At 43.5% G+C, this 125,101-nt stretch overlaps 3 protein-coding genes across 4 annotated transcripts; all 3 read right to left on the reverse strand.

The window, feature by feature from the left end:
• Nucleotides 1-11,441: 11,441 nt before the first annotated feature.
• LOC308610660 (uncharacterized protein) lies at nucleotides 11,442-79,918 on the reverse strand. 2 transcript variants are annotated; one of them, XM_081259718.1, is made up of 4 exons: nucleotides 79,518-79,918; nucleotides 55,740-55,870; nucleotides 54,690-54,910; nucleotides 11,442-11,686 (listed from the first exon to the last, which is right to left on the reverse strand). In XM_081259718.1, the coding sequence occupies exons 1-4, from the start codon at nucleotides 79,808-79,810 to the stop codon at nucleotides 11,621-11,623; spliced, it is 711 nt and encodes a 236-aa protein (XP_081115844.1). In that variant the 5' UTR covers nucleotides 79,811-79,918; the 3' UTR covers nucleotides 11,442-11,620. The 2 variants fall into 2 exon arrangements, with proteins under 2 accessions (XP_081115844.1, XP_081115843.1); XM_081259717.1 differs by lacking the exon at nucleotides 11,442-11,686 and adding an exon at nucleotides 53,272-53,388.
• On the reverse strand, nucleotides 13,696-38,206 carry LOC308610663 (uncharacterized protein; the record flags this gene model as incomplete). The annotated part of the gene is made up of 3 exons (XM_081259720.1): nucleotides 37,806-38,206; nucleotides 25,040-25,154; nucleotides 13,696-14,173 (listed from the first exon to the last, which is right to left on the reverse strand). Exons 1-3 carry the CDS (start codon nucleotides 37,960-37,962, stop codon nucleotides 13,696-13,698), a joined length of 750 nt encoding a protein of 249 aa, XP_081115846.1. The 5' UTR covers nucleotides 37,963-38,206.
• A 15,043-nt stretch (nucleotides 79,919-94,961) lies between the features above and the next one.
• On the reverse strand, nucleotides 94,962-121,485 carry LOC308610662 (uncharacterized protein). Its single transcript, XM_081259719.1, has 6 exons — nucleotides 121,223-121,485; nucleotides 108,457-108,571; nucleotides 98,005-98,286; nucleotides 97,441-97,571; nucleotides 96,391-96,611; nucleotides 94,962-95,089 (listed from the first exon to the last, which is right to left on the reverse strand). Exons 1-6 carry the CDS (start codon nucleotides 121,377-121,379, stop codon nucleotides 95,024-95,026), a joined length of 972 nt encoding a protein of 323 aa, XP_081115845.1. The 5' UTR covers nucleotides 121,380-121,485; the 3' UTR covers nucleotides 94,962-95,023.
• Nucleotides 121,486-125,101: the final 3,616 nt, after the last annotated feature.

Here is a 125,101-nt window from a genome sequence, read left to right on the forward strand (position 1 = left end):
CCATATTAACAAGTTGAAGGAGAAAAACCATATGATCATCTCAATAGATGCAGAGAAAGCTTTCGACAAAATTCAACACCCATTTATGATAAAAACCCTGCAGAAAGTAGGCATAGAGGGAACTTTCCTCAACATCATAAAGGCCATATATGACAAACCCACAGCCAACATTGTCCTCAATGGTGAAAAACTGAAACCATTTCCACTAAGATCAGGAACAAGACAAGGCTGCCCACTCTCACCACTCTTATTCAACATAGTTTTGGAAGTTTTAGCCACAGCAATCAGAGAAGAAAAGGAAATAAAAGGAATCCAAATTGGAAAAGAAGAAGTAAAGCTGTCACTGTTTGCAGATGACATGATACTATACATAGAGAATCCTAAAGATGCTACCGAAAAACTACTAGAACTAATCAATGAATTTGGTAAAGTAGCAGGATACAAAATTAATGTACAGAAATCTCTGGCATTCCTGTACACTAATGATGAAAAATCTGAAAATGAAATCAAGAAAACACTCCCATTTACCATTGCAACAAAAAGAATAAAATATCTAGGAACAAACCTACCTAAGGAGACAAAAGACCTGTATGCAGAAAATTATAAGACACTGATGAAAGAAATTAAAGATGATACAAATAGATGGAGAGATATACCATGCTCCTGGATTGGAAGAATCAATATTGTGAAAATGACTCTACTACCCAAAGCAATCTACAGATTCAATGCAATCCCTATCAAACTACCACTGGCATTTTTCACAGAACTAGAACAAAAAATTTCAAAATTTGTTTGGAAAAACAAAAGACCCCGAATAGCCAAAGCAATCTTGAGAACGAAAAACGGAGCTGGAGGAATCAGGCTCCCTGACTTCAGACTATACTACAAAGCTACAGTAATTAAGACAGTCTGGTACTGGCATAAAAACAGAAAGATAGATCAGTGGATCAGGATAGAAAGCCCAGAGATAAACCCACGCACATATGGCCAACTTATCTTTGATAAAGGAGGCAGGAATGTACAGTGGAGAAAGGACAGCCTCTTCAATAAGTGGTGCTGGGAAAACTGGACAGGGACATGTAAAAGTCTGAGATTAGATCATTCCCTAACACCATACACAAAAATAAGCTCAAAATGGATTAAAGACTTAAATGTAAGGCCAGAAACTATCAAACTCTTAGAGGAAAACATAGGTAGAACACTCTATGACATAAATCACAGCAAGATCCTTTTGGACCCACCTCCTAGAGAAATGGAAATAAAAACAAAGATAAACAAATGGGACCTAATGAAACTTCAAAGCTTTTGCACAGCAAAGGAAACCATAAACAAGACCAAAAGACAACCCTCAGAATGGGAGAAAATATTTGCAAATGAAGCAACTGACAAAGGATTAATCTCCAAAATTTATAAACAGCTCATGCAGCTCAATAGCAAAAAAACAAACAACCCAATCCAAAAATGGGCAGAAGACTTAAATAGGCATTTCTCCAAAGAAGATATACAGACTGCCAACAAACACATGAAAGAATGCTCAACATCATTAATCATTAGAGAAATGCAAATCAAAACTACAATGAGATATCATCTCACACCAGTCAGAATGGCCATCATCAAGAAATCTAGAAACAATAAATGCTGGAGAGGGTGTGGAAAAAAGGGAACACTCTTGCACTGCTGGTGGGAATGTGAATTGGTACAGCCACTATGGAGAACAGTATGGAGGTTCCTTAAAAAACTAAAAATAGAACTACCATATGACCCAGCAATCCCACTACTAGGCATATACCCTGAGAAAACCATAACTCCAAAAGAGACATGTACCAAAATGTTCATTGCAGCTCTATTCACAATAGCCCGGAGCTGGAAACAACCTAAGTGTCCATCATCGGATGAATGGATAAAGAAGATGTGGCACATATATACAATGGAATATTACTCAGCCATAAAAAGAAACGAAACTGAGCTATTTGTAATGAGGTGGATAGACCTAGAGTCTGTCATACAGAGTGAAGTAAGTCAGAAAGAGAAAGACAAATACCGTATGCTAACACATATATACGGAATTTAAAAAAAAAAAAGTCATGAAGGACCTAGGGGCAAAACGGGAATAAAGACACAGACCTACTTGAGAATGGACTTGAGGATATGGGGAGGGGGAAGGGTAAGCTGTGACAAAGCGAAAGAGAGGCATGGACATATATACACTACCAAACGTAAGGTAGAGAGATAGTGGGAAGCAGCCACAGAGCACAGGGAGATCAGCTCAGTGCTTTGTGACCGCCTGGAGGGGTGGGATGGGGAGGGTGGGAGGGAGGGAGATGCATGAGGGAAGGGATGTGGGAACAGATGTATATGTATGACTGATTCACTTTGTTATAAAGCAGAAACTAATTAAAAAATTAAAAAAAAATAAAATAAATAAAAGTGGCAAAAAAAAAATAAAAAAATAAAAACATGATAGATAGCTCGTGGGAAGCAGCTGCGTAGCACAGGGAGATCAGCTCGGAGCTCTGTGACCACCTAGACGGGTGGGAGGGAGACGCAAGTGGGAAGAGAAATGGGGATATAGGTATACTATAGGTGACTCACTTTGTTATAAAGCAGAAACTAACACACCCCTGTAAAGCAATTATACTCCCATAAAGATGTTAAAAAGATAAACAAAAAATAGATTAAGGATGTAAACAAAACAAAACATAAAGCTGTCAGTAACAGGTATATGTCAGGACCGGTGGCACTATACAATAATACCTTGTATTCTCCAGAGCTGCCCTCTGCTGAGACCATATCCAGCTTCGGTCCTTCTTCTGCTTTTTCATTTCCATCCTCTTTCTCTTCCTCAGCATTTTCATAATGATATTCACTCTCTTCTTTAGTGTCGAATGATACGGACTTTGGCATCCCAAGGTGGTGGGAAACATTTCCCGATTTAAAATCAGCAGCAGAATCTAGTTCTCTGCTCTCAGGAGGATCTGGAGAAGAGAAATATGTCAGAAAATAAATAAATAAATAAGAAGACTAGCTGGTCATCTTCCTACTGGTTGATACAGCACTTCCTTGGCCCTCACACTTCTGCTGCTTGACAGTTTTCACAACATTTCCCCCCTCTTTCCAGGAGATCTCACACACACTGTGCTGCTGATTATTTCTGGCCCTTTGGAGAAGGGATCGAAATCATTTGATCCTGAGAGCAATTTTGTATGTTTCTGCCAGACCGTCACTGGAAAATGTTGACCCCATTTCAAGACAAATTCTACCGCGAACCTCATTGATTCCTCAACCACTGAAAAGTGCCCCTGTGCCACTTCATCATTTTCTCAGGTCATCCTACTAAGAATCTTAACATTTTTAGAAGCCCGTCAACCAAAAGTGAGGTATGCCATTCGTTTGCCCTTCAGTTCGTAGAAGGCAGCATACTTTTTCTCAAGATCCTAAAGTTCTTTAGAGAATTGGGCTTCTACTTGTGCATATCGTGCCTGAAGGTTTCTGAGAGCTTTGACCCGCTGCTTAACCGCCAGAGGCCAGCGCTGAGTGCACCCTGCCTTTGAGGCCGATGCCCAGTCAGGGGCTGCAAGGGACAGGGGACTGGGCAGCCCCTCGCCAGCCTCGGCCCCGTCGTCGGGTCCACACGCCCCAGCCTCCCAGGACTCGGAGCCATCAGCGAGGACCTCGCACGCCCAGGACTCGGCCTCCACTACCGCCGCCGCAGGTTCCTCTGCCTTCTGGGATGCCGCCCCCTCTGCAGGTTCCCACAGCTCCCAGGGCGGGGGGCACTCTGCCTGGTACTCGCCCCCCCAGACCTCACCTGTCTCTCCCAGGGCTTTCTGACCCTGAGGAGGCGCGGCATCCCCTGCAGGGTCCGAGGGCCGTCGCGAGCAGCGACTGACCATCACGAATTCGGCGTGGGGCCTGGCCACGACACGGACGTGGTAGTGGCCGTGGGGCACAAGGCAATGGGCCACATCCCGGCGCAGGGACTGAAACTGCGCCGCGGGCGCCCCATGGCCCGCGACCACTCCCGCGCCTCCCTGCCCATGCTCGTCCTCCTCTTCTGTCTCTTCCTCCTCCTCGACCTCTTCCTCAGTTTCCTCCCCCTCTTCTGACTGGTACTCAGCCTCTTCCTGGTCCTCGATGTCTAATTCAAGCTCTTCCTCCTCCTCCTCCTCCTCCACCAGCTCTGCATCCCAGTCTTCTTCCACTGCGGCCTGAGCGGCCTCCTGCCCACCATCCGCCCCGTGAAGGGCTCTGGAGAGCCCCAGGGAAGCCAGAAGGGCCGCGTCCCCCTCGACTCCATCCATCCCTCCCGAAAGGGAGGCACGGACCCCGAGGGGACTGGGGTCGCCACCCGCCCCGCCTCCAGCTCCGTCCTGGCCAACTGGGATCGGCCCAAGCTCCTCGGTGGCAGACATGGCAGGAGGGACACGCCAGACACGGATCGGGCTGCACTGACGACCGCGGGGAAGATGGCGGCCACCGGGCTGGGTGTCGCTGAGGGAGGGGACGCTGTTGGCAGCGGGGCCTCCGGGACGGGGTGGGGGCTGCAGAGAAGCCGGCTGCCCAGGGCACCAGAGTCGGAGAAAATGCCTCTGGGAGCCCCGCTACGGCAAGAGCAGACGGCCTGCCCGCCGAGCGCCCCGGCGAGACTGGGCCGAGGCCGCTGCGCACAGGGCGGGAAAGAGCTTGATTGGCTGGTGACGGGAGGCGAAACTTAGAAGGGCCAACGAGGGGCCACTTCCTCCAGCGCCGACTCTAATCTCATTTGCCAGCAGCCAAGGATTGACAGCACCACCCTCCAATGAGTGATCAAGGTCTTCAGTTTCCCTGGAGGCCTTAAAGGCCCAGCTCACCCTCAGCCTCTGTGAGGGCACAGGAATCCCTTCCTTTTCATTCCACCACTGCAAGAGCAAAACTACAATGCGCCTAAAGGGCGGCGCCCTGGGGTATGGGAACCTGCATGTGTTCCCCAATTGCCACCCTGGGGCAGCTCACGCTGATACAGACACAGTTCAAAAACGAGAGAGAGAGAGAAGGTGTATAGATCAAATCTCAGCAACGCTTAAAACCTCCCACAGGAGACAGCAAGAGAATTTGGAGGTTTTAATGCTGTTAAGGCTCCTTAGAAAAGGACATACAGAGTCGATATGGATGCAGTGAGAATGGAGAGTGGAAGAAGCCGTAAAGACAGGAGCTGGAGAGTGTTTCATCAGGGCTCCCCAATTCCGTTGCAGCCTCCAAGAAATGAAGACAGAGAGAGAGAGGGAAGAGAGACAGAGATAGATAGAGAGAGAGAGAGAGAGAGAGAGAGATTTCTTTTAAAGACTGTGCTGAGCACCTGCTCTGCACTGGAATGTGCACACCCCTTGCCTCCCAAATTCATACGAGAAGCCCGTCCCCAGCCCCACCCCACCCCCAGGAGATGGTATTTGGAGACTGGGTCTTTGGTAGGTCATTCAGTTTTGGTAAGGTCAGGAGGCTGGGGTCCACACATGGGGATTATTGCCCTGACAGGAAGAGACCATAGATGGTACTCTCCTCCCACCACCCCAACGTGAAGCCACAGGAAGAAGGCGGCTATCTTCAAGGCAAAACGAGGGCCCTCACCAAGAACTCCACCATGCTGGCACCCTGACTTTGGGCTTCCTAGTCTCCAGAACTGTGAGAGAATAAATTTCGGTTGTTTTAAGCCACCTGCTTTGTGGTAATTTGTTACGGTAAACCTAGGAAACTAACACCTCCCTCCGGGAGGTCTTTGTGTCTCAGGCCCCTGAGAATTCTAGTACCTTCCTCAGTCCAGATCTTACCATCCTGTTCAGTTTCCCTGCAATAGTACCAAGTCAGTGAATTAAGGCTAGTTCTACTGTAGGTGTAGTTAAACGTTTCCCCCACTGCTCTAAAGCAGTGGTTCTCAAACTTTAGTGTGCTTCAGTAGCACTTGGAGGACTTGTCAAAACCTGATGGCTAGCAGCCTACCTTCAGAATATCCAATCCAGTAGGTCTGGGGCAGGGTCTGAGAATTTGCATTTCAAACAAGTTCCCAGCTGATGCTGATGCTGATGCTGATGCTGCTGCTCCATGGCGGGCCAATAGCACCATCTGGTCCCCAGGCAAGCTAGGTCATCCATCAGTTTCGTTCAATAACATATACTAGAGGCTGGGCCACCATCTCTATCATCACACAAGTTGTTTATAATCTAATATTTTAATTTATTTGAGGCTGCTCTAAAAGGATGTCAAACAGGCTTACCAAATACTTGAAAGAAATCCCTTTCAATGACAGTAAGGTGGGCCGAAATACATAGAACAAAGATACATTGGAGTCAGTGTTATTTATGTTAAAAAAAAAACCTCTGCAGCTTATTCATGTCAAACAAGCTTTTATTTTCAATGTGAACAATACTGTCAAATTTATATGTAAAAGGTAAGAATAAAGTCAGATAGCAGTTAATATCATTTTGGGATGTTGAACTTTGAAACAAAATCTGTGTTGTGGGCTAATGAAAACTAGAATCTCCGTGAAGGACAAATTCTTCTTTTCTTTCGCTGTCCACTTCTTTTTATGTCTTCCAACTGTAGGATGGGATAAGAGTCAATTAACAATTGTACACCAATAACATGCACCAGGGACTTTCTAAATATGAGTCAATACTATGTACATCTCCTGGCTCTCCAAGGAGAAAACAAAATGTTTTCTTCTTATAACCCAGACCCTTGGTTGTCAGGGTGCACATCATTTCATCACACCAACCACATCTCTCTCTTGCCAACCACTATATATGTTAGTTTTTTTTCTTGAAAGGCCACTCTGTGATTTAAGTGTCTTTCCACCTTAAGAGCCTATGCTCCTTACCAAATCATAAATCCCTTATAATCCCAGACCTTCAGTTTCCATATCTGTATAATGAGAATGAGGCTGTTATCAAATATCCACAGGTGTGAAAATTAAGAATGGGAGAAAGAAAGAGTGTGATACTGAGAGAGAGAGAGAGATGAGAGAGAGAAAGGAAAAGATGAATGGGTAGCGGAAAGAGAAACTAGGATTGAATTACCAACTCAGTGAGAGCCAATAATAATACTATGGCTAATTTTCTTTCCTTTTGAATAAAACATCTAAATTGAACTAATATTTGTGAATTACTCATGAAATGCAGTCTTATTTGAAATCCTTAACTTTTTACTACTTTGTAAGGAGTCCCCGTCTCAAAGGCATTGCTATTCCAAGAGACTTCATTTCTGTGGCCAGGTGATGAAGGTACAGCTAGTGCACAGCTTAGTCGCTTTAGCTGCTTCTCCTGGTGACCAGTCTCTAAAAATATAGGTCTCTATATATTAGACCTCTAAAAAAATATAGGTCTCTATTTCCAGGTCTGATAAATTTCCCATCTGCAGTAGACTTAAAGCTCCAGGACAATGGACTTGTGGCTGTAAATGAAATACATTTCAGAACACACTTCTTTCCATACCATCTAGAATACAAGCACATTACTAACATTAAACTGTTTTTCCAAAACTAAATTTCAACAATTTTTTCTTATTTACTTTACAAAAAAAATTAAAAACATGATAGATAGCTAGTGGGAAGCAACTGCGTAGCACAGAGAGATCAGCTCGGAGCTCTGTGACCACCTAGACAGGTGGGATAGGGAGGGTGGGAGGGAGACGCAAGTGGGAAGAGAAATGGGGATATAGGTGTACTATAGGTGATTCACTTTGTTATAAAGCAGAAACTAACACACCCCTGTAAAGCAATTATACTCCCATAAAGATGTTAAAAAGATAAACAAAAAATAGATTAAGGATGTAAACAAAACAAAACATAAAGCTGTCAGTAACAGGTATATGTCAGGACCGGTGGCACTATACAATAATACCTTGTATTCTCCAGAGCTGCCCTCTGCTGAGACCATATCCAGCTTCGGTCCTTCTTCTGCTTTTTCATTTCCATCCTCTTTCTCTTCCTCAGCATTTTCATAATGATATTCACTCTCTTCTTTAGTGTCGAATGATACGGACTTTGGCATCCCAAGGTGGTGGGAAACATTTCCCGATTTAAAATCAGCAGCAGAATCTAGTTCTCTGCTCTCAGGAGGATCTGGAGAAGAGAAATATGTCAGAAAATAAATAAATAAATAAGAAGACTAGCTGGTCATGTTCCTACTGGTTGATACAGCACTTCCTTGGCCCTCACACTTCTGCTGCTTGACAGTTTTCACAACATTTTCCCCCTCTTTCCAGGAGATCTCACACACACTGTGCTGCTGATTATTTCTGGCCCTTTGGAGAAGGGATCGAAATCATTTGATCCTGAGAGCAATTTTGTATGTTTCTGCCAGAACGTCACTGGAAAATGTTCACCCCATTTCAAGACAAATTCTACCGTGAACCTCATTGATTCCTCAACCACTGAAAAGTGCCCCTGTGCCACTTCATCATTTTCTCAGGTCATCCTACTAAGAATCTTAACATTTTTAGAAGCCCGTCAACCAAAAGTGAGGTATGCCATTCGTTTGCCCTTCAGTTCGTAGAAGGCAGCATACTTTTTCTCAAGATCCTAAAGTTCTTTAGAGAATTGGGCTTCTACTTGTGCATATCGTGCCTGAAGGTTTCTGAGAGCTTTGACCCGCTGCTTAACCGCCAGAGGCCAGCGCTGAGTGCACCCTGCCTTTGAGGCCGATGCCCAGTCAGGGGCTGCAAGGGACAGGGGACTGGGCCGCCCCTCACCAGCCTCGGCCCCGTCGTCGGGTCCACACGCCCCAGCCTCCCAGGACTCGGAGCCATCAGCCAGGACCTCGCACACCCAGAACTCGGCCTCCACTACCGCCGCCGCAGGTTCCTCTGCCTTCTGGGATGCCGCCCCCTCTGCGGGTTCCCGCAGCTCCCAGGGCGGGGGGCCCTCTGCCTGGTACTCGCCCCCCCAGACCTCACCTGTCTCTCCCGGGGCTTCCTGACCCTGAGGAGGCGCGGCATCCTCTGCAGGGTCCGAGGGCCGTCGCGAGCAGCGACTGACCATCACGAATTCGGCGTGGGGCCCGGCCACGGCATGGACGTGGTAGTGGTCCTGGGGCACAAGGCAATGGGCCACATCCCGGTGCAGGGACTGATACTGCGCCGCGGGCGCCCCATGGCCCGGGACCACTCCCGCGCCTCCCTGCCCATGCTCGTCCTCCTCTTCTGTCTCTTCCTCCTCCTCGACCTTTTCCTCAGGTTTCCTCCCCCTCTTCTGACTGGTACTCAGCCTCCTCCTGGTCCTCGATGTCTAATTCAAGCTCTTCCTCCTCCTCCTCCACCAGCTCTGCATCCCAGTCTTCTGCCACTGCGGCCTGAGCGGCCTCCTGCCCACCATCCTCCCCGTGAAGGGCTCTGGAGAGCCCCAGGGAGGCCAGAAGGGCCGCGTCCCCCTCGACTCCATCCATCCCTCCCGAAGGGGAGGCACGGACCCCGAGGGGACTGGGGTCGCCACCCGCCCCGCCTCCAGCTCCGTCCTGGCCACCTGGGATCGGCCCACGCTCCTCGGTGGCAGACATGGCAGGAGGGACACGCCAGACACGGATCGGGCTGCAGTGACGACCGCGGGGAAGATGGCGGCCACCGGGCTGGGTGTCGCTGAGGGAGGGGACGCTGTTGGCAGCGGGGCCTCCGGCACGGGGTGGGGGCTGCAGAGAAGCCGGCTGCCCACGGCACCAGAGTCAGAGAAAACGCCTCTGGGAGCCCCGCTCCTGGAAGAGCAGACGGCCTGCCCGCCGAGCGCCCCGGCGAGATTGGGCCGAGGCCGCCGCGCACAGGGCGGGAAAGAGCTTGATTGGCTGGTGACGGGAGGCGAAACTTAGAAGGGCCAACGAGGGGCCACTTCCTCCAGCGCCGACTCTAAGCTCATTTGCCAGCAGCCAAGGATTGACAGCACCACCCTCCAATGAGTGATCAAGGTCTTCAGTTTCCCTGGAGGCCTTAAAGGCCCAGCTCACCCTCAGCCTCTGTGAGGGCACAGGAATCCCTTCCTTTTCATTCCACCACTGCAAGAGCAAAACTACAATGCGCCTAAAGGGTGGCGCCCTGGGGTATGGGAACCTGCATGTGTTCCCCAATTGCCACCCTGGGGCAGCTCACGCTGATACAGACACAGTTCAAAAACGAGAGAGAGAGAGAAGGTGTATAGATCAAATCTCAGCAACGCTTAAAACCTCCCACAGGAGACAGCAAGAGAATTTGGAGGTTTTAATGCTGTTAAGGCTCCTTAGAAAAGGACATACAGAGTCGATATGGATGCAGTGAGAATGGAGAGTGGAAGAAGCCGTAAAGACAGGAGCTGGAGAGTGTTTCATCAGGGCTCCCCAATTCCGTTGCAGCCTCCAAGAAATGAAGACAGAGAGAGAGAGGGAAGAGAGACAGAGATAGAGAGAGAGAGAGAGAGAGAGAGAGAGAGAGAGATTTCTTTTAAAGACTGTGCTGAGCACCTGCTCTGCACTGGAATGTGCACACCCCTTGCCTCCCAAATTCATACGAGAAGCCCGTCCCCAGCCCCACCCCACCCCCAGGAGATGGTATTTGGAGACTGGGTCTTTGGTAGGTCATTCAGTTTTGGTAAGGTCAGGAGGCTGGTGTCCACACATGGGGATTATTGCCCTGACAGGAAGAGACCATAGATGGTACTCTCCTCCCACCACCCCAACGTGAAGCCACAGGAAGAAGGCGGCTATCTTCAAGGCAAAACGAGGGCCCTCACCAAGAACTCCACCATGCTGGCACCCTGACTTTGGGCTTCCTAGTCTCCAGAACTGTGAGAGAATAAATTTCGGTTGTTTTAAGCCACCTGCTTTGTGGTAATTTGTTACGGTAAACCTAGGAAACTAACACCTCCCTCCGGGAGGTCTTTGTGTCTCAGGCCCCTGAGAATTCTAGTACCTTCCTCAGTCCAGATCTTACCATCCTGTTCAGTTTACTTGCAATAGTACCAAGTCAGTGAATTAAGGCTAGTTCTACTGTAGGTGTAGTTAAACGTTTCCCCCACTGCTCTAAAGCAGTGGTTCTCAAACTTTAGTGTGCTTCAGTAGCACTTGGAGGACTTGTCAAAACCTGATGGCTAGCAGCCTACCTTCAGAATATCCAATCCAGTAGGTCTGGGGCAGGGTCTGAGAATTTGCATTTCAAACAAGTTCCCAGCTGATGCTGATGCTGATGCTGATGCTGCTGCTCCATGGCGGGCCAATAGCACCATCTGGTCCCCAGGCAAGCTAGGTCATCCATCAGTTTCGTTCAATAACATATACTAGAGGCTGGGCCACCATCTCTATCATCACACAAGTTGTTTATAATCTAATATTTTAATTTATTTGAGGCTGCTCTAAAAGGATGTCAAACAGGCTTACCAAATACTTGAAAGAAATCCCTTTCAATGACAGTAAGGTGGGCCGAAATACATAGAACAAAGATACATTGGAGTCAGTGTTATTTATGTTAAAAAAAAAACCTCTGCAGCTTATTCATGTCAAACAAGCTTTTATTTTCAATGTGAACAATACTGTCAAATTTATATGTAAAAGGTAAGAATAAAGTCAGATAGCAGTTAATATCATTTTGGGATGTTGAACTTTGAAACAAAATCTGTGTTGTGGGCTAATGAAAACTAGAATCTCCGTGAAGGACAAATTCTTCTTTTCTTTCGCTGTCCACTTCTTTTTATGTCTTCCAACTGTAGGATGGGATAAGAGTCAATTAACAATTGTACACCAATAACATGCACCAGGGACTTTCTAAATATGAGTCAATACTATGTACATCTCCTGGCTCTCCAAGGAGAAAACAAAATGTTTTCTTCTTATAACCCAGACCCTTGGTTGTCAGGGTGCACATCATTTCATCACACCAACCACATCTCTCTCTTGCCAACCACTATATATGTTAGTTTTTTTTCTTGAAAGGCCACTCTCTGATTTAAGTGTCTTTCCACCTTAAGAGCCTATGCTCCTTACCAAATCATAAATCCCTTATAATCCCAGACCTTCAGTTTCCATATCTGTATAATGAGAATGAGGCTGTTATCAAATATCCACAGGTGTGAAAATTAAGAATGGGAGAAAGAAAGAGTGTGATACTGAGAGAGAGAGAGAGATGAGAGAGAGAAAGGAAAAGATGAATGGGTAGCGGAAAGAGAAACTAGGATTGAATTACCAACTCAGTGAGAGCCAATAATAATACTATGGCTAATTTTCTTTCCTTTTGAATAAAACATCTAAATTGAACTAATATTTGTGAATTACTCATGAAATGCAGTCTTATTTGAAATCCTTAACTTTTTACTACTTTGTAAGGAGTCCCCGTCTCAAAGGCATTGCTATTCCAAGAGACTTCATTTCTGTGGCCAGGTGATGAAGGTACAGCTAGTGCACAGCTTAGTCGCTTTAGCTGCTTCTCCTGGTGACCAGTCTCTAAAAATATAGGTCTCTATATATTAGACCTCTAAAAAAATATAGGTCTCTATTTCCAGGTCTGATAAATTTCCCATCTGCAGTAGACTTAAAGCTACAGGACAAAGGACTTGTGGCTGTAAATGAAATACATTTCAGAACACACTTCCTTCTATACCATCTAGAATACAAGTACATTATTATCATTAAACTGTTTTTCCAAAACTAAATTTCAACAATTTTTTCTTATTATTTTACAAAAACAATTAAAAACATGATAGATGGCTAAAGGGAGGCAGCTGCATAGCACAGGGAGATCAGCTCGGAGCTCTGTGACCACCTAGACGGGTGTGATAGGGAGGGTGGCAGGGAGACGCAAGTGGGAAGAGAAATGGGGATATAGGTATACTATCGGTCATTCACTTTGTTATAAAGCAGAAACTAACACACCCCTGTAAGGCAATTATACTCCCATAAAGATGTTAAAAAGATAAACAAAAAATAGATTAAGGATGTAAACAAAACAAAACATAAAGCTGTCAGTAACAGGTATATGTCAGGTCCGGTTGCACTACTATACAATAATACCTTGTATTCTCCAGAGCTGCCCTCTGCTGAGACCATATCCAGCTTCGGTCCTTCTTCTGCTTTTTCATTTCCATCCTCTTTCTCTTCCTCAGCATTTTCATAATGATATTCACTCTCTTCTTTAGTGTCGAATGATACGGACTTTGGCATCCCAAGGTGGTGGGAAACATTTCCCAATTTAAAATCAGCAGCAGAATCTAGTTCTCTGCTCTCAGGAGGATCTGGAGAAGAGAAATATGTCAGAAAATAAATAAATAAATAAGAAGACTAGCTGGTCATGTTCCTACTGGTTGATACAGCACTTCCTTGGCCCTCACACTTCTGCTGCTTGACAGTTTTCACAACATTTTCCCCCTCTTTCCAGGAGATCTCACACACACTGTGCTGCTGATTATTTCTGGCCCTTTGGAGAAGGGATCGAAATCATTTGATCCTGAGAGCAATTTTGTATGTTTCTGCCAGACCGTCACTGGAAAATTTTCACCCCATTTCAAGACAAATTCTACCGTGAACCTCATTGATTCCTCAACCACTGAAAAGTGCCCCTGTGCCAATTCATCATTTTCTCAGGTCATCCTACTAAGAATCTTAACATTTTTAGAAGCCCGTCAACCAAAAGTGAGGTATGCCATTCGTTTGCCCTTCAGTTCGTAGAAGGCAGCATACTTTTTCTCAAGATCCTAAAGTTCTTTAGAGAATTGGGCTTCTACTTGTGCATATCGTGCCTGAAGGTTTCTGAGAGCTTTGACCCACTGCTTAACCGCCAGAGGCCAGCGCTGAGTGCACCCTGCCTTTGAGGCCGATGACACAGCAGGGGGTGCAAGGGACAGGGGACTGGGCCTCCCCTAGCCAGCCTCGGCCCCTTTGACAGGTCCACAAGTTCCAGCCACCCAGGACTCGGAGGCATCAGCCAGTACCTCGCCCGCCCAGAACTCAGCCTCCCCTGCCCTTGCCACCAGTTCCTCTGCCTTCTGGGATGCCAGCCCATCCACAGGCTCCCGCGGCTCCCAGGGCGGTGTTCCTCTGCCTGGTACTCGCCCCCCCAGACGTCACCTGCCTCTCCCAAGTCTTCCTGCCCGTGAGGAAGCTCGACAGCCTCTGCAGGGTCCGAGGGCTGTTGGGAGCGGCGCCTGACCATCACGCGGCTGGCGTGGGGCCCGACCAGGACACGGTCCTTGTAGTGGCTGTGGTGCAGAAGACAATGGGCCACATCCCGGAGCAGGGAATGAAACTGCACTGCGGGCGCCCCGCGGCCTGCGACCACTCCCGCGCCTCCCTGCCCATGCTCGTCCTCCTCTTCTGTCTCTTCCTCCTCCTCGACCTCTTCCTCAGTTTCCTCCCCCTCTTCTGACTGGTACTCAGCCTCCTCCCTGTCCTCGGTGTCTAATTCAAACTCCTCCGCCTCCTCTTCCACCAGCTCTGCATCCCAGTCTTCTGCCACTGTGGCCTGGGCGGCCTCCTGCCCACCATCCTCCCCGTGAAGGGCTCTGGAGAGCCCCAGGGAAGCCAGAAGGGCCGCGGCCCCCTCGACTCCATCCATCACTCCAGAAGGGGAGGCATGGACCCCGAGGGGACTGGGGTCACCACCCGCCCTGCCACCAGCTCTATCCTGGCCACCTGGGATCGGCCCATGCTCTTCTGTGGCAGACATGGCTGGAGGGACACGCCAGACACGGATCGGGCTGCAGTGACGACCGTGGGGAAGATGGCGGCCGCTGCGCTGAGTGTCGCTGAGGGAGCGGACGCTGTTGGCAGCTGGGCCACCGGGACGGGGTTGGGGTTGCAGAGAAGCAGGCTGCCCAGGGGACAAGAGTCAGACAAGACTCCCCTGCGAGCCCCGCTACGGGAAGTGCAGACGGCCTGCCCGCGGAGCGCCCCAGCGATACTGGGCCGCGGCTGCTGCGCACAAGGCGGGAAAGAGCTTGATTGGCTGGTGACGGGAGGCGGACCTTACAAGGGTCAACGAAGGGCCACTTCCTCCAGCGCCGACTCTAAGCTCATTTGCCAGCAGCCAAGGATTGACAGCACCACCGTCCAATGATTGATCAAGGTCTTCACTTTTCCTGGAGGCCTTAAAGGGCCAGCTCACCCTCAGCCTCTGTGATCGCACAGGAATCCCTTCTTTTCATTCCACCACTGCAAGAGCAAAACTACAAAACCCCTAAAGGCGGCGCCCTGGGGTATGGGAACCTGCATGTGTTCCCCAATTGCCACCCTGGGGCAGCTAACGCTGATACAGACACACTTAGTTCAAAACCGAGAGAGAGAGAGAAGGTGTATAGATCAAATCTCAGCAACGCTTAAAACCTCCCACAAGAGACAGCAAGAGAATTTGGAGGTTTTAATGCTGTTAAGGCTCCTTAGAAGAGGACATACAGAGTCGATATGGATGCAGTGAGAATGGAGAGTGGAAGAAGCAGTAAAGACTGGAGCTGGAGAGTGTTTCATCAGGGCTCCCCAATTCCGTTGCAGCCTCCAAGAAATGAAGACAGAGAGAGAGAGGGAAGAGAGACAGAGATAGAGAGTGAGAGAGAGAGAGAGAGAGAGAGATTTCTTTTAAAGACTGGTCTGAGCACCTGCTCTGCACTGGATTGTGTACACCCCTTGCCTCCCAAATTCATACGAGAAGCCCGTCCCCAGCCCCACCCCACCCCCAGGAGATGGTATTTGGAGACTGGGTCTTTGGTAGGTCATTCAGTTTTGGTAAGGTCAGGAGGCTGGGGTCCACACATTGGGATTATTGCCCTTATAGGAAGAGACCATAGATGGTACTCTCCTCCCACCACCCCAACGTGAAGCCACAGGAAGAAGGTGGCTATCTTCAAGCCAAAACGAGGGCCCTCACCAAGAACTCCACCGTCCTGACACCCTGACTTTGGGCTTCCTAGCCTCCAGAACTGTAGGAAATAAGTAACTCTCTTGTTTAAGCCGCCCAGCCTATGGCATTTTATTAGGGCAGCCTGAGCAGTCTAATACAGCATGGCAGACCTTAACAGCACAGGCTTCCTAGAGTCATTTCTCGGTCAACAGTCCCAGACTTTTTGTTGTACTCAGCCCCACTTAGCCGAGTGGTCAAGGGTAACGAATGCTGAAAACGAGGAAGAAATCAACAACTATTTTATGCTAATCCCAGTTACTACTGTTGATGGGCATAGAAGCTAGACTGGGTGTCAGCTGTAACTTCACGTTCAGGAGAACATAAGCTATGTCCCTTACTTCCAGTAAGCACACTGCCTTGGGATCCAGGACATCTAATTTGACACATCCTAACGCTTCACAGATGGGAAGCACACATTCTGCAGTGCGCTCCTGGGAAGGCTGAGGAGAAGAGCTGTTGTTGCCACCCTGAGTCACTATGGAGTCCTCCTATCCCAAGTTGGGTTCAACGGTCAATCAAGACTGGAGACACCACACACACACACACACACACACACACACACACACACACACACACACACACTCTACCGAGACGCGATGCAAAGTGTATTCCTTACGTGAGGAGGCTTCTGGGGGGAGAGCAGGGCATCCTTTTCAAGCTGCTCCAAAATAGACTTCAGAGAGTCAGGAATGGAAGAAATTGCTTTGGGAGTTCTACTGTGATTAGTGGATGGGGCCAGCATGACAGTTCCCTTGTGCTGGCAGTAGCTAGTGTCGTTTGATGCCCACTCCTCCTGCCCTCCACCCGACAACCGTGCCAAAGGAGAGAGTGGAGGGTGGGGCAGTGGGGAAGAGGGAGGGTTGACGTTTAAAAGCCCTCAGCAGTCAAACATCAAAGGATGCAGTCAGACCCTATACTATAATTCACCTCTGGCGTGTTGCAAGCGACAGAAACGTGCCATTTTCGTGTAATGGAATCTGAACTTGTGGAAGTAAGCCACTCTGGAACTCTTGAGTCCTGCAGCCTAAGGCCAGGTAGGGAGGCATAAGGTCCACTGAAGGCTGTTCAAGAGCCCAGCGTGGTGTATCCTGTGAAGTAAAATGCATGCTTCGATCACCATCAATAAGGCCCGGAACTCCAAAGCCCATAAGGAGGGTCTTGGCGAAGCCCTGCGTAGTGGTTTTAGTATATGTAGAGACACGTGTGACCTGGATTTATAATTTGGGAGTCTGTGGGCCAAGAGATTCCCAAGGCTCTTTACCCCAAAGGGGACAGTTTTACACAAGGAAACGTCGCTGCCACCACGGGCCGGACCAGACAGCCAGACCGATGACAACGGCCTGATTGTCTATGAAAATGTGCAGATGGTGCTAACTGTTGGCCAGAGCATCCAGCGCTAAGGTGACTGCCTGAAGTTCACTCACTGGTGCTGTCTTTTCATTGAACAGTTTTATCTATGGTTATTGTTTTGATTACTGACAAGGAAAGAGTTTTCCTGACATTTTCCTATTTATTTTCCACATGTCAGTCTTTTTTGTTCCTTCACTCCTCAATTACTCTACTTTCTGTTATTAATTACTTTTTATAGTGTACAAAGTGATCCTTTATCACTCCTTCTGCTGTACTGTTTTAGTTTTTTTTTAGTGCTGGAGCTTTTTGTGGGGGCAGTGTCGGTGGTTACACTGGGAGTTACAATTAGTATCTTAGCTTTATAATAATCAAGTTTGTATTAATACGGAGATAGTTGCCATAGTATTCAAAACCTCTGCTTTTCCCTAGCTCTGCCCCATTTCTTTATTTAATTATGGTGACACACGGCATGTTTGTATATTTGGTGCCCATTAACAGAGATTTATAGTTAAAGCTTTATACATTTGTATTTTAAATCATATATGAGAACAAAAAGGAGATATAAGCCAAAAGTGCAGCAATACTGGCTTCTGCGTTTACCTGTGTAGTTACCTTGGCCTTTGTGGTTTATTTCTTCATATTGCTTCAAATACGTGCCCAGCATTCTTTCAATTCAGCCTGAAGGACTCCTTTCAGTACTTTCTATAGGGCAAGCTTACTAGCTATGTACTCTCTCAGTTATTGTTTGTCTTGGAATGTCTTTAACTCCCCTTCATTTCCCCCACATATAGAATTCTTGGTGGAAAGGGTATTTTTGTTCATTTGTTCTACGCTTTTAATATGCCATTCCAATGCCACCTGTCCTCTGTGGTTTCTGTAGAGGAATGCGCACAAATCTTACCGACGATTACTTGTATATGAGGAGTTGTTTCTATTGCTGTTTTCAAGGTTCACTCTTTGTCTTTGACTTTTGATAATTTGATCATGATGTGCCTAGGTGGGGATCTCTGATTTTATCCTGCTTGGAGTTTGTAGAACTTACTGGGTGTGTAGATTCATGTCTTTCCTCCGAGTTTGGAGGTTTTCAGGCATCATTTCTTTAAAGATTTCCTGCCCCTTTCTCTCTCTCCTCTGCCTCTGCCACTGTCATTATGTGTACATTGATAAGCTTGCTGATGCATATAAGTCTCATAGGATTTGCTCATTATTCTTCATTCTTTGCTTTTTCTGCTCCTCTTTTCCTTTCCAGAGACTGGATATTTCAACTAACCTTTTAAACTTTGCTGATTCTTTTTCTCCTGTTCAAATTTGCTGTTGGACATCTTTTATTAATTTTTCATTTCACTTACTGTGCTTTTCAGCTGAAGATCTTTTACTTTGTCCCTATTTATAATTTCTATCTCTTTGGGATACATCTTTCTCATTGTTTCCTAGTTCTTTGATCACTGTTTCCTTTTGCTCATTGAGTTTATTGAAGACAGCTGACTATAAGTCTATTTTTCTAGTAACCCAAATACTGTGCTTCACCTCTGACAGTTTATAGTAATTAATTTTTTCCATGTGAACAGGATACACATTCCTCCCATCCCCTCCAACTATATGGAAGTATAATTTACACATAAAATTTGTATATTGAAGGGGAACAATGTGATGCTTGGTGTACGTACACATTGTTAAATGATTACCACAGTCAAACTAATTTATGCATCTATAACCTCACATAGCTGAAGGTTTTTTGGGGTGGTGCGTGGGATAAAACTAAGATCTACTCTCTCAGCAAGTCTCCAGCATACCATACAATATCTTAAATTAAATCTGCATGCTGTGCATTAGATCCCTAGAATGTATTCATCTTATAACTGATCATTTGTACCCTTTGATGAACCACCCCACAAATAACAAACCTGGAGGCATCATGGTTCCTGATTTCATTATATGACAAAGGTATAGTAATGAAAACAGTATGGTAGTGGCATAAGAACAGATATATATATATATAGACCAATGGATCAAAATATAGAGCCCAGAAATAAACCCACACGTATATGTTCAACTATTTGACAAGAACTCCAAGAACACACAATGAGGACAGGATAGTCTCTTCAATAAATGCTGCTGGGAACACTGCATATCCACGTGCAAAGATACTATACTGGAGCCTTATCTTACACCATACCCCAAAATGAACTCAAAATGGATTAAAGACTTAAACGTAAGGCCTGAATCTGTGAAACTCCTAGAGGAAGACACAGGGGTAAGCTCCTTGACATAGGTTATGGCAATGATATTTTTTTGAAATGACACCAAAACAAAGGCAACAAAATCAAAAATAAACAAGTGGACTACATCAAACTCAAAAGTTTCTGCACAGCAAAGGAAACAATCAACAAAATGAAAAGGCAACTGACCTATGAAGCAGAAGAAAATATTTGCAAATCATGTTATCTGTTGAGGGGATAATATGCAAAATATAAAAGGAATTCAATCAACTCAACAGCAAAAAAAAAAAAAAAACATCAACCAATAATTAATAAAAGGGCACACGGTTCGAATAAACATTTTCCCAAAGAAGACATACAACTGGCAAATAGGTATATGAAGAGGTGTTCAGCATCACTAACCATCAGGGAAATGCAAATCAAAGCTGCAATTAAGACATCACACCTATTAGGATGGCTATTATCAAAAGGACAAGAGACAGCATGTGTTGGCAAGAGTGTGGTAAAAAGGGAACCCTCGTGCCCTGTTGGTGGGAAAGTAAAATGGTGCAGCCACTGTGGACAACTGCATGGAGGTTCCTCAAAAGACTGAAAGTAGAACTGTCAGATCAGCCAGCAATCCCACTCCTGAAAACAGATCCAAAGGAGGTGATTTCTGCTCTGCTCCCTTATGCTCATTGCAGCATTATTCACAAGAGCCAAGGAATGGAGACAAGCTAAGTGTTCTGGGCCGATGAAAGGATAAAGAACATATCACAATTATATAAAAGACATATCAAAGAATTCTTCTTAAAAATTCATCAGAGGGCTTCCCCGTGGCACAGTGATTAAGAATCCACCTGCCAATGCAGTGAACATGGGTTCAAGCCCTGGTCCGCAAAGATCCCACACGCTGCGGAGCAACTTAGCCTGTGAGCCACGACTACTGAGCCTGTGCTCTAGAGCCTGTGAGCTGCAACTTCTGAGCCCGCGTGCTACAACTACTGACGCCCGCAAGTCTAGAGGCCGTGCTGCACAAGAGAAGCCACCGTAATGAGAAGCCCGCGCACCACAACGAAGAGTAGTCCCCGCTCGCCGCACCTAGAGAAAGCCCATGCGCAGCAACGAAGACCTGACACAGCCAAAAATAATAAATAAATAAAAACAAAATAAATAAAGTAATAAAAGTTCATTTGCAAGACTATTCTTGTCTTTGGGGGTGATACAGAGAGGAACAGGAACAGAGACAAGACATGGTAGATTCTCCTTCCTTCAGACGTCTTGTCTCTCTCAGGAAATCTCTACAGGCACAGCTTAATAGTGAGCCAGCTGGAAAGGCAAAATAGGGTTGACAGAGACCCAGAAACTTAGAACAGGTTATAGAATTTTGAGCTCAGATATTAAACAAATTTTACTTACCTCGCATCTACTTCCTCTTATATATCCTGACAAAGAATGCAAACAGTGTGCCTTCTGACACAAAATAAACACAGAAGTGACTATAACATCAGTCACACCCACTTCCAAAAACACAAAAACAAAATTTAAGACCTTTGTTAGGAAGTGTACTCATGTTTAGATAGTAAATAGGGAACCACTGACAGATTTTAATGAAATTTACATATATCATTAATTTTGATGTAGAAAATTTCATGTACATAATGACTTCTCTTCTTTCTCCCATGGCCACCTAGGAAACTCAGAGATTAGGAAAAAAGCTTCCTTCCCCATATGTTGGTTTAATATCCTAGCCTCAGATATACTCAACACCTCTGCCTGCGCCCCTGATGGAACACCACTCTCAGGTGAGGCAGTGTTTCTACCTGAAGGATTTCAAAATACCCTTAAGATTTGGGAAGAATTGGGAGGTCTAAAGGTAAAATCTGTGCAAACACTATGTAGAAGCAAAAACGTTGTATGACTCAGGAACGTATCTGGAGGGTTGAGTGGGTGTGTGTGAGTGTATGGGTAAAGCTTGTTTCGGTTGAACTTTAGGCAAACTGTAAACATAAACTCTACACAGAAACACTTTCCAATCCCCTGTGTCTTTAAACTCATGAGATGAGCTGCCCTGCAGAGGCAGGACCTGGTGTCTTTGGGCAGCTGTGGCAGTTAAAGGGTGTGAGCTCTCAAACCAGACTGCCTGGATAAAAGTTCCAGTTCACTTACAGGCTGTGAGATCTTGGGCTCAGGAGTTAATATCTCAAATCCTGTCTTCTATAATAATTCTCAATTTCTCCATCAGTAAATGAGGTGAAAAATAGTCCCAACCTCATCGGATTGCTGTACAGATTTAATGAGCTAATACTTTACAAGGGCCTACTTGATGTCGAGCTTGGCACAGAGTAAGTGCAAATTAATGTCTGGATACATCACAAAATGAACACATTCCATGCTCACTGCTGTAGCTGCACAGATCATCTTTTAATCCTTCAAATATGCTATGTTCTCTTTCTTCTAATGGATCTTTGCCCATCTTCATTCCTCTAACTAGACCTTATGCATAGCTTTGGCCAAAACTGACTTTCTAAGCCCTAATCATCCTTAACGTCCCAACTCAGGCTTTTTTTTTTTTTTTTTTTACAAGAAGCCTCTTCTCTGTTAAGACGGGGTTGCACATTTCTTCCTTTATTATTTTTAAACTAAAGTGAAAATAAAATAACATAAAATTAATGATTTCAGTCACTTTAAAATGGACAAATCAAATAAAAAGTTTTAAAAATAAAATGTACAAATCAGTTCTTTTAGTACATTCACGATGCTGTGCAACCATCACCCCTATCTAGTTTCAGAGCATCTTCATCAACTCAAAAAGAAACCCTATACCCAGGAAGCGGTCATACCCCATTCCCTCCTATCTTCAAACACTGGCAACCACTAATCTCCTTTCTGCCACTATGGATTTGCCTGATCTGGACATTTCATAGAAGTGGAATCATGCCATATGTGGCATTGTGTGTTTGTGTGTGTGTGTGTGTGTGTGTGATATTTTGTAATTTTTGTTCATGGTAGTTGTTATCTTCTTTCATTATGAACTTTTTCTCATTCTAAAAAAAGATTCACTTCATGCATGATTGTGTATAATGATAGAAGAGAATCTTCCATATTGTATGAGTTTCTTGCCTGTTTGTACTTGCCTGTTTGGAACCCGTTTTGGACTCTCCCTGTAAACGACCTAGACTCCTTGGGTATAATGCCTGTAGCAGTCCAAGAACATACACAAAGACTGTATGCCCTGACCAAAGGATTTTTATCCCAGGAATATAATGTTGATTTGGATTTGTATCCCAGGAATATAATGTTGATTTAACATTAAGAAATCACAGTGTAGGGACTTCCCTGGTGGAGCAGTGGTTAAGAATCCACCCAAAAATGAAGGGGACACAGGTTCGAGCCCTGGTCTGGGAAGATCCCACATGCCACGGAGCAACTAAGCCCATGCGCCACAAATACTGAGCCTGCGCTCTAGAGCCCAAGTGCCACAACTACTGAAGCCTGCGTGCCTAGAGCCCATGCTTCGCAACAAGAGAGGCCACCGCAATGAGAAGACCGCACACCGCAACGAAGAGTAGCCTGCAGTCACTGCAACTAGAGAAAGCCCGCATGCAGCAACGAAGACGCAACAGCAGCAAAAAAGAAAGAAAGAAAGAAAGAAAGAAAAGAAATCACAGTGTAGGGACTTCCCTGCCGGAGAAGCGGTTAACAATCCACCCGCCAATGCAGGGTACACGGGTCCGAGCCCTGGTCCGGGAAGATCCCACATGCCCCGGAGCAACTAAGCCCGTGTGTCACAACTACTGAGCCTGCGCTCTAGAGTCCTTGAGCCACAAATACTGAGCCAACGTGCCACAACTACTGAAGCTGGCACGCCTAGAGCCTGTGCTCCGCAACAAGAGAAGCCACTGCAAGGAGAAGCCCGCGTACTGCAATGAAGAATAGCCCCCGCTCAGCGCAACTAGAGAAAGCCCACACACAGCAATGAAGACCCAACGCAGAGAAAAATAAAAATAAATAAATTTATATTAAAAAAAGTAATCAAAGTGTAATACATCTAACAGAATACCAGAAAAATCCTCATGATCATCTTAAGAGACATTTATAAAGCCTTTAGCATAATTCAAGAAACTTCCATGATAAAAGCTCTCAAAAAAACTAGGATTAGAAGACATCTTCTTCAATGCTCAACATCACTAATTATTAGAGAAATGCAAATCAAAACTATAATGAGGTATCACCTCACACCGGTCAGAATGGCCATCATCAAAAAGTTTACAAACAGGGACTTCCCTTGGTGGTCCAATGGTTTAGACTCCACACTCCCAATGCAGGGAGCCCAGGTTCAAACCCTCATCGAGGAACTAGATCCCACATGCCACAACTAAAGGACCCCGCATGCCACAAGTAAGAGCCCACATGCCACAACTGAAAGATCCCACATGTCACAACCAAAGATCCCACATGCCACGACTAAAGATCCTGCATGCAACAACTAAAAGATCCCACGTGCAATGAAGATCCTGCACGGGGCAACAAAGATCCCACGTGCCCCAACTAAGAACCAGCACAGCCAAATAAAGAAAGAAAAGAAAATAAAATTTTAAAAAAACGTTTACGAACACTAAATGCTGGAGAAAGTGTGGAGCAAAAGGAACCCTTCTACACTGTTGGTGGGAAATTAAATTGGTGCAGCCACTATGGAAAACAGTGCGGAGGTTCCTTCGAAACCTAAACCTAGAGTTGCCATATGATCCAGCAATTCCACTCCTGGGCATATATCCAGAGAAAACTCTAATTCAAAAAGATAAATGCACTGCAATGTTCACAGCAGCACTATTTACGACAGCCAAGACACGGAAGAAACCTAAATGTCTATCGACAGGTGAATGGATAGAGAAAACGTGGTACATATATACAATGGAATACCACTCAGCCATAAAGAATAATGAAATAATGCCATTTGCAGCAACATCGTTGGACCTAGAGATTATTATACTAAGTGAAGTATGTCACACAGAGAAAGACAAGTATCATATGATATCACTTACATGTGGAATCTAGTACAAAATGATACAAATGAACTTATTGATATTTACAAAACAGAAACAGACTCACAGACATAGAAAACAAACTTATGGTTACCAAAGGGGAAAGGGGGTGGGGAAGGGATAAATTAGGAGTTTGGGATTTGCAGATATAAACTACTATACATAAAATATGTAAACAACAAGGTCCTACTGCATAGCACAGGAAGCTATATTCAATATCCTGTTGTTAACCATAATGGAAAAGAATATGCAAAAGAATGTGTGTCTTTGTGTATATATATATATGTATATATGTATATATATATTTATATATATAACTGAATCCCTTTGCTGTACACCAGAAACTAACGTAACATTGTAAATCAACTGCACTTCAATAAAAATATATTAAAAAATGAAACGCAGCTATGAAGCCATAAAAAAGGTACAAACTCTTAGTTATAAAATAAATGTCATGGGGATGTAATGTACAGCGTGATGACTACAGTTAATACTACTATATTGTATATTTGAAAGTTGCTAAGACAAAACCCTCTTAGGTTTGCTCTTAATAAGAGATGATAATAGGTTTTTCCTTACCTTCTAAGTAATCTCCATAGAAAGCAGAGATTCTGTGTCTTATCAGAATAATTTCCTGTGCTTCTTGTTGATTTATCATGTCCTTTATTTGTAAGATAAATGAGTCTTCTTACTTCTAAAAGAGAGAAGGCTCTTTTTAATCACATTACTTCCAATATTTACTTTTGAAATCTTATGTTAGTACTCTGGTTAAATAGGTGGCCAAATAGTTTCTTAGTGACCCATGATTCTATTTAGCCAAGTGTACAAATCTTTTGCCATTTCTAACAACTAGTGATATTTGGTCTTTCCAAATTCAAATCCTAAATGAAATCTGCTTGATCTCATACTGACACTGATATTTCCCAGAGGGCCTGCGGAAAATCCAGAGTTTGTTCTTTCACCTTGTAAATGAGAGATGTTACAATAAGTAGGTTTATTTGATAAGTTGAGTTGCACAGGAAGCACTGCCAAATATGAAGAGATGCTTCACCTTCTCTAGTTTATATTTCTATGTGTAAAATGTTATTAATACAAATACTTCAGAAGTTGTATTAATTCCTATAAATGTCAGTGCCCTTGCTGTCCATGACGTATCTTGGTGCTGCTTTGCCTTAGAATTAGACAACATCAGCATAATGTTATCAGCTGTCATGCCAGTTAGTGTCTTAAAATGTTGTATGCCACAGAAACAACCAAATGTCCTTGGCAATTGCATCATTTTTATAATGAACTTTCATCACGTCTTTTACCATGGCCATTTTCACTCTTTTGTCATCCACACTTGTTTTAGTTTGATGCCTCCCTGAAAGCTCTTGCAATCAGCTACAGGCCACAGTAATTATCGTCAACAAAATGGCACTATCTTGGAGTCCCACAGAAAGGACTATGCCAGGTACTCTTGAGGCACAGAACTCCTAATGGCATTGCTTAAATAACTTTGAGACCGTACCACCGGCCTGAGTCAGGATTTCCAGAATTCTCCTGGAGAAGCTGATAAGTTCATGAGATGGCTAACCCAAGATCAAGCACAACAAGAATTACATAGGGCTGAATGAATTGGTCAAGGACGATTATGGCTTTTGCTTGCACTACTGCTGATGCTTTAATGTTCTGTTTTCTGGATATAAAGAACTGCCTACTTTTCTAACTTCAGCTATCTACAATTCATAACAGTTTAGTAGATCATACTTCTGTAAGCAGAAATGAAGTATTTATCTTTTTTTGCCTGCCTGATCACTCTAGAATTTGAATATTCTTACTAAGTATTCTTATTTTCACAGTAATACAATGAACTGCTTAGGTTCACTAAGAATCCTTCCTCCTGGGAACAGAACATAATTGATTTGACTATATGACCAAAGCTCTGAGTGGACTATCATGTTTTGAAAGAATACAGTGTTTTTAAAAATAGTGATGGATTGATTGACTTGGCTGCACCAGGTCTTAGTTGCGGCACGAGGGATCTTCGTTGCGGCATGCGGGAACTTCAGCTGTGGCATGTGGGGTCTTTTAGTCGCGGCATGTGGGATCCTTAGTTGTGGCATGCAAACTCGTAGTTGTGGCATGTGGGATCTAGTTCCCTGACCAGGGATCAAACCCGGGCCCCCTGCATTCAGAGCACAGAGTCTTAGCCACTGGACCACCAGGGAAGTCCCAGACTATCATAGTTGAGAACAATATATATAATCAGACATGACCAGATAGTTTTAAGGAACTAAAGGTGACTTTATGGAGCCAATGCTTACGAAGTCTTCTTGGGAAAATGGGCCTGGAACCTGGTTTACAGCTTTCTCAGCCTTATAGGTGAGTGGGAGAGGTCACCTCCTGGCAGGCCTAGGAAACTTAGGATATTTTGGGGGCCTTCAAGAAGAGATTAATTTACCCAGATCTATAGGTACCGCAGGGGAATTGTGGTGGTGAGATTTGGGCTTGGATTCCTAGCTTTGAGAGGCTTTTAAAAGTCCAATCGGAGTGAGACTCCTTCTGAAAAGTTCCAGCAGAGTAAACTAAAAATGGCCTATGTGGTCAATTATCATTCTTGCTGCAATTGTGCAAATAAGCAAGCCAAATCTAGTAAGACCAGACACTCTATAAGCAAGAATAATCTTACTTTGATTATCTTTGATCAAAAGGGAGGTGACGGGGCTTCCCTGGGGGTGCAGTGATTGAGAGTCTGCCTGCCGATGCAGGGGACATGGGTTCGTGCCCCGGTCCAGGAGGAACCCACATGCCGCGGAGCGGCCCGGAGCCTGTGCTCCGCAACGGCAGAGGCCACAACAGGGAGAGGCCCACGTACCGCAAAAAAAAAAAAAAAAAAAAAAAAAAAAAGGAAGTGACGGTTGAGTGAAATTTTATATTTCAATACAAAACACACCCTTGTGAGGGATGAGATTCTGGTCCCGTTCATTATCTTTCAGCTAATTTGCACTTCTTTGTAAACTACGTGGTTGTGTTACCTACATGTGAATTGGACTAGCTCCTGCTATCTCACACATTTTGTCAGTCCTTACCAAATTCTCAATTCTTCCAATTTCCTTCAACATCTGGCTACAACTCTTCAAACTAATGTTTCCAATTTTTCTCCAACCCTCCTGATTTGACATCGCAGAGAACTCAAAGCTGACCACCCAGATTCTTACTGGATCCTTAGGTTTTCTTCTAACGGGCTTTGTTTCACAGGATCTAAAGAAGCCCTGTGAGCTGAAGTTGGACAACTTGATGTAAACTTCAAAGGACTCTTCCCTGCAGCAGATCATGTATGATCCTCGTGCCTGGAACTGCTGCCGTGTGGGCCACTCGGGAAATTCACTTTATCTTCCATGCTCTGCTCCACGAAATAATCATGACTGTGGATGATCTTACCCAAACCTAACTGATGTCTAGGCCATCAGAAAACATCCACTGTAAACTAGGAAATCCATCAGATTGCCACTGCCATCCTCACTCCACCATCTAAACATGCTTCAAGCCCAGCATCTTCAATGGGCTGTCCTTCTGGACTCAGAAGCTGGCTTCAAATAGTCCACTACAAACATTAATCTTTCTTTTCCTTTTCTTAGAAACCCTCCTCATTAAATGCCTCATTGCTGGCATGATCCAGCAAATATCCTCTACTACCAAACATCAGCAGATGGCTCAGTTGTTCCTTAATGAACAAAAGGTGACTGAATGAGAAATGGACTTATATTGTTCACAGGAAAAAAGAATGCCTCTTCTTGCCTTGCACAAGAAGGGGAACTCACAGTAACTCCCTTCTTAACCAAACTTGAGGCCATTCTGAGTCCTCTTCTTCACTAGGCCTCAAGCTTGATCCTATCTTTGGCCTGCCAAGCCCAGTTTTAGCAAAAATCCTCCTAGGCCAGTTTAGCAAGAATCCCCCCTCCTTGGTATCTAAGCTCTTCATCCCTCCTCTTGAGGTCTAATCAAGTTCCACCCCCCAGCCTCCCTTCATCCTTGTGTTAGTCAGGGTTCTCCATAGAAACAGGACCAGTAAGAAACAGATAGGCATATAGATAGCTTATCTATCTATATCTACAGATCAATATCAATGGTAGGTATATATATCTAGATAGCTATGTCAGATATCTAATATCTGTATATTTATAGATATATCTTTATATTAATGCTATTTCTCTGTTATATAGAGATATAGATGTTGATATAGATATAGATATAGATGAGGAGATTTATTATAGTAATTGGCTCATGAGATTATGGAGGCTGAGAAGTCCTACAATCTGCTGTCTGTAAGCTGGGAAACCAAGAACGCCAGTGGTATAAACCACTCTAAGTCTGAAGGCCTGACAAACAGGAAAGTCCCAGATCAAGATTGAAGGCCCAAAAATCAGGGGACTGATGCTGCAAATCCTGGTCCAAGTCCAAAGGTCCCAGACTAGGAGTAGTGATGTCTAAGAGCAGAATAATATGGATGTCCCAGCTCAAGCAAAGAGAAAACTCATCCTTCCACTGCCTTTTTGTTCTATTCAGGCCCTCAAGAGATTGTGATAATGCCCACTTGCATTGATGAAGGCAATTTTCTTGACTAAGTCTGCCAGGTCACATGCTAATCTCTTCCGGAATCTTGCTCACAGACACACCAAGAAATGTTTCACCAACAATCTGGGCATCTTTTACTCAAATCAAATAGACACCTAAAATTAACCAACACAATACCTAAGTTCCTCTCAGTAATCTGCCATTCACTAACTCCCTCACCCTCCCTGTTGGCCATAAACTGTCATCTGTCTGTCTTGTATGTGGAGTTGAGTTTATTTTCCCTATGGCAATAGTCCCTGGCCCCTATTACAATGGTCCTGAAAAAAGCCTTCCATGCCTTAAACTCCATATGGCATACTTTTGTATTGACAATATTGATGTTACTATGTTCCTGTGAGTGAGAGAATGTGTCCGGATCATTGCTGAGCTAGGTAATGTGTCTGCATATTCATGTGAGAGAATGTGAGAATGTGAGTCCATATGAGCGAGTTTCTTCTGTGAGCTTATGTTGGAGCTATACGGTGGATGTGAGCATATCTGTGTGTACATCTATACGTAAGCATGTTCCTGATTTCAAGAATGTGCATGTGCAAGTGAAAGTGTGAGTAACAGCATTGGGAAGCATCTGAGTGTTTATATTCGGGTCCCCATGTGAGTAAACTTATGAGTATGGTCATGAAATTAACTGAATATATCAGCATGTTTATGTGAAGCCGTGAAAGTGTAAGTGGATGCATGTGAACGTATGTGTTTTAAACTTCAATTTGTAGGCAAATCTGAGTGTGTTTAGGGAGTGTGCAAACATGTGACTGTATGTAAGCAGATCTCTGTGTGACATAAGTGTGAACATGTTCATGGGTGAGAGTGTTTTCGTAGGTGCAAATTTGTGTTCAAAATTAATATTTAAGTGTGTTCACTTGTACGAATGAATTTGTAAGCCCGTGAAGGCAGATTAGCATAATTCTGAGTAGTTGGGGGTAAATGTGTTTTTTGTGTGTTCTTGTTTATGTGTGAATATATTTGAAAAAGGGAGCATGTATATGGGAATGCATGTAATGGTTTTTTAAGTGAAGGAATGAAATCATGAGCTTCTTGCTGATTGTGAGCATGTTCCTGTGCAACTCAATATGTAAGCATGTTACTGTTGGTGACAAGGATATTTTATATGGGTAAGGGAATGGGTGTGTGCATGTGTAAATGAAATGAGTGTACCTGGAGTGTGAGTGAACTTGTAACCATGTTTATGTTTTAAGTGCATGATTGATGATGATAATCTGAATGAGGTGGGGCTACTGTGTGTGTGTGAACGGTGAGCCACCAAGTGTGAATGTATGTTAGTATGTGTGAGTACATTTGCCAGTATATGTGTTTGAGTGAGTTATCTGTAAGCATGATAATGTGAGTGAACAAGTGAGCATGTACGTGAGCTTGTGCATTTGTGAGAGTAAATATGCGGCCTTGTAATCTCAAAGTGTGCTAGTATTTCAGTCTCTGAGGACTGCTGTAAATGTATGTTCAAGCGTACCCTTGAATTTGCAGCCATGTGCATGGGGGTTAGCATGTTTGTATGAGTAAGTGAACGTGTATCAGGTTCACTGTGGTGAGCTAGTTCACAGGTGAGTATATTTGTGTAAGTGAAACCTGAATAAACATGAGTGGAAGTGCATGTGAGTGTATTTGCTTCTCTGAGTGGATATTCTGCGCTTCATGGAGGATGTGAGCGTGTTTGTATGTGAATACCTATGTGAACATGTTCCTGATTCTAAGAGTGAAAATGTGCATGTGTACGTGAATGTGTGAGTGGGAGCTCCTGAATGTATGCATTTGTGTCCCTGTGTGAATGAATCTCTTGGCATGGTCATGTGATTGAGTGTTTGAGCACGTTCGTGTGAAGGAGTGAATGTCAGTATGTACGTGTAAATGTATGTGTGTCTGTGAGTGGGAGTGAATTGGTGGGCAAGTTTGAGAATGTCTGAGTGTTTAAGTGTTTTGTCAGTGAGTGAATGTGTGAGTGTATGTATGTGAGCCCATCTGTCTGTGACAGTGTGTAGGTGAGCCTGTTCGTGGGTGAGAGTGATCTCTTGCATCTACGTTGGCACGCTTAAAGTGAACACTTTTGTATGCTCATCTGTATAAATGAACTTGTAAGCCTGCGAATCATGTTAGCATATTCACGTATAGTGGATGAGCAAGTATGTTTTCTTGTGACCTTGTTAATATGTGACTACAGTAGTTGCAGACTATTCACGGGGGACTCATTCCAGCACCCTCCAAGGATACCAAAATCTGAGAGTGTCCAAGTCCCATAGTCAGCCCTCTCTATCCCCGTAGTCTGCATTCGCGGACTCAACCGACTGTGGATCATAAACATAGCACGTGATATGCAGCTGGTTAAATCTGTGAAAGCAGAACCCATTGATACAGAGGGCTAGCCGTATATTTATTGAAAAAAATCCGCATATAAGTGGACCCACACAGGTGACACTCTTGTTGTTCAAGGGTCAGCTGTATATTCGAATGAGGTCATTCATGCCCATATGTGTGAGTCAATGTAAGGGTTTTTATAGAAATGAGTGAATTTGTGAGCTTCTAAGTCAGTGTGAGCATGTTTGTGTGCAATTATATTTGTGACTATGTTAATATTTATGACCAAAAATTTGCATGAGTAAATGAATGTGTAGGACTGTGCATATACACACAATGAGCATGTCTGGAATGTGTGCGAATTTGCAATCACTCTTGTGTGTATAAGTGAATGTGTGCATTTGCTCACAAGGGTGATGTGGGAAATTTTGGGTAGGTATATGAATGCCTGAGTGTCTGAAGGGGTATATATGTGTATATGTGTATATGTGTAAGTAAATTTGTCACTTCACGTGTCTGAGTAGTGAATTTTAAGCATGTTAATATTAGTGAATGAATGTTTGAAAGTATGCGTATATCTGAGCTGGTCCACTCACAACACTGAATATATGAACATGTAAATCTGAGACAATATTTGTGTTGATGTACATGTTTGTGCGTGTTCAAGTGCATCTTTTAATTTGTGACCATGTGTATGGATGTTAGCACGTTAGGGAATAAGTATCAGATTCACTGTTTTCAGCTAGTTAAGGTAGTGTGAGCATTCGTGTAAATTATGGGTGTGTACATGGAAGGACATGTGAGTGTATTTTCTTCTGTGAGCAAATGTTCGAGCTCCAAGGTGGATGTGAGCATGTTTGTGTTCGTGCATCCATGTGAGCACATTTTGGAGGTTAAGACTGTGAATGACATGTGTAAGTGAAGGTGTGAGTGGGAGCATCTGACTATATATATTCGTATCCCAGTTCGAGAGAATGTGTGAGCATGGTCGTTTGATTGAATGCACGTTGGAGCATGTTTGTGTGAAAGAGTGAATGTGTCAGTGTGTGAGTGTAAATGCATGTGTTTTTGAATGTGAGTCTATTTTTGAGTTTGAGTTTGTGAATATTTGGTGTGCTTTCTGAGTGAATGTGTACCTCTATGTAAGGCAGGATATCTGTGTGCAACAGGCTATGTGTGAGACGGTTTAGGGGCAAGAGTAATTTCCTGGCTGTAAATCTGCACACTTACAGTGAACATGTATGTGTGCTCATCTGTATAAATAAATTTATAAGCATGTGAATGCAGGTTAGTGTAATGCTGAGTTCTCAGTCAGTGAGTTTGTTTTTCAAGTGATCTCATAAATGAGTGAATATATTTGAATAAAGTAATTTGTGAGCATGTGAGTGAGTGAATGCAACTATTCTTAAGTAGTGTAATTGAGTGAATTTGTGAGCTTGGTGTGACCATATTTGTGTGCAAGTGAATATATGAGCTTGTTACTCTTAGTGACAATAATAATGTGCATGTGTGAATGGGTGTTTATAACTGCAATGAGCATATCTGCAAGTGAGTTAATTTGTAATCACTTTCATGAGTGAATGAATACGTAATTCAGCTCATGAAAGTGAGTGAGGTGTGGGATACTTTTTGTGAGTGTGTGAAAGTATGAAGATTTGGGTGTGAATGTACGTTAGTTACCATGTGTATGGATGTGGGTAAGTTGTCACTATATGCATTTGCATAGTGAATGCAAGTGGTAATGTGAGTGAATGTGTAACCACGCGCTTCTATGCGAGCATTTATCTTCTTTAGAGTGAATATGTGAACCTGTACATCTGTGTATGCTGACATGTTTGTGTGTTCAACTGTATGTTTAAATTTGTGACCATGTGTACAGCTGTTATCATGTTTCTCTGAGTTAGTGAATATGTATAGTTTATTACCGTGACTTGAATCGTTCAGTGTATTTCTGCGAGTGAAATACAAACATGAGTGTAAGTGCATGTGAGTGTATTTTCTTCTGTGAGTGACTACTGGACCTTCACCTAGAAGTGAGCACACTTATGTGTAAGTGTCCATGGGAGCATGTTCCTGATTTTCACAATATTAATGTGCATGTGTAAGTGAATGTGTTAGTGGGAGCATCTTAGTATATATCTTTGAGTCCCCGTGTGAATGAATTTGTGGGTACGCTCGTGTGATTGAGTGACCGTTTGAGTAGGTTTGTGCGAAGGAGTGAATGTGTCGGTATGCATGAATGTTGCTATGTCTTTGAATGTGAGCAACTTTGTGGGCATATTTGAATGAGTATTTGAGTATGTTTTGTGAGTGACTGTGTGAGCATGTTTATGTACGCAAGCATGTCTTCTATGACGGTTTAAGTGTGAGCCGGCTCATGGGTGATTGCGTTCTTAAGTGTAAATTTGTGTTTACAAAGTGAATATTTGTGTTCCCATCTCTACGCGTCCATTTGTTAGCATGTGCAATCCTATTGGCATATTAGCGGGTATGAGCAGGTGGTTTTCATGTGATCTTGATAACGTACAACTATATTTGAATAACCTACTCTGAGAGCATGTGTGAGTGAATGTGATTTTATGTAACTGAGCGAATGGGTGAGATTCTTAGTGTATGTTCTTGAGCAAGTGAGTCTGTAAGCATGCTGTGTTTGTGACAATGATAATTTGCGTGGAAAAGTGAATGTGTGAGTGTGTGCATATACATGCAATGAATGTGTCTAGAACGTGAGGGAATTTGTAATCCCTTTCGTGTGTATAAGTGAGTATGTGATTATGCTTATGCGAGTGTGGTACGAGCTACTTTGTGGGAATGTTTGAGGATCTGAGTGTGCATATGTTAGTATGGGTATGTGTGTGAGCCAGTTTGTATGTGCATTTGAGTGAGTGAACTATCAGCATGTTAACAGGACTGAGGGAATGTTTGAGCGTGTGAACATATGTAAGCATGTACACTCGTGAGAATGAATGTGTAAACTTATACATGTGACAGTGTGTTAGGATGGCATTTGAAATTTGACATATGTGTGTTTTAAACTGTTATGTTTCATAGTGGATGTGAGCATGTTTTTGTGTGAGGGTTCTTACAAGCATGATCCTGATCTTCTCAATGTTAATCTGCATGTGTAAGTGAATGTCTCAGTGGGAGCCTGTGTGTGAATGAATGTGGGCATGGTCATGTGGCTGAGTGAATGTCACCACGTTGTGTGACTGAATGTGTCAGTCCGCGTGTGTGAATGCACGTCTTTAAATATGAGTGACTTGGTGGGCATATTTCGATGCTTGAATGCTTAAACTTTTTGCTGAGTGATGAATGTGTGAGTGTGTGTATATATGTATGTCTCTGTGTAAGTGTATGTGTGAGCCTGCTCATGCCCCTTCATTGTGAGCAAGCATTTTTCAAGTGATGTTTCATTGCACTCATTGTATGTATGGATGGTGAGCATGTACAGACACATTAGCATGTTTCTGTGTAGTGACTATATGGTGGGTTTCTTTTTTATCTTGTTTATGTGGGAGTACATCTGAGTAAGGTCATGTGTGAAAGTGTGTTGTAAGGGAAAGTGTTTTATGTGTTGTAAGAATTTGTGAGATTCTTGGTGACTGTAACAAGATTTCTGTGCAAGTGAATGTATAAGCATGTTTCCGTTTGAGACAATGAGAATTTGCATAAAATTGAAAGTGAACGTGTGATTGTGGAACTCTAAACCTAATATGTATGGCGTATGAATGAATTTTTCATCATATTCATCTGTGTGAATGTGTGGTAATACTGCTGTGACTCACTGAGTTGTCGGCATGATTGTGTGAGTGAAGGGAAGTGTGTGTGTGAGTGCAAATGTATGCATGTTTACATATGTGAGGAACTCGTCAGGATGTTCACTGCAAGAAGTGAACTATACTCATCTTAATGTTGGTCAGTCAGTGTGTGATCCTGTGCGTATATGTGAGGATGCACATTTTTGAAAGTGATTATGTGAATTTGTACGTGTCTTGGAGTATGCTCACGGAAGAATATTTGAGTGGTCAAGTAAAGGTTTCTTGGTGTTCATGTGTATGCATTACCTTGTGAGTGTATGCTTGGATGAAAGCATGTTCACGGGCGTGTATGAATGTATTTTATGCTCATATTCATGCATGTATACTGTGTGGGTGAAATGTGAGCGCATGACTTGAGTTCATGTGAGTGTATGGATTAATGAATGCGTGAGCTTTGTGGTGAGCACGAGCATATTTGTGTGCAAGGGCATACGTGAGCATGTTCCTGATGGTGAGCATGTTAATGTGGGTAGCTAAATGGGAGCACTGGAGAGTATATTTTTGGGTATCCCTGTGAGAGAAACGGTAATCATGGTATGCGACTGAGTGAAGGTGTCAGCTCATTTTTATGGAGTGAATGTATCAGTGTGTTTGTATGAGCAGCTCTGAGTATGTACATCAGTGAAATTGTGAGCATGTTCAAGTGAGGGAGTCAATGTCTGACCACGCTCGTGGAAATGAGTGAAGTTGTGAGCATACCTGAGTAAACGTGCGAGCATATGGTGTGAATGTGAATGAGTAGTATTGAGTTTTTAGTCAGTATGTACATTTGGATGAGTCAACACTACGTGTGTTAACGCAATTGTGTGTCTATAGGTGAGCATGCACATTGAGAGCCTGAGTATATGAACTTTTACACGTCTTCAAGTGTGATTATATTTGAAATGTTTGAATTTATTGAAAAAGCATTTGTGTGTGCATGTGAATGTGTGAGCATGTTCATGAATGATAGCATATTCATGTAGGTGTGAGGGTTTATTGTGTTTATTTATGTGAGCTTGTTAAAGTGTGAGTACACTGTATGAGTGGAATGTGAGCATGGGAGTATGTTTGTGAGTTTATGTGAGTGAATGCTGGGGCTTCGTGACGAATGTGATCATGTTTATGTGCAAGTGTATATGTAGGGTCCTGATCGTGAGCATGTTCAGGTGCATGAAATGTGAATGCGTGTGTTGGGAAATGAATATAGGTCTCTATGTGCATGAAACTGTCAGCATGCTCATGTGGTTGAATGACTGCTTGAGTAGGTTTATGTGCAGTGAATGTGTCAGTTCTGCTTGGGTAGGTTTATGTGCAGTGAATGTGTCAGTGTGTGTATGTGTGCATCTGAGAGTGTTTATGTATGAGGGAATTCATCAGCATGTTCTTAGGAGTTCATGTGTGAAAGCGTCTTGTTACTAGGTGAGTGTACGTTACTGGGTATATGCAAGCCTTTCCACGGCTGAGAGTGCCTTATTGTGAAGGAGTCTGTATGTTTAAGTGAATATTTTGTGTGTACTCATCTGTATGAGTGAATTGGTGAGCATGTGAGTGCATGTCAGCATATTCCTATGTGATGATTGTGTACGTGTGTTTTTGTGTGATATGTGAATGTAAGTATACACGTATAAGAGAATGTGTGGAAGTATGTGTGTGAGTGTACTTTTTTCTGAGTTTGAGATAACTTGTGAGCTTCTTGGGAGGTGTGAGCATGTTTGTTTTGACGTGCCTACGTGAGTTAATTCCTGTTTGTGACAATATGGGTAAGTGAATGTGTGATTGTTTGCATAAAAATGTAATGAGTATGTTGTGGCAGCACTGTGGCAATGGCGACCTACAAGAATGTCCTGGGCTTCCCTGGTGGCGCAGTGGTTGAGAGTCCGCCTGCCGATGCAGGGGACACAGCTTTGTGCCCAAGTCCGGGGAGATCCCACATGCCGCAGAGCGGCTGGGTCCGTGAGCCATGGCCGCTGAGCCTGCACGTCCGGAGCCTGTGCTCCACAACGGGAGAGGCCACAACAGTGAGAGGCCCGCGAAGCGAAAACAAAAAAAAAAGAATCCGCCTGCCAATGGAGGGGACACGGGTTTGAACCCTGGTCTATTCAGGGGTAAGAAGCAGGAATGCATCCGGTGCATTTAATAAGAAGGGTCGTTGCTAGAGGACCCTATCTGGCGGAGCAGAGTGGGGAGCGGAATCTGGGATTAGGCCGTTCGAGGCCCTCCCAGTTTTACCAGCCTTCAACTCAGCACGGAATACTAACTTTAGCCCTCACCGCACCATCACCCCCTCCCCCCGCGCACACACACACAGGGGCCAGTATACCTGGCTGAGGAGAACTCAGTCCCTGGAGATGGAGGGGTGGACCCTGGGGCGGTAGCTCCCCGACCCCCGCCATTTCAGCGCTATTAGGTACCACAGCAACACAGGGGCTGAAACAAGGGGGCTCCATCGCAGCTGCACGTGCCCAGCCCCACCACCAACTCCTCTACGGACTGGCCAGCAGGCAGCGCGCGTGGGCAGCGGTTCAAAAGCCCAGACCCACGTCTGCTCCAGCCGTCTCCTTCTAAGAGGTCGCCCACTCACCCTCTGCCCGCCCAGCTCATGGCAGCCTGGCGACCCCGCTCACCAATCAAAGAAGTCCAGAACGACGTCAGGAACATCAGGCGAGGAGAGGTCAGAAGCCAAAGTGGAATTTCCACCTGGGATTGGGGTCGTCGCCCGCCAAGGGCCGGGTCCTGATGAGGAGTAGGCGCACAGCGGCCCGCCGCATGTCGGGACGCCATAGCTCCGACCGTCCGAGAACCCTGGAGACCGCTGCAGAGCGGGAGGCCGATAGACGACGGGGGGCGCGGGATAACCAAGAGGAGCGGGCCGAGGAGGTCGTGCTTCTGCAAAGAGCCGCCTGTAAGGTGACAACATCGAGGCCAAGGGGAGCGCGGAGGGTGCGGGTCGACCAGCGGCCCTGAGCCAGGGAGGGGCAAGAAGAGCAGCAGCCCAGCAACTTCACTCCACGCAGCACCCCGACCACGAACCCAGCCGCTGCAGACAACGATGGGTCTGACGCACTTCTGGCGGCCGCTGGGCGGGCCTGAGGCCCGGCGCACAACTGGCTCCGCCCACCCCGATGGCAAGCGAGCTTCGCCAATCAGGCAGGCGCCGGGAGCCTTTCAACGAGATGCATGGTCCCGCCTCCTACCACAGCCTGTGTGCCGCCCAGCCCTCTGCTCCTTCTGGCGTCTGCAGTCATTCCCGGGTCAGCCGCAGTTCCAGCTCCCTGGCAGCTGGAGAGCTGGGCCGGGGGTCGGCGGCGTGGGGCACCCCGCCCTGCACCTCCCCTCTGCAAAAACGCAAAATGTGCTTTTCACTTGGAACAGCGTATGCCCAAGAGTTTGCTTTTTGTGGTGAAAGTAGTAATTTGACCACCCAGGCTCAATCTGCGTTTTGAAAATACTGGACACCTTTGAGGAATCAGGACCTAGTTGACTGGTGGTCATTCCCTGACCCTCGGGCCTCCAGTGAACCAGACTGCCTGTCCTCTGGAAGGCATAGAGGAGGTTCAACCAGTGCGTTTTGTGACACGGTTCTGGCCCATCATCAGGACCGAAATTGGGCTCCAGGAGCCCCCCTCCCATAGCTAAGGGATGCACAGTTGAAGTGAGGGTTCCTGGCTGACAGCATTGAAGGGGAAAAGAAGGCAACGGTCAGTGTATCGGATCTTCAAGGCAGTGAGCCCCCGGAGAGCAGGCCACTCTAATGCTCCAGCATTCTGGCCCCGCATGTGGGGAAAAAAAAGCCTTACATTTTTGCTAGAGGGCTTCTCTTCTTTCCGCTACCCTGAACATTGCCACATAGAGTAGAAATATCTCAGAGAAAGAGGAGATGCTTCCACTCATTCACTACCCTTCATCCTTCCCATCTCAGGTACCTTGATGAAGCAAGGTCAGAAAGAGGCTTCTTCAGAGCACATAAGCCACATGGGCAATGGACAGATAGACCTCAGTCATATTCACCAGCGCTGGACCTCGTGAGGCATGCCATGTAAAAGTGTTGAAATCAAAATGGATTTCAGGTTCACTCTTGGTCAACTAGAATATTCAAAACAAACATTCCCCCCCTTCCCCTTTCCTTCAGTATTTGGTGAAAATAGTTGGGACTGCTTGTGCCCAGCATATTGCACAGCTTTATTTGCATGGAACTCTCTGGGGTGGCTGAGTGTTTTGTACAGCTAAAAATTTAACTCTTTACCCCACCTCGACCTCTTCTCAAGCACCCTCTTTCTTCTTCTGTCTTTTTTTAAACGATTTTAGAATCACACATGTTTAAACTGTGTCTCTTAATTTCCTTCCTTCTCTTCACCAGCAGAGCATCTTCACAACTTCGTTTTCCCTCTCCTTTCCCCCTCTTTTTCCTTCTATTGCAGTAAGTGCTCTCTTCTCACTTACGGGGCAGATCCGCATAGAACTAACCCACTTACTTAGGTGGGGGATCCCTCTATGACGAACCATCACAACAGCAGTGGGTCAGTTGAGCCCAGCCCTACTGCTCTTAATCCTGCACCCCTTGTCTCTGGTCACCCAGGCATCCTCGAACAGACAATGCTTGCTGGTTAAAAATGAAAAGGCCATTTCAGTTCAGTTTGTCTGAGCATCTGAATTGTATATGGGCAAGGAGGTGTGGGGACTGCCTAGAGAAGGAGGGTCGATGGGCCCAAGGTTACACAGTGGCAAAGAGCGAAACTAGAACCCTATTTCCAGGTTGGCCTACTTCCAGAAAAGTGTGTTTTTCTAGTGAAACTCAGCTTTGACTGCTATTTCAGGCAGCCAGAGGCATGTGGGTATTGTTTTGTTTGAAAGCAGGTTATTCCTATTCCTGGAATCAAATTCTTCAATCAGTGTCTCAACTGACAGGAAAAGCAAGCCTCAAGTTTTTTTCCTAGGCATCCTTGTGACTATGGATACGGCCAAAAACTTGATGGCAAGAATGAATTTACTTCCAGAGCTTACGTCCCACACTCACATGACAAAGAGCCGAGAAGGCAGCAAGGAATATGAAAAAGCCAGTATAATTTATACTTGTTGAGTTTTTGTCTAGTTCATTTATTAGAATGTACATCAATATCCAGATTGAATGCACTTAAACCTGAATATGGGATCACGGTGTAGAGGACATAGCACTGACCTAGGAGTTAGCCCATCTGTGTTCTGACCCAGCTCTGACCCATGACTGCGAGTATTCCAGTTTGTCTAGAGTATGAGGTGGATTGGGAGGTAAGGCAAGAGGTAAAACATGTAAGAAGAAAAAGAATAGGTAGTACCTGGCCTAGTGAGGGCTGCACATTCAGTGCACAGGAAATAACTACTCAGTGAATATGTGAAGCTAAGAAAGAGAATTTTATTTTATTTTATTTTTTTACTTATAAACAGCTAACAGTTATTTTTCACAGTCCTAGAAGCTGGTGAGTCCAAGATCAAGGTACCAGCAGCTTTGGTGTCTGGTGAAGGCCACTTCCTGGATCATAGGTGGCAACTTTTCACTATGTACTCACTGGTGGAAGGGTCAAAGTATCTCTCTGGACCCCCTTAAATAAGGCCCTAATCTCATTCATGAGGGCTCCACCCTTATGACCTAGCCACCTCCCAGAGACACCACCTTCTAATACCATTATTTTGGGGTTTAGGATTTCAACACATAGATTTGGGGGAAATGCAAACATTCTATTTAGGATACCTACCCAATTTCCACACTGCCCACAAAGTGCCATGTCTAAACCCAAATAAAATCACATCATTTTCTTGCTTTAAAAAGTCCAAAGTCTTCTGATTGACTGGCAGAGAACTTTTCTTCTTCAACCTTTCTCTCCATAACCTATTCCACATACTCCATTTTTCATCTGCATCTATTCTATGTTTGTTTTTTGTTTGCTTTCTTTCTTTCTTTTTTTTTTTTTTTTTTTTGTGGTACGCAGGCCTCTCACTGTTGTGGCCTCTCCTGCTGCAGAGCACAGGCTCCGGATGCGCAGGCTCAGCGGCCATGGCTAAGGGGCATAGCTGCTCCACGGCATGTGGGATCTTCCCGGACCGGGGCACGGACCCGAGTCCCCTGCATCGGCAGGCGGACTCTCAAACACTGCACCACCAGGGAAGCCCTCTATTTTTTCTTTAAGTTAATTTTTATTGAAGTATAGTTGCTTTACAATGTTGTTTTAGTTTCTGCTTTAAAGCAAAGTGAATCATTTTTATGTATATTTATATCACCTCTTTTTTAGATTTCCTTAGCATTTAGGTCACCACAGAGTATTGAGTAGAGTTCCCTGTGCTATATACTAGTTTCTCAGAAAGAGAGTTTTAGATCTGATTGTCCAAACAAAGGAATTTGAATTCCATCTTACATTCAACAGTAAGCTTTTGGAGGATTTGTGCAGGAAAATGGCATCATCAGGAAGAAACTACCAGTTACTTTCTGGAGGAAGAACTAGAAGAAAGAGAGACTGGGGACAAGGAGAGAAGTTAGGAGGGTGGTGCACACCTCTGCTTCCAGTCATGGCAGGCTAAGTCATTTGCACTCACCATCCCAATGAGGACAAGTAAAAAATACTGGGTGAAGTGTGAAAAAGAAATTATCTTCATTAAGCGCTAAGAAACTCTGAGGCTAAAATCTAGAGGAAAGCAAAAACCCAAATAGGAAAGCCCAGCACTCAAAGCCACTTTTGCCTGAGGGCATTAGCAAATCCAGAAGAAAGAATTGTGACACTGAGCTGTGGTTTTGGTGGCCTCATGGAAAAGAGATGAAAAGTTGAAGTTCTCATCCCCAGTGAGTAGATCTGATAAGCCCTCCAGCCACTCTAAAATAAGTGACTACCCCTTTGGGATAATGGTGAACCAGAAGCAACAAGCCCTGGCATGGAATTGGAGTCTAGATATCCATCACCAGAGTGACCCAAGGAACTTCAAGCCCTGAACTTGGATTAAAGTGGTCTTGGACAGGTAGTGACCCCAGGCCTTTCGCAGCAGCAAGTAAAAATGCTCTCTGCAGGAAGGTTCTGTCTTCCTATGCCTGAAATCAGTCTGATAAATAATTTTTCAATAATATATTGGCACATAGTCAAAGATAAGTGGACACATAAGCCACAAAATACATTGTAAGTGACAGCTGAAAGAAAAACTAGGCAATGAAAACAAATTCACAAATATTTCAGATATCCGAATTATGAGACACAGACTATAGTCACTATGGCCTACTATAGTTCAAAAAAATTTTAAAAAGCTTTAAAATATTTTCAGGGAACAGAAAATCCTAAAAAGTGGCATAGCCAATTTGAAAAAGAATCAAACAGGACATCTAGGACTAAACAATATAACGATTGAGGGTTCAAAGCATGCATTTAACAGAAGGCTATACATAATCATTAGATGATGATAAATGCAATGAAGAGAAATAAACCTAAGAGAGAATTACTGAATTCGAAGATAGACCAAAGAAATCATCCAGAATTTTGCCTGGAGAAATGAATTATATGAAAAACATGTAGGAGAAGAGACACAATGAATAGAGTGAAGAAGTCTAATATACATTTAATTTAAATCCTGGAAGGACAGAAGTGAGAAATGGGAAAGAAGATGATGGCCAGAAATTTTCCAGAGCAGATGAAATGCACCAATCCACAGATTCTAGAAGCCCAGTGAATTCTCAGCAGGATAAAAAACAGATATTCACTCCTAGACACATCATAATGAAAGTGCAGGAAATCAGGAAGAATGAAGGCTATATTAATGATCCAAGTTAGAGATAATGAATCTTGACCTTGGGCAGGAGCAGAAGAAATAAAGACAAGGGGATGGGCCTCTACACGCTTGCCTTTAGAATACCTTTTGCTCAGACTTACCATGAACGACTATTTTATAAACATTCTCCATTTCATTCTTCATTAATAAAATACATTTGCTAACAAATCTATTTGTTAGAGCAACCTGACACCTAGGAGCTGTTCAAATTTTCTTAGTCATACATGAAAGGTCGTCATAAGTATGTCATCTCATGGGCTATGAAAGGGGTGAGTATTCTCCATAGGAATTATGACGGTTAATTTTATGTGTCACCTTGATTGGGCTAAGGAAGAATTTCAAGTGCATAAACCTATTCCGGGAGCTATTAGGTCTGGAAAAGCTTCTGTTTGGATCTGCAGATCCTATTTAGGAGTGAGCTATGGAAATGAAGTCAGAGTGACCTTTCTTGTGTTCCATTTAATGCAAACATATTAAGAGAGCATCTTTACACTGAAATGCATTATTATGGCAACTTGCTTATACAGAACTTCACTTTGAATTTATGAAAAATAAATGGAAACGCTTATTTCACCTTGAGGATTATGTGTGGACCTTAACTGACAAAATGTACTCTCTACCCCATCCCACTGATCAGAAAATGGCCACCCTCCTCCAGAGGATGAATAATAATCATTTAATCCGCACTTCAGCTCTGTGAGGTAGGTATTATTCTTCCCATTTTCCAGCCAGGAGGGGAGATGATATAGTAGATGTCAGAGGTTAGACTCTGAAGCCAGACTGCCTGGGTTGGAATTTCACCTGTGCTACCCACTAGCCGTGGAATCTTAAGCAAGTTACATAGCTTCTCTGTGCCTCAGTTTCCTCATCTCTAGAGTAAGATAATAATAGGACTTCTTTAGAGGCTGCAATGAGTTAATTCATGGAAGGCACCTAAATTATTATGGCCAATCATACAATCAGTGCTCAAAATATGGAAAATCTACTTGTTCTAGAGTTACGAGGCCATTTTTTTGTGGCCACTTAATAGCACGAATGAGAAGCAAAAATACGCATCACTGAAGCCGACTAGAAGAAGAAACATGGGTCATGGGAGCAGCCTGGCCTTATTATCCATAGTTCCTGAAATGAGCTGTGTGACCCTGACTGGGAGCAGTGGGAGGTGTCTACAAGGGTTGGAGAAGGCACTCCATGGGGAGCCAGTGCCTAAGATATGTCCCAAATGTGTCTGCCCAGCCAGAAGCTCCTGGAATCCCGGAGATGAGAGAAGGCCCTTTCCCACACAGGCTCCAGGAAGCGTTTAGAACCCCAAGGAATATACAAATTACTAAGCTCAATGAATCACAATACATTCACTTTAAAAGTACTAGTTTACCCTCTTAATTTACAAGTGGCAATGTATGAAGCAACTGATTGTTCATCATAGTTTTTCTTTGGGAGACCTGAAGCAGTTTCTGGCTTACCCAGTACGGATGTCAAACCCCTGAGTGACACGCAACCACCTTATCACCGTACCTTATAATTTCTAATGGCTGGATTTCGTGTTCCGTTGTCATCACAGAATGTAAATGGTTTCAACTATTACTTTGTTCAAAGCCCTTAGTCCATATCAAACTACCTTCCCCTTTACTTTTCAGTTAAGACTCTCAAGTAGTTCCTAGAGCAGCTTCAGCATTTATACCTTTCTGTCAGCAGCTTTGTCTCAGATATTCATGTGGATACAGCCTTGTTCACAACGGAGCCCAGGGCAAAATGCAGAATGTTTTTGTGTTTCTGATTTACTAAAATGAGGGATAAGTGTGCTTAGGGCAATCACTCCCATGGAGAGCAAAGGGGAAATTTAGCGGAACATAATGTGTGTTGACTTGAGTAAGCCTCAGTCCCGTGCCCCTCCCTTGGGGTTGGATTCCAGTTTCTGACTACCCAAATGTGTTCACAATGCACACTAGAAGATGTAGCCCCATCTGGCAACACTGGAAATAAGCAAGGAGTCATAGGGCCCCTTAATACAGAGGAATTCCCCAGGTCACTGAGTTTGTGAACTCAGGGTGATGTGGTATTCCTCCATTCCTCATGATAGCAGTATTTACTGAGAGAGAGACATATGCCAGGTCTTGTGCCATGCACAGCCACACACACGGTCTGCCCCCAGGGAAACAACTCTTTAGTAGAAATATAGATGATGAGCCAAGGAATTTCAAAACACATGGTGCAGTGATATACATAAGAGGGACTCCTGAACCAGGCTTGAGGGTTTGCAGAGAAAACTGGATGTCTGGGGCAGGAGTGAAAGGAAGTATTAATCTTCACACTTTTATGTCTTTCCCTCAACCCTGCCATAATTTATAGACAAGTCCTATTTTCTGAGTAAAATATAAATCCAACCACTTTATAACGCCTTGCTTTTGTCACTCTGGTCCAAGCTCCCATCGTCTCTCAGGTGGACTACTCCAATAGCCTCCTAATTGGCTTCCCCACTTCCAGTTTTATATCCTGTGGCAAATATCGTAGGTTAGCTCACTTGACTCCATTACAATCCCAATCACAGCAGGTAAGGCTTGGTCGAGGTTGCAGACCAAGTCTACATTTCCTGAACTCCCGCCCTTATGGCCTGGATTCCACACATAGCTTAGCCTCTGGCAAGCAGATAATAAACCCCCATGAGACTTGGTGGGAGCAGGAAGGTGGAGTCTGTGCTGCTTCTTCTGTGGTTTCTGATTTCTCTTAAGTGAGCATGGGCTCAGAAACTGTTGCTTCTCCTGCAGCAGTAATAATAGAGGTCCCAGGGTACAGTTCCTAGTTTTGTGGGTATCAAAAGGCAAGGCATGGGACATCAACTTTGTATAGATGGAGAAGGAGGCAATGTGGTCTCAAAGTCAAAATTTGTGATGCTCTCAGCAGAAACAGAGTGGTCCAATGTCTTCTTCACTTTCCACCCTCCTGATTGTACCAGTTCTGGGGTATTATTCAAGAAAACAATTCTGGAAATTATAACTACTACTTGAGTTAAAACAAACATGACCACCACCGCCCCCGTGCAAAAGTCTCTTGTGCTTTTCCCTCATACACCCAGGTATTTTGTAGGCTCTTGTGATTTATTTATGCATGCCTGTTTTTGTACTTTGTAAAAATGGCCTCCTATAGAATGTTTTCTTGTGTGTGTGTGTTCTTTTTCTTTTTCTGGCTTGATATCTTGATTCATAAGATTCATCTAACTTGTATGTAGCCAAGATTGTTCATTTTCTTTGCTGTATGACATTCCACTGATGCATATATCACTTCATATACCTACCCAACTAGTATTTGAATTTGGGTTGTGTCCAGTTCTGGACAATTACAAACAATGCAGCTCTGTGCATCCTTGGCCTTGTCATCTGCTTTGCATGGGCATGGGGTTCTCTAGGCGAAGCGCCTAGTGGTAGTATTAGTGGGTCCAGGGTAAATATATCTTAAACTTTGAGGGATACTGAATATTCCCGTTATTCAGTTCTGAATATTTCTTGATTTCCTCCAATCCAAGGATTAGTTAGTAGTATGCTATTTTGTTTCCAAACATCTGGGTGTTTTAAAGCTATCTCTGTGTTATTACCCACTGCGTTAAGCATTATCTTCAGAGAGCCTAGATTTCATGCCAGTGATCCTTTGCAGTTTATTGAGGCTTCCTTTTTCTTAGTAAGGTCTATTTCTGTAAACGGTCAATATGCTCAGCAGAATTTATGTTCTCTGCTTGTTGGGTATAAAGTTTGATAGTATCTAATAGCTCAAATGTATTATTGCTTAGGCCTTTGATATCACTGCTTATTTCTGTTTGCTTGGACGTTCATGTTCTAAGAGTGGTGGGTTAAAATCTCCAGCTCTCATTGTTAACGTATCTATCAGTCCCTACAGTCATAAAATTTATCATTGAGGTTTAAGCTATCCTGCTCTGCCACCTTCTATAACTCCCTCACGCTATCATCCACTGACCCTAGCCATCCACTGCTCTCTGCCCCATCCTACCACCTTCTACATGACTCCAACTTCCACATCAATCACTCAACAATTTGACGCTCTCATTTCCAATGAACGTCTTTACAACATACTAGCCAACCCCTCTCACAGAGACACTCTGGTTTATTCTTCACCCTAAACTACTCTACCTCTCACATCTAAAAGGAAAATATCCCAGTGTTGGACCGCAAGCCCCTGGCCATGCTGCTCTCTCATTCTTCCAATCTATCTACACGTGTTCTTTTATCTCACTGAGCCCTCCTATCCCTTGGCCTCTCTATTTTCTGCCCATCTGCACTCTCCCTCTTCTGTCTCTCCCTCCAGTCACTATTGATTTGTTTTGGGGTTCTCCCTATTTTTTTTTCTGGCCGTGCCGCGCAGCTTGCTGGGATCTTAGTTCCCCGACCCAGGATCGAACCCTGGTCCCCAGCCACTGCCGAGTCCGAACCACTGGACTGCCAGCGATTCCCTGGCGTTTCTCCTCTTTTCCTTCTTTTCCTGCTCCCACTCAGGCATACTAAGTTCTCAATACATCTACCACCACTTATTCTTCTACGCTTATAACACCTTCTGTATCTCCACATCCAGTTATCACCCATAGCCAATCACTGTTGACTTTCAGTTCTATACACTTCTTCATGTGCTTTCAATACCCCTACCTTAGTCTAGGACTTCAGCATCTCTCACATAAATCACTGCTACGATGAGCACTCCATTCTTGCTCCTCTCTGATCCTTTCTTCACATGGCTTTCAGAGTGACATTTCTAAAACACAAATTATTTCCCAAAGTAGAGCCCCTTGATGGCTTCTTGTAGCCTTAAGAATGAAGTCTCCACTGCTGTCTCTGGGGAAATGCAGATGGCCAACAGGCACATGCATACATGTTCAACATCACTAATCATCAGGGAAATGCAAACCAAAACCACAATGAGACATCACCTCACAAAAGGACACACATAACAAATTTTGGCGAGGATGTGGAGGAAAGGGAACAATCCTACACAGTTTCGCGGGAGTGTAAATTGTTGCAGCCACTGTGGAAAACAGTATGGATATTTCTCAGAAAACTAAAAATAGAACTACCATACGACCCAACAATTCCACTGCTGGGCATCCATCTGTAAAACACAAAAACACGAATTCAAACAGATGCATGCATCCCGATGTTCATAGCAGTGTCATTTACAATTGCCAGTGTACGGAAGCAATCTGTGTCTTTCAACAGATGAATGGACAAAGAAGATGTCAGGTATATATACAAAGAAATACTAATCAGCCATAAAAAAAGAATTTTGCCATTGGCAGCAACATGGATGGACTTGGAGGGTATTATGTTAAGAGAAATGAGTGAGACAGAGAAAGACAAATACTCAGTAAATTAAAAAGAATTAATAACTGGCTGAATTAACGGACATAGAAATTAATGTAGAACAGACTTAAGAAAGGGTAAGTCTTCAACAACACACATGCTGCAGAGGGCAGAGAAAGGGCAGGGCTTATTTGAAAACCACCTAATAAGTTGGTATTACTAGCACTACAGAGCTAGTGGGCCCTTTTGTGTGCGTCTTAAATGCCAAGTTTATTGTGTATGCAGTAGAGTCATCAAATTTTTCTTACAGGAATTTGGCATGGCCAGAGTCGGGTTTTAGGAAGGTTAACTTAGCAAGTATATGAAGCATGTATCTGTGGGGAAAGACAGGGAGGTAGGAGAAGGTTAGGAGTCTAGGGCAAAGTTCAGGCAAGAAGTAATGAAGGTAATGATACTAAGAGTTGGCAAGAATGTGGAGCAAATAGAAATCTCATCCTCTGCTCTTGGGAATATGAACTAGTACAACCGTTTTGAAAGATAATTGGTGTTACCTAGTAAACTGAACTTGGACAGAACCTAAGACCCAGAAATTTCATGTCTAGGCCTATACTGTAGATCAGGGTTTCTCAACTGCTGACATGTTGGAAAGATAATTCTGGGTTGTAGAGGACTGTCCTGTGCATTGTAGGACGTTTAGCAGTATCCTTGGCCTCCACCCACTAGATGCCAGTAGCACACCCTCAATTATGTCACCCAAAATGCTTCCAGACGTTATCAAATATCACCCTGGCTGGGGCGGATGGGGAAGTGTGGAGAATTGCTCTCAACTGAGAAACTAAAGAAGCTGTTGTATAAGGGCACAGTGGGATATGAATGAGAAAGTTCATCGCAAAATAATTTGCAAAAGCATAAAGCTGGAAACAAGCCACATGTCCATCAACAGGAAATAGACATATTGTGGAATTTTCATATGATGGATAACTATAGAGCAATGAATAATGATGACTACAGTTGCACACATCAGCATGGATAAATACCACAAACACAAAATTGCGGGGGTAGAGAAAGAGCAAGACAAGTAATACATCTAGTATAGTTAGATTTACATAAACTCCAAAATGGAAACGAAATAACATTATTTAAGGGAACATTCCTCTGCAGTGAATGTATAAAAATGTGAATTATCATCCCAGTTCAGGATCATGGTTACCTCTGGGAAGGAATGAGGGGATGAATCAGGAAGGGCACAGGGGGGCTTCCAAGGCATTAGCCGTGTTCTAGTTCTCAAGCTTGGTGGTGAGTACACAGGTTTACATATTATTAAGATATACCTTACATATATTCTGTATTATCTTCTGTATACATGAAACAGTTCATAAAATTTGTCAGGAAGTGATGCGGTCTAAAATAATGCAGGAAAACGGAGAGAAAGGCAACAGTGTAAATAACTAATTGGATGAGAGACAGAGACAGACAGAGAGAGAGAGGGAGGAGCCAACCTTTAGGTGCCTCTTTGAATCATTTTAAATTCATTTTCTTCATAGAATTGGGGATGAAATCAATTCCTTATCTATAAACACACATAATTCATTGCTCAGACTTCTACGAAATGTACATTTTATGCCTCAACACGGATCCTACTATATGACGTGATTCACAGGACTGGATAATACTACATTTCACAAAACACCATTGTCTGAGAATCCTGCCCTGTTAGACTTGTAAACCTGTACTCATTTGTATTCCTTGGAGTTATAAGCATCTGAAAATAGGTGGCTTAGAGTAAAAGTGATTCTTCATCACTATCTTTAGTGTCATTAGCATACACCTAACTGGTACAGAAAACTGTTTCCAACTTCGGCACCCACCCTACCCCTCTGCTTTTCTCCCAATGGTCACCTCTCAGGTAGTGGAATAACAGGAGAACTTTTGGATCAAGTCCTTTCAGAAGATGGAGCCATAACCAAGGAAAATATCAGAACATCCTAACCTTTCCTGGACCAGGCAGGGAGGGACAAGACAGGTCTCTTCCTAGAAAAAGCACAGAGTTTTCAAGGCTGAAGGACTCATTGAAAACATATTTTATACACGTGGATACAGACAAATCCACAAACACCCAGAGAGATAGGAAACACAGGATTTGTCCCTGACCTGATTTAGGGACCGTCTCTCAGAGACTCAGAGAAGCCTGATATGTTAGATCTACAGCAAACCCTCAGAGCAGCAAGCCTGAGCTTCCTCCCTCAACATGAGAGGCTTCAGGTGCATACATGTGGATAACGTAGCCCACTTTTCCTGTTACCTGTATACATGGCCATCACCTCGTAGATACCCCTCAGTCCTGAGAGTATAACACTAACAGTGCAACTCACCCCACAGAAGCACAGACTCAGTGAAGAGGAACACACATGCCCCTTGGGGCTTGGGACATGGGGCCACCTGGGGAGTAAATTCAGGGCCCTAGGTAACTGGAGCTCGGTAAGGGGCAGGGATAAGGACTCCGAGCATGCACCAAAAAAGGCTTATCTCAAAAAGAGGTATGCATGCGTTTGTTTAAACTGAAACTCCCGGGACTTCCCTGGCAGTCCAGTGGTTAAGACTCTGTGCTCCCAATGCAGTGGGCACGGGTTTGAAACCTGGTCGGTGATCTGATATCCTGCATGCCACATGACATGGCCAAAAATATAAATAAATAAATAAATAAATAAATAGACAAACAAATAAATATATAAATAAAGTGAACTTCCGAAAATTTTTAAGCGCAGGTAAAGGCCTTTAATATTAACTATTAACTATAGTTAATACACTAACTATATAACACAGAAATACACACACACACACCCTGCTGGCATGGCATGAACCATATGGAACCAAACCAATTTGAGGTCTTCCGAGGGACCGTACATGGATAAATTTCTACTTGGACTGTTCTTTCATTAAACAATGGTGACAAAAGGCCTCGTGCCTTTTGTTGTTGTTGTTCTAGCCATGAGGAATACTCTGTGTTACTACATGACAATGCATTTTTAAATGTCAACCCCACTGACAGGGGAAAGGGTTGTGGATACATTACACTCACTTCACTTTAACAGAACTTTATCAAGCATCTATGAAGAAGAAAACACAGTGCTTTAGAAGAGAGAAATCAATAAAAGCCTTGACGTTCTGAACAAGTCAGAAGCTCACATTTTAGGGAGCTGGGGCGATACACACATAAATAATGTTAATCTACTCTAGGATACGAGAGGAACTAGCATGGAAAACAGACAATGTATTGATGCTAACCAGGAAGCTCTCAAGCAGCCTTAACTAAATGTAGAAATAAGGCTTTGTACCCTCAAACCCCTGGTCCTCCCCTTCTCTGATCGTCTGCTCTGCTCAAGGACCACTTCACTCTTTTCCCTTAAAGAAGTTCCAGATACTATGCCCATTTCCTCTTTCAGTTTTCTTTAAATTAGGACATATTTCAGACCTCGACAAAGGTACAGAGAATGCTACACCCATGCAACCATCAGCCGTCTTAAGAAACGTAAGCTTACAAATAAAATTGAAACCCACTATTCCCCTCCCCAACTGAATTCTCCCTCTCTTTCCATACATTTAACCACTGTCTTAAATAAGTTTATTGTTCTCATACACACCTTTCTGCATTCTACATATGCATGCATTACTCCTATGTATGCCTTTTACTACAAATAGATGTATGTATAATCAATCTAATAATTTTGAATGCCTTTAAACTTCATATGTGCATGGTATCATAATGCTTTTATCGTGTTGGAACTAGGTTCTTCCTTTATCTATTTGTCCCTTCCACTACTGAATCTTTGCCCCTTGTTATAAGCTGAATTGTATCCCCGCAAAAGATATGTTGAAGTCTTGACCCCCGGAACCTGTAAATGTGACCTTATTTGGAAATAGGGTATTTGCAGGTGTAATAAAGATCAGATGAGGTCATACTGGATTAGGGTGGGCCCTTCATCCAATATGACTGGTGTCCTTATAAGAAGAGAAAGAACACAGAAACAGAGACAGGGGAAAACACTATGTAAAGATGAAGACACTGGAAATCTGCATGTACAAGCCGAGTGATGGCAAGGATTCACAGCAACCACCAGAAACTAGGAGAGAGGCATGGAATGGATGCTTCCTCTAAGCCTCCAGAAGGAACCAGCCCTGCCGAAACTTTAACCTCAGACTTCTGGTCTCCAGAACTGTGAGAGAATAAATTTCGGTTGTTTTAAGCCACCTGCTTTGTGGTAATTTGTTACGGTAACCCTAGGAAACTAACACATCCCTCCGCGAGGTCTTTGTGTCTCAGGCCCATGAGAATTCTAGTACCTTCCTCAGTCCAGATCTTACCATCCTGTTCAGTTTACCTGCAATAGTACCAAGTCAGTGAATTAAGGCTGGTTCTACTGTAGGTGCAGTTGAATGTTTTCCCCACTGCTCTAAAGCAGTGGTTCTCAAACGTTAGTGTGCTTCAGTAGCACTTGGAGGACCTGTAAAACCCTGATGGCTAGCAGCCTACCTTCAGAATATCTAATCTAGTAGGTCTGGAGCAGGGTCTGAGAATTTGCATTTCAAACACGTTCCCAGCTGATGCTGAAGCTGATGCTGATGCTGCTGCTCCATGGCAGGCCAATAGCACCATCTGGTCCCCAGGCAAGCTAGGTCATCCATCAGTTTCTTTCAATAACATACACTAGAGGCTGGGCCACCATCTCTATCGTCACACAAGTTGTTCATAATCTAATATTTTAATTTATTTGAGGCTGCTATAAAAGGTTCTCAAACAGGCTTACCAAATACTTGAAAGAAATCCCTTTCAATGACAGTAAGGTGGGCCGAAATAAATAGAACAAAGATACATTGGAGTCCGTGTTATTTATGTTAAAAAAAAAACCTCTGCAGCTTATTCATGTCAAACAAGCTTTTATTTTCAACGTGAACAATACTGTCAAATTTATATGTAAAAGGTAAGAATAAAGTCAGATAGCAGTTAATATCATTTTGGGGTGTTGAACTTTGAAACAAAATCTGTGTTGTGGGCTAATGAAAACTAGAATCTCCGTGAAGGACAAATCCTTCTCTTCTTTCGCTGTCCACTTCTTTTAATGTCTTCCAACTGTAGGATGGGATAAGAGTCAATTAACAATTGTACACCAACAACATGCACCAGGGACTTTCTAAATATGAGTCAATACTATGTACATCTCTTGGCTCTCCAAGGAGAAAACAAAATGTTTTCTTCTTGTAACAGAGACCCTTGGTTGTCAGGGTGCACATCATTTCATCACACCAACCACATCTCTCTCTTGCCAACCACTATATATGTTAGTTTCTTTTCTTCAAAGGCCACTCTGTTATTTAAATGTCTTTCCACCTTAAGAGCCTATGCTCCTTACAGGGATCATAAATCCCTTATAAGCCCTGACCTTCAGTTTCCATATCTATAAAATGAGAATGTGGCTTTTATCAAACAGCCACAGGTGTGAAAATTAAGAAAGGGAGAAAGAAAGAGTGTGATACTGAGAGAGAGAGAGAGATGAGAGAGAGAAAGGAAAAGATGAATGGGTAGCGGAAAGAGAAACTAGAATTGAATTACCAACTCAGTGATAGCCAATAATAATATTATGGCTAATTTTCTTTCCTTTTGAATAAAACATCTAAATTGAACTAATATTTGTGAATTACTCATGAAATGCAGTCTTATTTGAAATTCTTAACTTTTTACTACTTTGTAAGGAGTCACCTTCTCAAAGGCATTGCTATTCCAAGAGACTTCATTTCTGTGGCCAGGTGATGAAGGTACAGCTAGTGCACAGCTTAGTCGCTTTAGCTGCTTCTCCTGGTGACCAGTCTCTAAAAATATAGGTCTCTATATTTTAGACCTCAAAAAAAATATAGGTCTCTATTTCCAGGTCTGATAAATTTCCCATCTGCAGTAGACTTAAAGCTACAGGACAAAGGACTTGTGGCTGTAAATGAAATACATTTCAGAACACACTTCCTTCTATACCATCTAGAATACAAGTACATTATTATCATTAAACTGTTTTTCCAAAACTAAATTTCAACAATTTTTTCTTATTATTTTACAAAAACAATTAAAAACATGATAGATGGCTAAAGGGAGGCAGCTGCATAGCACAGGGAGATCAGCTCGGAGCTCTGTGACCACCTAGACGGGTGGGATAGGGAGGGTGGCAGGGAGACGCAAGTGGGAAGAGAAATGGGGATATAGGTATACTATAGGTCATTCACTTTGTTATAAAGCAGAAACTAACACACCCCTGTAAAGCAATTATACTCCCATAAAGATGTTAAAAAGATAAACAAAAAATAGATTAAGGATGTAAACAAAACAAAACATAAAGCTGTCAGTAACAGGTGTATGTCAGGATCGGTTGCACTATACAATAATACCTTGTGTTCTCCAGAGCTGCCCTCTGCTGAGACCATATCCAGCTTCGGTCCTTCTTCTGCTTTTTCATCTCCATCCTCTTTCTCTTCCTCAGCATTTTCATAATGATATTCACTCTCTTCTTTAGTGTCGAGTGATACGGACTTTGGCATCACAAGGTGGTGGGAAACATTTCCCGATTTAAAATCAGCAGCAGAATCTAGTTCTCTGCTCTCAGGAGGATCTGGAGAAGAGAAATATGTCAGAAAATAAATAAATTAATAAGAAAAATAACTGGTCATGTTCCTACTGGTTGATACAGCACTTCCTTGGCCCTCACACTTTTGCTGCTTGACAGTTTTCACATTATCCCCCTGTTTCCAGTAGATCTCACACACTGTGCTGCTGATTATTTCTGGCCCTTTGGAGAAGGCATCAAAATCATTTGATTCTGAGCGGATTTTTGTATGTTTCTGCCAGAACCTCACTGGAAAATGTTCACCCGCTTTCAAGACAAATTCTACCGCAAATCTCATTGATTCCTCAGCCACTGAAATGTGCCCCTGTGCCATTTCATCATTTTCTCAGGTCATCGTACTGAGAATCTTTACATTTTTAGAAGCCCGTCAGCCAAAAGTGAGGTATGCCATTTGTTTGCCCCTAGGTTGGTAGAAGGCGGCATACTATTTCTCAAGATCCTAAAGGTCTTTATTGAATTGGGCTTCTATTTGTGCATATCGTGCCTGAAGGTTTTTGAGAGCTTTGACCCGCTGCTTAACCGCCAGAGGCCAGCGCTGAGTGCACCCTGCCTTTGAGGCCGATGCCGCAGCAGGGGCTGCAAGGGACAGGGGACAGGGCCGCGCCTCGCCAGCCTCGGCCCCTTCGACGGGTCCACAAGTCCCAGCCACCCAGGACTCGGAGGCATCAGCCAGGACCTCGCCCGCCCAGAACTCAGCCTCCCCTGCCCCCACCACCGGTTCCTCTGCCTTCTGTGATGCCACCCCCTCCGCAGGCTCCCGCGGCTCCCAGGGCGGGGGGCCCTCGGCCTGGTACTCGACCCCCCCAGACCTCACCTGCCTCTCCCAGGTCTTCCTGCCCGTGAGGAAGCGCGGCAGCCTCTGCAGGGTCCGAGGGCCGTTGGGAGCGGCGCCTGACCATCACGCGGCTGGCGTGGGGCCCGACCAGGACACGGTCCTTGTAGTGGCTGTGGTGCAGAAGACAATGGGCCACATCCCGGAGCAGGGAATGAAACTGCACTGCGGGCGCCCCGCGGCCTGCGACCACTCCCGCGCCTCCCTGCCCATGCTCGTCCTCCTCTTCTGTCTCTTCCTCCTCCTCGACCTCTTCCTCAGTTTCCTCCCCCTCTTCTGACTGGTACAGAGCCTCCTCCCGGTCCTCAGTGTCTAATTCAAACTCTTCCACCTCCTCCTCCACCATCTCTGCATCCCAGTCTTCTGCCACTGCGGCCTGGGCGGCCTCCTGCCCACCATCCTCCCCGTGAAGGGCTCTGGAGAGCCCCAGGGAAGCCAGAAGGGCTGCGGCCCCCTCAACTCCATCCATCCCTCCAGAAGGGGAGGCACGGACCCCGAGGGGACTGGGGTCACCACCCGCCCTGCCACCAGCTCTATCCTGGCCACCTGGGATCGGCCCACGCTCCTCGGTGGCAGACATGGCTGGAGGGACACGCCAGACACGGATCGGGCTGCAGTGACGACCGTGGGGAAGATGGCGGCCGCTGCGCTGAGTGTCGCTGAGGGAGGGGACGCTGTTGGCAGCTGGGCCACCGGGACGTGGTGGGGGCTGCAGAGAAGCCGGCTGCCCAGGGGACAAGAGTCGGAGAAGTTTCTTCTGCGAGCCCCGCTACGGGAAGTGCAGACGGCCTGCCCGCGGAGCGCCCCACCGAGACTGGGCCGCGGCTGCTGCGCACAAGGCGGGAAAGAGCTTGATTGGCTGGTGACGGGAGGCGGACCTTTCAAGGGTCAACGAAGGGCCACTTCCTCCAGCGCCGACTCTAAGCTCATTTGCCAGCAGCCAAGGATTGACAGCACCACCGCCCAATGAGTGATCAAGGTCTTCACTTTCCCTGGAGGCCTTAAAGGGCCAGCTCACCCTCAGCCTCTGTGATCGCACAGGAATCCCTTCTTTTCATTCCACAACTGCAAGAGCAAAACTACAATACCCCTAAAGGCGGCGCCCTGGGGTATGGGAACCTGCATGTGTTCCCCAATTGCCACCCTGGGGCAGCTCACGCTGATACAGACACACTTAGTTCAAAACCGAGAGAGAGAGAGAAGGTGTATAGATCAAATCTCAGCAACGCTTAAAACCTCCCACAAGAGACAGCAAGCAAATTTGGAGGTTTTAATGCTGTTAAGGCTCCTTAGAAAAGGACATACAGAGTCGATATGGATGCAGTGAGAATGGAGAGTGGAAGAAGCAGTAAAGACAGGAGCTGGAGAGTGTTTCATCAGGGCTCCCCAATTCCGTTGCAGCCTCCAAGAAATGAAGACAGAGAGAGAGAGGGAAGAGAGACAGAGAGAGAGAGGGAAGAGAGACAGAGAGAGAGAGAGAGAGAGAGAGAGAGATTTCTTTTAAAGACTGGTCTGAGCACCTGCTCTGCACTGGATTGTGTACACCCCTTGCCTCCCAAATTCATACGAGAAGCCCGTCCCCAGCCCCACCCCACCCCCAGGAGATGGTATTTGGAGACTGGGTCTTTGGTAGGTCATTCAGTTTTGGTAAGGTCAGGAGGCTGGGGTCCACACATTGGGATTATTGCCCTTACAGAAAGAGACCATAGATGGTACTCTCCTCCCACCATCCCAACGTGAAGCCACAGGAAGAAGGTGGCTATCTTCAAGCCAAAACGAGGGCCCTCACCAAGAACTCCACCATCCTGACACCCTGACTTTGGGCTTCCTAGCCTCCAGAACTGTAGGAAATAAATAACTGTCTTGTTTAAGCCGCCCAGCCTATGGCATTTTATTAGGGCAGCCTGAGCAGACTAATACAGCATGGCAGACCTTAACAGCACAGGCTTCCTAGAGTCATTTCTCGGTCAACAGTCCGAGACATTTTGTTGTACTCAGCCCCACTTAGCCGAGTGGTCACGGGTAACGAATGCTGAAAACGAGGAAGAAATCAACAACTATTTTATGCTAATCCCAGTTACTACTGTTGATGGGCATAGAAGCTAGACTGGGTGTCAGCTGTAACTTCACGTTCAGGAGAACATAAGCTATGTCCCTTACTTCCAGTAAGCACACTGCCTTGGGATCCAGGACATCTAATTTGACACATCCTAACGCTTCACAGATGGGAAGCACACATTCTGCAGTGCGCTCCTGGGAAGGCTGAGGAGAAGAGCTGTTGTTGCCACCCTGTGTCACTATGGAGTCCTCCTATCCCAAGTTGGGTTCAACGGTCAATCAAGACTGGTGACACCACACACACATACACACACACACACACACACACACACACACACACACACACACTACCGAGACGCGATGCAAAGTGTATTCCTTACGTGAGGAGGCTTCTGCGGGGAGAGCAGGGCATCCTTTTCAAGCTGCTCCAAAATAGACTTCAGAGAGTCAGGAATGGAAGAAATTGCTTTGGGAGTTCTACTGTGATTAGTGGATGGGGCCAGCATGACAGTTCCCTTGTGCTGGCAGTAGCTAGTGTCGTTTGATGCCCACTCCTCCTGCCCTCCACCCTACAACCGTGCCAAAGGAGAGAGTGGAGGGTGGGGCAGTGGGGAAGAGGGAGGGTTGACGTTTAAAAGCCCTCAGCAGTCAAACATCAAAGGATGCAGTCAGACCCTATACTATAATTCACCTCTGGCGTGTTGCAAGCGACAGAAACGTGCCATTTTCGTGTAATGGAATCTGAACTTGTGGAAGTAAGCCACTCTGGAACTCTTGAGTCCTGCAGCCTAAGGCCAGGTAGGGAGGCATAAGGTCCACTGAAGGCTGTTCAAGAGCCCAGCGTGGTGTATCCTGTGAAGTAAAATGCATGCTTCGATCACCATCAATAAGGCCCGGAACTCCAAAGCCCATAAGGAGGGTCTTGGCGAAGCCCTGCGTAGTGGTTTTAGTATATGTAGAGACACGTGTGACCTGGATTTATAATTTGGGAGTCTGTGGGCCAAGAGATTCCCAAGGCTCTTTACCCCAAAGGGGACAGTTTTACACAAGGAAACGTCGCTGCCACCACGGGCCGGACCAGACAGCCAGACCGATGACAACGGCCTGATTGTCTATGAAAATGTGCAGATGGTGCTAACTGTTGGCCAGAGCATCCAGCGCTAAGGTGACTGCCTGAAGTTCACTCACTGGTGCTGTCTTTTCGTTGAACAGTTTTATCTATGGTTATTGTTTTGATTACTGACAAGGAAAGAGTTTTCCTGACATTTTCCTATTTATTTTCCACATGTCAGTCTTTTTTGTTCCTTCACTCCTCAATTACTCTACTTTCTGTTATTAATTACTTTTTATAGTGTACAAAGTGATCCTTTATCACTCCTTCTGCTGTACTGTTTTAGTTTTTTTTTAGTGCTGGAGCTTTTTGTGGGGGCAGTGTCGGTGGTTACACTGGGAGTTACAATTAGTATCTTAGCTTTATAATAATCAAGTTTGTATTAATACGGAGATAGTTGCCATAGTATTCAAAAACTCTGCTTTTCCCTAACTCTGCCCCATTTCTTTATTTAATTATGGTGACACACGGCATGTTTGTATATTTGGTGCCCATTAGCAGAGATTTATAGTTAATGCTTTATACATTTGTATTTTAAATCATATATGAGAACAAAAAGGAGATATAAGCCAAAAGTGCAGCAATACTGGCTTCTGTGTTTACCTGTGTAGTTACCTTGGCCTTTGTGGTTTATTTCTTCATATTGTTTCAAATACGTGCCCAGCATTCTTTCAATTCAGCCTGAAGGACTCCTTTCAGTACTTTCTATAGGGCAAGCTTACTAGCTATGTACTCTCTCAGTTATTGTTTGTCTTGGAATGTCTTTAACTCCCCTTCATTTCCCCCACATATAGAATTCTTGGTTGAAAGGGTATTTTTGTTCATTTGTTCTACGCTTTTAATATGCCATTCCAATGCCACTTGTCCTCTGTGGTTTCTGTAGAGGAATGCGCACAAATCTTACCGACGATTACTTGTATATGAGGAGTTGTTTCTATTGCTGTTTTCAAGGTTCACTCTTTGTCTTTGACTTTTGATAATTTGATCATGATGTGCCTAGGTGGGGATCTCTGATTTTATCCTGCTTGGAGTTTGTAGAACTTACTGGGTGTGTAGATTCATGTCTTTCCTCCGAGTTTGGAGGTTTTCAGGCATCATTTCTTTAAAGATTTCCTGCCCCTTTCTCTCTCTCCTCTGCCTCTGCCACTGTCATTATGTGTACATTGATAAGCTTGCTGATGCATATAAGTCTCATAGGATTTGCTCATTATTCTTCATTCTTTGCTTTTTCTGCTCCTCTTTTCCTTTCCAGAGACTGGATATTTCAACTAACCTTTTAAACTTTGCTGATTCTTTTTCTCCTGTTCAAATTTGCTGTTGGACATCTTTTATTAATTTTTCATTTCACTTACTGTGCTTTTCAGCTGAAGATCTTTTACTCTGTCCCTATTTATAATTTCTATCTCTTTGGGATACATCTTTCTCATTGTTTCCTAGTTCTTTGATCACTGTTTCCTTTTGCTCATTGAGTTTATTGAAGACAGCTGACTAAAAGTCTATTTTTCTAGTAACCCAAATACTGTGCTTCACCTCTGACAGTTTATAGTAATTAATTTTTTCCATGTGAACAGGATACACATTCCTCCCATCCCCTCCAACTATATGGAAGTATAATTTACACATAAAATTTGTATATTGAAGGGGAACAATGTGATGCTTGGTGTACGTACACATTGTTAAATGATTACCACAGTCAAACTAATTTATGCATCTATAACCTCACATAGCTGAAGGTTTTTTGGGGTGGTGCGTGGGATAAAACTAAGATCTACTCTCTCAGCAAGTCTCCAGCATACCATACAATATCTTAAATTAAATCTGCATGCTGTGCATTAGATCCCTAGAATGTATTCATCTTATAACTGATCATTTGTACCCTTTGATGAACCACCCCACAAATAACAAACCTGGAGGCATCATGGTTCCTGATTTCATTATATGACAAAGGTATAGTAATGAAAACAGTATGGTAGTGGCATAAGAACAGATATATATATATATAGACCAATGGATCAAAATATAGAGCCCAGAAATAAACCCACACGTATATGTTCAACTATTTGACAAGAACTCCAAGAACACACAATGAGGACAGGATAGTCTCTTCAATAAATGCTGCTGGGAACACTGCATATCCACGTGCAAAGATACTATACTGGAGCCTTATCTTACACCATACCCCAAAATGAACTCAAAATGGATTAAAGACTTAAACGTAAGGCCTGAATCTGTGAAACTCCTAGAGGAAGACACAGGGGTAAGCTCCTTGACATAGGTTATGGCAATGATATTTTTTTGAAATGACACCAAAACAAAGGCAACAAAATCAAAAATAAACAAGTGGACTACATCAAACTCAAAAGCTTCTGCACAGCAAAGGAAACAATCAACAAAATGGAAAGGCAACTGACCTGTGAAGCAGAAGAAAATATTTGCGAATCATGTTATCTGTTGAGGGGATAATATGCAAAATATAAAAGGAATTCAATCAACTCAACAGCAAAAAAAAAACATCAACCAATAATTAATAAAAGGGCACACGGTTCGAATAAACATTTTCCCAAAGAAGACATACAACTGGCAAATAGGTATATGAAGAGGTGTTCAGCATCACTAACCATCAGGGAAATGCAAATCAAAGCTGCAATTAAGACATCACACCTATTAGGATGGCTATTATCAAAAGGACAAGAGACAGCATGTGTTGGCAAGAGTGTGGTAAAAAGGGAACCCTCGTGCCCTGTTGGTGGGAAAGTAAAATGGTGCAGCCACTGTGGACAACTGCATGGAGGTTCCTCAAAAGACTGAAAGTAGAACTGTCAGATCAGCCAGCAATCCCACTCCTGAAAACAGATCCAAAGGAGGTGATTTCTGCTCTGCTCCCTTATGCTCATTGCAGCATTATTCACAAGAGCCAAGGAATGGAGACAAGCTAAGTGTTCTGGGCCGATGAAAGGATAAAGAACATATCACAATTATATAAAAGACATATCAAAGAATTCTTCTTAAAAATTCATCAGAGGGCTTCCCCGTGGCACAGTGATTAAGAATCCACCTGCCAACGCAGTGAACATGGGTTCAAGCCCTGGTCCGCGAAGATCCCACACGCTGCGGAGCAACTTAGCCTGTGAGCCACGACTACTGAGCCTGTGCTCTAGAGCCTGTGAGCTGCAACTTCTGAGCCCGCGTGCTACAACTACTGACGCCCGCAAGTCTAGAGGCCGTGCTGCACAAGAGAAGCCACCGTAATGAGAAGCCCGCGCACCACAACGAAGAGTAGTCCCCGCTCGCCGCACCTAGAGAAAGCCCATGCGCAGCAACGAAGACCTGACACAGCCAAAAACAATAAATAAATAAAAACAAAATAAATAAAGTAATAAAAGTTCATTTGCAAGACTATTCTTGTCTTTGGGGGTGATACAGAGAGGAACAGGAACAGAGACAAGACATGGTAGATTCTCCTTCCTTCAGACGTCTTGTCTCTCTCAGGAAATCTCTACAGGCACAGCTTAATAGTGAGCCAGCTGGAAAGGCAAAATAGGGTTGACAGAGACCCAGAAACTTAGAACAGGTTATAGAATTTTGAGCTCAGATATTAAACAAATTTTACTTACCTCGCATCTACTTCCTCTTATATATCCTGACAAAGAATGCAAACAGTGTGCCTTCTGACACAAAATAAACACAGAAGTGACTATAACATCAGTCACACCCACTTCCAAAAACACAAAAACAAAATTTAAGACCTTTGTTAGGAAGTGTACTCATGTTTAGATAGTAAATAGGGAACCACTGACAGATTTTAATGAAATTTACATATATCATTAATTTTGATGTAGAAAATTTCATGTACATAATGACTTCTCTTCTTTCTCCCATGGCCACCTAGGAAACTCAGAGATTAGGAAAAAAGCTTCCTTCCCCATATGTTGGTTTAATATCCTAGCCTCAGATATACTCAACACCTCTGCCTGCGCCCCTGATGGAACACCACTCTCAGGTGAGGCAGTGTTTCTACCTGAAGGATTTCAAAATACCCTTAAGATTTGGGAAGAATTGGGAGGTCTAAAGGTAAAATCTGTGCAAACACTATGTAGAAGCAAAAACGTTGTATGACTCAGGAACGTATCTGGAGGGTTGAGTGGGTGTGTGTGAGTGTATGGGTAAAGCTTGTTTCGGTTGAACTTTAGGCAAACTGTAAACATAAACTCTACACAGAAACACTTTCCAATCCCCTGTGTCTTTAAACTCATGAGATGAGCTGCCCTGCAGAGGCAGGACCTGGTGTCTTTGGGCAGCTGTGGCAGTTAAAGGGTGTGAGCTCTCAAACCAGACTGCCTGGATAAAAGTTCCAGTTCACTTACAGGCTGTGAGATCTTGGGCTCAGGAGTTAATATCTCAAATCCTGTCTTCTATAATAATTCTCAATTTCTCCATCAGTAAATGAGGTGAAAAATAGTCCCAACCTCATCGGATTGCTGTACAGATTTAATGAGCTAATACTTTACAAGGGCCTACTTGATGTCGAGCTTGGCACAGAGTAAGTGCAAATTAATGTCTGGATACATCACAAAATGAACACATTCCATGCTCACTGCTGTAGCTGCACAGATCATCTTTTAATCCTTCAAATATGCTATGTTCTCTTTCTTCTAATGGATCTTTGCCCATCTTCATTCCTCTAACTAGACCTTATGCATAGCTTTGGCCAAAACTGACTTTCTAAGCCCTAATCATCCTTAACGTCCCAACTCAGGCTTTTTTTTTTTTTTTTTTTTTACAAGAAGCCTCTTCTCTGTTAAGACGGGGTTGCACATTTCTTCCTTTATTATTTTTAAACTAAAGTGAAAATAAAATAACATAAAATTAATGATTTCAGTCACTTTAAAATGGACAAATCAAATAAAAAGTTTTAAAAATAAAATGTACAAATCAGTTCTTTTAGTACATTCACGATGCTGTGCAACCATCACCCCTATCTAGTTTCAGAGCATCTGCATCAACTCAAAAACAAACCCTATACCCAGGAAGCGGTCATACCCCATTCCCTCCTATCCTCAAACACTGGCAACCACTAATCTCCTTTCTGCCACTATGGATTTGCCTGATCTGGACATTTCATAGAAATGGAATCATGCCATATGTGGCATTGTGTGTTTGTGTGTGTGTGTGTGTTTGTGTGTGTGTGATATTTTGTAATTTTTGTTCATGGTAGTTGTTATCTTCTTTCATTATGAACTTTTTCTCATTCTAAAAAAAGATTCACTTCATGCATGATTGTGTATAATGATAGAAGAGAATCTTCCATATTGTATGAGTTTCTTGCCTGTTTGTACTTGCCTGTTTGGAACCCGTTTTGGACTCTCCCTGTAAACGACCTAGACTCCTTGGGTATAATGCCTGTAGCAGTCCAAGAACATACACAAAGACTGTATGCCCTGACCAAAGGATTTTTATCCCAGGAATATAATGTTGATTTGGATTTGTATCCCAGGAATATAATGTTGATTTAACATTAAGAAATCACAGTGTAGGGACTTCCCTGGTGGAGCAGTGGTTAAGAATCCACCCAAAAATGAAGGGGACACAGGTTCGAGCCCTGGTCTGGGAAGATCCCACATGCCACGGAGCAACTAAGCCCATGCGCCACAAATACTGAGCCTGCGCTCTAGAGCCCAAGTGCCACAACTACTGAAGCCTGCGTGCCTAGAGCCCATGCTTCGCAACAAGAGAGGCCACCGCAATGAGAAGACCGCACACCGCAACGAAGAGTAGCCTGCAGTCACTGCAACTAGAGAAAGCCCGCATGCAGCAACGAAGACGCAACAGCAGCAAAAAAGAAAGAAAGAAAGAAAGAAAGAAAAGAAATCACAGTGTAGGGACTTCCCTGCCGGAGAAGCGGTTAACAATCCACCCGCCAATGCAGGGTACACGGGTCCGAGCCCTGGTCCGGGAAGATCCCACATGCCCCGGAGCAACTAAGCCCATGTGTCACAACTACTGAGCCTGCGCTCTAGAGTCCTTGAGCCACAAATACTGAGCCAACGTGCCACAACTACTGAAGCTGGCACGCCTAGAGCCTGTGCTCCGCAACAAGAGAAGCCACTGCAAGGAGAAGCCCGCGTACTGCAATGAAGAATAGCCCCCGCTCAGCGCAACTAGAGAAAGCCCACACACAGCAATGAAGACCCAACGCAGAGAAAAATAAAAATAAATAAATTTATATTAAAAAAAGTAATCAAAGTGTAATACATCTAACAGAATACCAGAAAAATCCTCATGATCATCTTAAGAGACATTTATAAAGCCTTTAGCATAATTCAAGAAACTTCCATGATAAAAGCTCTCAAAAAAACTAGGATTAGAAGACATCTTCTTCAATGCTCAACATCACTAATTATTAGAGAAATGCAAATCAAAACTATAATGAGGTATCACCTCACACCGGTCAGAATGGCCATCATCAAAAAGTTTACAAACAGGGACTTCCCTTGGTGGTCCAATGGTTTAGACTCCACACTCCCAATGCAGGGAGCCCAGGTTCAAACCCTCATCGAGGAACTAGATCCCACATGCCACAACTAAAGGACCCCGCATGCCACAAGTAAGAGCCCACATGCCACAACTGAAAGATCCCACATGTCACAACCAAAGATCCCACATGCCACGACTAAAGATCCTGCATGCAACAACTAAAAGATCCCACGTGCAATGAAGATCCTGCACGGGGCAACAAAGATCCCACGTGCCCCAACTAAGAACCAGCACAGCCAAATAAAGAAAGAAAAGAAAATAAAATTTTAAAAAAACGTTTACGAACACTAAATGCTGGAGAAAGTGTGGAGCAAAAGGAACCCTTCTACACTGTTGGTGGGAAATTAAATTGGTGCAGCCACTATGGAAAACAGTGCGGAGGTTCCTTCGAAACCTAAACCTAGAGTTGCCATATGATCCAGCAATTCCACTCCTGGGCATATATCCAGAGAAAACTCTAATTCAAAAAGATAAATGCACTGCAATGTTCACAGCAGCACTATTTACGACAGCCAAGACACGGAAGAAACCTAAATGTCTATCGACAGGTGAATGGATAGAGAAAACGTGGTACATATATACAATGGAATACCACTCAGCCATAAAGAATAATGAAATAATGCCATTTGCAGCAACATCGTTGGACCTAGAGATTATTATACTAAGTGAAGTATGTCACACAGAGAAAGACAAGTATCATATGATATCACTTACATGTGGAATCTAGTACAAAATGATACAAATGAACTTATTGATATTTACAAAACAGAAACAGACTCACAGACATAGAAAACAAACTTATGGTTACCAAAGGGGAAAGGGGGTGGGGAAGGGATAAATTAGGAGTTTGGGATTTGCAGATATAAACTACTATACATAAAATATGTAAACAACAAGGTCCTACTGCATAGCACAGGAAGCTATATTCAATATCCTGTTGTTAACCATAATGGAAAAGAATATGCAAAAGAATGTGTGTCTTTGTGTATATATATATGTATATATGTATATATATATTTATATATATAACTGAATCCCTTTGCTGTACACCAGAAACTAACGTAACATTGTAAATCAACTGCACTTCAATAAAAATATATTAAAAAATGAAACGCAGCTATGAGGCCATAAAAAACGTACAAACTCTTAGTTATAAAATAAATGTCATGGGGATGTAATGTACAGCGTGATGACTACAGTTAATACTACTATATTGTATATTTGAAAGTTGCTAAGACAAAACCCTCTTAGGTTTGCTCTTAATAAGAGATGATAATAGGTTTTTCCTTACCTTCTAAGTAATCTCCATAGAAAGCAGAGATTCTGTGTCTTATCAGAATAATTTCCTGTGCTTCTTGTTGATTTATCATGTCCTTTATTTGTAAGATAAATGAGTCTTCTTACTTCTAAAAGAGAGAAGGCTCTTTTTAATCACATTACTTCCAATATTTACTTTTGAAATCTTATGTTAGTACTCTGGTTAAATAGGTGGCCAAATAGTTTCTTAGTGACCCATGATTCTATTTAGCCAAGTGTACAAATCTTTTGCCATTTCTAACAACTAGTGATATTTGGTCTTTCCAAATTCAAATCCTAAATGAAATCTGCTTGATCTCATACTGACACTGATATTTCCCAGAGGGCCTGCGGAAAATCCAGAGTTTGTTCTTTCACCTTGTAAATGAGAGATGTTACAATAAGTAGGTTTATTTGATAAGTTGAGTTGCACAGGAAGCACTGCCAAATATGAAGAGATGCTTCACCTTCTCTAGTTTATATTTCTATGTGTAAAATGTTATTAATACAAATACTTCAGAAGTTGTATTAATTCCTATAAATGTCAGTGCCCTTGCTGTCCATGACGTATCTTGGTGCTGCTTTGCCTTAGAATTAGACAACATCAGCATAATGTTATCAGCTGTCATGCCAGTTAGTGTCTTAAAATGTTGTATGCCACAGAAACAACCAAATGTCCTTGGCAATTGCATCATTTTTATAATGAACTTTCATCACGTCTTTTACCATGGCCATTTTCACTCTTTTGTCATCCACACTTGTTTTAGTTTGATGCCTCCCTGAAAGCTCTTGCAATCAGCTACAGGCCACAGTAATTATCGTCAACAAAATGGCACTATCTTGGAGTCCCACAGAAAGGACTATGCCAGGTACTCTTGAGGCACAGAACTCCTAATGGCATTGCTTAAATAACTTTGAGACCGTACCACCGGCCTGAGTCAGGATTTCCAGAATTCTCCTGGAGAAGCTGATAAGTTCATGAGATGGCTAACCCAAGATCAAGCACAACAAGAATTACATAGGGCTGAATGAATTGGTCAAGGACGATTATGGCTTTTGCTTGCACTACTGCTGATGCTTTAATGTTCTGTTTTCTGGATATAAAGAACTGCCTACTTTTCTAACTTCAGCTATCTACAATTCATAACAGTTTAGTAGATCATACTTCTGTAAGCAGAAATGAAGTATTTATCTTTTTTTGCCTGCCTGATCACTCTAGAATTTGAATATTCTTACTAAGTATTCTTATTTTCACAGTAATACAATGAACTGCTTAGGTTCACTAAGAATCCTTCCTCCTGGGAACAGAACATAATTGATTTGACTATATGACCAAAGCTCTGAGTGGACTATCATGTTTTGAAAGAATACAGTGTTTTTAAAAATAGTGATGGATTGATTGACTTGGCTGCACCAGGTCTTAGTTGCGGCACGAGGGATCTTCGTTGCGGCATGCGGGAACTTCAGCTGTGGCATGTGGGGTCTTTTAGTCGCGGCATGTGGGATCCTTAGTTGTGGCATGCAAACTCGTAGTTGTGGCATGTGGGATCTAGTTCCCTGACCAGGGATCAAACCCGGGCCCCCTGCATTCAGAGCACAGAGTCTTAGCCACTGGACCACCAGGGAAGTCCCAGACTATCATAGTTGAGAACAATATATATAATCAGACATGACCAGATAGTTTTAAGGAACTAAAGGTGACTTTATGGAGCCAATGCTTACGAAGTCTTCTTGGGAAAATGGGCCTGGAACCTGGTTTACAGCTTTCTCAGCCTTATAGGTGAGTGGGAGAGGTCACCTCCTGGCAGGCCTAGGAAACTTAGGATATTTTGGGGGCCTTCAAGAAGAGATTAATTTACCCAGATCTATAGGTACCGCAGGGGAATTGTGGTGGTGAGATTTGGGCTTGGATTCCTAGCTTTGAGAGGCTTTTAAAAGTCCAATCGGAGTGAGACTCCTTCTGAAAAGTTCCAGCAGAGTAAACTAAAAATGGCCTATGTGGTCAATTATCATTCTTGCTGCAATTGTGCAAATAAGCAAGCCAAATCTAGTAAGACCAGACACTCTATAAGCAAGAATAATCTTACTTTGATTATCTTTGATCAAAAGGGAGGTGACGGGGCTTCCCTGGGGGTGCAGTGATTGAGAGTCTGCCTGCCGATGCAGGGGACATGGGTTCGTGCCCCGGTCCAGGAGGAACCCACATGCCGCGGAGCGGCCCGGAGCCTGTGCTCCGCAACGGCAGAGGCCACAACAGGGAGAGGCCCACGTACCGCAAAAAAAAAAAAAAAAAAAAAAAAAAAAAGGAAGTGACGGTTGAGTGAAATTTTATATTTCAATACAAAACACACCCTTGTGAGGGATGAGATTCTGGTCCCGTTCATTATCTTTCAGCTAATTTGCACTTCTTTGTAAACTACGTGGTTGTGTTACCTACATGTGAATTGGACTAGCTCCTGCTATCTCACACATTTTGTCAGTCCTTACCAAATTCTCAATTCTTCCAATTTCCTTCAACATCTGGCTACAACTCTTCAAACTAATGTTTCCAATTTTTCTCCAACCCTCCTGATTTGACATCGCAGAGAACTCAAAGCTGACCACCCAGATTCTTACTGGATCCTTAGGTTTTCTTCTAACGGGCTTTGTTTCACAGGATCTAAAGAAGCCCTGTGAGCTGAAGTTGGACAACTTGATGTAAACTTCAAAGGACTCTTCCCTGCAGCAGATCATGTATGATCCTCGTGCCTGGAACTGCTGCCGTGTGGGCCACTCGGGAAATTCACTTTATCTTCCATGCTCTGCTCCACGAAATAATCATGACTGTGGATGATCTTACCCAAACCTAACTGATGTCTAGGCCATCAGAAAACATCCACTGTAAACTAGGAAATCCATCAGATTGCCACTGCCATCCTCACTCCACCATCTAAACATGCTTCAAGCCCAGCATCTTCAATGGGCTGTCCTTCTGGACTCAGAAGCTGGCTTCAAATAGTCCACTACAAACATTAATCTTTCTTTTCCTTTTCTTAGAAACCCTCCTCATTAAATGCCTCATTGCTGGCATGATCCAGCAAATATCCTCTACTACCAAACATCAGCAGATGGCTCAGTTGTTCCTTAATGAACAAAAGGTGACTGAATGAGAAATGGACTTATATTGTTCACAGGAAAAAAGAATGCCTCTTCTTGCCTTGCACAAGAAGGGGAACTCACAGTAACTCCCTTCTTAACCAAACTTGAGGCCATTCTGAGTCCTCTTCTTCACTAGGCCTCAAGCTTGATCCTATCTTTGGCCTGCCAAGCCCAGTTTTAGCAAAAATCCTCCTAGGCCAGTTTAGCAAGAATCCCCCCTCCTTGGTATCTAAGCTCTTCATCCCTCCTCTTGAGGTCTAATCAAGTTCCACCCCCCAGCCTCCCTTCATCCTTGTGTTAGTCAGGGTTCTCCATAGAAACAGGACCAGTAAGAAACAGATAGGCATATAGATAGCTTATCTATCTATATCTACAGATCAATATCAATGGTAGGTATATATATCTAGATAGCTATGTCAGATATCTAATATCTGTATATTTATAGATATATCTTTATATTAATGCTATTTCTCTGTTATATAGAGATATAGATGTTGATATAGATATAGATATAGATGAGGAGATTTATTATAGTAATTGGCTCATGAGATTATGGAGGCTGAGAAGTCCTACAATCTGCTGTCTGTAAGCTGGGAAACCAAGAACGCCAGTGGTATAAACCACTCTAAGTCTGAAGGCCTGACAAACAGGAAAGTCCCAGATCAAGATTGAAGGCCCAAAAATCAGGGGACTGATGCTGCAAATCCTGGTCCAAGTCCAGAGGTCCCAGACTAGGAGTAGTGATGTCTAAGAGCAGAATAATATGGATGTCCCAGCTCAAGCAAAGAGAAAACTCATCCTTCCACTGCCTTTTTGTTCTATTCAGGCCCTCAAGAGATTGTGATAATGCCCACTTGCATTGATGAAGGCAATTTTCTTGACTAAGTCTGCCAGTTCACATGCTAATCTCTTCCGGAATCTTGCTCACAGACACACCAAGAAATGTTTCACCAACAATCTGGGCATCTTTTACTCAAATCAAATAGACACCTAAAATTAACCAACACAATACCTAAGTTCCTCTCAGTAATCTGCCATTCACTAACTCCCTCACCCTCCCTGTTGGCCATAAACTGTCATCTGTCTGTCTTGTATGTGGAGTTGAGTTTATTTTCCCTATGGCAATAGTCCCTGGCCCCTATTACAATGGTCCTGAAAAAAGCCTTCCATGCCTTAAACTCCATATGGCATACTTTTTTATTGACAATATTGATGTTACTATGTTCCTGTGAGTGAGAGAATGTGTCCGGATCATTGCTGAGCTAGGTAATGTGTCTGCATATTCATGTGAGAGAATGTGAGAATGTGAGTCCATATGAGCGAGTTTCTTCTGTGAGCTTATGTTGGAGCTATACGGTGGATGTGAGCATATCTGTGTGTACATCTATACGTAAGCATGTTCCTGATTTCAAGAATGTGCATGTGCAAGTGAAAGTGTGAGTAACAGCATTGGGAAGCATCTGAGTGTTTATATTCGGGTCCCCATGTGAGTAAACTTATGAGTATGGTCATGAAATCAACTGAATATATCAGCATGTTTATGTGAAGCCGTGAAAGTGTAAGTGGATGCATGTGAACGTACGTGTTTTAAACTTCAATTTGTAGGCAAATCTGAGTGTGTTTAGGGAGTGTGCAAACATGTGACTGTATGTAAGCAGATCTCTGTGTGACATAAGTGTGAACATGTTCATGGGTGAGAGTGTTTTCGTAGGTGCAAATTTGTGTTCAAAATTAATATTTAAGTGTGTTCACTTGTACGAATGAATTTGTAAGCACGTGAAGGCAGATTAGCATAATTCTGAGTAGTTGGGGGTAAATGTGTTTTTTGTGTGTTCTTGTTTATGTGTGAATATATTTGAAAAAGGGAGCATGTATATGGGAATGCATGTAATGGTTTTTTAAGTGAAGGAATGAAATCATGAGCTTCTTGCTGATTGTGAGCATGTTCCTGTGCAACTCAATATGTAAGCATGTTACTGTTGGTGACAAGGATATTTTATATGGGTAAGGGAATGGGTGTGTGCATGTGTAAATGAAATGAGTGTACCTGGAGTGTGAGTGAACTTGTAACCATGTTTATGTTTTAAGTGCATGATTGATGATGATAATCTGAATGAGGTGGGGCTACTGTGTGTGTGTGAACGGTGAGCCACCAAGTGTGAATGTATGTTAGTATGTGTGAGTACATTTGCCAGTATATGTGTTTGAGTGAGTTATCTGTAAGCATGATAATGTGAGTGAACAAACGAGCATGTACGTGAGCTTGTGCATTTGTGAGAGTAAATATGCGGCCTTGTAATCTCAAAGTGTGCTAGTATTTCAGTCTCTGAGGACTGCTGTAAATGTATGTTCAAGCGTACCCTTGAATTTGCAGCCATGTGCATGGGGGTTAGCATGTTTGTATGAGTAAGTGAACGTGTATCAGGTTCACTGTGGTGAGCTAGTTCACAGGTGAGTATATTTGTGTAAGTGAAACCTGAATAAACATGAGTGGAAGTGCATGTGAGTGTATTTGCTTCTCTGAGTGGATATTCTGCGCTTCATGGAGGATGTGAGCGTGTTTGTATGTGAATACCTATGTGAACATGTTCCTGATTCTAAGAGTGAAAATGTGCATGTGTACGTGAATGTGTGAGTGGGAGCTCCTGAATGTATGCATTTGTGTCCCTGTGTGAATGAATCTCTTGGCATGGTCATGTGATTGAGTGTTTGAGCACGTTCGTGTGAAGGAGTGAATGTCAGTATGTACGTGTAAATGTATGTGTGTCTGTGAGTGGGAGTGAATTGGTGGGCAAGTTTGAGAATGTCTGAGTGTTTAAGTGTTTTGTCAGTGAGTGAATGTGTGAGTGTATGTATGTGAGCCCATCTGTCTGTGACAGTGTGTAGGTGAGCCTGTTCGTGGGTGAGAGTCATCTCTTGCATCTACGTTGGCACGCTTAAAGTGAACACTTTTGTATGCTCATCTGTATAAATGAACTTGTAAGCCTGCGAATCATGTTAGCATATTCACGTATAGTGGATGAGCAAGTATGTTTTCTTGTGACCTTGTTAATATGTGACTACAGTAGTTGCAGACTATTCACGGGGGACTCATTCCAGCACCCACCAAGGATACCAAAATCTGAGAGTGTCCAAGTCCCATAGTCAGCCCTCTCTATCCCCGTAGTCTGCATTCGCGGACTCAACCGACTGTGGATCATAAACATAGCACGTGATATGCAGCTGGTTAAATCTGTGAAAGCAGAACCCATTGATACAGAGGGCTAGCCGTATATTTATTGAAAAAAATCCGCATATAAGTGGACCCACACAGGTGACACTCTTGTTGTTCAAGGGTCAGCTGTATATTCGAATGAGGTCATTCATGCCCATATGTGTGAGTCAATGTAAGGGTTTTTATAGAAATGAGTGAATTTGTGAGCTTCTAAGTCAGTGTGAGCATGTTTGTGTGCAATTATATTTGTGACTATGTTAATATTTATGACCAAAAATTTGCATGAGTAAATGAATGTGTAGGACTGTGCATATACACACAATGAGCATGTCTGGAATGTGTGCGAATTTGCAATCACTCTTGTGTGTATAAGTGAATGTGTGCATTTGCTCACAAGGGTGATGTGGGAAATTTTGGGTAGGTATATGAATGCCTGAGTGTCTGAAGGGGTATATATGTGTATATGTGTATATGTGTAAGTAAATTTGTCACTTCACGTGTCTGAGTAGTGAATTTTAAGCATGTTAATATTAGTGAATGAATGTTTGAAAGTATGCGTATATCTGAGCTGGTCCACTCACAACACTGAATATATGAACATGTAAATCTGAGACAATATTTGTGTTGACGTACATGTTTGTGCGTGTTCAAGTGCATCTTTTAATTTGTGACCATGTGTATGGATGTTAGCACGTTAGGGAATAAGTATCAGATTCACTGTTTTCAGCTAGTTAAGGTAGTGTGAGCATTCGTGTAAATTATGGGTGTGTACATGGAAGGACATGTGAGTGTATTTTCTTCTGTGAGCAAATGTTCGAGCTCCAAGGTGGATGTGAGCATGTTTGTGTTCGTGCATCCATGTGAGCACATTTTGGAGGTTAAGACTGTGAATGACATGTGTAAGTGAAGGTGTGAGTGGGAGCATCTGACTATATATATTCGTATCCCAGTTCGAGAGAATGTGTGAGCATGGTCGTTTGATTGAATGCACGTTGGAGCATGTTTGTGTGAAAGAGTGAATGTGTCAGTGTGTGAGTGTAAATGCATGTGTTTTTGAATGTGAGTCTATTTTTGAGTTTGAGTTTGTGAATATTTGGTGTGCTTTCTGAGTGAATGTGTACCTCTATGTAAGGCAGGATATCTGTGTGCAACAGGCTATGTGTGAGACGGTTTAGGGGCAAGAGTAATTTCCTGGCTGTAAATCTGCACACTTACAGTGAACATGTATGTGTGCTCATCTGTATAAATAAATTTATAAGCATGTGAATGCAGGTTAGTGTAATGCTGAGTTCTCAGTCAGTGAGTTTGTTTTTCAAGTGATCTCATAAATGAGTGAATATATTTGAATAAAGTAATTTGTGAGCATGTGAGTGAGTGAATGCAACTATTCTTAAGTAGTGTAATTGAGTGAATTTGTGAGCTTGGTGTGACCATATTTGTGTGCAAGTGAATATATGAGCTTGTTACTCTTAGTGACAATAATAATGTGCATGTGTGAATGGGTGTTTATAACTGCAATGAGCATATCTGCAAGTGAGTTAATTTGTAATCACTTTCATGAGTGAATGAATACGTAATTCAGCTCATGAAAGTGAGTGAGGTGTGGGATACTTTTTGTGAGTGTGTGAAAGTATGAAGATTTGGGTGTGAATGTACGTTAGTTACCATGTGTATGGATGTGGGTAAGTTGTCACTATATGCATTTGCATAGTGAATGCAAGTGGTAATGTGAGTGAATGTGTAACCACGCGCTTCTATGCGAGCATTTATCTTCTTTAGAGTGAATATGTGAACCTGTACATCTGTGTATGCTGACATGTTTGTGTGTTCAACTGTATGTTTAAATTTGTGACCATGTGTACAGCTGTTATCATGTTTCTCTGAGTTAGTGAATATGTATAGTTTATTACCGTGACTTGAATCGTTCAGTGTATTTCTGCGAGTGAAATACAAACATGAGTGTAAGTGCATGTGAGTGTATTTTCTTCTGTGAGTGACTACTGGACCTTCACCTAGAAGTGAGCACACTTATGTGTAAGTGTCCATGGGAGCATGTTCCTGATTTTCACAATATTAATGTGCATGTGTAAGTGAATGTGTTAGTGGGAGCATCTTAGTATATATCTTTGAGTCCCCGTGTGAATGAATTTGTGGGTACGCTCGTGTGATTGAGTGACCGTTTGAGTAGGTTTGTGCGAAGGAGTGAATGTGTCGGTATGCATGAATGTTGCTATGTCTTTGAATGTGAGCAACTTTGTGGGCATATTTGAATGAGTATTTGAGTATGTTTTGTGAGTGACTGTGTGAGCATGTTTATGTACGCAAGCATGTCTTCTATGACGGTTTAAGTGTGAGCCGGCTCATGGGTGATTGCGTTCTTAAGTGTAAATTTGTGTTTACAAAGTGAATATTTGTGTTCCCATCTCTACGCGTCCATTTGTTAGCATGTGCAATCCTATTGGCATATTAGCGGGTATGAGCAGGTGGTTTTCATGTGATCTTGATAACGTACAACTATATTTGAATAACCTACTCTGAGAGCATGTGTGAGTGAATGTGATTTTATGTAACTGAGCGAATGGGTGAGATTCTTAGTGTATGTTCTTGAGCAAGTGAGTCTGTAAGCATGCTGTGTTTGTGACAATGATAATTTGCGTGGAAAAGTGAATGTGTGAGTGTGTGCATATACATGCAATGAATGTGTCTAGAATGTGAGGGAATTTGTAATCCCTTTCGTGTGTATAAGTGAGTATGTGATTATGCTTATGCGAGTGTGGTACGAGCTACTTTGTGGGAATGTTTGAGGATCTGAGTGTGCATATGTTAGTATGGGTATGTGTGTGAGCCAGTTTGTATGTGCATTTGAGTGAGTGAACTATCAGCATGTTAACAGGACTGAGGGAATGTTTGAGCGTGTGAACATATGTAAGCATGTACACTCGTGAGAATGAATGTGTAAACTTATACATGTGACAGTGTGTTAGGATGGCATTTGAAATTTGACATATGTGTGTTTTAAACTGTTATGTTTCATAGTGGATGTGAGCATGTTTTTGTGTGAGGGTTCTTACAAGCATGATCCTGATCTTCTCAATGTTAATCTACATGTGTAAGTGAATGTCTCAGTGGGAGCCTCTGTGTGAATGAATGTGGGCATGGTCATGTGGCTGAGTGAATGTCACCACGTTGTGTGACTGAACGTGTCAGTCCGCGTGTGTGAATGCACGTCTTTAAATATGAGTGACTTGGTGGGCATATTTCGATGCTTGAATGCTTAAACTTTTTGCTGAGTGATGAATGTGTGAGTGTGTGTATATATGTATGTCTCTGTGTAAGTGTATGTGTGAGCCTGCTCATGCCCCTTCATTGTGAGCAAGCATTTTTCAAGTGATGTTTCATTGCACTCATTGTATGTATGGATGGTGAGCATGTACAGACACATTAGCATGTTTCTGTGTAGTGACTATATGGTGGGTTTCTTTTTTATCTTGTTTATGTGGGAGTACATCTGAGTAAGGTCATGTGTGAAAGTGTGTTGTAAGGGAAAGTGTTTTATGTGTTGTAAGAATTTGTGAGATTCTTGGTGACTGTAACAAGATTTCTGTGCAAGTGAATGTATAAGCATGTTTCCGTTTGAGACAATGAGAATTTGCATAAAATTGAAAGTGAACGTGTGATTGTGGAACTCTAAACCTAATATGTATGGCGTATGAATGAATTTTTCATCATATTCATCTGTGTGAATGTGTGGTAATACTGCTGTGACTCACTGAGTTGTCGGCATGATTGTGTGAGTGAAGGGAAGTGTGTGTGTGAGTGCAAATGTATGCATGTTTACATATGTGAGGAACTCGTCAGGATGTTCACTGCAAGAAGTGAACTATACTCATCTTAATGTTGGTCAGTCAGTGTGTGATCCTGTGCATATATGTGAGGATGCACATTTTTGAAAGTGATTATGTGAATTTGTACGTGTCTTGGAGTATGCTCACGGAAGAATATTTGAGTGGTCAAGTAAAGGTTTCTTGGTGTTCATGTGTATGCATTACCTTGTGACTGTATGCTTGGATGAAAGCATGTTCACGGGCCTGTATGAATGTATTTTATGCTCATATTCATGCATGTATACTGTGTGGGTGAAATGTGAGCGCATGACTTGAGTTCATGTGAGCGTATGGATTAATGAATGCGTGAGCTTTGTGGTGAGCACGAGCATATTTGTGTGAAAGGGCGTACGTGAGCATGTTCCTGATGGTGAGCATGTTAATGTGGGTAGCTAAATGGGAGCACTGGAGAGTATATTTTTGGGTATCCCTGTGAGAGAAACGGTAATCATGGTATGCGACTGAGTGAAGGTGTCAGCTCATTTTTATGGAGTGAATGTATCAGTGTGTTTGTATGAGCAGCTCTGAGTATGTACATCAGTGAAATTGTGAGCATGTTCAAGTGAGGGAGTCAATGTCTGACCACGCTCGTGGAAATGAGTGAAGTTGTGAGCATACCTGAGTAAACGTGCGAGCATATGGTGTGAATGTGAATGAGTAGTATTGAGTTTTTAGTCAGTATGTACATTTGGATGAGTCAACACTACGTGTGTTAACGCAATTGTGTGTCTATAGGTGAGCATGCACATTGAGAGCATGAGTATATGAACTTTTACACGTCTTCAAGTGTGATTATATTTGAAATGTTTGAATTTATTGAAAAAGCATTTGTGTGTGCATGTGAATGTGTGAGCATGTTCATGAATGATAGCATATTCATGTAGGTGTGAGGGTTTATTGTGTTTATTTATGTGAGCTTGTTAAAGTGTGAGTACACTGTATGAGTGGAATGTGAGCATGGGAGTATGTTTGTGAGTTTATGTGAGTGAATGCTGGGGCTTCGTGACGAATGTGATCATGTTTATGTGCAAGTGTATATGTAGGGTCCTGATCGTGAGCATGTTCAGGTGCATGAAATGTGAATGCGTGTGTTGGGAAATGAATATAGGTCTCTATGTGCATGAAACTGTCAGCATGCTCATGTGGTTGAATGACTGCTTGAGTAGGTTTATGTGCAGTGAATGTGTCAGTTCTGCTTGGGTAGGTTTATGTGCAGTGAATGTGTCAGTGTGTGTATGTGTGCATCTGAGAGTGTTTATGTATGAGGGAATTCATCAGCATGTTCTTAGGAGTTCATGTGTGAAAGCGTCTTGTTACTAGGTGAGTGTACGTTACTGGGTATATGCAAGCCTTTCCACGGCTGAGAGTGCCTTATTGTGAAGGAGTCTGTATGTTTAAGTGAATATTTTGTGTGTACTCATCTGTATGAGTGAATTGGTGAGCATGTGAGTGCATGTCAGCATATTCCTATGTGATGATTGTGTACGTGTGTTTTTGTGTGATATGTGAATGTAAGTATACACGTATAAGAGAATGTGTGGAAGTATGTGTGTGAGTGTACTTTTTTCTGAGTTTGAGATAACTTGTGAGCTTCTTGGGAGGTGTGAGCATGTTTGTTTTGACGTGCCTACGTGAGTTAATTCCTGTTTGTGACAATATGGGTAAGTGAATGTGTGATTGTTTGCATAAAAATGTAATGAGTATGTTGTGGCAGCACTGTGGCAATGGCGACCTACAAGAATGTCCTGGGCTTCCCTGGTGGCGCAGTGGTTGAGAGTCCGCCTGCCGATGCAGGGGACACAGCTTTGTGCCCAAGTCCGGGGAGATCCCACATGCCGCAGAGCGGCTGGGTCCGTGAGCCATGGCCGCTGAGCCTGCACGTCCGGAGCCTGTGCTCCGCAACGGGAGAGGCCACAACAGTGAGAGGCCCGCGAAGCGAAAACAAAAAAAAAAGAATCCGCCTGCCAATGGAGGGGACACGGGTTTGAACCCTGGTCTATTCAGGGGTAAGAAGCAGGAATGCATCCGGTGCATTTAATAAGAAGGGTCGTTGCTAGAGGACCCTATCTGGCGGAGCAGAGTGGGGAGCGGAATCTGGGATTAGGCCGTTCGAGGCCCTCCCAGTTTTACCAGCCTTCAACTCAGCACGGAATACTAACTTTAGCCCTCACCGCACCATCACCCCCTCCCCCCGCGCACACACACACAGGGGCCAGTATACCTGGCTGAGGAGAACTCAGTCCCTGGAGATGGAGGGGTGGACCCTGGGGCGGTAGCTCCCCGACCCCCGCCATTTCAGCGCTATTAGGTACCACAGCAACACAGGGGCTGAAACAAGGGGGCTCCATCGCAGCTGCACGTGCCCAGCCCCACCACCAACTCCTCTACGGACTGGCCAGCAGGCAGCGCGCGTGGGCAGCGGTTCAAAAGCCCAGACCCACGTCTGCTCCAGCCGTCTCCTTCTAAGAGGTCGCCCACTCACCCTCTGCCCGCCCAGCTCATGGCAGCCTGGCGACCCCGCTCACCAATCAAAGAAGTCCAGAACGACGTCAGGAACATCAGGCGAGGAGAGGTCAGAAGCCAAAGTGGAATTTCCACCTGGGATTGGGGTCGTCGCCCGCCAAGGGCCGGGTCCTGATGAGGAGTAGGCGCACAGCGGCCCGCCGCATGTCGGGACGCCATAGCTCCGACCGTCCGAGAACCCTGGAGACCGCTGCGGAGTGGGAGGCCGATAGACGACGGGGGGCGCGGGATAACCAAGAGGAGCGGGCCGAGGAGGTCGTGCTTCTGCAAAGAGCCGCCTGTAAGGTGACAACATCGAGGCCAAGGGGAGCGCGGAGGGTGCGGGTCGACCAGCGGCCCTGAGCCAGGGAGGGGCAAGAAGAGCAGCAGCCCAGCAACTTCACTCCACGCAGCACCCCGACCACGAACCCAGCCGCTGCAGACAACGATGGGTCTGACGCACTTCTGGCGGCCGCTGGGCGGGCCTGAGGCCCGGCGCACAACTGGCTCCGCCCACCCCGATGGCAAGCGAGCTTCGCCAATCAGGCAGGCGCCGGGAGCCTTTCAACGAGATGCATGGTCCCGCCTCCTACCACAGCCTGTGTGCCGCCCAGCCCTCTGCTCCTTCTGGCGTCTGCAGTCATTCCCGGGTCAGCCGCAGTTCCAGCTCCCTGGCAGCTGGAGAGCTGGGCCGGGGGTCGGCGGCGTGGGGCACCCCGCCCTGCACCTCCCCTCTGCAAAAACGCAAAATGTGCTTTTCACTTGGAACAGCGTATGCCCAAGAGTTTGCTTTTTGTGGTGAAAGTAGTAATTTGACCACCCAGGCTCAATCTGCGTTTTGAAAATACTGGACACCTTTGAGGAATCAGGACCTAGTTGACTGGTGGTCATTCCCTGACCCTCGGGCCTCCAGTGAACCAGACTGCCTGTCCTCTGGAAGGCATAGAGGAGGTTCAACCAGTGCGTTTTGTGACACGGTTCTGGCCCATCATCAGGACCGAAATTGGGCTCCAGGAGCCCCCCTCCCATAGCTAAGGGATGCACAGTTGAAGTGAGGGTTCCTGGCTGACAGCATTGAAGGGGAAAAGAAGGCAACGGTCAGTGTATCGGATCTTCAAGGCAGTGAGCCCCCGGAGAGCAGGCCACTCTAATGCTCCAGCATTCTGGCCCCGCATGTGGGGAAAAAAAAGCCTTACATTTTTGCTAGAGGGCTTCTCTTCTTTCCGCTACCCTGAACATTGCCACATAGAGTAGAAATATCTCAGAGAAAGAGGAGATGCTTCCACTCATTCACTACCCTTCATCCTTCCCATCTCAGGTACCTTGATGAAGCAAGGTCAGAAAGAGGCTTCTTCAGAGCACATAAGCCACATGGGCAATGGACAGATAGACCTCAGTCATATTCACCAGCGCTGGACCTCGTGAGGCATGCCATGTAAAAGTGTTGAAATCAAAATGGATTTCAGGTTCACTCTTGGTCAACTAGAATATTCAAAACAAACATTCCCCCCCTTCCCCTTTCCTTCAGTATTTGGTGAAAATAGTTGGGACTGCTTGTGCCCAGCATATTGCACAGCTTTATTTGCATGGAACTCTCTGGGGTGGCTGAGTGTTTTGTACAGCTAAAAATTTAACTCTTTACCCCACCTCGACCTCTTCTCAAGCACCCTCTTTCTTCTTCTGTCTTTTTTTAAACGATTTTAGAATCACACGTGTTTAAACTGTGTCTCTTAATTTCCTTCCTTCTCTTCACCAGCAGAGCATCTTCACAACTTCGTTTTCCCTCTCCTTTCCCCCTCTTTTTCCTTCTATTGCAGTAAGTGCTCTCTTCTCACTTACGGGGCAGATCCGCATAGAACTAACCCACTTACTTAGGTGGGGGATCCCTCTATGACGAACCATCACAACAGCAGTGGGTCAGTTGAGCCCAGCCCTACTGCTCTTAATCCTGCACCCCTTGTCTCTGGTCACCCAGGCATCCTCGAACAGACAATGCTTGCTGGTTAAAAATGAAAAGGCCATTTCAGTTCAGTTTGTCTGAGCATCTGAATTGTATATGGGCAAGGAGGTGTGGGGACTGCCTAGAGAAGGAGGGTCGATGGGCCCAAGGTTACACAGTGGCAAAGAGCGAAACTAGAACCCTATTTCCAGGTTGGCCTACTTCTAGAAAAGTGTGTTTTTCTAGTGAAACTCAGCTTTGACTGCTATTTCAGGCAGCCACAGGCATGTGGGTATTGTTTTGTTTGAAAGCAGGTTATTCCTATGCCTGGAATCAAATTCTTCAATCAGTGTCTCAACTGACAGGAAAAGCAAGCCTCAAGTTTTTTTCCTAGGCATCCTTGTGACTATGGATACGGCCAAAAACTTGATGGCAACAATGAATTTACTTCCAGAGCTTATGTCCCACACTCACATGACAAAGAGCCGAGAAGGCAGCAAGGAATATGAAAAAGCCAGTATAATTTATACTTGTTGAGCTTTTGTCTAGTTCATTTATTAGAATGTACATCAATATCCAGATTGAATGCACTTAAACCTGAATAGGGGATCACGGTGTAGAGGACATAGCACTGACCTAGGAGTTAGCCCATCTGTGTTCTGACCCAGCTCTGACCCATGACTGCGAGTATTCCAGTTTGTCTAGAGTATGAGGTGGATTGGAAGGTAAGGCAAGAGGTAAAACATGTAAGAAGAGAAAGAATAGGTAGTACCTGGCCTAGTGAGGGCTGCACATTCAGTGCACAGAAAATAACTACTCAGTGAATATGTGAAGCTAAGAAAGATAATTTTATTTTATTTATTTTTTTTACTTATAAACAGCTAACAGTTATTTTTCACAGGCCTAGAAGCTGGTGAGTCCAAGATCAAGGTACCAGCAGCTTTGGTGTCTGGTGAACGCCACTTCCTGGATCATAGGTGGCAACTTTCCACTATGTACTCACTGGTGGAAGGGTCAAAGTATCTCTCTGGACCCCCTTAAATAAGGCCCTAATCTCATTCATGAGGGCTCCACCCTTATGACCTAGCCACCTCCCAGAGACACCACCTTCTAATACCGTTATTTTGGGGTTTAGGATTTCAACACACAGATTTGGGGGAAATGCAAACATTCTATTTAGGATACCTACCCAATTTCCACACTGCCCACAAAGTGCCATGTCTAAACCCAAATAAAATCACATCATTTTCTTGCTTTAAAAAGTCCAAAGACTTCTGATTGACTGGCAGAGAACTTTTCTTCTTCAACCTTTCTCTCCATAACCTATTCCACATACTCCATTTTTCATCTGCATCTATTCTATGTTTGTTTTTTGTTTGCTTTCTTTCTTTTTTTTTTTTTTTGTGGTACGCAGGCCTCTCACTGTTGTGGCCTCTCCCGCTGCAGAGCACAGGCTCCGGATGCGCAGGCTCAGCGGCCATGGCTAAGGGGCATAGCTGCTCCACGGCATGTGGGATCTTCCCGGACCGGGGCACGGACCCGAGTCCCCTGCATCGGCAGGCGGACTCTCAAACACTGCGCCACCAGGGAAGCCCTCTATTTTTTCTTTAAGTTAATTTTTATTGAAGTATAGTTGCTTTACAATGTTGTTTTAGTTTCTGCTTTAAAGCAAAGTGAATCATTTTTATGTATATGTATATCACCTCTTTTTTAGATTTCCTTAGCATTTAGGTCACCACAGAGTATTGAGTAGAGTTCCCTGTGCTATATACTAGTTTCTCAGAAAGAGAGTTTTAGATCTGATTGTCCAAACAAAGGAATTTGAATTCCATCTTACATTCAACAGTAAGCTTTTGGAGGATTTGTGCAGGAAAATGGCATCATCAGGAAGAAACTACCAGTTACTTTCTGGAGGAAGAACTAGAAGAAAGAGAGACTGGGGACAAGGAGAGAAGTTAGGAGGGTGGTGCACACCTCTGCTTCCAGTCATGGCAGGCTAAGTCATTTGCACTCACCATCCCAATGAGGACAAGTAAAAAATACTGGGTGAAGTGTGAAAAAGAAATTATCTTCATTAAGCGCTAAGAAACTCTGAGGCTAAAATCTAGAGGAAAGCAAAAACCCAAATAGGAAAGCCCAGCACTCAAAGCCACTTTTGCCTGAGGGCATTAGCAAATCCAGAAGAAAGAATTGTGACACTGAGCTGTGGTTTTGGTGGCCTCATGGAAAAGAGATGAAAAGTTGAAGTTCTCATCCCCAGTGAGTAGATCTGATAAGCCCTCCAGCCACTCTAAAATAAGTGACTACCCCTTTGGGATAATGGTGAACCAGAAGCAACAAGTCCTGGCATGGAATTGGAGTCTAGATATCCATCACCAGAGTGACCCAAGGAACTTCAAGCCCTGAACTTGGATTAAAGTGGTCTTGGACAGGTAGTGACCCCAGGCCTTTCGCAGCAGCAAGTAAAAATGCTCTCTGCAGGAAGGTTCTGTCTTCCTATGCCTGAAATCAGTCTGATAAATAATTTTTCAATAATATATTGGCACATAGTCAAAGATAAGTGGACACATAAGCCACAAAATACATTGTAAGTGACAGCTGAAAGAAAAACTAGGCAATGAAAACAAATTCACAAATATTTCAGATATCCGAATTATGAGACACAGACTATAGTCACTATGGCCTACTATAGTTCAAAAAAATTTTAAAAAGCTTTAAAATATTTTCAGGGAACAGAAAATCCTAAAAAGTGGCATAGCCAATTTGAAAAAGAATCAAACAGGACATCTAGGACTAAACAATATAACGATTGAGGGTTCAAAGCATGCATTTAACAGAAGGCTATACATAATCATTAGATGATGATAAATGCGATGAAGAGAAATAAACCCAAGAGAGAATTACTGAATTCGAAGATAGACCAAAGAAATCATCCAGAATTTTGCCTGGAGAAATGAATTATATGAAAAACATGTAGGAGAAGAGACACAATGAATAGAGTGAAGAAGTCTAATATACATTTAATTTAAATCCTGGAAGGACAGAAGTGAGAAATGGGAAAGAAGATGATGGCCAGAAATTTTCCAGAGCAGATGAAATGCACCAATCCACAGATTCTAGAAGCCCAGTGAATTCTCAGCAGGATAAAAAACAGATATTCACTCCTAGACACATCATAATGAAAGTGCAGGAAATCAGAAAGAATGAAGGCTATATTAATGATCCAAGTTAGAGATAATGAATCTTGACCTTGGGCAGGAGCAGAAGAAATAAAGACAAGGGGATGGGCCTCTACACGCTTGCCTTTAGAATACCTTTTGCTCAGACTTACCATGAACGACTATTTTATAAACATTCTCCATTTCATTCTTCATTAATAAAATACATTTGCTAACAAATCTATTTGTTAGAGCAACCTGACACCTAGGAGCTGTTCAAATTTTCTTAGTCATACATGAAAGGTCATCATCTTATAAGTATGTCATCTCATGGGCTATGAAAGGGGTGAGTATTCTCCATAGGAATTATGACGGTTAATTTTATGTGTCACCTTGATTGGGCTAAGGAAGAATTTCAAGTGCATAAACCTATTCCGGGAGCTATTAGGTCTGGAAAAGCTTCTGTTTGGATCTGCAGATCCTATTTAGGAGTGAGCTATGGAAATGAAGTCAGAGTGACCTTTCTTGTGTTCCATTTAATGCAAACATATTAAGAGAGCATCTTTACACTGAAATGCATTATTATGGCAACTTGCTTATACAGAACTTCACTTTGAATTTATGAAAAATAAATGGAAACGCTTATTTCACCTTGAGGATTATGTGTGGACCTTAACTGACAAAATGTACTCTCTACCCCATCCCACTGATCAGAAAATGGCCACCCTCCTCCAGAGGATGAATAATAATCATTTAATCCGCACTTCAGCTCTGTGAGGTAGGTATTATTCTTCCCATTTTCCAGCCAGGAGGGGAGATGATATAGTAGATGTCAGAGGTTAGACTCTGAAGCCAGACTGCCTGGGTTGGAATTTCACCTGTGCTACCCACTAGCCGTGGAATCTTAAGCAAGTTACATAGCTTCTCTGTGCCTCAGTTTCCTCATCTCTAGAGTAAGATAATAATAGGACTTCTTTAGAGGCTGCAATGAGTTAATTCATGGAAGGCACCTAAATTATTATGGCCAATCATACAATCAGTGCTCAAAATATGGAAAATCTACTTGTTCTAGAGTTACGAGGCCATTTTTTTGTGGCCACTTAATAGCACGAATGAGAAGCAAAAATACGCATCACTGAAGCCGACTAGAAGAAGAAACATGGGTCATGGGAGCAGCCTGGCCTTATTATCCATAGTTCCTGAAATGAGCTGTGTGACCCTGACTGGGGGCAGTGGGAGGTGTCTACAAGGGTTGGAGAAGGCACTCCATGGGGAGCCAGTGCCTAAGATATGTCCCAAATGTGTCTGCCCAGCCAGAAGCTCCTGGAATCCCGGAGATGAGAGAAGGCCCTTTCCCACACAGGCTCCAGGAAGCGTTTAGAACCCCAAGGAATATACAAATTACTAAGCTCAATGAATCACAATACATTCACTTTAAAAGTACTAGTTTACCCTCTTAATTTACAAGTGGCAATGTATGAAGCAACTGATTGTTCATCATAGTTTTTCTTTGGGAGACCTGAAGCAGTTTCTGGCTTACCCAGTACGGATGTCAAACCCCTGAGTGACACGCAACCACCTTATCACCTTACCTTATAATTTCTAATGGCTGGATTTCGTGTTCCGTTGTCATCACAGAATGTAAATGGTTTCAACTATTACTTTGTTCAAAGCCCTTAGTCCATATCAAACTACCTTCCCCTTTACTTTTCAGTTAAGACTCTCAAGTAGTTCCTAGAGCAGCTTCAGCATTTATACCTTTCTGTCAGCAGCTTTGTCTCAGATATTCATGTGGATACAGCCTTGTTCACAACGGAGCCCAGGGCAAAATGCAGAATGTTTTTGTGTTTCTGATTTACTATAATGAGGGATAAGTGTGCTTAGGGCAATCACTCCCATGGAGAGCAAAGGGGAAATTTAGCGGAACATAATGTGTGTTGACTTGAGTAAGCCTTAGTCCCGTGCCCCTCCCTTGGGGTTGGATTCCAGTTTCTGACTACCCACATGTGTTCACAATGCACACTAGAAGATGTAGCCCCATCTGGCAACACTGGAAATAAGCAAGGAGTCATAGGGCCCCTTAATACAGAGGAATTCCCCAGGTCACTGAGTTTGTGAACTCAAGGTGATGTGGTATTCCTCCATTCCTCATGATAGCAGTATTTACTGAGAGAGAGACATATGCCAGGTCTTGTGCCATGCACAGCCACACACACGGTCTGCCCCCAGGGAAACAACTCTTTAGTAGAAATATAGATGATGAGCCAAGGAATTTCAAAACACATGGTGCAGTGATATACATAAGAGGGACTCCTGAACCAGGCTTGAGGGTTTGCAGAGAAAACTGGATGTCTGGGGCAGGAGTGAAAGGAAGTATTAATCTTCACACTTTTATGTCTTTCCCTCAACCCTGCCATAATTTATAGACAAGTCCTATTTTCTGAGTAAAATATAAATCCAACCACTTTATAACGCCTTGCTTTTGTCACTCTGGTCCAAGCTCCCATCGTCTCTCAGGTGGACTACTCCAATAGCCTCCTAATTGGCTTCCCCACTTCCAGTTTTATATCCTGTGGCAAATATCGTAGGTTAGCTCACTTGACTCCATTACAATCCCAATCACAGCAGGTAAGGCTTGGTCGAGGTTGCAGACCAAGTCTACATTTCCTGAACTCCCGCCCTTATGGCCTGGATTCCACACATAGCTTAGCCTCTGGCAAGCAGATAATAAACCCCCATGAGACTTGGTGGGAGCAGGAAGGTGGAGTCTGTGCTGCTTCTTCTGTGGTTTCTGATTTCTCTTAAGTGAGCATGGGCTCAGAAACTGTTGCTTCTCCTGCAGCAGTAATAATAGAGGTCCCAGGGTACAGTTCCTAGTTTTGTGGGTATCAAAAGGCAAGGCATGGGACATCAACTTTGTATAGATGGAGAAGGAGGCAATGTGGTCTCAAAGTCAAAATTTGTGATGCTCTCAGCAGAAACAGAGTGGTCCAATGTCTTCTTCACTTTCCACCCTCCTGATTGTACCAGTTCTGGGGTATTATTCAAGAAAACAATTCTGGAAATTATAACTACTACTTGAGTTAAAACAAACATGACCACCACCGCCCCCGTGCAAAAGTCTCTTGTGCTTTTCCCTCATACACCCAGGTATTTTGTAGGCTCTTGTGATTTATTTATGCATGCCTGTTTTTGTACTTTGTAAAAATGGCCTCCTATAGAATGTTTTCTTGTGTGTGTGTGTTCTTTTTCTTTTTCTGGCTTGATATCTTGATTCATAAGATTCATCTAACTTGTATGTAGCCAAGATTGTTCATTTTCTTTGCTGTATGACATTCCACTGATGCATATATCACTTCATATACCTACCCAACTAGTATTTGAATTTGGGTTGTGTCCAGTTCTGGACAATTACAAACAATGCAGCTCTGTGCATCCTTGGCCTTGTCATCTGCTTTGCATGGGCATGGGGTTCTCTAGGCGAAGCGCCTAGTGGTAGTATTAGTGGGTCCAGGGTAAATATATCTTAAACTTTGAGGGATACTGAATATTCCCGTTATTCAGTTCTGAATATTTCTTGATTTCCTCCAATCCAAGGATTAGTTAGTAGTATGCTATTTTGTTTCCAAACATCTGGGTGTTTTAAAGCTATCTCTGTGTTATTACCCACTGCGTTAAGCATTATCTTCAGAGAGCCTAGATTTCATGCCAGTGATCCTTTGCAGTTTATTGAGGCTTCCTTTTTCTTAGTAAGGTCTATTTCTGTAAACGGTCAATATGCTCAGCAGAATTTATGTTCTCTGCTTGTTGGGTATAAAGTTTGATAGTATCTAATAGCTCAAATGTATTATTGCTTAGGCCTTTGATATCACTGCTTATTTCTGTTTGCTTGGACGTTCATGTTCTAAGAGTGGTGGGTTAAAATCTCCAGCTCTCATTGTTAACGTATCTATCAGTCCCTACAGTCATAAAATTTATCATTGAGGTTTAAGCTATCCTGCTCTGCCACCTTCTATAACTCCCTCACGCTATCATCCACTGACCCTAGCCATCCACTGCTCTCTGCCCCATCCTACCACCTTCTACATGACTCCAACTTCCACATCAATCACTCAACAATTTGACGCTCTCATTTCCAATGAACGTCTTTACAACATACTAGCCAACCCCTCTCACAGAGACACTCTGGTTTATTCTTCACCCTAAACTACTCTACCTCTCACATCTAAAAGGAAAATATCCCAGTGTTGGACCGCAAGCCCCTGGCCATGCTGCTCTCTCATTCTTCCAATCTATCTACACGTGTTCTTTTATCTCACTGAGCCCTCCTATCCCTTGGCCTCTCTATTTTCTGCCCATCTGCACTCTCCCTCTTCTGTCTCTCCCTCCAGTCACTATTGATTTGTTTTGGGGTTCTCCCTATTTTTTTTTCTGGCCGTGCCGCGCAGCTTGCTGGGATCTTAGTTCCCCAACCCAGGATCGAACCCTGGTCCCCAGCCACTGCCGAGTCCGAACCACTGGACTGCCAGCGATTCCCTGGCGTTTCTCCTCTTTTCCTTCTTTTCCTGCTCCCACTCAGGCATACTAAGTTCTCAATACATCTACCACCACTTATTCTTCTACGCTTATAACACCTTCTGTATCTCCACATCCAGTTATCACCCATAGCCAATCACTGTTGACTTTCAGTTCTATACACTTCTTCATGTGCTTTCAATACCCCTACCTTAGTCTAGGACTTCAGCATCTCTCACATAAATCACTGCTACGATGAGCACTCCATTCTTGCTCCTCTCTGATCCTTTCTTCACATGGCTTTCAGAGTGACATTTCTAAAACACAAATTATTTCCCAAAGTAGAGCCCCTTGATGGCTTCTTGTAGCCTTAAGAATGAAGTCTCCACTGCTGTCTCTGGGGAAATGCAGATGGCCAACAGGCACATGCATACATGTTCAACATCACTAATCATCAGGGAAATGCAAACCAAAACCACAATGAGACATCACCTCACAAAAGGACACACATAACAAATTTTGGCGAGGATGTGGAGGAAAGGGAACAATCCTACACAGTTTCGCGGGAGTGTAAATTGTTGCAGCCACTGTGGAAAACAGTATGGATATTTCTCAGAAAACTAAAAATAGAACTACCATACGACCCAACAATTCCACTGCTGGGTATCCATCTGTAAAACACAAAAACACGAATTCAAACAGATGCATGCATCCCGATGTTCATAGCAGTGTCATTTACAATTGCCAGTGTACGGAAGCAATCTGTGTCTTTCAACAGATGAATGGACAAAGAAGATGTCAGGTATATATACAAAGAAATACTAATCAGCCATAAAAAAAGAATTTTGCCATTGGCAGCAACATGGATGGACTTGGAGGGTATTATGTTAAGAGAAATGAGTGAGACAGAGAAAGACAAATACTCAGTAAATTAAAAAGAATTAATAACTGGCTGAATTAACGGACATAGAAATTAATGTAGAACAGACTTAAGAAAGGGTAAGTCTTCAACAACACACATGCTGCAGAGGGCAGAGAAAGGGCAGGGCTTATTTGAAAACCACCTAATAAGTTGGTATTACTAGCACTACAGAGCTAGTGGGCCCTTTTGTGTGCGTCTTAAATGCCAAGATTATTGTGTATGCAGTAGAGTCATCAAATTTTTCTTACAGGAATTTGGCATGGCCAGAGTCGGGTTTTAGGAAGGTTAACTTAGCAAGTATATGAAGCATGTATCTGTGGGGAAAGACAGGGAGGTAGGAGAAGGTTAGGAGTCTAGGGCAAAGTTCAGGCAAGAAGTAATGAAGGTAATGATACTAAGAGTTGGCAAGAATGTGGAGCAAATAGAAATCTCATCCTCTGCTCTCGGGAATATGAACTAGTACAACCGTTTTGAAAGATAATTGGTGTTACCTAGTAAACTGAACTTGGACAGAACCTAAGACCCAGAAATTTCATGTCTAGGCCTATACTGTAGATCAGGGTTTCTCAACTGCTGACATGTTGGAAAGATAATTCTGGGTTGTAGAGGACTGTCCTGTGCATTGTAGGACGTTTAGCAGTATCCTTGGCCTCCACCCACTAGATGCCAGTAGCACACCCTCAATTATGTCACCCAAAATGCTTCCAGACGTTATCAAATATCACCCTGGCTGGGGCGGATGGGGAAGTGTGGAGAATTGCTCTCAACTGAGAAACTAAAGAAGCTGTTGTATAAGGGCACAGTGGGATATGAATGAGAAAGTTCATCGCAAAATAATTTGCAAAAGCATAAAGCTGGAAACAAGCCACATGTCCATCAACAGGAAATAGACATATTGTGGAATTTTCATATGATGGATAACTATAGAGCAATGAATAATGATGACTACAGTTGCACACATCAGCATGGATAAATACCACAAACACAAAATTGCGGGGGTAGAGAAAGAGCAAGACAAGTAATACATCTAGTATAGTTAGATTTACATAAACTCCAAAATGGAAACGAAATAACATTATTTAAGGGAACATTCCTCTGCAGTGAATGTATAAAAATGTGAATTATCATCCCAGTTCAGGATCATGGTTACCTCTGGGAAGGAATGAGGGGATGAATCAGGAAGGGCACAGGGGGGCTTCCAAGGCATTAGCCGTGTTCTAGTTCTCAAGCTTGGTGGTGAGTACACAGGTTTACATATTATTAAGATATACCTTACATATATTCTGTATTATCTTCTGTATACGTGAAACAGTTCATAAAATTTGTCAGGAAGTGATGCGGTCTAAAATAATGCAGGAAAACGGAGAGAAAGGCAACAGTGTAAATAACTAATTGGATGAGAGACAGAGACAGACAGAGAGAGAGAGGGAGGAGCCAACCTTTAGGTGCCTCTTTGAATCATTTTAAATTCATTTTCTTCATAGAATTGGGGATGAAATCAATTCCTTATCTATAAACACACATAATTCATTGCTCAGACTTCTACGAAATGTACATTTTATGCCTCAACACGGATCCTACTATATGACGTGATTCACAGGACTGGATAATACTACATTTCACAAAACACCATTGTCTGAGAATCCTGCCCTGTTAGACTTGTAAACCTGTACTCATTTGTATTCCTTGGAGTTATAAGCATCTGAAAATAGGTGGCTTAGAGTAAAAGTGATTCTTCATCACTAACTTTAGTGTCATTAGCATACACCTAACTGGTACAGAAAACTGTTTCCAACTTCGGCACCCACCCTACCCCTCTGCTTTTCTCCCAATGGTCACCTCTCAGGTAGTGGAATAACAGGAGAACTTTTGGATCAAGTCCTTTCAGAAGATGGAGCCATAACCAAGGAAAATATCAGAACATCCTAACCTTTCCTGGACCAGGCAGGGAGGGACAAGACAGGTCTCTTCCTAGAAAAAGCACAGAGTTTTCAAGGCTGAAGGACTCATTGAAAACATATTTTATACACGTGGATACAGACAAATCCACAAACACCCAGAGAGATAGGAAACACAGGATTTGTCCCTGACCTGATTTAGGGACCGTCTCTCAGAGACTCAGAGAAGCCTGATATGTTAGATCTACAGCAAACCCTCAGAGCAGCAAGCCTGAGCTTCCTCCCTCAACATGAGAGGCTTCAGGTGCATACATGTGGATAACGTAGCCCACTTTTCCTGTTACCTGTATACATGGCCATCACCTCGTAGATACCCCTCAGTCCTGAGAGTATAACACTAACAGTGCAACTCACCCCACAGAAGCACAGACTCAGTGAAGAGGAACACACATGCCCCTTGGGGCTTGGGACATGGGGCCACCTGGGGAGTAAATTCAGGGCCCTAGGTAACTGGAGCTCGGTAAGGGGCAGGGATAAGGACTCCGAGCATGCACCAAAAAAGGCTTCTCTCAAAAAGAGGTATGCATGCGTTTGTTTAAACTGAAACTCCCGGGACTTCCCTGGCAGTCCAGTGGTTAAGACTCTGTGCTCCCAATGCAGGGGGCACGGGTTCGAAACCTGGTCGGTGATCTGATATCCTGCATGCCACATGACATGGCCAAAAATATAAATAAATAAATAAATAAATAAATAGACAAACAAATAAATATATAAATAAAGTGAACCTCCGAAAATTTTTAAGCGCAGGTAAAGGCCTTTAATATTAACTATAGTTAATACACTAACTATATAACACAGAAATACACACACACACACCCTGCTGGCATGGCATGAACCATATGGAACCAAACCAATTTGAGGTCTTCCGAGGGACCGTACATGGATAAATTTCTACTTGGACTGTTCTTTCATTAAACAATGGTGACAAAAGGCCTCGTGCCTTTTGTTGTTGTTGTTCTAGACATGAGGAATACTCTGTGTTACTACATGACAATGCATTTTTAAATGTCAACCCCACTGACAGGGGAAAGGGTTGTGGATACATTACACTCACTTCACTTTAACAGAACTTTATCAAGCATCTATGAAGAAGAAAACACAGTGCTTTAGAAGAGAGAAATCAATAAAAGCCTTGACGTTCTGAACAAGTCAGAAGCTCACATTTTAGGGAGCTGGGGCGATACACACATAAATAATGTTAATCTACTCTAGGATACGAGAGGAACTAGCATGGAAAACAGAAAATGTATTGATGCTAACCAGGAAGCTCTCAAGCAGCCTTAACTAAATGTAGAAATAAGGCTTTGTACCCTCAAACCCCTGGTCCTCCCCTTCTCTGATCGTCTGCTCTGCTCAAGGACCACTTCACTCTTTTCCCTTAAAGAAGTTCCAGATACTATGCCCATTTCCTCTTTCAGTTTTCTTTAAATTAGGACATATTTCAGACCTCGACAAAGGTACAGAGAATGCTACACCCATGCAACCATCAGCCGTCTTAAGAAACGTAAGCTTACAAATAAAATTGAAACCCACTATTCCCCTCCCCAACTGAATTCTCCCTCTCTTTCCATACATTTAACCACTGTCTTAAATAAGTTTATTGTTCTCATACACACCTTTCTGCATTCTACATATGCATGCATTACTCCTATGTATGCCTTTTACTACAAATAGATGTATGTATAATCAATCTAATAATTTTGAATGCCTTTAAACTTCATATGTGCATGGTATCATAATGCTTTTATCGTGTTGGAACTAGGTTCTTCCTTTATCTATTTGTCCCTTCCACTACTGAATCTTTGCCCCTTGTTATAAGCTGAATTGTATCCCCGCAAAAGATATGTTGAAGTCTTGACCCCCGGAACCTGTAAATGTGACCTTATTTGGAAATAGGGTATTTGCAGGTGTAATAAAGATCAGATGAGGTCATACTGGATTAGGGTGGGCCCTTCATCCAATATGACTGGTGTCCTTATAAGAAGAGAAAGAACACAGAAACAGAGACAGGGGAAAACACTATGTAAAGATGAAGACACTGGAAATCTGCATGTACAAGCCGAGTGATGCCAAGGATTCACAGCAACCACCAGAAACTAGGAGAGAGGCATGGAACGGATGCTTCCTCTAAGCCTCCAGAAGGAACCAGCCCTGCCGACACTTTAACCTCAGACTTCTGGTCTCCAGAACTGTGAGAGAATAAATTTCGGTTGTTTTAAGCCACCTGCTTTGTGGTAATTTGTTACGGTAACCCTAGGAAACTAACACATCCCTCCGCAAGGTCTTTGTGTCTCAGGCCCATGAGAATTCTAGTACCTTCCTCAGTCCAGATCTTACCATCCTGTTCAGTTTACCTGCAATAGTACCAAGTCAGTGAATTAAGGCTGGTTCTACTGTAGGTGCAGTTGAATGTTTTCCCCACTGCTCTAAAGCAGTGGTTCTCAAACATTAGTGTGCTTCAGTAGCACTTGGAGGACCTGTAAAACCCTGATGGCTAGCAGCCTACCTTCAGAATATCTAATCTAGTAGGTCTGGAGCAGGGTCTGAGAATTTGCATTTCAAACACGTTCCCAGCTGATGCTGAAGCTGATGCTGATGCTGCTGCTCCATGGCAGGCCAATAGCACCATCTGGTCCCCAGGCAAGCTAGGTCATCCATCAGTTTCTTTCAATAACATACACTAGAGGCTGGGCCACCATCTCTATCGTCACACAAGTTGTTCATAATCTAATATTTTAATTTATTTGAGGCTGCTATAAAAGGTTCTCAAACAGGCTTACCAAATACTTGAGAGAAATCCCTTTCAATGACAGTAAGGTGGGCCGAAATAAATAGAACAAAGATACATTGGAGTCCGTGTTATTTATGTTAAAAAAAAAACCTCTGCAGCTTATTCATGTCAAACAAGCTTTTATTTTCAACGTGAACAATACTGTCAAATTTATATGTAAAAGGTAAGAATAAAGTCAGATAGCAGTTAATATCATTTTGGGGTGTTGAACTTTGAAACAAAATCTGTGTTGTGGGCTAATGAAAACTAGAATCTCCGTGAAGGACAAATCCTTCTCTTCTTTCGCTGTCCACTTCTTTTAATGTCTTCCAACTGTAGGATGGGATAAGAGTCAATTAACAATTGTACACCAACAACATGCACCAGGGACTTTCTAAATATGAGTCAATACTATGTACATCTCTTGGCTCTCCAAGGAGAAAACAAAATGTTTTCTTCTTGTAACAGAGACCCTTGGTTGTCAGGGTGCACATCATTTCATCACACCAACCACATCTCTCTCTTGCCAACCACTATATATGTTAGTTTCTTTTCTTCAAAGGCCACTCTGTTATTTAAATGTCTTTCCACCTTAAGAGCCTATGCTCCTTACAGGGATCATAAATCCCTTATAAGCCCTGACCTTCAGTTTCCATATCTATAAAATGAGAATGTGGCTTTTATCAAACAGCCACAGGTGTGAAAATTAAGAAAGGGAGAAAGAAAGAGTGTGATACTGAGAGAGAGAGAGAGATGAGAGAGAGAAAGGAAAAGATGAATGGGTAGCGGAAAGAGAAACTAGAATTGAATTACCAACTCAGTGATAGCCAATAATAATATTATGGCTAATTTTCTTTCCTTTTGAATAAAACATCTAAATTGAACTAATATTTGTGAATTACTCATGAAATGCAGTCTTATTTGAAATTCTTAACTTTTTACTACTTTGTAAGGAGTCACCTTCTCAAAGGCATTGCTATTCCAAGAGACTTCATTTCTGTGGCCAGGTGATGAAGGTACAGCTAGTGCACAGCTTAGTCGCTTTAGCTGCTTCTCCTGGTGACCAGTCTCTAAAAATATAGGTCTCTATATTTTAGACCTCAAAAAAAATATAGGTCTCTATTTCCAGGTCTGATAAATTTCCCATCTGCAGTAGACTTAAAGCTACAGGACAAAGGACTTGTGGCTGTAAATGAAATACATTTCAGAACACACTTCCTTCTATACCATCTAGAATACAAGTACATTATTATCATTAAACTGTTTTTCCAAAACTAAATTTCAAAAATTTTTTCTTATTATTTTACAAAAACAATTAAAAACATGATAGATGGCTAAAGGGAGGCAGCTGCATAGCACAGGGAGATCAGCTCGGAGCTCTGTGACCACCTAGACGGGTGGGATAGGGAGGGTGGCAGGGAGACGCAAGTGGGAAGAGAAATGGGGATATAGGTATACTATAGGTCATTCACTTTGTTATAAAGCAGAAACTAACACACCCCTGTAAAGCAATTATACTCCCATAAAGATGTTAAAAAGATAAACAAAAAATAGATTAAGGATGTAAACAAAACAAAACATAAAGCTGTCAGTAACAGGTGTATGTCAGGACCGGTTGCACTATACAATAATACCTTGTGTTCTCCAGAGCTGCCCTCTGCTGAGACCATATCCAGCTTCGGTCCTTCTTCTGCTTTTTCATCTCCATCCTCTTTCTCTTCCTCAGCATTTTCATAATGATATTCACTCTCTTCTTTAGTGTCGAGTGATACGGACTTTGGCATCACAAGGTGGTGGGAAACATTTCCCGATTTAAAATCAGCAGCAGAATCTAGTTCTCTGCTCTCAGGAGGATCTGGAGAAGAGAAATATGTCAGAAAATAAATAAATTAATAAGAAAAATAACTGGTCATGTTCCTACTGGTTGATACAGCACTTCCTTGGCCCTCACACTTTTGCTGCTTGACAGTTTTCACATTATCCCCCTGTTTCCAGTAGATCTCACACACTGTGCTGCTGATTATTTCTGGCCCTTTGGAAAAGGCATCAAAATCATTTGATTCTGAGCGGATTTTTGTATGTTTCTGCCAGAACCTCACTGGAAAATGTTCACCCGCTTTCAAGACAAATTCTACCGCAAATCTCATTGATTCCTCAGCCACTGAAATGTGCCCCTGTGCCATTTCATCATTTTCTCAGGTCATCGTACTGAGAATCTTTACATTTTTAGAAGCCCGTCATCCAAAAGTGAGGTATGCCATTTGTTTGCCCCTAGGTTGGTAGAAGGCGGCATACTTTTTCTCAAGATCCTAAAGGTCTTTATTGAATTGGGCTTCTATTTGTGCATATCGTGCCTGAAGGTTTTTGAGAGCTTTGACCCGCTGCTTAACCGCCAGAGGCCAGCGCTGAGTGCACCCTGCCTTTGAGGCCGATGCCGCAGCAGGGGCTGCAAGGGACAGGGGACAGGGCCGCGCCTCGCCAGCCTCGGCCCCTTCGACGGGTCCACAAGTCCCAGCCACCCAGGACTCGGAGGCATCAGCCAGGACCTCGCCCGCCCAGAACTCAGCCTCCCCTGCCCCCACCACTGGTTCCTCTGCCTTCTGGGATGCCACCCCCTCCGCAGGCTCCCGCGGCTCCCAGGGCGGGGGGCCCTCGGCCTGGTACTCGACCCCCCCAGACCTCACCTGCCTCTCCCAGGTCTTCCTGCCCGTGAGGAAGCGCGGCAGCCTCTGCAGGGTCCGAGGGCCGTTGGGAGCGGCGCCTGACCATCACGCGGCTGGCGTGGGGCCCGACCAGGACACGGTCCTTGTAGTGGCTGTGGTGCAGAAGACAATGGGCCACATCCCGGAGCAGGGAATGAAACTGCACCGCGGGCGCCCCGCGGCCTGCGACCACTCCCGCGCCTCCCTGCCCATGCTCGTCCTCCTCTTCTGTCTCTTCCTCCTCCTCGACCTCTTCCTCAGTTTCTTCCCCCTCTTCTGACTGGTACTCAGCCTCCTCCCGGTCCTCAGTGTCTAATTCAAACTCTTCCACCTCCTCCTCCACCATCTCTGCATCCCAGTCTTCTGCCACTGCGGCCTGGGCGGCCTCCTGCCCACCATCCTCCCCGTGAAGGGCTCTGGAGAGCCCCAGGGAAGCCAGAAGGGCCGCGGCCCCCTCGACTCCATCCATCCCTCCAGAAGGGGAGGCACGGACCCCGAGGGGACTGGGGTCACCACCCGCCCTGCCACCAGCTCTATCCTGGCCACCTGGGATCGGCCCACGCTCCTCGGTGGCAGACATGGCTGGAGGGACACGCCAGACACGGATCGGGCTGCAGTGACGACCGTGGGGAAGATGGCGGCCGCTGCGCTGAGTGTCGCTGAGGGAGGGGACGCTGTTGGCAGCTGGGCCACCGGGACGCGGTGGGGGCTGCAGAGAAGCTGGCTGCCCAGGGGACAAGAGTCGGAGAAGTTTCCTCTGCGAGCCCCGCTACGGGAAGTGCAGACGGCCTGCCCGCGGAGCGCCCCACCGAGACTGGGCCGCGGCTGCTGCGCACAAGGCGGGAAAGAGCTTGATTGGCTGGTGACGGGAGGCGGACCTTTCAAGGGTCAACGAAGGGCCACTTCCTCCAGCGCCGACTCTAAGCTCATTTGCCAGCAGCCAAGGATTGACAGCACCACCGCCCAATGAGTGATCAAGGTCTTCACTTTCCCTGGAGGCCTTAAAGGGCCAGCTCACCCTCAGCCTCTGTGATCGCACAGGAATCCCTTCTTTTCATTCCACAACTGCAAGAGCAAAACTACAATACCCCTAAAGGCGGCGCCCTGGGGTATGGGAACCTGCATGTTTTCCCCAGTTGCCACCCTGGGGCAGCTCACGCTGATACAGACACTTAGTTCAAAACCGAGAGAGAGAGAGAAGTTGTATAGATCAAATCTCAGCAACGCTTAAAACCTCCCACAAGAGACAGCAAGCAAATTTGGAGGTTTTAATGCTGTTAAGGCTCCTTAGAAAAGGACATACAGAGTCGATATGGATGCAGTGAGAATGGAGAGTGGAAGAAGCAGTAAAGACAGGAGCTGGAGAGTGTTTCATCAGGGCTCCCCAATTCCGTTGCAGCCTCCAAGAAATGAAGACAGAGAGAGAGAGGGAAGAGAGACAGAGAGAGAGAGGGAAGAGAGACAGAGAGAGAGAGAGAGAGAGAGAGAGAGAGAGATATTTCTTTTAAAGACTGGTCTGAGCACCTGCTCTGCACTGGATTGTGTACACCCCTTGCCTCCCAAATTCATACGAGAAGCCCGTCCCCAGCCCCACCCCACCCCCAGGAGATGGTATTTGGAGACTGGGTCTTTGGTAGGTCATTCAGTTTTGGTAAGGTCAGGAGGCTGGGGTCCACACATTGGGATTATTGCCCTTACAGAAAGAGACCATAGATGGTACTCTCCTCCCACCATCCCAACGTGAAGCCACAGGAAGAAGGTGGCTATCTTCAAGCCAAAACGAGGGCCCTCACCAAGAACTACACCATCCTGGCACCCTGACTTTGGGCTTCCTAGCCTCCAGAACTGTAGGAAATAAATAACTGTCTTGTTTAAGCCGCCCAGCCTATGGCATTTTATTAGGGCAGCCTGAGCAGACTAATACAGCATGGCAGACCTTAACAGCACAGGCTTCCTAGAGTCATTTCTCGGTCAACAGTCCGAGACATTTTGTTGTACTCAGCCCCACTTAGCCGAGTGGTCACGGGTAACGAATGCTGAAAACGAGGAAGAAATCAACAACTATTTTATGCTAATCCCAGTTACTACTGTTGATGGGCATAGAAGCTAGACTGGGTGTCAGCTGTAACTTCACGTTCAGGAGAACATAAGCTATGTCCCTTACTTCCAGTAAGCACACTGCCTTGGGATCCAGGACATCTAATTTGACACATCCTAACGCTTCACAGATGGGAAGCACACATTCTGCAGTGCGCTCCTGGGAAGGCTGAGGAGAAGAGCTGTTGTTGCCACCCTGTGTCACTATGGAGTCCTCCTATCCCAAGTTGGGTTCAACGGTCAATCAAGACTGGTGACACCACACACACATACACACACACACACACACACACACACACACACACACACACACTACCGAGACGCGATGCAAAGTGTATTCCTTACGTGAGGAGGCTTCTGCGGGGAGAGCAGGGCATCCTTTTCAAGCTGCTCCAAAATAGACTTCAGAGAGTCAGGAATGGAAGAAATTGCTTTGGGAGTTCTACTGTGATTAGTGGATGGGGCCAGCATGACAGTTCCCTTGTGCTGGCAGTAGCTAGTGTCGTTTGATGCCCACTCCTCCTGCCCTCCACCCTACAACCGTGCCAAAGGAGAGAGTGGAGGGTGGGGCAGTGGGGAAGAGGGAGGGTTGACGTTTAAAAGCCCTCAGCAGTCAAACATCAAAGGATGCAGTCAGACCCTATACTATAATTCACCTCTGGCGTGTTGCAAGCGACAGAAACGTGCCATTTTCGTGTAATGGAATCTGAACTTGTGGAAGTAAGCCACTCTGGAACTCTTGAGTCCTGCAGCCTAAGGCCAGGTAGGGAGGCATAAGGTCCACTGAAGGCTGTTCAAGAGCCCAGCGTGGTGTATCCTGTGAAGTAAAATGCATGCTTCGATCACCATCAATAAGGCCCGGAACTCCAAAGCCCATAAGGAGGGTCTTGGCGAAGCCCTGCGTAGTGGTTTTAGTATATGTAGAGACACGTGTGACCTGGATTTATAATTTGGGAGTCTGTGGGCCAAGAGATTCCCAAGGCTCTTTACCCCAAAGGGGACAGTTTTACACAAGGAAACGTCGCTGCCACCACGGGCCGGACCAGACAGCCAGACCGATGACAACGGCCTGATTGTCTATGAAAATGTGCAGATGGTGCTAACTGTTGGCCAGAGCATCCAGCGCTAAGGTGACTGCCTGAAGTTCACTCACTGGTGCTGTCTTTTCGTTGAACAGTTTTATCTATGGTTATTGTTTTGATTACTGACAAGGAAAGAGTTTTCCTGACATTTTCCTATTTATTTTCCACATGTCAGTCTTTTTTGTTCCTTCACTCCTCAATTACTCTACTTTCTGTTATTAATTACTTTTTATAGTGTACAAAGTGATCCTTTATCACTCCTTCTGCTGTACTGTTTTAGTTTTTTTTTAGTGCTGGAGCTTTTTGTGGGGGCAGTGTCGGTGGTTACACTGGGAGTTACAATTAGTATCTTAGCTTTATAATAATCAAGTTTGTATTAATACGGAGATAGTTGCCATAGTATTCAAAAACTCTGCTTTTCCCTAACTCTGCCCCATTTCTTTATTTAATTATGGTGACACACGGCATGTTTGTATATTTGGTGCCCATTAGCAGAGATTTATAGTTAATGCTTTATACATTTGTATTTTAAATCATATATGAGAACAAAAAGGAGATATAAGCCAAAAGTGCAGCAATACTGGCTTCTGTGTTTACCTGTGTAGTTACCTTGGCCTTTGTGGTTTATTTCTTCATATTGTTTCAAATACGTGCCCAGCATTCTTTCAATTCAGCCTGAAGGACTCCTTTCAGTACTTTCTATAGGGCAAGCTTACTAGCTATGTACTCTCTCAGTTATTGTTTGTCTTGGAATGTCTTTAACTCCCCTTCATTTCCCCCACATATAGAATTCTTGGTTGAAAGGGTATTTTTGTTCATTTGTTCTACGCTTTTAATATGCCATTCCAATGCCACTTGTCCTCTGTGGTTTCTGTAGAGGAATGCGCACAAATCTTACCGACGATTACTTGTATATGAGGAGTTGTTTCTATTGCTGTTTTCAAGGTTCACTCTTTGTCTTTGACTTTTGATAATTTGATCATGATGTGCCTAGGTGGGGATCTCTGATTTTATCCTGCTTGGAGTTTGTAGAACTTACTGGGTGTGTAGATTCATGTCTTTCCTCCGAGTTTGGAGGTTTTCAGGCATCATTTCTTTAAAGATTTCCTGCCCCTTTCTCTCTCTCCTCTGCCTCTGCCACTGTCATTATGTGTACATTGATAAGCTTGCTGATGCATATAAGTCTCATAGGATTTGCTCATTATTCTTCATTCTTTGCTTTTTCTGCTCCTCTTTTCCTTTCCAGAGACTGGATATTTCAACTAACCTTTTAAACTTTGCTGATTCTTTTTCTCCTGTTCAAATTTGCTGTTGGACATCTTTTATTAATTTTTCATTTCACTTACTGTGCTTTTCAGCTGAAGATCTTTTACTCTGTCCCTATTTATAATTTCTATCTCTTTGGGATACATCTTTCTCATTGTTTCCTAGTTCTTTGATCACTGTTTCCTTTTGCTCATTGAGTTTATTGAAGACAGCTGACTAAAAGTCTATTTTTCTAGTAACCCAAATACTGTGCTTCACCTCTGACAGTTTATAGTAATTAATTTTTTCCATGTGAACAGGATACACATTCCTCCCATCCCCTCCAACTATATGGAAGTATAATTTACACATAAAATTTGTATATTGAAGGGGAACAATGTGATGCTTGGTGTACGTACACATTGTTAAATGATTACCACAGTCAAACTAATTTATGCATCTATAACCTCACATAGCTGAAGGTTTTTTGGGGTGGTGCGTGGGATAAAACTAAGATCTACTCTCTCAGCAAGTCTCCAGCATACCATACAATATCTTAAATTAAATCTGCATGCTGTGCATTAGATCCCTAGAATGTATTCATCTTATAACTGATCATTTGTACCCTTTGATGAACCACCCCACAAATAACAAACCTGGAGGCATCATGGTTCCTGATTTCATTATATGACAAAGGTATAGTAATGAAAACAGTATGGTAGTGGCATAAGAACAGATATATATATATATAGACCAATGGATCAAAATATAGAGCCCAGAAATAAACCCACACGTATATGTTCAACTATTTGACAAGAACTCCAAGAACACACAATGAGGACAGGATAGTCTCTTCAATAAATGCTGCTGGGAACACTGCATATCCACGTGCAAAGATACTATACTGGAGCCTTATCTTACACCATACCCCAAAATGAACTCAAAATGGATTAAAGACTTAAACGTAAGGCCTGAATCTGTGAAACTCCTAGAGGAAGACACAGGGGTAAGCTCCTTGACATAGGTTATGGCAATGATATTTTTTTGAAATGACACCAAAACAAAGGCAACAAAATCAAAAATAAACAAGTGGACTACATCAAACTCAAAAGCTTCTGCACAGCAAAGGAAACAATCAACAAAATGGAAAGGCAACTGACCTGTGAAGCAGAAGAAAATATTTGCGAATCATGTTATCTGTTGAGGGGATAATATGCAAAATATAAAAGGAATTCAATCAACTCAACAGCAAAAAAAAAACATCAACCAATAATTAATAAAAGGGCACACGGTTCGAATAAACATTTTCCCAAAGAAGACATACAACTGGCAAATAGGTATATGAAGAGGTGTTCAGCATCACTAACCATCAGGGAAATGCAAATCAAAGCTGCAATTAAGACATCACACCTATTAGGATGGCTATTATCAAAAGGACAAGAGACAGCATGTGTTGGCAAGAGTGTGGTAAAAAGGGAACCCTCGTGCCCTGTTGGTGGGAAAGTAAAATGGTGCAGCCACTGTGGACAACTGCATGGAGGTTCCTCAAAAGACTGAAAGTAGAACTGTCAGATCAGCCAGCAATCCCACTCCTGAAAACAGATCCAAAGGAGGTGATTTCTGCTCTGCTCCCTTATGCTCATTGCAGCATTATTCACAAGAGCCAAGGAATGGAGACAAGCTAAGTGTTCTGGGCCGATGAAAGGATAAAGAACATATCACAATTATATAAAAGACATATCAAAGAATTCTTCTTAAAAATTCATCAGAGGGCTTCCCCGTGGCACAGTGATTAAGAATCCACCTGCCAACGCAGTGAACATGGGTTCAAGCCCTGGTCCGCGAAGATCCCACACGCTGCGGAGCAACTTAGCCTGTGAGCCACGACTACTGAGCCTGTGCTCTAGAGCCTGTGAGCTGCAACTTCTGAGCCCGCGTGCTACAACTACTGATGCCCGCAAGTCTAGAGGCCGTGCTGCACAAGAGAAGCCACCGTAATGAGAAGCCCGCGCACCACAACGAAGAGTAGTCCCCGCTCGCCGCACCTAGAGAAAGCCCATGCGCAGCAACGAAGACCTGACACAGCCAAAAACAATAAATAAATAAAAACAAAATAAATAAAGTAATAAAAGTTCATTTGCAAGACTATTCTTGTCTTTGGGGGTGATACAGAGAGGAACAGGAACAGAGACAAGACATGGTAGATTCTCCTTCCTTCAGACGTCTTGTCTCTCTCAGGAAATCTCTACAGGCACAGCTTAATAGTGAGCCAGCTGGAAAGGCAAAATAGGGTTGACAGAGACCCAGAAACTTAGAACAGGTTATAGAATTTTGAGCTCAGATATTAAACAAATTTTACTTACCTCGCATCTACTTCCTCTTATATATCCTGACAAAGAATGCAAACAGTGTGCCTTCTGACACAAAATAAACACAGAAGTGACTATAACATCAGTCACACCCACTTCCAAAAACACAAAAACAAAATTTAAGACCTTTGTTAGGAAGTGTACTCATGTTTAGATAGTAAATAGGGAACCACTGACAGATTTTAATGAAATTTACATATATCATTAATTTTGATGTAGAAAATTTCATGTACATAATGACTTCTCTTCTTTCTCCCATGGCCACCTAGGAAACTCAGAGATTAGGAAAAAAGCTTCCTTCCCCATATGTTGGTTTAATATCCTAGCCTCAGATATACTCAACACCTCTGCCTGCGCCCCTGATGGAACACCACTCTCAGGTGAGGCAGTGTTTCTACCTGAAGGATTTCAAAATACCCTTAAGATTTGGGAAGAATTGGGAGGTCTAAAGGTAAAATCTGTGCAAACACTATGTAGAAGCAAAAACGTTGTATGACTCAGGAACGTATCTGGAGGGTTGAGTGGGTGTGTGTGAGTGTATGGGTAAAGCTTGTTTCGGTTGAACTTTAGGCAAACTGTAAACATAAACTCTACACAGAAACACTTTCCAATCCCCTGTGTCTTTAAACTCATGAGATGAGCTGCCCTGCAGAGGCAGGACCTGGTGTCTTTGGGCAGCTGTGGCAGTTAAAGGGTGTGAGCTCTCAAACCAGACTGCCTGGATAAAAGTTCCAGTTCACTTACAGGCTGTGAGATCTTGGGCTCAGGAGTTAATATCTCAAATCCTGTCTTCTATAATAATTCTCAATTTCTCCATCAGTAAATGAGGTGAAAAATAGTCCCAACCTCATCGGATTGCTGTACAGATTTAATGAGCTAATACTTTACAAGGGCCTACTTGATGTCGAGCTTGGCACAGAGTAAGTGCAAATTAATGTCTGGATACATCACAAAATGAACACATTCCATGCTCACTGCTGTAGCTGCACAGATCATCTTTTAATCCTTCAAATATGCTATGTTCTCTTTCTTCTAATGGATCTTTGCCCATCTTCATTCCTCTAACTAGACCTTATGCATAGCTTTGGCCAAAACTGACTTTCTAAGCCCTAATCATCCTTAACGTCCCAACTCAGGCTTTTTTTTTTTTTTTTTTTTTACAAGAAGCCTCTTCTCTGTTAAGACGGGGTTGCACATTTCTTCCTTTATTATTTTTAAACTAAAGTGAAAATAAAATAACATAAAATTAATGATTTCAGTCACTTTAAAATGGACAAATCAAATAAAAAGTTTTAAAAATAAAATGTACAAATCAGTTCTTTTAGTACATTCACGATGCTGTGCAACCATCACCCCTATCTAGTTTCAGAGCATCTGCATCAACTCAAAAACAAACCCTATACCCAGGAAGCGGTCATACCCCATTCCCTCCTATCCTCAAACACTGGCAACCACTAATCTCCTTTCTGCCACTATGGATTTGCCTGATCTGGACATTTCATAGAAATGGAATCATGCCATATGTGGCATTGTGTGTTTGTGTGTGTGTGTGTGTTTGTGTGTGTGTGATATTTTGTAATTTTTGTTCATGGTAGTTGTTATCTTCTTTCATTATGAACTTTTTCTCATTCTAAAAAAAGATTCACTTCATGCATGATTGTGTATAATGATAGAAGAGAATCTTCCATATTGTATGAGTTTCTTGCCTGTTTGTACTTGCCTGTTTGGAACCCGTTTTGGACTCTCCCTGTAAACGACCTAGACTCCTTGGGTATAATGCCTGTAGCAGTCCAAGAACATACACAAAGACTGTATGCCCTGACCAAAGGATTTTTATCCCAGGAATATAATGTTGATTTGGATTTGTATCCCAGGAATATAATGTTGATTTAACATTAAGAAATCACAGTGTAGGGACTTCCCTGGTGGAGCAGTGGTTAAGAATCCACCCAAAAATGAAGGGGACACAGGTTCGAGCCCTGGTCTGGGAAGATCCCACATGCCACGGAGCAACTAAGCCCATGCGCCACAAATACTGAGCCTGCGCTCTAGAGCCCAAGTGCCACAACTACTGAAGCCTGCGTGCCTAGAGCCCATGCTTCGCAACAAGAGAGGCCACCGCAATGAGAAGACCGCACACCGCAACGAAGAGTAGCCTGCAGTCACTGCAACTAGAGAAAGCCCGCATGCAGCAACGAAGACGCAACAGCAGCAAAAAAGAAAGAAAGAAAGAAAGAAAGAAAAGAAATCACAGTGTAGGGACTTCCCTGCCGGAGAAGCGGTTAACAATCCACCCGCCAATGCAGGGTACACGGGTCCGAGCCCTGGTCCGGGAAGATCCCACATGCCCCGGAGCAACTAAGCCCGTGTGTCACAACTACTGAGCCTGCGCTCTAGAGTCCTTGAGCCACAAATACCGAGCCAACGTGCCACAACTACTGAAGCTGGCACGCCTAGAGCCTGTGCTCCGCAACAAGAGAAGCCACTGCAAGGAGAAGCCCGCGTACTGCAATGAAGAATAGCCCCCGCTCAGCGCAACTAGAGAAAGCCCACACACAGCAATGAAGACCCAACGCAGAGAAAAATAAAAATAAATAAATTTATATTAAAAAAAGTAATCAAAGTGTAATACATCTAACAGAATACCAGAAAAATCCTCATGATCATCTTAAGAGACATTTATAAAGCCTTTAGCATAATTCAAGAAACTTCCATGATAAAAGCTCTCAAAAAAACTAGGATTAGAAGACATCTTCTTCAATGCTCAACATCACTAATTATTAGAGAAATGCAAATCAAAACTATAATGAGGTATCACCTCACACCGGTCAGAATGGCCATCATCAAAAAGTTTACAAACAGGGACTTCCCTTGGTGGTCCAATGGTTTAGACTCCACACTCCCAATGCAGGGAGCCCAGGTTCAAACCCTCATCGAGGAACTAGATCCCACATGCCACAACTAAAGGACCCCGCATGCCACAAGTAAGAGCCCACATGCCACAACTGAAAGATCCCACATGTCACAACCAAAGATCCCACATGCCACGACTAAAGATCCTGCATGCAACAACTAAAAGATCCCACGTGCAATGAAGATCCTGCACGGGGCAACAAAGATCCCACGTGCCCCAACTAAGAACCAGCACAGCCAAATAAAGAAAGAAAAGAAAATAAAATTTTAAAAAAACGTTTACGAACACTAAATGCTGGAGAAAGTGTGGAGCAAAAGGAACCCTTCTACACTGTTGGTGGGAAATTAAATTGGTGCAGCCACTATGGAAAACAGTGCGGAGGTTCCTTCGAAACCTAAACCTAGAGTTGCCATATGATCCAGCAATTCCACTCCTGGGCATATATCCAGAGAAAACTCTAATTCAAAAAGATAAATGCACTGCAATGTTCACAGCAGCACTATTTACGACAGCCAAGACACGGAAGAAACCTAAATGTCTATCGACAGGTGAATGGATAGAGAAAACGTGGTACATATATACAATGGAATACCACTCAGCCATAAAGAATAATGAAATAATGCCATTTGCAGCAACATCGTTGGACCTAGAGATTATTATACTAAGTGAAGTATGTCACACAGAGAAAGACAAGTATCATATGATATCACTTACATGTGGAATCTAGTACAAAATGATACAAATGAACTTATTGATATTTACAAAACAGAAACAGACTCACAGACATAGAAAACAAACTTATGGTTACCAAAGGGGAAAGGGGGTGGGGAAGGGATAAATTAGGAGTTTGGGATTTGCAGATATAAACTACTATACATAAAATATGTAAACAACAAGGTCCTACTGCATAGCACAGGAAGCTATATTCAATATCCTGTTGTTAACCATAATGGAAAAGAATATGCAAAAGAATGTGTGTCTTTGTGTATATATATATGTATATATGTATATATATATTTATATATATAACTGAATCCCTTTGCTGTACACCAGAAACTAACGTAACATTGTAAATCAACTGCACTTCAATAAAAATATATTAAAAAATGAAACGCAGCTATGAGGCCATAAAAAACGTACAAACTCTTAGTTATAAAATAAATGTCATGGGGATGTAATGTACAGCGTGATGACTACAGTTAATACTACTATATTGTATATTTGAAAGTTGCTAAGACAAAACCCTCTTAGGTTTGCTCTTAATAAGAGATGATAATAGGTTTTTCCTTACCTTCTAAGTAATCTCCATAGAAAGCAGAGATTCTGTGTCTTATCAGAATAATTTCCTGTGCTTCTTGTTGATTTATCATGTCCTTTATTTGTAAGATAAATGAGTCTTCTTACTTCTAAAAGAGAGAAGGCTCTTTTTAATCACATTACTTCCAATATTTACTTTTGAAATCTTATGTTAGTACTCTGGTTAAATAGGTGGCCAAATAGTTTCTTAGTGACCCATGATTCTATTTAGCCAAGTGTACAAATCTTTTGCCATTTCTAACAACTAGTGATATTTGGTCTTTCCAAATTCAAATCCTAAATGAAATCTGCTTGATCTCATACTGACACTGATATTTCCCAGAGGGCCTGCGGAAAATCCAGAGTTTGTTCTTTCACCTTGTAAATGAGAGATGTTACAATAAGTAGGTTTATTTGATAAGTTGAGTTGCACAGGAAGCACTGCCAAATATGAAGAGATGCTTCACCTTCTCTAGTTTATATTTCTATGTGTAAAATGTTATTAATACAAATACTTCAGAAGTTGTATTAATTCCTATAAATGTCAGTGCCCTTGCTGTCCATGACGTATCTTGGTGCTGCTTTGCCTTAGAATTAGACAACATCAGCATAATGTTATCAGCTGTCATGCCAGTTAGTGTCTTAAAATGTTGTATGCCACAGAAACAACCAAATGTCCTTGGCAATTGCATCATTTTTATAATGAACTTTCATCACGTCTTTTACCATGGCCATTTTCACTCTTTTGTCATCCACACTTGTTTTAGTTTGATGCCTCCCTGAAAGCTCTTGCAATCAGCTACAGGCCACAGTAATTATCGTCAACAAAATGGCACTATCTTGGAGTCCCACAGAAAGGACTATGCCAGGTACTCTTGAGGCACAGAACTCCTAATGGCATTGCTTAAATAACTTTGAGACCGTACCACCGGCCTGAGTCAGGATTTCCAGAATTCTCCTGGAGAAGCTGATAAGTTCATGAGATGGCTAACCCAAGATCAAGCACAACAAGAATTACATAGGGCTGAATGAATTGGTCAAGGACGATTATGGCTTTTGCTTGCACTACTGCTGATGCTTTAATGTTCTGTTTTCTGGATATAAAGAACTGCCTACTTTTCTAACTTCAGCTATCTACAATTCATAACAGTTTAGTAGATCATACTTCTGTAAGCAGAAATGAAGTATTTATCTTTTTTTGCCTGCCTGATCACTCTAGAATTTGAATATTCTTACTAAGTATTCTTATTTTCACAGTAATACAATGAACTGCTTAGGTTCACTAAGAATCCTTCCTCCTGGGAACAGAACATAATTGATTTGACTATATGACCAAAGCTCTGAGTGGACTATCATGTTTTGAAAGAATACAGTGTTTTTAAAAATAGTGATGGATTGATTGACTTGGCTGCACCAGGTCTTAGTTGCGGCACGAGGGATCTTCGTTGCGGCATGCGGGAACTTCAGCTGTGGCATGTGGGGTCTTTTAGTCGCGGCATGTGGGATCCTTAGTTGTGGCATGCAAACTCGTAGTTGTGGCATGTGGGATCTAGTTCCCTGACCAGGGATCAAACCCGGGCCCCCTGCATTCAGAGCACAGAGTCTTAGCCACTGGACCACCAGGGAAGTCCCAGACTATCATAGTTGAGAACAATATATATAATCAGACATGACCAGATAGTTTTAAGGAACTAAAGGTGACTTTATGGAGCCAATGCTTACGAAGTCTTCTTGGGAAAATGGGCCTGGAACCTGGTTTACAGCTTTCTCAGCCTTATAGGTGAGTGGGAGAGGTCACCTCCTGGCAGGCCTAGGAAACTTAGGATATTTTGGGGGCCTTCAAGAAGAGATTAATTTACCCAGATCTATAGGTACCGCAGGGGAATTGTGGTGGTGAGATTTGGGCTTGGATTCCTAGCTTTGAGAGGCTTTTAAAAGTCCAATCGGAGTGAGACTCCTTCTGAAAAGTTCCAGCAGAGTAAACTAAAAATGGCCTATGTGGTCAATTATCATTCTTGCTGCAATTGTGCAAATAAGCAAGCCAAATCTAGTAAGACCAGACACTCTATAAGCAAGAATAATCTTACTTTGATTATCTTTGATCAAAAGGGAGGTGACGGGGCTTCCCTGGGGGTGCAGTGATTGAGAGTCTGCCTGCCGATGCAGGGGACATGGGTTCGTGCCCCGGTCCAGGAGGAACCCACATGCCGCGGAGCGGCCCGGAGCCTGTGCTCCGCAACGGCAGAGGCCACAACAGGGAGAGGCCCACGTACCGCAAAAAAAAAAAAAAAAAAAAAAAAAAAAAGGAAGTGACGGTTGAGTGAAATTTTATATTTCAATACAAAACACACCCTTGTGAGGGATGAGATTCTGGTCCCGTTCATTATCTTTCAGCTAATTTGCACTTCTTTGTAAACTACGTGGTTGTGTTACCTACATGTGAATTGGACTAGCTCCTGCTATCTCACACATTTTGTCAGTCCTTACCAAATTCTCAATTCTTCCAATTTCCTTCAACATCTGGCTACAACTCTTCAAACTAATGTTTCCAATTTTTCTCCAACCCTCCTGATTTGACATCGCAGAGAACTCAAAGCTGACCACCCAGATTCTTACTGGATCCTTAGGTTTTCTTCTAACGGGCTTTGTTTCACAGGATCTAAAGAAGCCCTGTGAGCTGAAGTTGGACAACTTGATGTAAACTTCAAAGGACTCTTCCCTGCAGCAGATCATGTATGATCCTCGTGCCTGGAACTGCTGCCGTGTGGGCCACTCGGGAAATTCACTTTATCTTCCATGCTCTGCTCCACGAAATAATCATGACTGTGGATGATCTTACCCAAACCTAACTGATGTCTAGGCCATCAGAAAACATCCACTGTAAACTAGGAAATCCATCAGATTGCCACTGCCATCCTCACTCCACCATCTAAACATGCTTCAAGCCCAGCATCTTCAATGGGCTGTCCTTCTGGACTCAGAAGCTGGCTTCAAATAGTCCACTACAAACATTAATCTTTCTTTTCCTTTTCTTAGAAACCCTCCTCATTAAATGCCTCATTGCTGGCATGATCCAGCAAATATCCTCTACTACCAAACATCAGCAGATGGCTCAGTTGTTCCTTAATGAACAAAAGGTGACTGAATGAGAAATGGACTTATATTGTTCACAGGAAAAAAGAATGCCTCTTCTTGCCTTGCACAAGAAGGGGAACTCACAGTAACTCCCTTCTTAACCAAACTTGAGGCCATTCTGAGTCCTCTTCTTCACTAGGCCTCAAGCTTGATCCTATCTTTGGCCTGCCAAGCCCAGTTTTAGCAAAAATCCTCCTAGGCCAGTTTAGCAAGAATCCCCCCTCCTTGGTATCTAAGCTCTTCATCCCTCCTCTTGAGGTCTAATCAAGTTCCACCCCCCAGCCTCCCTTCATCCTTGTGTTAGTCAGGGTTCTCCATAGAAACAGGACCAGTAAGAAACAGATAGGCATATAGATAGCTTATCTATCTATATCTACAGATCAATATCAATGGTAGGTATATATATCTAGATAGCTATGTCAGATATCTAATATCTGTATATTTATAGATATATCTTTATATTAATGCTATTTCTCTGTTATATAGAGATATAGATGTTGATATAGATATAGATATAGATGAGGAGATTTATTATAGTAATTGGCTCATGAGATTATGGAGGCTGAGAAGTCCTACAATCTGCTGTCTGTAAGCTGGGAAACCAAGAACGCCAGTGGTATAAACCACTCTAAGTCTGAAGGCCTGACAAACAGGAAAGTCCCAGATCAAGATTGAAGGCCCAAAAATCAGGGGACTGATGCTGCAAATCCTGGTCCAAGTCCAGAGGTCCCAGACTAGGAGTAGTGATGTCTAAGAGCAGAATAATATGGATGTCCCAGCTCAAGCAAAGAGAAAACTCATCCTTCCACTGCCTTTTTGTTCTATTCAGGCCCTCAAGAGATTGTGATAATGCCCACTTGCATTGATGAAGGCAATTTTCTTGACTAAGTCTGCCAGTTCACATGCTAATCTCTTCCGGAATCTTGCTCACAGACACACCAAGAAATGTTTCACCAACAATCTGGGCATCTTTTACTCAAATCAAATAGACACCTAAAATTAACCAACACAATACCTAAGTTCCTCTCAGTAATCTGCCATTCACTAACTCCCTCACCCTCCCTGTTGGCCATAAACTGTCATCTGTCTGTCTTGTATGTGGAGTTGAGTTTATTTTCCCTATGGCAATAGTCCCTGGCCCCTATTACAATGGTCCTGAAAAAAGCCTTCCATGCCTTAAACTCCATATGGCATACTTTTTTATTGACAATATTGATGTTACTATGTTCCTGTGAGTGAGAGAATGTGTCCGGATCATTGCTGAGCTAGGTAATGTGTCTGCATATTCATGTGAGAGAATGTGAGAATGTGAGTCCATATGAGCGAGTTTCTTCTGTGAGCTTATGTTGGAGCTATACGGTGGATGTGAGCATATCTGTGTGTACATCTATACGTAAGCATGTTCCTGATTTCAAGAATGTGCATGTGCAAGTGAAAGTGTGAGTAACAGCATTGGGAAGCATCTGAGTGTTTATATTCGGGTCCCCATGTGAGTAAACTTATGAGTATGGTCATGAAATCAACTGAATATATCAGCATGTTTATGTGAAGCCGTGAAAGTGTAAGTGGATGCATGTGAACGTACGTGTTTTAAACTTCAATTTGTAGGCAAATCTGAGTGTGTTTAGGGAGTGTGCAAACATGTGACTGTATGTAAGCAGATCTCTGTGTGACATAAGTGTGAACATGTTCATGGGTGAGAGTGTTTTCGTAGGTGCAAATTTGTGTTCAAAATTAATATTTAAGTGTGTTCACTTGTACGAATGAATTTGTAAGCACGTGAAGGCAGATTAGCATAATTCTGAGTAGTTGGGGGTAAATGTGTTTTTTGTGTGTTCTTGTTTATGTGTGAATATATTTGAAAAAGGGAGCATGTATATGGGAATGCATGTAATGGTTTTTTAAGTGAAGGAATGAAATCATGAGCTTCTTGCTGATTGTGAGCATGTTCCTGTGCAACTCAATATGTAAGCATGTTACTGTTGGTGACAAGGATATTTTATATGGGTAAGGGAATGGGTGTGTGCATGTGTAAATGAAATGAGTGTACCTGGAGTGTGAGTGAACTTGTAACCATGTTTATGTTTTAAGTGCATGATTGATGATGATAATCTGAATGAGGTGGGGCTACTGTGTGTGTGTGAACGGTGAGCCACCAAGTGTGAATGTATGTTAGTATGTGTGAGTACATTTGCCAGTATATGTGTTTGAGTGAGTTATCTGTAAGCATGATAATGTGAGTGAACAAACGAGCATGTACGTGAGCTTGTGCATTTGTGAGAGTAAATATGCGGCCTTGTAATCTCAAAGTGTGCTAGTATTTCAGTCTCTGAGGACTGCTGTAAATGTATGTTCAAGCGTACCCTTGAATTTGCAGCCATGTGCATGGGGGTTAGCATGTTTGTATGAGTAAGTGAACGTGTATCAGGTTCACTGTGGTGAGCTAGTTCACAGGTGAGTATATTTGTGTAAGTGAAACCTGAATAAACATGAGTGGAAGTGCATGTGAGTGTATTTGCTTCTCTGAGTGGATATTCTGCGCTTCATGGAGGATGTGAGCGTGTTTGTATGTGAATACCTATGTGAACATGTTCCTGATTCTAAGAGTGAAAATGTGCATGTGTACGTGAATGTGTGAGTGGGAGCTCCTGAATGTATGCATTTGTGTCCCTGTGTGAATGAATCTCTTGGCATGGTCATGTGATTGAGTGTTTGAGCACGTTCGTGTGAAGGAGTGAATGTCAGTATGTACGTGTAAATGTATGTGTGTCTGTGAGTGGGAGTGAATTGGTGGGCAAGTTTGAGAATGTCTGAGTGTTTAAGTGTTTTGTCAGTGAGTGAATGTGTGAGTGTATGTATGTGAGCCCATCTGTCTGTGACAGTGTGTAGGTGAGCCTGTTCGTGGGTGAGAGTCATCTCTTGCATCTACGTTGGCACGCTTAAAGTGAACACTTTTGTATGCTCATCTGTATAAATGAACTTGTAAGCCTGCGAATCATGTTAGCATATTCACGTATAGTGGATGAGCAAGTATGTTTTCTTGTGACCTTGTTAATATGTGACTACAGTAGTTGCAGACTATTCACGGGGGACTCATTCCAGCACCCACCAAGGATACCAAAATCTGAGAGTGTCCAAGTCCCATAGTCAGCCCTCTCTATCCCCGTAGTCTGCATTCGCGGACTCAACCGACTGTGGATCATAAACATAGCACGTGATATGCAGCTGGTTAAATCTGTGAAAGCAGAACCCATTGATACAGAGGGCTAGCCGTATATTTATTGAAAAAAATCCGCATATAAGTGGACCCACACAGGTGACACTCTTGTTGTTCAAGGGTCAGCTGTATATTCGAATGAGGTCATTCATGCCCATATGTGTGAGTCAATGTAAGGGTTTTTATAGAAATGAGTGAATTTGTGAGCTTCTAAGTCAGTGTGAGCATGTTTGTGTGCAATTATATTTGTGACTATGTTAATATTTATGACCAAAAATTTGCATGAGTAAATGAATGTGTAGGACTGTGCATATACACACAATGAGCATGTCTGGAATGTGTGCGAATTTGCAATCACTCTTGTGTGTATAAGTGAATGTGTGCATTTGCTCACAAGGGTGATGTGGGAAATTTTGGGTAGGTATATGAATGCCTGAGTGTCTGAAGGGGTATATATGTGTATATGTGTATATGTGTAAGTAAATTTGTCACTTCACGTGTCTGAGTAGTGAATTTTAAGCATGTTAATATTAGTGAATGAATGTTTGAAAGTATGCGTATATCTGAGCTGGTCCACTCACAACACTGAATATATGAACATGTAAATCTGAGACAATATTTGTGTTGACGTACATGTTTGTGCGTGTTCAAGTGCATCTTTTAATTTGTGACCATGTGTATGGATGTTAGCACGTTAGGGAATAAGTATCAGATTCACTGTTTTCAGCTAGTTAAGGTAGTGTGAGCATTCGTGTAAATTATGGGTGTGTACATGGAAGGACATGTGAGTGTATTTTCTTCTGTGAGCAAATGTTCGAGCTCCAAGGTGGATGTGAGCATGTTTGTGTTCGTGCATCCATGTGAGCACATTTTGGAGGTTAAGACTGTGAATGACATGTGTAAGTGAAGGTGTGAGTGGGAGCATCTGACTATATATATTCGTATCCCAGTTCGAGAGAATGTGTGAGCATGGTCGTTTGATTGAATGCACGTTGGAGCATGTTTGTGTGAAAGAGTGAATGTGTCAGTGTGTGAGTGTAAATGCATGTGTTTTTGAATGTGAGTCTATTTTTGAGTTTGAGTTTGTGAATATTTGGTGTGCTTTCTGAGTGAATGTGTACCTCTATGTAAGGCAGGATATCTGTGTGCAACAGGCTATGTGTGAGACGGTTTAGGGGCAAGAGTAATTTCCTGGCTGTAAATCTGCACACTTACAGTGAACATGTATGTGTGCTCATCTGTATAAATAAATTTATAAGCATGTGAATGCAGGTTAGTGTAATGCTGAGTTCTCAGTCAGTGAGTTTGTTTTTCAAGTGATCTCATAAATGAGTGAATATATTTGAATAAAGTAATTTGTGAGCATGTGAGTGAGTGAATGCAACTATTCTTAAGTAGTGTAATTGAGTGAATTTGTGAGCTTGGTGTGACCATATTTGTGTGCAAGTGAATATATGAGCTTGTTACTCTTAGTGACAATAATAATGTGCATGTGTGAATGGGTGTTTATAACTGCAATGAGCATATCTGCAAGTGAGTTAATTTGTAATCACTTTCATGAGTGAATGAATACGTAATTCAGCTCATGAAAGTGAGTGAGGTGTGGGATACTTTTTGTGAGTGTGTGAAAGTATGAAGATTTGGGTGTGAATGTACGTTAGTTACCATGTGTATGGATGTGGGTAAGTTGTCACTATATGCATTTGCATAGTGAATGCAAGTGGTAATGTGAGTGAATGTGTAACCACGCGCTTCTATGCGAGCATTTATCTTCTTTAGAGTGAATATGTGAACCTGTACATCTGTGTATGCTGACATGTTTGTGTGTTCAACTGTATGTTTAAATTTGTGACCATGTGTACAGCTGTTATCATGTTTCTCTGAGTTAGTGAATATGTATAGTTTATTACCGTGACTTGAATCGTTCAGTGTATTTCTGCGAGTGAAATACAAACATGAGTGTAAGTGCATGTGAGTGTATTTTCTTCTGTGAGTGACTACTGGACCTTCACCTAGAAGTGAGCACACTTATGTGTAAGTGTCCATGGGAGCATGTTCCTGATTTTCACAATATTAATGTGCATGTGTAAGTGAATGTGTTAGTGGGAGCATCTTAGTATATATCTTTGAGTCCCCGTGTGAATGAATTTGTGGGTACGCTCGTGTGATTGAGTGACCGTTTGAGTAGGTTTGTGCGAAGGAGTGAATGTGTCGGTATGCATGAATGTTGCTATGTCTTTGAATGTGAGCAACTTTGTGGGCATATTTGAATGAGTATTTGAGTATGTTTTGTGAGTGACTGTGTGAGCATGTTTATGTACGCAAGCATGTCTTCTATGACGGTTTAAGTGTGAGCCGGCTCATGGGTGATTGCGTTCTTAAGTGTAAATTTGTGTTTACAAAGTGAATATTTGTGTTCCCATCTCTACGCGTCCATTTGTTAGCATGTGCAATCCTATTGGCATATTAGCGGGTATGAGCAGGTGGTTTTCATGTGATCTTGATAACGTACAACTATATTTGAATAACCTACTCTGAGAGCATGTGTGAGTGAATGTGATTTTATGTAACTGAGCGAATGGGTGAGATTCTTAGTGTATGTTCTTGAGCAAGTGAGTCTGTAAGCATGCTGTGTTTGTGACAATGATAATTTGCGTGGAAAAGTGAATGTGTGAGTGTGTGCATATACATGCAATGAATGTGTCTAGAATGTGAGGGAATTTGTAATCCCTTTCGTGTGTATAAGTGAGTATGTGATTATGCTTATGCGAGTGTGGTACGAGCTACTTTGTGGGAATGTTTGAGGATCTGAGTGTGCATATGTTAGTATGGGTATGTGTGTGAGCCAGTTTGTATGTGCATTTGAGTGAGTGAACTATCAGCATGTTAACAGGACTGAGGGAATGTTTGAGCGTGTGAACATATGTAAGCATGTACACTCGTGAGAATGAATGTGTAAACTTATACATGTGACAGTGTGTTAGGATGGCATTTGAAATTTGACATATGTGTGTTTTAAACTGTTATGTTTCATAGTGGATGTGAGCATGTTTTTGTGTGAGGGTTCTTACAAGCATGATCCTGATCTTCTCAATGTTAATCTACATGTGTAAGTGAATGTCTCAGTGGGAGCCTCTGTGTGAATGAATGTGGGCATGGTCATGTGGCTGAGTGAATGTCACCACGTTGTGTGACTGAACGTGTCAGTCCGCGTGTGTGAATGCACGTCTTTAAATATGAGTGACTTGGTGGGCATATTTCGATGCTTGAATGCTTAAACTTTTTGCTGAGTGATGAATGTGTGAGTGTGTGTATATATGTATGTCTCTGTGTAAGTGTATGTGTGAGCCTGCTCATGCCCCTTCATTGTGAGCAAGCATTTTTCAAGTGATGTTTCATTGCACTCATTGTATGTATGGATGGTGAGCATGTACAGACACATTAGCATGTTTCTGTGTAGTGACTATATGGTGGGTTTCTTTTTTATCTTGTTTATGTGGGAGTACATCTGAGTAAGGTCATGTGTGAAAGTGTGTTGTAAGGGAAAGTGTTTTATGTGTTGTAAGAATTTGTGAGATTCTTGGTGACTGTAACAAGATTTCTGTGCAAGTGAATGTATAAGCATGTTTCCGTTTGAGACAATGAGAATTTGCATAAAATTGAAAGTGAACGTGTGATTGTGGAACTCTAAACCTAATATGTATGGCGTATGAATGAATTTTTCATCATATTCATCTGTGTGAATGTGTGGTAATACTGCTGTGACTCACTGAGTTGTCGGCATGATTGTGTGAGTGAAGGGAAGTGTGTGTGTGAGTGCAAATGTATGCATGTTTACATATGTGAGGAACTCGTCAGGATGTTCACTGCAAGAAGTGAACTATACTCATCTTAATGTTGGTCAGTCAGTGTGTGATCCTGTGCATATATGTGAGGATGCACATTTTTGAAAGTGATTATGTGAATTTGTACGTGTCTTGGAGTATGCTCACGGAAGAATATTTGAGTGGTCAAGTAAAGGTTTCTTGGTGTTCATGTGTATGCATTACCTTGTGACTGTATGCTTGGATGAAAGCATGTTCACGGGCCTGTATGAATGTATTTTATGCTCATATTCATGCATGTATACTGTGTGGGTGAAATGTGAGCGCATGACTTGAGTTCATGTGAGCGTATGGATTAATGAATGCGTGAGCTTTGTGGTGAGCACGAGCATATTTGTGTGAAAGGGCGTACGTGAGCATGTTCCTGATGGTGAGCATGTTAATGTGGGTAGCTAAATGGGAGCACTGGAGAGTATATTTTTGGGTATCCCTGTGAGAGAAACGGTAATCATGGTATGCGACTGAGTGAAGGTGTCAGCTCATTTTTATGGAGTGAATGTATCAGTGTGTTTGTATGAGCAGCTCTGAGTATGTACATCAGTGAAATTGTGAGCATGTTCAAGTGAGGGAGTCAATGTCTGACCACGCTCGTGGAAATGAGTGAAGTTGTGAGCATACCTGAGTAAACGTGCGAGCATATGGTGTGAATGTGAATGAGTAGTATTGAGTTTTTAGTCAGTATGTACATTTGGATGAGTCAACACTACGTGTGTTAACGCAATTGTGTGTCTATAGGTGAGCATGCACATTGAGAGCATGAGTATATGAACTTTTACACGTCTTCAAGTGTGATTATATTTGAAATGTTTGAATTTATTGAAAAAGCATTTGTGTGTGCATGTGAATGTGTGAGCATGTTCATGAATGATAGCATATTCATGTAGGTGTGAGGGTTTATTGTGTTTATTTATGTGAGCTTGTTAAAGTGTGAGTACACTGTATGAGTGGAATGTGAGCATGGGAGTATGTTTGTGAGTTTATGTGAGTGAATGCTGGGGCTTCGTGACGAATGTGATCATGTTTATGTGCAAGTGTATATGTAGGGTCCTGATCGTGAGCATGTTCAGGTGCATGAAATGTGAATGCGTGTGTTGGGAAATGAATATAGGTCTCTATGTGCATGAAACTGTCAGCATGCTCATGTGGTTGAATGACTGCTTGAGTAGGTTTATGTGCAGTGAATGTGTCAGTTCTGCTTGGGTAGGTTTATGTGCAGTGAATGTGTCAGTGTGTGTATGTGTGCATCTGAGAGTGTTTATGTATGAGGGAATTCATCAGCATGTTCTTAGGAGTTCATGTGTGAAAGCGTCTTGTTACTAGGTGAGTGTACGTTACTGGGTATATGCAAGCCTTTCCACGGCTGAGAGTGCCTTATTGTGAAGGAGTCTGTATGTTTAAGTGAATATTTTGTGTGTACTCATCTGTATGAGTGAATTGGTGAGCATGTGAGTGCATGTCAGCATATTCCTATGTGATGATTGTGTACGTGTGTTTTTGTGTGATATGTGAATGTAAGTATACACGTATAAGAGAATGTGTGGAAGTATGTGTGTGAGTGTACTTTTTTCTGAGTTTGAGATAACTTGTGAGCTTCTTGGGAGGTGTGAGCATGTTTGTTTTGACGTGCCTACGTGAGTTAATTCCTGTTTGTGACAATATGGGTAAGTGAATGTGTGATTGTTTGCATAAAAATGTAATGAGTATGTTGTGGCAGCACTGTGGCAATGGCGACCTACAAGAATGTCCTGGGCTTCCCTGGTGGCGCAGTGGTTGAGAGTCCGCCTGCCGATGCAGGGGACACAGCTTTGTGCCCAAGTCCGGGGAGATCCCACATGCCGCAGAGCGGCTGGGTCCGTGAGCCATGGCCGCTGAGCCTGCACGTCCGGAGCCTGTGCTCCGCAACGGGAGAGGCCACAACAGTGAGAGGCCCGCGAAGCGAAAACAAAAAAAAAAGAATCCGCCTGCCAATGGAGGGGACACGGGTTTGAACCCTGGTCTATTCAGGGGTAAGAAGCAGGAATGCATCCGGTGCATTTAATAAGAAGGGTCGTTGCTAGAGGACCCTATCTGGCGGAGCAGAGTGGGGAGCGGAATCTGGGATTAGGCCGTTCGAGGCCCTCCCAGTTTTACCAGCCTTCAACTCAGCACGGAATACTAACTTTAGCCCTCACCGCACCATCACCCCCTCCCCCCGCGCACACACACACAGGGGCCAGTATACCTGGCTGAGGAGAACTCAGTCCCTGGAGATGGAGGGGTGGACCCTGGGGCGGTAGCTCCCCGACCCCCGCCATTTCAGCGCTATTAGGTACCACAGCAACACAGGGGCTGAAACAAGGGGGCTCCATCGCAGCTGCACGTGCCCAGCCCCACCACCAACTCCTCTACGGACTGGCCAGCAGGCAGCGCGCGTGGGCAGCGGTTCAAAAGCCCAGACCCACGTCTGCTCCAGCCGTCTCCTTCTAAGAGGTCGCCCACTCACCCTCTGCCCGCCCAGCTCATGGCAGCCTGGCGACCCCGCTCACCAATCAAAGAAGTCCAGAACGACGTCAGGAACATCAGGCGAGGAGAGGTCAGAAGCCAAAGTGGAATTTCCACCTGGGATTGGGGTCGTCGCCCGCCAAGGGCCGGGTCCTGATGAGGAGTAGGCGCACAGCGGCCCGCCGCATGTCGGGACGCCATAGCTCCGACCGTCCGAGAACCCTGGAGACCGCTGCGGAGTGGGAGGCCGATAGACGACGGGGGGCGCGGGATAACCAAGAGGAGCGGGCCGAGGAGGTCGTGCTTCTGCAAAGAGCCGCCTGTAAGGTGACAACATCGAGGCCAAGGGGAGCGCGGAGGGTGCGGGTCGACCAGCGGCCCTGAGCCAGGGAGGGGCAAGAAGAGCAGCAGCCCAGCAACTTCACTCCGCGCAGCACCCCGACCACGAACCCAGCCGCTGCAGACAACGATGGGTCTGACGCACTTCTGGCGGCCGCTGGGCGGGCCTGAGGCCCGGCGCACAACTGGCTCCGCCCACCCCGATGGCAAGCGAGCTTCGCCAATCAGGCAGGCGCCGGGAGCCTTTCAACGAGATGCATGGTCCCGCCTCCTACCACAGCCTGTGTGCCGCCCAGCCCTCTGCTCCTTCTGGCGTCTGCAGTCATTCCCGGGTCAGCCGCAGTTCCAGCTCCCTGGCAGCTGGAGAGCTGGGCCGGGGGTCGGCGGCGTGGGGCACCCCGCCCTGCACCTCCCCTCTGCAAAAACGCAAAATGTGCTTTTCACTTGGAACAGCGTATGCCCAAGAGTTTGCTTTTTGTGGTGAAAGTAGTAATTTGACCACCCAGGCTCAATCTGCGTTTTGAAAATACTGGACACCTTTGAGGAATCAGGACCTAGTTGACTGGTGGTCATTCCCTGACCCTCGGGCCTCCAGTGAACCAGACTGCCTGTCCTCTGGAAGGCATAGAGGAGGTTCAACCAGTGCGTTTTGTGACACGGTTCTGGCCCATCATCAGGACCGAAATTGGGCTCCAGGAGCCCCCCTCCCATAGCTAAGGGATGCACAGTTGAAGTGAGGGTTCCTGGCTGACAGCATTGAAGGGGAAAAGAAGGCAACGGTCAGTGTATCGGATCTTCAAGGCAGTGAGCCCCCGGAGAGCAGGCCACTCTAATGCTCCAGCATTCTGGCCCCGCATGTGGGGAAAAAAAAGCCTTACATTTTTGCTAGAGGGCTTCTCTTCTTTCCGCTACCCTGAACATTGCCACATAGAGTAGAAATATCTCAGAGAAAGAGGAGATGCTTCCACTCATTCACTACCCTTCATCCTTCCCATCTCAGGTACCTTGATGAAGCAAGGTCAGAAAGAGGCTTCTTCAGAGCACATAAGCCACATGGGCAATGGACAGATAGACCTCAGTCATATTCACCAGCGCTGGACCTCGTGAGGCATGCCATGTAAAAGTGTTGAAATCAAAATGGATTTCAGGTTCACTCTTGGTCAACTAGAATATTCAAAACAAACATTCCCCCCCTTCCCCTTTCCTTCAGTATTTGGTGAAAATAGTTGGGACTGCTTGTGCCCAGCATATTGCACAGCTTTATTTGCATGGAACTCTCTGGGGTGGCTGAGTGTTTTGTACAGCTAAAAATTTAACTCTTTACCCCACCTCGACCTCTTCTCAAGCACCCTCTTTCTTCTTCTGTCTTTTTTTAAACGATTTTAGAATCACACGTGTTTAAACTGTGTCTCTTAATTTCCTTCCTTCTCTTCACCAGCAGAGCATCTTCACAACTTCGTTTTCCCTCTCCTTTCCCCCTCTTTTTCCTTCTATTGCAGTAAGTGCTCTCTTCTCACTTACGGGGCAGATCCGCATAGAACTAACCCACTTACTTAGGTGGGGGATCCCTCTATGACGAACCATCACAACAGCAGTGGGTCAGTTGAGCCCAGCCCTACTGCTCTTAATCCTGCACCCCTTGTCTCTGGTCACCCAGGCATCCTCGAACAGACAATGCTTGCTGGTTAAAAATGAAAAGGCCATTTCAGTTCAGTTTGTCTGAGCATCTGAATTGTATATGGGCAAGGAGGTGTGGGGACTGCCTAGAGAAGGAGGGTCGATGGGCCCAAGGTTACACAGTGGCAAAGAGCGAAACTAGAACCCTATTTCCAGGTTGGCCTACTTCTAGAAAAGTGTGTTTTTCTAGTGAAACTCAGCTTTGACTGCTATTTCAGGCAGCCACAGGCATGTGGGTATTGTTTTGTTTGAAAGCAGGTTATTCCTATGCCTGGAATCAAATTCTTCAATCAGTGTCTCAACTGACAGGAAAAGCAAGCCTCAAGTTTTTTTCCTAGGCATCCTTGTGACTATGGATACGGCCAAAAACTTGATGGCAAGAATGAATTTACTTCCAGAGCTTATGTCCCACACTCACATGACAAAGAGCCGAGAAGGCAGCAAGGAATATGAAAAAGCCAGTATAATTTATACTTGTTGAGCTTTTGTCTAGTTCATTTATTAGAATGTACATCAATATCCAGATTGAATGCACTTAAACCTGAATAGGGGATCACGGTGTAGAGGACATAGCACTGACCTAGGAGTTAGCCCATCTGTGTTCTGACCCAGCTCTGACCCATGACTGCGAGTATTCCAGTTTGTCTAGAGTATGAGGTGGATTGGAAGGTAAGGCAAGAGGTAAAACATGTAAGAAGAGAAAGAATAGGTAGTACCTGGCCTAGTGAGGGCTGCACATTCAGTGCACAGAAAATAACTACTCAGTGAATATGTGAAGCTAAGAAAGATAATTTTATTTTATTTATTTTTTTTACTTATAAACAGCTAACAGTTATTTTTCACAGGCCTAGAAGCTGGTGAGTCCAAGATCAAGGTACCAGCAGCTTTGGTGTCTGGTGAAGGCCACTTCCTGGATCATAGGTGGCAACTTTCCACTATGTACTCACTGGTGGAAGGGTCAAAGTATCTCTCTGGACCCCCTTAAATAAGGCCCTAATCTCATTCATGAGGGCTCCACCCTTATGACCTAGCCACCTCCCAGAGACACCACCTTCTAATACCGTTATTTTGGGGTTTAGGATTTCAACACACAGATTTGGGGGAAATGCAAACATTCTATTTAGGATACCTACCCAATTTCCACACTGCCCACAAAGTGCCATGTCTAAACCCAAATAAAATCACATCATTTTCTTGCTTTAAAAAGTCCAAAGACTTCTGATTGACTGGCAGAGAACTTTTCTTCTTCAACCTTTCTCTCCATAACCTATTCCACATACTCCATTTTTCATCTGCATCTATTCTATGTTTGTTTTTTGTTTGCTTTCTTTCTTTTTTTTTTTTTTTGTGGTACGCAGGCCTCTCACTGTTGTGGCCTCTCCCGCTGCAGAGCACAGGCTCCGGATGCGCAGGCTCAGCGGCCATGGCTAAGGGGCATAGCTGCTCCACGGCATGTGGGATCTTCCCGGACCGGGGCACGGACCCGAGTCCCCTGCATCGGCAGGCGGACTCTCAAACACTGCGCCACCAGGGAAGCCCTCTATTTTTTCTTTAAGTTAATTTTTATTGAAGTATAGTTGCTTTACAATGTTGTTTTAGTTTCTGCTTTAAAGCAAAGTGAATCATTTTTATGTATATGTATATCACCTCTTTTTTAGATTTCCTTAGCATTTAGGTCACCACAGAGTATTGAGTAGAGTTCCCTGTGCTATATACTAGTTTCTCAGAAAGAGAGTTTTAGATCTGATTGTCCAAACAAAGGAATTTGAATTCCATCTTACATTCAACAGTAAGCTTTTGGAGGATTTGTGCAGGAAAATGGCATCATCAGGAAGAAACTACCAGTTACTTTCTGGAGGAAGAACTAGAAGAAAGAGAGACTGGGGACAAGGAGAGAAGTTAGGAGG

The sequence above is a fragment of the Mesoplodon bidens genome (genome assembly GCF_964165515.1).
Source record: "Mesoplodon bidens genome assembly, contig: HAP1_SCAFFOLD_691, whole genome shotgun sequence".
Taxonomy (NCBI): domain Eukaryota; kingdom Metazoa; phylum Chordata; class Mammalia; order Artiodactyla; family Ziphiidae; genus Mesoplodon; species Mesoplodon bidens.

Bases quoted from the DNA above. Each gene is read 5' to 3' on its own strand.
- LOC308610660 (XM_081259718.1), bottom strand. From the start codon at position 79,810: ATGTTGTCACCTTACAGGCGGCTCTTTGCAGAAGCACGACCTCCTCGG. The intron at 55,871-79,517 runs GTGAGCGGGGTC...TCTGCACCACAG, and splicing joins GTTCTGGACTTCTTTGATTG to CCACTACAAGGACCGTGTCC. The intron at 11,687-54,689 runs GTATTATTGTAT...CCCATCCTACAG, and splicing joins GCAGCTCTGGAGAACACAAG to TTGGAAGACATAAAAAGAAG.
- LOC308610662 (XM_081259719.1), bottom strand. From the start codon at position 121,379: ATGGCGTCCCGACATGCGGCGGGCCGCTGTGCGCCTACTCCTCATCAG. The intron at 98,287-108,456 runs GTAAGGAAAAAC...CCTTGTGCGCAG, and splicing joins CTATGGAGATTACTTAGAAG to CAGCCGCGGCCCAGTCTCGG. The intron at 97,572-98,004 runs GTGGCCAGGATA...TCTGCACCACAG, and splicing joins GGAGCGTGGGCCGATCCCAG to CCACTACAAGGACCGTGTCC.